This window comes from Callithrix jacchus, chromosome 6, assembly GCF_049354715.1.
Source record: "Callithrix jacchus isolate 240 chromosome 6, calJac240_pri, whole genome shotgun sequence".
Classification (NCBI taxonomy): domain Eukaryota; kingdom Metazoa; phylum Chordata; class Mammalia; order Primates; family Cebidae; genus Callithrix; species Callithrix jacchus.
In genome coordinates this window covers 62,327,719-62,471,897 of record NC_133507.1, presented here as the reverse complement: position 1 = coordinate 62,471,897, position 144,179 = coordinate 62,327,719, and the positions used below count along the sequence as shown (strand labels likewise).

General features: G+C 35.8%; 1 protein-coding gene and 1 pseudogene across 3 annotated transcripts; one reads left to right on the top strand and one right to left on the bottom strand.

The window, feature by feature from the left end:
• Positions 1-11,702: 11,702 nt before the first annotated feature.
• On the bottom strand, positions 11,703-11,968 carry LOC144576754 (barrier-to-autointegration factor pseudogene; annotated as a pseudogene).
• A 33,092-nt stretch (positions 11,969-45,060) lies between these two features.
• XIRP2 (xin actin binding repeat containing 2) lies at positions 45,061-115,772 on the top strand. Of its 3 annotated transcripts, none has more exons than XM_008998772.6 (9): positions 45,061-45,220; positions 68,748-68,908; positions 74,544-74,678; positions 95,883-95,990; positions 96,367-96,439; positions 97,468-97,601; positions 98,264-107,639; positions 110,062-110,195; positions 113,877-115,772. In XM_008998772.6, the coding sequence occupies exons 2-8, from the start codon at positions 68,852-68,854 to the stop codon at positions 110,154-110,156; spliced, it is 9,978 nt and encodes a 3,325-aa protein (XP_008997020.4). In that variant the 5' UTR covers positions 45,061-45,220; positions 68,748-68,851; the 3' UTR covers positions 110,157-110,195; positions 113,877-115,772. The 3 variants fall into 3 exon arrangements, with proteins under 3 accessions (XP_008997020.4, XP_035160524.1, XP_054113552.2); XM_054257577.2 differs by lacking the exon at positions 45,061-45,220 and adding an exon at positions 69,134-69,250 and having other exon boundaries at positions 68,883-68,908; XM_035304633.3 differs by lacking the exon at positions 98,264-107,639.
• Positions 115,773-144,179: the final 28,407 nt, after the last annotated feature.

Below are 144,179 nucleotides of genomic sequence, written 5' to 3'. Positions count from 1 at the left end.
ATCTAGGAAGAGGAGTTTGCAGTGATCTGAGATCGTGCCACTGCACTACAGCCTGGGCAACAGAGCAAGACTCTGTCTCAGAAAAAATATCTGATTTGTTGAATTTCCCTTATATATTTTAAGACCAGTAGATTCGAAAGTGAATACTGGAAGTCTTAGGTACTGGCGTTTGATCTACATGTATGTAGAACTGAAAAATCTACTCTTTCTGCTGAAAAACTCTGGCTCAAGGAATGCTTCAAATAGCAGAATTAAATGGGTCATGTTCATCAAATTTATATGACTTAGGATTTTTTAATATGACAATTGCCTGCTTTTCACTTTTATTTTCTAACCCATAATTTTAATTTTAATCTTCTAAGTCATCAACATGTAAAATGCCAAAAGATAAAATGTATGTTCATAGTCACTTTTTCAAGGCATTTGCAATAACCCTTGGAAATTACCTGCTGTATTTCTCTTTTTATTTTGCTCCATCAAAACTAAATTCATTCTTTATTCTTATAATGGCCATTCATCTCCTCTGACAGCTTTTACAAAACAAACTGAGGCTTCTGTTCTTTCCATTTTCTACTGCTCTTTAAATGAAGGGATCCTTCCAGTCAATGTTTCTAAAATATTGAAGTATGTATAATGTAGGTATTTGTGTGATTGTCATTTACATATCTTATTGTTTGTTTAGAATCAGATATTTAGAGTAATGCTGTCCAATAGAAACTTCCGTGATAAGGATAGAAGTGTCCTATATCTGTGCTGACCAACATGCTAACCACTAGCCCCATGTCGCTATTATGCAATTAAAAAGTAGCTAGTGAGACTGACCAATATAATTGCTAATTTCATTGAATTTCAAGTAATGTACATGTAAGTCATCATGATATTGGAAGCTGACATTTATCCAATGAGCTAACTGTCCACCCTTTTCATAAGAATTGATCCAGATGCTAATTATTCATTTTAAGTTATCCTCTACCTGCTAATTTACTTTTATTAAAATGTATGTGGATAGAGAGAAACAGAGTTCATGTCGGCAAAATAGATAAAAGGTACATAGTAATAATTCATGTATTAAAACTTTGCCTTCGAGAGCTAGGGACAATCTCTTCTGTTTAGTATTTTCTAGTTATAAAATTGAGGAAAATATAATGTCAACCATGTTCCCTGATCAATGTGCTGATAAAGCAATAGTTTTATCATAGAAACAGAAATATCTAATGTGAAGCTTTGCTTTTTTTTCCATAACATCTTTGTAGAGCTTAATTGTCTTGGAAATATGAATCCTTTAAGGTCAGAAAAAAACCTTATTTCTAAATACCTAAGATCAACAAAGCTAAATGAAATGTGGTAACAGGCTAATTTAAAAGTAACAGCATTATTTCTTTAATAAAATAGGACTTCTTTGGAAACTTATAAGTAAATCAGACATTTAGTAGACATTCACAGAATAGTTTCAGTGAACACCATCGACACCATTGTTTGGCTCTGACTGCACTGTCCCCTCTAATGAGACTCAGAGGACAGGCTTTTAGACCTGGTCTCTGGACACACCATGGCAGATCCAGGACTCCCAGTACGGACTTCTGCTTCCGAAATTGCTTCCCTACCTACTCTACCTTATTTCATGCCCAAATAATGTTATTTTGGTTCATGTAGGAGACATTTCATTAGGAAAAATATTGTCAGTGGATCACCATCTAAAATAATCCTGTGGTGATGCCCTTTATTGTACAATAAAGAATCCATTTTTTGTATAAGCATCTCTAATTGATCTGCTTACCCAATTAAGTGTTTGTTTATCTTTCTTAAAGTCAGGTCCACCTGCAGATTTTTTATGACTCCCACATGTTCCTTTTAGTCACTATTATAGTCAGTGAGTCAAAACACATTCCAAGGTTAAGTCATGGCCCATAGAAAGGGGCAGCTGGGAGTTTGCTATTCTGAGGAATACGTAATGAAAGGTCTATTCATGAGGTCGTTCACATGGTAACTATAAATCAGGACCTTGGAATGCTGGACATTTTCCAAAATACCAGGAACTCATTTTAAGCTTGCACATGGTCATACTTAATTTTAAAACATGAGGCCATCAAAGAAAGATAACAACAAATTTAAATATAAGTTTAAAAAATTCATTCATTCACTTTACTACCCTGAAATTGGAAAAACCTAAATATTATTTTAATATTCTGATTGTAGAATGTCAGAAATGTGTACATATCTCTACCAAATATTTTTGGTGTGCTGTTTTCATTTGCCCATTCATTTGTTCATTTATCAAGCAAATATGTGTTGAGTGCCTATTTGTGCCAGGTACTATTCTAGGTGCTTGGAGACATCAATGAATAAAAGACAAAAAGAAAAAGAAAAAAGTCCTGCCCATGGAGCATATTTTCTAACAGCGGATACCTACATTGGATGATAAAATAATGAAGAAGTAAATGATAGATCAGAAGAAAGCAAGTGCTATAGAAAACATAGACCCAGGATAGAAGGAATGGTGCATGATAGAAATTTGCAATTTTAATTTGATGATTAAAATCAGCTACATGGGAGAGTGAAATTTAAACGAAGACTTGAATAAGCAAATATTCTCAGTGCTTTGGGAGGCCAAGAAGAAAGACTGCTTGGGACCAAGAGTTCAAGACCAACTGAGCAACATAGCAAGACTCCGTCTCTACAAAGAATTTTAAAAAGTAGCTGGGCTTGGTGGCACACACCTGTAGATCCAGCTACAAGGGAGGCTAAGGCAGGAGGATCACTTGAGCCCTGGAGTTCAGGGTTGCAGTTAACTAAGATCATGCTACTGCACTCCAGCCTGAGTGACAGAGCAAGACCTTGTCTCAAAAATAACATATAAAAAAGAAAATACACATTATATTTTGCTAAAGACAAATACACTTTCTAAGATTTGAGGCAGAATGTTCTCTGAATGATCCCAGGACCCCTAATTGGAGCAATTATATTGCTAGTTTTTTGCAGTCACTTGAAGAGAGAGGAAACATAGCAATAAAATGCTCATACCTTACCACTGTCACCGATGGGAAGGATGTGGAACCACTCCCACCCTGGTTTATCAATCTGCACTTTGTGAATTTGGAGTATTGTCCTATTCTGTTTTACAGAGAATAGGCCAAGAAAGGAGAGTAGAGGGAAAAAAGGTCAGGCAGAACCACAGGGCTGATGGAAGGCTTGGAGACCACACATGAGAGCCAAACCAGGAACTGGTTATTCTAGGAAAGGTACATGGGACTTGTGTTACCTAAAGGGTTTGAAATTAGAATGCCAGTACAAAGGTAAAACACAAGAATCCCACTTCTTAAACTGAGTTCATGACTCCATGTTTCTATTCAGGTTGGCATGGCTCATGTGACTATCAGTGTTCCAAAATAAAGATGTTAGAAGTTCACAAGTGCAGAAGGTCTATGCCAGAGACCTTTGATGACAGGTATTGGTGAGGCAATCCTAGCAAGACTGAGTTTAAGAATAAAAAACCCAGTCACTAAGGATTAGGGCATGGCTAAAAAAAAATCAGTGTTCTGGGGCAATGATTTTGAAATAATGGAAAGAAGGAAAGGAGAGAGGAAGGGAGGGAAGGAAGGATGGAAGGAGAGAGAGAAAGATGGAGAGAGACGGAGGAATGGAAGAACAAAGGCAGAAGGAGAAGTGGGGAAAATAAAGCAGTTTTATAAAGTTTTTGAGAAGTAGCTAGAATTCAGTTACCAATGAATTATTTCTATTATCAGAGGCAATCATAGAATGGAAGCAGTAGTAAAATCCATAAATTCAGAAAATGTTTACTGAACAGAAACTATGAACCTGCCCCTGTGCTTGGCACTGGGGATATAGGCATGTGAAGACACAGACACTGCCCCTGAGTAGTTTATAGTCTGAGAAAGGTGGCAGGTTCATAAATGTCGACACCAGGAGATGAACAGTGCTGCAGTAAAAGATAGAGGAAGCAACTACTTATGTCCCTGGGCCCAGAGATGCTTCATAGAAATGCTGATTTTTAAAAATATTTGTGAAGTATGACTAGGAGTTGACCAAGAAGAGAAAGAAGGCATGTGTGGGGAGGAACAGGCGAAAGGGTGGAAATTCCAAGGAGATTCAGCAAAACCATAAAGGGACATGGAAAGTGAGGAATTTGGAAGAAATAGGGACACTTCCATATGTTTGATGCCTAACAGCTCATTTCAATTAATGTCTTTATAGCCCCTTGAACTGGGGCCAGAGTGGGTGCTATATTCTAAGCTATGAGTGAAACAATTCCAGCTGAGTTTAATTAGACTCAGCTGCCAGGTTAGGAAGCTAGGTTTGCGTGAAAAGGAAAAACTTGTTTTGTGCTTTCAGAAATATGCTCGTTGACATATTTTAACAATTTTTACCAATTAAAGGAATGAAATATTTGGTGATTTTTCATCATGGTAAAAAAAGATTTCTAGAGAAACCATGTATATTTCTAGATATTTTAGACATGAGGAATACAAAAAAAGCTACTACATAAATTAGCTAATTAGCAAAGTTATTTTTTTAAATTCAATTTTCAAAATTATTAAAGTTTTTAATGTATTTTTATTTTCAAGGGTTAAGCCAAATACTTTTATTTAAAACGTCTATTGTCTTCACACTGTTCGTTATAGACATTTAATGTTAGAAATACATCATTTATATGAAATAAAATTTAATTATAAACTTTTAACTTTTAAATATAACTTATTTTTTTAATGTAGTTTCACATGCCCTTTATAATATGTAGTATCCATAATGCATTATATTAATAACTTACTACTAATAAATGTGAAAACACAAATAATAACACATACGCCTTTCTCTTTGAGAAGCTACATTTACAAAGAGCCACGTGTTCCTATTTTTGGCTCTTTTTCTACAGCCATAAATATGGAGATAGGGCTAAAATAATGTTCTATGAATAAATTCTGCATGTCACTGTTATGATTCTTTATTTACAACTTCCTAACTGATGAAACAGTATATGAGGACTCATAAGAGTACATGTAGTCCTAGCCAGAGGGTCTCAGAAATTCTTGAAGAATACCACATAACTTTATATTGGATAAGACAAACAGCCAGTTGTTCTATTTTTGGAAGATTATCTTTTTTAAAAAATCAGATTTTGCCAAACACAATAGGAAACTCACTCTGTTAATAGTTTGTTTGGCCTGACATTTCAGCACTTAACTTTCTAGATCATTTCTGATTTATTATGAGATATGTAATCATTTTCTAGTGACATGTTAAGACCACTGCTTTCCATACACATCAGGGAAGAACTTGATCTATCACCTCCAAATCTTTTTAAGTCATCACTTCACAATACTTCTGACTCATTGCTTAAATATCTTCACTCTCCATCCCTAATCATGACATACTGCCTTTCGAGATAGAATATGAAGCCAATTGCTTCACAGTTATATTATACATGGGAAACTATTAAGAAATTTTAATGTCCCAAGATTTTGCATAGAATAATTCAGATTAAAAGCAGAGAATGATTCAAGTTCAGATGATCATAATTAATCAAGTTAAGAATTCTGGGGAGTCTAAATAAATGCTGCATTGGAAGTTGGAAACTGTTTTTCTTGACTGTTTGCTGTGGATATTTCAGTTGCTACCCTTGTACTGCATCAAAAGACAATCTTCTCTTTGCTGATTCCTTTTATATTTTGCTTATGCCATGCCATATAGTGATTTATTCTACCTATAATTTTCAAAATAATTATATTTTGTAGCAGAAAAATAATGAATAACACTATATGCAATAATATTTTATGTATTACATGTGTTAAACATTAAATCCACTCTAGCCCTGCATTTCTATACTTTTGCTATCTACAATTCCCACTCCTACTGCAAATTCCCATCTTTTTGTAAGCTAATTAAAGACAGCACTAATTAAAATGGAAGTCCAAAAATTTTCCCCACCAAAAGGGAGGAGGAAATAGTTGTCGATTTCATGAAAGGGTGCAATTAGCAGAATTGAAAGATAAGTGACAGGGGAATTATTAAAGAAGTCCCTGGGAAAATTTTTATTTTTCAGAACTGAAAGAATATATATATATTAGGAGCCTTCAAATTAAATGGACCACAGTGTTCCAATAAATTAAGTAGCAACACACACAGTGAGATTATAGAATAATATTTTGCAGTGATCCTTTATTGGTATGAAATTCCAGAATTGTTCAGATTTGGGAAAATGACATATTTTCAAAAAAAGAAATTAATTATAGATTGGAGTCAAACTTTTTACTGGCAACTCAGGATGCTAGAAGAAAGCAGAGCAAAAGGTCTTCCATGAGATTGCATATCTGCAGAATTAAACACAAAATATACTGCCAGAAATATTCAGGGAACCCCTAACTGAGAAATTAGCTTAAGGCTGTTGTAGATTCTTTATGCTGAAGAGAATATGACAGGAATAAAGTCAGATCACCTTCACACCTCTCAAGATTGCCACTGTGAAGGACCACCATCAGTAATGGCAGACCATTAACACAAATTCCAAAATTTACAAACACATAGGAAAATAACTCACCATGAAGGAGAATCAGTAGAAAATGCAAACACAGAATTAAACTGTATGTGAATTCAGAAGATATTGGGTAGGATTTAAATATTTTTTGAAAGTATATCATGAAAAATAAAAGATTGAAACAACGTATTATAAAAACCAAGAATCAATCAGATTTGGGAAAGAAGCGAAGACAGTTTCAAAAGTATTAAGATTTTGTTTAATGCAGCAGATGTGTTATATAACTAATTGTATATTGCTAAGAGGGAATTAATGACCTAGGAGATAAATTCTAAGAAATTAATTATAGAGAACTGGGCACAGAATCTATATTAAAAATATAGATCCACCATCTGAAAGAGTTTGAATCTATACTGTTAATATAGCAAGAGAACTGGGCACATGATGAAACCCTGTCTGTGCTAAAAAATACAAAAATTAGCTGGGCATAGAGGCACATGCCTGTAGTCTCAGCTACTTGGGAGGTGAGGCAGGAGAATCGTTTGAATCTAGGAGGCAGAGGTTGCAGTGAGCTGAGATTGTGCCATTGTACTCCAGCTTCAGCAACACAGCAAGACTCTGCCTCCAAAAAAAAAAAAAGAAAAGAAAAGAAATAGAAAGAAATTAATTATAGGGAATATAAAGCAGAGTAATTAATGTATGCAAATATGAAAGAAAGATTAAAAGGCAGGAAGGACACAATAAAGAGTAATGTGTATTTACTTGAAATTCAAAAATAAAAGAATAGAAGAAAGGAAATATTCAAAGAGATATGACTCAACACTTTACAGAACTGAATTTTAAAGGACCTAATTCTCAGATTCAGGATGCACAATGAAGATATATCAATGATAAATATAGAGTCCTCTAGACACTGATAGTGAAAGTACATAATATTCCAGAATTACAGAAAAAGAGAAGGATAAGATTAAAAGAGAAAAAATAGTTTAACTTGAAAAATTGACAAACTGATCACTAACTGCTCAACAGTAAAAATGAAGTCTGAAAGTGTGAATCTGTATTATTAATATAGTGAGAGAAATAATTTTTGACTTCCAATTTTATATCCAGCTAAATTTTAATTTAAGAATGAGGACAAAATACACACATTGTAAAACAAACCAAAACAGAGGGGTTTCTAGTAATAAACCCTCATTAAGGAAATTGTTAGAAATACACTTAAGCAAAAATAAACAATATCACAGGAAAAGTAGTTTGAGATAGAAGAAAAACTATTGGCCAGTGAAATTGCTGAATATATGGGTAAATCTGAACAAACCAACTGACTATATAAAATAGTAATAATGTAGATGGTATGGAGGAAAGGGCTGACTTAGCAAGCGTGGGATGTGCAAACCCTGTGTCTCTGAATAAAAGACTGGTCTTTGAACAATCTCCTGGGAAACAACCTCCAAGCTCTGGAATATCAGGCCTCATAAGTGTGTCTTTGTGTACCTGGGGCACAGATCCAGGCCAGATGATTTATGCCGACAATGTGATTAATTATGGGGAACCTTGGACCATGCTGTCAGTTTGGTCTCTGAGACAGCGAATGGAGAATGAGTAACTAAGGTCGTGGCTGATATGGATGCTCCATATTTGTATGAACAACCTCTAACAAAAGTTGTGGACAAGGTGAGAGCAAGCTTCCCTGGTTGGTAATAATTCATGTATTTTGTCACACATTGTTGGTGAGAGAATTAAAGTAGGACTGTTCATAGAACTTTACCAAGAGAGAATAGTTAGAAGATCCTGCCTGGTTTCTCTCAGCATTGTTTATGCTGATTAATCTGTTTGCATTTGCTGTTATAAACTGTAATGGTGAGTATAATGGCTCTTCTGTGTTCTTTGAGTTATAGTGAATAAGTGACGTAAAGTGAACACAGTAATTTAAAACAATTAGAAAGTGAACTCTGAATACTATGGGCATTTAGTTTATGAAATAGGTTGCAGTTCAGGCCAGTTGGAAATGGATAGACTACTCAGTGAATTAGTACTTAAACAACAGTCTGTCATTAGAAGAAAAATCAGAATTTGTCTTTCATTATATACACAATTTATTCAAGATGGTTTAAAAGCTAAGTATAAAAATCTCAAATTCAAAACTATAAGAAATATTAGAAAAAATATAGGAAATGTTTATGACTTCAGAGGAAGAAAGGAACTTATGAGAAAAACTTGAAATGAAAGCCAGAAAGAAAATATAAGACTCAATATTATAAAAATATTTAACTTTTGTTCTGTTGCAATAATATATTAACTAATGTTAAAGGACTAGAAAAACAGAAATAAAATATTTACAGTTCATATAACCAACAACATATTAATATCCAGGATATGTAGGAAGCATCTGCCAAGAAAGAGACAACCAAATCTAAAATTATACAAAGTATACAAAAAAACAACAAAACTAGAAATGGATAATAATTACATGAAAACATGTGATACTCTATTCACTATTTGAGTGATGGGTTCCACAGAAGCTCAAATCTCAGCATTACACCATGTATTCACGTGACAAATCTCAGCAATACACCATGTATTCACGTGACAAATCTCAGCATTACACCATGTATTCACGTGACAAATCTCAGCATTACACCATGTATTCACGTGACAAATCTCAGCAATACACCATGTATTCACGTGACAAATCTCAGCATTACACCATGTATTCACGTGACAAATCTCAGCATTATACCATGTATTCACGTGACAAATCTCAGCATTATACCATGTATTCATGTGACAAATCTCAGCATTATACCATGTATTCATGTGACAGACCTGCACAGGTGCCCCCTGGATCTGAAATAATAACATAAATAATCCCAGCACTTTGGGAGGCTGAGGCGGGTGAATCACGAGGTCAAGAGATCGAGACCATCCTGGTCAACATGGTGAAACCCCGTCTCTACTAAAAATACAAAAAATTAGCTGGGCATGGTGGCGCGTGCCTGTAATCCCAGCTACTCAGGAGGCTGAGGCAGGAGAATTGCCTGAACCCAGGAGGCGGAGGTTGCAGTGAGCCGAGATTGCACCATTGCACTCCAGCCTGGGTAAGAAGAGCGAAACTCCGTCTCAAAAAAAACCAAACAAACAAATAAATAAATAATACAAAATTGTTCCCTCCTTAAAAAAAAGAAGTCAGTAGCACTACTAATAATTGAGGAAATAAAAATTAACATAATAATTAAGCATACTTTTTTCCATCAGAGTGGCCAAAAAATTTGTGTAACCATTTGTAGTTGTGGAGTGTATAAAGCAACAGACCTTCTCATACGTTGTTGTTGGTAGTATAAAAACAGTATGATTGCATGAGGAGACATTTTAACAGTGTTAATTAAAATGTAAAATGTCAGCCAAACAGTTCTACATCAGCATTTATCTCTTTATTCAAAAGAAATACTATACATGAGTACAATTATCAGTGATGGAGGATATTTATGGCGGTATTGATTTTGTTAGAAAAAAAATTGGATACAATTTCAATGCCAATTATATAAGCAAACGATTGCATAAATAATGGTTCATCCATTACATAAATGTAAGGTAAAATTGAGAAGAATGAGATAGTAAGGTTGGTATGATATAGGAAGTGTCTGAGATGTATTGTTTTGTTGTGTTTTATTTAACATTTTATAAGAAGAAAGCATTGTTTATTACTTGTATTGTCGTCTAAAATACAGAAAAACACCTAAGAAATTGGGCAACTTTTTGATTAAGTAAATATATTAAAGTATTTATAGTATTATGAATGGTACACCTATATGCTTAGGAATTGTTTGTTTGTTTGTTTTTTGAAAGGATGCACATAAATTTATTTTCTTTCAAAATATACTGTTGAACAATACTGTTTTCTTTTTTTTTTTTCTTTTTTGAGACAGAGTCTCACTCTGTCACCCAGGCTGGAGTGCAGAGGCGCGATCTCGGCTGACGGCAACCTCCGCCTCCCGGGTTCTAGCGATTCTCCTGCCTCAGCCTCCCGAATAGCTGGGATTTCAGGCATGTGCCACCACGCCTGGCAAATTTTCGTATTTTCGGTGGAGACAGGATTTCACCATGTTGGCCGTGATGGTCTTGATCCCCTAACCTCGTGATCTGCCCACCTCGGCCTCCCAGAGTGCTGGGATTACAGGCGTTAGTACTGGGCATCCGGCCCAGTACTCTTTTTCATTTAGCATATCATGAATATCTTTCCATGTCACTATACACATGTAGTAGCTAAAAGCATGTGGGCACTGGAGACAGACTACTTAAGTTGAGATTTCCCTCAAAACAATTTATCCAATGGTCTTAGGTAAATTACAGTTTTTCCATTTTTTAAATGAGGTAATATAAGTAATACCAGTCTCATAAGATTGTTGTTAGGGTTTAATGAGTTAATATATGATTGATGCCTAGAACTCAGTACTTCAGTGTACCCAGGTACTATTGTTAGAGACAAAACTTCTATTTTGATGGTTTTTTAAATCCTATTGTATGTACCATAATTTGTTTATTTTGAGTCAGAGTCTGGCTCTGTCACCCAGGCTGCAGGGTAGTGGCATGATCTTGGTTCACTGCAACCTCTGCCTCCCTGGTTGCAAGCGAGAAGTTCTCCTGCCTCAGCCTCCCGAGTAGCTGGGATTACAAGTGCAAGCCACCAAGCCTGGCTAATTTTTGTAATTTTAGTAGATATGGTGTTTCACCATGTTGGCCAGACTGGTCTCAAACTCCTGACCTCAGGTGATCCGCCCACCTAGGCCTCCCAAAGTGTTGGGATTATAGGAGTGAGCCACTGCACCCTGCCCTGTACCATAATTTTTTTTTTGAAAGCCAGTGACTTTATTGATCTAAAAATCTTTACTAGGATAGTGACTATTCTGCCAGAAAAGGAGCCAAATGGTATCAAATGGACTGAAAGTGAGGGTGGGGGTAAGGGACGGGTCCAGGAATCCATTCAGGAAAGCTGATGTCTACCCATAGGGGACTGGCAAGGGAAAGAGGAAGGCAGAGGGATGCAAGAGTGAGAATCCAAAAAAGTTGAAATAGGGGAGAAAACTCCCAAAGGACCCTGGAGTTTTTTGGAGGTGAGTACGACAATAGCAATCTTTTTCTTTGTAGAGGACCGGGGAAGGAGTCCCTGCAAACTCCAGATGAGGGCTGGGGATTGAGGGCTTCCCAGAGCGCATCACAACAAGGAGTCCAACCATTTTCAAGGGCATCCAAAGCAGTCCTGGGATTTCTTGGCATTGGCACTACGAGTGTCCTTCAGCCATTCTCAGAAGAGGTCTTCATCCCTCTTTAGCACCAGAAACTGGCCAAGGACAACATAGACTTTGTCAAAATCCCTTTGCTACAGCTTCTTGCCCACAACTTCAATCCCAGCCAGGCTCCCTACTGGCTTTCCCCCATGGACTCTGCCATGAAGTCTCGGAGCTTTGGGAAGGTTGTCATCTTGGTCAGGTTTAAGCTGCTCAAAGTTAGGTGTAAATTTTGTATTGCAATATAAATTATCATATTAAAATATAGTGATTTGGGCATTGAAACTGGCCTTTTCTTGGCTATTTTATTCAATATATTTTAGAAACTACTGTTATCTCAATTTCTTTTTAATTTAGTGGAAATTTGTGAGACTTGAAAGTTTAAAAGTATTAGTGAATAGAGCATTTATGGAAAAGTTAACATAGAATCCTACAACTTCAAAAATCCTGTTTGGGGATTTAGCTCAATTTAGCACTCACCATCTGAAGAGCAAAGTCTAGATTCTTCTACAGGTTTGCAAAGGAATGAATTTACTCAAAGGTTTGTTCATATTACTACTAAGCAATCTGTATTGGGTCCCCAGTTATCATAGATTTTGCCTGTATCGTTTGCATTTCATCTGGCTTATAGGATACAATTCAGGTATCTTAAGTGACATTGGAAGTTGTTAATGGCATAAAGAAGGCTCTTATTAAGTATTAATTAATGGGCTGAATTTCTATTGAAGCCAGGCAATGGAATAGAATAAGAAATAATAGGAAATAAATTCTGGGACACAAAAAGCTTAACTGAAAGCCCAGATATCACCACTACACAACATACACATGTAACAAAACTGCACTTGCCCCCACCTTGATCTAGGAAGAAAGATGAAAGGAAAACATTCTTTAAGGAGTGCCATCATCTCTATTCCAAGGAAGGATGTTAACACCAATTATAAGTGTGGCCTTGGCATTGACAATGCAACATGCATAAAACATCCTCTATGAAGTCTCAAGTTTTATTTTCTAGTCCAGAGTTCCTCAAATCATCCTCTTAGTGTGATTGTTAAAATGCAGATTTCTGAGTACAAGCTGTAGTTTAAAGATAAATAAAACTTGCTTCAGAAATGCGGTTTCTGCCTATATAGGGCTTATGTTCTGGCTAAGAATGCAGACAATAAGTACATAAACCATAATGAAATAGGCAATTGCAAATTATGGGAGTGAAGGAAAAAACTGGGTGCATGGAGGTTGCTGAGGGATTACTAGGGACAAAAGAATCATTTCACTATATTTTTTAAAAATTCAATTTCTTACTAGATTTCAGAGAAATTAGCTCTTGAGCATGGCAAGATGTTTTCTGAGCTGTTTAGGTTAGTAGGCTGTCAAGTGATTGAAGACATAATATCAATTCACTTTTTCTATTGTCAAATTTGTAAATCAACTTCAACAATTCTTGAAGTAAGTTGCATGTGACTGGCAGTTCTCTCTGTGAGAGAAATGTCCCAACTGTGTACTTGTTTCAGTTGGGTTCAGGACATGTTACCCTAACATATGACACACCAGCATATTGAATATTTTAAGCTGAAGGAATTTGAGGAACAGCATGTGCAGCAAGTATATTCTGACTTTCTGTTCTGAATTAGGTTGTGAAAACTCCACATGAGATGTGTTCTCCCCACACCAAGAGGAAAAGAGCATCCTTTGGAATCTCCAAAGACACACGGACACAGTCATCTTGGACAGATTTTGCTGTCCCCGACTCCACCAGTTTACTACACTCAACTCAAACCTTTGTCTTCTTCGTTCTCTAGGATTTTCTATTCCCCTCCAACCAAGCATATAAACACTCACATTCATCCAATTCTTTGAATCTTCATTTCTTTGTAAAGTCTCCTGTGTCACATAAAACTTACATTAAATCTATTTGCATCTCTGCTCTCGTTAATACATCTTTTGTTACAGGGGTCCCAGGCTTGAACCTGGGATGGGTAGAAAGAAAAAATATTTACTATCTCTTAATTTCCTCAAGACAATAGATTTGATGTCTTTTATACCCAACATAATGCAGACTTGAAGAGCAATGAGATAGACCAAATAATAATTAATTAGGACCAGAAAAACACTATAACAAAAACCTGAATGCTAGACAGGTGAGCAGTCATTACAGTAAGAGAACAAAGCCCATGGAGAATCGTTCTCCACTTCTAACCCCCAACTCCACCACTCCATGTAATCACCATGAGAAGCACAAGATTCTACAAAATAGAAAATTCTTGTGTCTTTTTTAAAAAGTGGGCGTTCTGTACCACTGGTATTAAAGTCACAGATAAAATGACCCCAAAGTTTCTCATTTGGCTTCTCCCCAAAATGCAACCTTTCCCCCTACTTTGCAGTCAACATCTGTAGGTGTCTGCATGATTATTTCTGCATGTTTCGCACTGTGTTATGATTTATTTGTTTGCCTTCTTCATAATTACATAACCACATGCACCCTCTGTGGAGTGTATTTCAAAATATTTGTTGAATGATTCAATTAATTGATTAATTTTACCACAACCAAGAAAAAAACCCAAGAATTATTAAACCTAGTTTTAATTTGTGAGTATAGGGAAGTATGCAAATTCATATACAGACTCAATATGACACTGTAGTTGACCATGAATTGTGGTGATAGGCAAAGTCAAAATTAAATCCTATATTGAGCACATACAAGTCATGCAACATTGAAAAGTTGCTTAACCATTTTAGGCTTCAGCGTCTCACTCTTTAAAATAGTAAAGTTAATGATAGCTACCACTCAGGCACGTTGTGGGCATTACCTGGAATGCCGTGTGAAAATAAATTAGCACACTGCATAGCACTCAAAATGGCACTAGTTTTAACAGCAATTTAAAACACAGGTTTCGTTTGCCAGCTAGGGAAAGTGCATTCTCAGAACACTTATGTAAGATATATCTATAATTAAGGTGAATTATTTAAAAGTATTTCTCTATGACGTGTCCAAGTTGTTCAAATTATCAGATGCAAGGCAAATTGTACTTGCACACTCAGTGCCTAGTAGACATTCAATGACTATCGTTTGAGTGAATATGTGATTTCCCATTTTGACAACAAGGTGATTGGGTATGGCTTATGCTTTGCAGGCATAAATTTAAATAATAAGCTCTGCAAAACATTGTATCAAATAGTTTGCTACATCCATATTTTTATGACTGATTGACAGAATAGCTTTTTTAAATGACTGAAGCTTAAAGACTATGAGAAACTGACCTATCAACCTGAAGTGATAATTGAAGCAAAATATGAATGGATTTTTAGTCAGTTAAAAAAAGGATGAGGAAATAGACACTTCTCAGCTCAAGCTGCAAGGATAATGCACTTACCTCCTCTAGGTTTCCCTCTTCCAAACCCTATTGCACTTTTATTTCTTTCTCTCTATTTCTTTATTCAAATCAATCAAAATAGTATCCATCTTAAATCATCCTCATACATTTTTCCAATTCCCACTACAAACCAATGAAATGTTGCTTAGAAATATTTACTATGCTTTTTAAATTTACAACAAAATGTATTGAGTGTACTAAAATAATGGAAACAAGCATTGTCAATAGACACTCAACACAGCTATGACATTCAAATGATGTTCTTGAAAGAAGTGGTTGTCATAAGAGAGTTCAATGTTCTTAGATATATGCTGCTGACCTTTGACAAAATTTGCTATTCTTGCATGGGATAACATTTGATCCTAGTATGTTTTAGGGATGTCCTTAGATCTGAAAGTCAGTATATACTTTATACAGATGTTGTTCTTCATTTATATGAAGGAGAGGGGAGAAGCATGTGCACTTATACTATGTAAGTGTGCATGTTTAATAGTTTGGAGGCTACCCTTTTTCTCCATTTATTCTAGAACCACCACATAGAAAAACACACGCACAAACTTCACTAAAAGTAAGTGATTTTCATTACTTTTAGCCAAAGTATTGGGAATCCAGAATGCTTGCCTTCCTTTCCCCTTACAATCAAAGCAGCTTGTGCGGTGTTATCAATTTTATTCACTTACAAATAAAACACTGAAGTTCCTTGACAATGCTGCTGGAGATCATTATGAAAAATGTTGCAATGGGGGAAAAAACAGTGTATGAGTATATAAACCCAGGCACTGATACAAGAAGTAAAGACTTTATAGCTTCATCTTCTCCATAGCAACACATTTTAGCTTGATAACTATATTGGATTTTTGGTGAAAATGTTGTAAGAGACACTATTAAGAGTGAAAAGAAAGCCTATGACAGCTGTTCCTCTTCTCCACTGAAAATAAAAGGCATCAAATGTGAAGTTATTTACCCACTTAAAAATGCTTTAAAACAGTGGTCTAGTTGTGCTGTAACATAAACAGAGTTTGCCATTAGAACCCACTTTTTGCACTTAAAGATAACAGAAGAATTGAAGTAAATTATATGTGTCTTCACAGGTTACAAAGAATACACATCCTTACAAATGCAACTGAAAACAATTAATTTGAATACCACAGCAACGTTTTTGTTTCTGAGACTATATGGTTTTATATTTTTTTTCTATTATTTCTCATTTACAACTATAAATGTGTTTGAGGTAAGATTCTAGAAAATTAAGGATGCGGTTGAAAGATATTCAGTGTATTTTTATTATACAATATTTACATTTTACAAATTTGAAAACACTATATTTTTAATGCAACATTTTGAAATTTAATTCAGATGGGCTTAAATACAAAAGAGGTAATGTAGATGTATATATGCATCTGTTAACATTTATCAAGCACCTTAGAGTACCAAGCTCCTGTGGGAGGCACTGGCTTTCCAGGAATGGTGCAGGACTGGTGGGATAGAAATGGCCCCACCCTCACAGAGTTTACCATGTAACTTACATTTCTGCAGTGTTTTCACAGTATATAAAACATTTTTCCAAACATTTTGTTGCCTGTGGCTTATTGTGATATGTGTTATTATTCTTAACAAATAAAACTATTGAAACTTGTAAATTTTAAGATTGAGATGTTCAATGACAATTTCAAATACATATGCATCATATTTAACCATGAAAACAGCCATTTAGAATTTATTGCACTGAATACTTTTATCAGTAAGATTCCAATCTGTTCACAGGAACCACACAGTTATTTGAACAGGGAAAGTATTTTTAAAATAATTATTAATTATACTAGGAGACTGGAGTAATAGGGGATTGGCTACAAAGGGGTAAAGAAAACTCTAAGGAATACAGGAATAGCAGATATAAGAAGCAGACACTACCTCGGGGGTGGGTGGGAGGGGAAGAGAGTACCCAAGAAAGAAATTAATCTGGAAATAGACCTGTTCCTCCAAGGCTAGAATTCAGGCGTCACTGGGGAGGGCACTACCATGGCCCACTGGATGGTAGGAACTTTCACTGAGGGGCTGCACTGGAAAACTAACTGAGAATCTCTACATTGGGTACCTGAGGAAGTACCATGGAGAGGTGCCACATGCTGCTGGCAGCAGTGCACTGCAGAAGCCTGTCAGGAGAGACAGTACACAGAAACCATGTTTCTTCTCCAGAATCTCTCTGGGTCCTTTGCCATCAAGCTAATTATTTTGCTGGCTAGCAAGAGAGAAATATTATATTATGGGAAGTACAGCCACAGAGAGTGGCTTTGAAGCTAAGAGGAATAGAATGATCATTGACATGTTGGCATAACAATAACATTTAGATACATTATAACTTTTATTTGTCACAACTACAATATAAGGATACATTTTTTATTCTATACCATGGATGAAGACATTTAAAATATTTCGTGTAATTTTTAATGATTTCAGAATAAATTTTGTGTTCATAATTTTGAAGAGAACAACTTAAAATCTGGTCAATGAAAGCACTGAATTTGGTACCAGGCTGTTTGGACCCATTTTCCAACTATAAGACATTGAGCAAAATATGTTGGGAAAAATATTTAACATCCCTGTATCTCTATTTCTTCATTAAAATAAATAAACAATAAAAAGAACTTATATATTACCCCATATATTTCTTATGAAGATTATATTGGATTATGCTTTTCAATATGCTTAGAATGTAACTGGCACATACATGCTGCTCATAATGCTCATTTCCAGATTATTGTTTTATTATATATTATTGAGCTACATCTGTCATTAAGAAATGTTAGATATGCAAAGAATAAAAACGTTATGAGCATTTAGGGAAGAAATTCAGTCATATACAAAGCAAGAATAGTCAAGCTGCACTCAGAGTACTTTTCCAACATATGCAGTGCCAGAAAACAGTAGAATTACATGTGTAGGTTTGGTAGGAGAGTATTAATAAATAATTGTGCAAACAAGATAGGTATTTCTTACTCATTAAATAAGCAAATAAAAATAAGATATTAAAAATGCCTGTCCCTGAAAAGTTCATCTACTACTAAATGGATATTGTTTGATAACAAATAACTATGTGTCTTATCATCAAAAAAAATTTAATGAGATTTATTATATTGTTCTCATTATCAATCTAATATGTGATTTTCTATTGGGAAATAGGAAAAAAATTAAAGAAAAGTTTAAAAATCATGGATAATGCTACTCAGAAAGACACATGGGTGTTCCCTCCTTGTTTTTGATTCTGCATATGTACATGCCCCTAAACATATAGAAATATACTTTGTTGAAAACTGATGCTATACTGTTTAACCAGTTTATTAGTCCACTCACACTGCTGATAAAGACATACTCATTACAAAAGAAAGAGGTGTAAAACTTACAGTTCCAGGTGGCTGGGGAAGCCTTAAAACCATGGCAGAAAGTAAAAGGCACATCTTACATGGCAACAGGCAAGAGAAGAGAGCTTGTGCAGAGAAACTCCCCTTTTTAAAACCATCAGATATCATAAGATTTATATACTATCATGAGAACAGCATGGGAAAGATATACTCATATGATTCAATTACTTCCCACCAGGTCCCTCCCACAACAAGAGAGAATTCAAGATGAGATTTCGGTGGGGACACAGCCAAACCATATCATTCCACACCTGGCCCCTCCAAAATCTCATGTCCTCATATTTCAAAACCAATCATGCCATCCCAACAGTCCCCCAAAGTCTAAACTATTTCAGGATTAACTCAAAAGTCCACAGTTCAAAGTCTCATCTGAGACAAAGCAAGTTCCTTCTGCCTGTAAACCTGTAAAATTAAAAGCAAGTTAGTTCCTTCCTAGATACAATTCGAGTACAGATATTGTGTAAATACAGCCATTCCAAATAGGAGAAATTGGCCAAAACAAAAGGGCTATAGGCCCCATGCAAGTCCAAATCCAGCAGGGCAGTCAAATCTTAAAGCTCCAAAATGATCTCCTTTGACTCCATGTCTCATATCCAAGACATGCTGATGCAAGAGGTGGGTTCCCTTGGTCTTGGGCAGCTCTGCTCCTGTGGATTTGCAGGGTACAGCCTACCATCCAGCTGCTTTCATGGGCCGGTGTCGAGTGTCTGAGGGTTTTTCAGGTAAACAATGAAAGCTGTCAGTGGATCTACCATTCTGGGGTCTAGAGGACATTGGCCTCTTCTCACAACTCCATTAGGTGGTACCCAGTAGGGGCTCTGTGTGAGAGCTCCAATCCCTTTCCCTTTTGCACTTCCCTAGCAGAGCTTCTGCATGAGAGCCCTGCTCCTGCAGCAAACTTCTGCCTGAACATCCAGGCGTTTATATATGTTCTCTGAAATCTAGGCAAAGGTTCCCAAACCCCAATTCTTGACTTTGCACTGGAAGGCTCAAAGCCACATGGAAGCTGCCAATGCTTGGGACTTGCACCCTCTGAAGCCATGGCCCAGCCTCTATGTTGGCTCCTTTCAGTCACAGCTGAAGCAGCTGGAAAACAGGGCACCAAGTCCCTAGGCTGCACACAGCAGGGGAACCCTGGGCCAGGCCCAATAAACTACTTTTTCCTCCTGAGCCTCTGAGCCTGTGATGAGAGGGGATCCCTTGAAAATCTCTGACATGCCTTGGAGACATTTTCCTCATTGTTAGAGGATTAACATTTAGTTCCTCATTACTTATGCAAATTTATGCAGCCAGTTTGAATTTCTTCTCAGAAAATAGGATTTTATTTTCTACTGCATTGTCAGGATGCAAATTTTCCAAACTCTTATGCTCTGCTTCCCTTATAAAACTAACTGCCTTTAACAGCACCCAAGTCACATCCTAAATGCTTTGCTGCTTAGAAATTTCCACTAGATACCCTAAATCATCTTTCTCAAGTTCAAAGTTCTACAAATCTCTAGGGCAGGGGCAAAATGCCACCAGTCTCTCTGCTAAAACATAACTAGAGCCACCTTTGCTCCAGTTCCCAAAAAGTTACTCATCTCCATCTGAGACCTCCTCAGCCTGGATTTCATTCTCAGCTTGGATTTCATTTTCTATATTATTATCAGCATTTTGGTCAAAGCCACTCAACAGGTCTCTAGGGAATTCCAAACTTTCCCACACTTTCCTGTCTTCTTCTTAACCCTTCAAACTGTTACAACTTCTGCCTGTTACCCAGCTCCAAAGTCACTTCCACATTTTCAGGTATCTACAGAAGCACCCCACTCTAGTGGTATCAATTTACTATATTAGTCCGCTCTCATGCTGTTGATAAAGTCATACCTGGGACTGGGCAATTTACAAAAGAAGAATTTTACAGTTCCACAGGGCTGGGGAATCCTCACAACGATAGCAGAAGGTAGAAGACATATCTCAAATGGTGACAGACAAGAGAAAAGGGCTTGTGCAGGGAAACTCCCCTTTTTAAACCCATCAGATCTCATGAGACTTATTCACTATCACGAGAACAGCATGGAAAACACCTGCCCACATAATTCAGTTACCTCCCACTGGGTCCCTCCCACAACATGTAAGAATTCAAGATGAGATTTGGGTGGGGACACAGCCAAACCATCAACCAGTTTAGTATTCAGCTTTTCAAATGTATTGATATTTTCATATATTTTTATGGAGATATAATTTACACAGAACAAAATGCACAAGTCATAAGTATATATTCCCATTTGTTTGACATCCAACCATGTTCATTAACACAGAGTGCTCCCTTGTTTCTATCCCAGTCAGTCACTCCCAGCCCAGAAGTCCAGAAATAACCACAATCTGATTGTTAGCATGTATCTTAGTTTGGCTTATTCTAGAACTTTCTAAAATTTAGTCATACAATCTGTGCTCTTTTGCTTTCTTCTCCTTTTACTCGGTCTACTTCTGCAACTCATCATGTTGATGAATGTTGTTTATATCAGAAAGTTTTTTCCCCTTTCTTATTGATGGCTAGTATTCCATTATGTGAACAATCGGAATTGATATAGTCATTCTCTTCTTTATGGGCAGCTAGGCTATTTCTAGTTTGAAGCTAGTAAGACCAAAATTGCTGTAAACTGTCTTGAACAGGCTAATTGTGGACATATAGTTTCACTTTAGTGGATAAATACCTCAGAGTGGACATATGATGTCAATAATTAAAATTTTAAACACTGCTTTCCAGAGTGTTTTGATCATTTTACACTCTAATCAGCAAAGTGTGATAATTTCAGTTTTTTCATATCTTCCCCACAATTTGTGATCATTCTTTTTTTAATTTCAGCCATTCAAGGGGATATGAGTTGTAGTCCCTTGTAGATTTAATTAGCATTTTCTTGATGACTAATGATATTGAACATTTTTCATGTGTTTTTGGACATATTTATATCTCTTATGAAGTGTCTATACTAATATTTGCCCATTTTTAATTGGATGCCTTTTTATTATCTTGTTGTAGGTGTTTTTTATATATCAAAGGCATAAAAATCCTTTGTCAGTTTATGCATTGCCAATATTTTTTCCCAGTCTAAGATTTGCCCATTTACTTTTTATTAGTCTTGTTTAATGAGCAGAAGTTGTTAATTTTTATCAATTCTAATTTATCATGTTGGGTTTTTTATGCTTAAGGCTTTCTATGATCTCTAAACCTCTTTTTACTCTAGGATTGCAAAGATATTTCTATTTGTTCCTCTTGAAGTGTTACAGTTTTTAGTTTTACATTAAATCTATGATCTATGTTGAATTCATTTGTATGTGCAGTATAATGTAAAAGTTAAGGTTCTTTTATTTCCATGTGGATGATCAGTCATTTCAGTACAATTTGTTGAAAGGGCTTTTTCTTAAAAAATTGCTTTTGTGTTGTTGTCAAAATAATTTCAACATAAAAGTATGGGCCTATTTCTAGACACTGTATTCTGTTTTATTGACCTACGTTTTATTCTTTCACCAGTATCACATTGTCTTGATTACTATAACTTTATAGTAAACATTAAAGTCATTTAGAGTATGTCTTCCAAGTGTGATCTTCTTTTCCAAAGTTCTCTTGGCTGCAGTGCCAAAGAACATGTTGTTTTCCATATTCCTTTAGAATTAACTTGTACATTTTTTAGGAAAACAAGAAATCTTACTAGAGTTTTTACTGTAATACAAATTCTATAGATCAATTTGAGGGGAATTGACATCATAACAAAATTAATTCTTCCAATATTTTAACATGGTGTATCTGCTCTTTTATTAAAGATACCTCAAATTTACCCCATGAATATTTTATAGATTTCAGTGTAGAGTTCATGTACATATTTTGTTAAATTACTCTCCAGTACTTTATGCTTTTATTTTAAATTTTAGGTTCACATATAAATTAAGCAGAAGGTATGAAGATTTGCCATATACCCCTTGCCCACCGATTCATATCCTCCTCCATTATCAATATTTCCCACCACAGTGGTACATTTTTACCTAAGTCCATAGATACCCTTTGTAAACCCTAATATTGTTAGACTCTTGAACATTCTATGGGTTTGGACAAACATAAAAAATATCCACAATTAATTAGAGCAACACTGCCCTAAAAATTCTTTATATCCTGCCTATTTATCCTTCCTTTCTCCCCTCCTCCCAATAACCCCTGTCAACCACTGATGTTTTTATTGTCTCCATAATTTTGCCTTTTCCAGAATGTCATGTAGTTGAAATCATACAAAAGTTATCCTTTCAGACTAGCTCCTTTCATTTAGTAATATGCATTTAGGTTTCCCCCATGTATTTACATGCACTGATAACTCATTTACTTTACATTGAATAGTATTTCATTGTCTGGATATACCAGTTTTTGTCCATTCATCTACTGAAGAACATTTTGGTTGCTTTCAAGTTTTAGTAATCATGTGTAAACCTGCTATGAACATCTATATGAAGGTTTTTGTGTAGACATTGGTTTTTAACTCTTTGGGGTAAATACCAAGGATTGTGATTGCTCAATCATACATGTTTAGTTTTATAAGAAACCCCCAAGGAGCCTTCCAAAGTGACTTTACAATTTTGCATTTCTATCAGCAATGAATGAGAGTTCCCGTTGATCCACATATCCACCAACATTTGATGTTTTCAGTTGTTGGTTTGACCATTCTATTGGGTATATAGCAGTATCTCATTGTTGTTTTAACTTGCAGTTCTTCAATGATAATGTGGAGAATTTTTTCAGGTGCTTCTTTGCTATCTGTATATCATTTTGGGTAAGGTGTCTGTTAAGAGGTTTTGCCTATTGTTTAATTAGGTTATTTGTTTTCTTGTTGTTGAGTTGTAGGCATTCTTTCTATATTTTGGATAACAGACCCTTATTAGATATATCTTTTGCAAATTATTTTCTTCCAGGCCATTGTTTGCCTTTTTATTCTCTTGACGCTGCCTTTCATGGAGCAAAAATTGCTAATTTTAATAAACTTTAGCTTATTAGATGTCCATGGATCATGTTATTGGTATTGTATCTAAAAAATCATCACCAAACCCTAGGTCATCTGGAATTTTTTTTAATGTTATCTTTTAGGAGTTTTATAGTTTTTCTTTTTACAGTTAGGTCTGTGATCCCTTAGAGTTTATTTTTATAAAATATGTTAGGTTTATGTCTAGCTTAATTTTTATATATGGACGTCTAGTTGTTCTGGTACCATTTGTTGAAAAGTCACTCTTTTCTTCATTGTATTGTCTATGTCTCTTTGTCTAAAATCAGCTACAAATTTTGATAAATAGTATTTCTATTTTTATTTAGCTCAAAATATTTTAAATTTCTCTTGAGATCTTTTTCTCAGATGCATGTCACACTTTCTACAAGCATGATGTTTAATCTCCACATATTTGGGGATTTTCTCATTTCATTCTGTTATTTTTTTATTGCATTTTAGGTTTTGGGGTACATGTGCAGAACATATAAGACAGTTGCATAGGTACACACATGGCAGAGTGCTTTGCTGCCTTCCTCCCCTTCACCCACATTTGGCATTTCTCCCCAGGCTATCCCTCCCCACCTCCCCGCCCCCCGCTGTCCCTCCCCTATTCCCCCCAATAGACCCCAGTGTTTAGTACTCCCTTCCCTGTGTCCATGTGTTCTTATTTTTCATCACCCGCCTATGAGTGAGAATATGCGGTATTTCATTTTCTGTTCTTGGGTCAGTTTGCTGAGAATGATGTTCTCCAGATTCATTCATGTCCCTACAAAGGACACGAACTCATCGTTTTTGATTGCTGCATAATATTCCATGGTGTATATGTGCCACATTTTCCCAATCCAGTCTATCATCGATGGGCATTTTGGTTGATTCCAGGTCTTTGCTATTGTAAACAGTGCTGCAATGAACATTCGTGTGCATGTGTCCTTATAGTAGAATGATTTATAGTCCTTTGAATATATACCCAGTAATGGGATTGCTGGGACAAATGGAATTTCTATTTCTAAGGCCTTGAGGAATCGCCACACTGTCTTCCACAATGGTTGAACTAATTTACACTCCCACCAACAGTGTAAAAGTGTTCCTATTTCTCCACATCCTCTCCAGCATCTGTTGTCTCCAGATTTTTTAATGTTCACCATTCTAACTGGCGTGAGATGGTATCTCAATGTAGTTTTGTTTGCATCTCTCTAATGACCAGTGACGATGAGCATTTTTTTCATATGTTTGTTGGCCTCATGTATGTCTTCTTTTGTAAAGCGTCTGTTCATATCCTTTGCCCATTTTTGAATGGGCTTGTTTTTTTCCTGTAAATCTGTTTGAGTTCTTTGTAAATTCTGGATATCAGCCCTTTGTCAGATGGGTAAACTGCAAAAATTTTTTCCCATTCTGTTGGTTGCCGATTCACTCTAGTGATTGTTTCTTTCGCTGTGCAGAAGCTGTGGAGTTTCATTAGGTCCCATTTGTCTATTTTGGCTTTTGTTGCCAATGCTTTTGGTGTTTTGTTCATGAAGTCCTTGCCTACTCCTATGTCCTGAATGGTTTTGCCTTGATTTTCTTCTAAGGTTTTTATGGTGCCAGGTCTTATGTTTAAGTCTTTAATTCATCTGGAGTTAATTTTAGTGTAAGGTGTCAGGAAGGGGTCCAGTTTCTGCTTTCTGCACATGGCTAGCCAGTTTTCCCAACACCATTTATTAAACAGGGAATCCTTTCCCCATTGCTTGTTTTTGTCAGGTTTATCAAAGATCAGATGGCTGTAGATATGTTATGTTGCCTCTGATGCCTCTGTTTTGTTCCATTGGTCTATATCTCTGTTTTGGTACCAGTACCATGCTGTTTTGATTACTGTAGCCTTGTAGTATAGTTTGAAATCCGGTAGTGTGATGCCCCCCACTGTGTTCTTTTTGCTTAGAATTGACTTGGCTATGCGGGTTCTCTTTTGGTTCCATATGAAGTTCAAGGTGGTTTTTTCCAATTCTGTGAAGAAAGTCAATGGTAGCTTGATGGGGATAGCATTGATTCTGTAAATTACTTTGGGCAGTATAGCCATTTTCACGATATTGATTCTTCCTAACCATGAACATGGAATGTTTCTCCATCTGTTTGTGTCCTCTCTTATTTCGTTGAGCAGTGGTTTGTAGTATTCCTTGAAGAGGTCCCTTACGTTCCTTGTGAGTTGTATTTCTAGGTATTTTATTCTTTTTGTAGCAATTGTGAATGGCAGTTCGTTCTTGATTTGGCTCCCTTTAAGTCTGTTACTGGTGTATAGGAATGCTCGTGATTTTTGCACATTGATTTTATATCCTGAGACTTTGCTGAAGTTGCTTATCAGTTTCAGGAGTTTTTGGGCTGAGGCGATGGGGTCTTCTAGGTATACTATCATTCCCTTTGAAATCTGGCACTAGACAAGGATGCCCTCTTTCACCACTCCTATTCAATATAGTACTGAAAGTTCTAGCCAGAGCAATCAGGCAAGAAAAAGAAATAAAGGGTATTCAAATAGGAAAGGTGGAAGCCAAATTGTCTCTATTTGCAGATGACATGTTCGTTCTGTTATTAATATCTAGCTAAATTCCATTGTAGTCTAAGGACAGACATTGTATGATTTCTATTCTTTAAATTTAGAAAGGTGTATCTTATGGTCTACAAGGTGTCATGTCTTGCTAAGCGTTTCATGTGAACTTGAAAAAAAAAGTGCAATGTGCTATTTTTGCATATAGTAGTCTATAGATATCCAACATATACCATTGATCGATGGTTTTGTTCCTCTGTTTTTGCATTGCTATGAAGAAATTCCTCACCCTGGATAATTTATAAAGAAAAGTGGTTTATTTGGGCTTATGGTTCTGCAGACTATTCAGGAAACATGGTGCCTGCATCTGCTTCTGGTGAGGTCTCAGGACACTTACAATTATGGCAGAGGGCAAAGAGGGATCAGGTATGTCACATGGTAAGAGAGAGCAAGGCAGGAAAGTGTAGCTCTCTTTTAAACAATCAGAGCTAATGTGAACTCACAGCAAGAACTCACTTATCACCAAAGGATGTCACTAAGCCATTCAGTGGTGTTGTTGAATTCAACTATGTTGTTACTGGTTTTCTGCCTGCTGGATCTGTCAATTTGTAAGAGGAGTGTTGAAGTTTCCAATCATAGCAATACGTTTATCTATTTCTCCTTGCACTTTCATCAGTTTGTACATCTCATAGTTTGATGCTCTGTTCTTAATTATATATATATACACACACACACACACACACATATATATATACATATATATAATATTGTTGTATTCGATAATTGCATCCTTTATTAATATGCAATACCCCTCTTATCACTAACAAATTTCCTTGCTCTCAAGTTTGCTCCATTTGAAATTAATATAGCCATTCCTGCTTTCTTTTAATCAGTGTTAGCATGGTATATCTTTCTTTGTCCATTAACTTTTATACTGTATGTATGTCTCTTTGTGTTTAAAATGGGTTTCTTGTAGATAACATATAGTCAGGTCTTATTTTTTTGATCTGTTCTGACAATCTCTGTATTTAATTGGTGTGTTTAGACCACTGACAAAGAGATTACTAATATAATTAGATGAATATTTTTACATTTGTTACTTTTTTATATCAGTTGTCCTTGTTCTTTGTTTTTGTATTCTGCCATTCTTTTTATGCTTTTTGTGATATTAATTGAGCATTTAGTGTGATTTTGTTTTCTCTCCACTCTTAGCATATTGTACCTTTTAAAAACTTTTTTAGTTATTGTTCTCAAATGTGCAATATATACTTACACTTAATACAAATCCACTTTCTAATAGCTCTATACAACTTCATGGGTAGTATGAGTAGTGGAAGTACCTTATAATACATAATATTCTTAATTTCTCCCTCCTGTCCCTTGTATCATTGCTGTCATTCATTTCACTTACATATAAGCATACATAAACATATAGGCACATACATAAGCATATTTAATCAAATACATTTTTTGCTATTATTATCATCTTGAATAATTATGTTACATCAATTAAGAATAAGAAAAATAAAGGTTTTTATTTAATCTTCATTCATTCCTTCTTTGATGCTTATTCTTTCTGATGTAGATCCAACTTTCTGACCTATATCATTTTTCTTCTTTCTAAAGGACTTATTTTAACATTTGTTGCAAGACAATTCTACTGGCAACAAATTGCCTCATTTTTTTTTTAATCAGAGAAAGTCTATATTTTCTCTTGACTTTTGAAGGACAGGATACATAATTCTTACTGGTGGTATTTTTTTCTCAACACTTGTATATTTCACTTCACCTGCCTTCTTGCTTGCAGGGTTTCTGAAGAGAAGTCAAATATAATTCTTATCTATGCTACTCACTAGGTGCGGTTGTCTGTTTCTGTTTTTAATTCCAGCTTCTTTCCGTATTTTTTCTTTAATCTTGATTTTCTGTAGTTTAAAAGTAATATGACTATGTGTAGGCTTTCTGAAATGTATCTTGTTCGTGTTTTCTAGGCTTTCTGGGTTTGTGTTTTGCTGTCTAACATTACTTAGGAGAAAAGTCTCAGTCATTATTGTTAAAAAAATTTTTTTTCTGTTTCTTTCTGTCTTCTCCTTCTGAGAGTCTCCTTATACTTTTTTTGTAAATTGTCTCACAGTCCTAGGATAGTCTTGTCTTTTGTAAGTTGTCTAAAATGGTTCTGGGATATTGTGTCCTGGTTTTTTGTTTGATTTTTTTGTTTTGTTTTGTTTTTTGATTTGGTATATTTCTCTTGACACACTCTCAACTGAAAGATAGTTTCCTCAGCTGTACTCAGTCTGTTAATAAGCCCATCAAAAACATTCTTCAATTCTGTTATAGTGTTTTGAATCCCAGCATTCCTTTTTGATCCTTTCTTATAATTTTTCTCTCTCTACATTATCCATCTGATCTTGCATGCTCTCTTCTTTATCCATTAGGGCCCTTAGCATATTAATCATAGTTATTTTAAATTTCCAGTCTGATAATTCCAGTATCCTGTCATATCTGAGTCTGACTTTCAGTTTGTCTCTTCAAACTATATTGTTTGCCTTTTAATATATCTTATAATTTTTTAAATTCATAGCTAGACATGATACACTAGGTAAAAGAACTGCTATAAATAAGCTTTTAGTGGTAAGGTATGGGGGGAGAGGAAGCCTTTTACAGTCCTAATATTAGGTTCTGGTTAAATAGTTTCTCCTTGATGGCAAACTGTTCAGAACATAATTCTCTAGCGTATTTCAAGATGATGTTTTTCCCCCTCTATGACACCAAAAACATGAAGTGACTTTTTAATATATTTGTTAAGACCAGGTAGTGCTCCTGGTGGCAAAACTTACAAAAATGTAGGGTCTCTCCTATGGCTGGGTTGCCCTGGAGTTTTTAAGTCTCAGACATGTCCACATTAAGCCTCCAATAACTTCTCAAGTGCAGTTCACTTTTGACTTCCCCAGCACTGGTTCTTGTAGCAGTTACTGTTTGGAGTTTCTGCTCTGGTAAGTTTTGGTCTTCTGTATATGTCTATCAGTATCTCTAATTTTGACAGCAGTTTGCCCTGTGATCTCGTTTTTCTGATGGATCTAAGAAGGTGGATGTTTCAGTTAGTTCAGCTTTTGACTTGTTAAGACTGAGTGGTAACCACCAAGCTTCTTACATGCTGGACTTGAAACTGGAAGTCTCCTTTTAAATGCTTTTAAGTGGTAAAGTTTCTTTAATTTTATTTTCTGATTGTTTGCAGCTAGTATTTAGAAACAGTATTAATTTGGGTATATAGTATACCTTGTGAACTTGCCATATCTACTGGGTGCATAGTTGTGTTTATGGTTTTATTAGTTACAGTAATTTTTGAACATTTTTGAATATGTGGTTATGACTGAATAATGAGGGCTGTACTTCTTCATTGGTGATCATTTTGTCTTATATATATATCCCTATCACACTTGTAAGGCACTCTAATATGATATCAAGTGGAAGAGGTGAGAGTAGACATCCTCATCTCATTCTTAATATAGAAAAAGTATTCATTTTATTGTGTGACATTAGCTGTAAGAAATTTTGTACAAGCTCTTTACTGAGCTCAAAGAGATTCATATTAGTCTTTGTTGAGAGTTTTAATCATAAGCGAGTATTGAATGCTGTCAAGTATGTTTCTCCAGTCATTGCAATGATAAAGAATTTTTTTAATCTTAAGTGATCTCTTTATTATATTGCTATATTTAAGTTTCTAATACTTTCAGATTTTTGAGTTTATCCTCAGGAGGAATATTGGTCTTTAACTTCTCTTTCTTTAAATTTCTTTTCCTGATGTTAGTGTCAGCATTAGGTAGACTTCCAAAAAAAAAGTGTCAGAAAGTGTTTCTTCCCTCCATTATTTGAAAAAAAAAAAGGTAACATTGGTATTATTTCTTTATTACATCTTTGATAGAATTTACCAATGAAGTCATATACAGTTGGAATTTTTTAACTGGGGGATAATTTAAATTTAAATTTATTTACTGAATATAGAGCCATTTGTATATTTCATTTATTGTGTCATTTGGTAGGTGATATTTTTTTCAAAGAAAGAGTTTATTTACATCATCTGAGTTGTCTATTTATTAACAAAAATGTATTATCAGTACACCTTGTATACCTTGTGAACTTGCCATTTTTCTTTTATAATCTGCAATATCTGTAGTGATGTTCAATATTTCAATCCTACTGCTGATAATTTCTATTTTTTCCTCTATTTTAAGCAATATTGCTAGATGTTGTCAATTTTATTAATTAATAATGTAAATTTTTTTTGAGATGGAGTCTTGGTCTGTTGTCCAGCCTGGGGTGCAGTAGTACAATCTTGGCTCACTGCACCCTCTGCCTCCAGGGTTCAAGTGATTCACCTGCCTCAGCCTCCTGAGTAGCTGGAATTACAAGTGCGCACCAGCACATCCAGCCAATTTTTGTAGCTTTGGTAGAGACAGGGTTTCACCATGATGGCCAGCCTGGTCTCAAACTCCTGACCTCAGGTGATCTGCCTGCCTTGGCCCCCCAAAGTACTGGGATTGCAGGTGTGAGCCACCATGCCCGGTCCCTTTCTTTATTTTGATAAATGCATTTAGCACTATAAATGGCTAGTTATTGCTACAGTTTGCATTCTACAATTTTTACATGTTGTAAGCATTATCATTCACTTAACATTTTAATTTAATCAATTTTCTGATTTATTCTTCTACTCACGGATACTTTGAAGTGGGTTGTTTTATTCAGAAATATTTGGAACATTTTTACTTATTGTCATTGTTTTCTAATTTAATGTAATTGCACTCAAGGAACATACTCTGTAGGATTTACTAGTTTGCTATATATATATTGACGGTTTTTTCATAATAATTATTTTGTGTTCACTTGAGAAGAATATGCATTCTGCTATTATTAGGTTGGTGCTTTATACATGTTAACTAAGTCAAACAGATGATAGTGTTTTCGAGTTTTCTACATTTTAACTGATACTAGTCTACTTATTCTGTCTAGTATGGAAAGAATGATGTTAAAGCTCCAAACTATGATTATGAATTTCCTTCTTTCTTAGTTCTCTGAGTTTTTTAATTCAAGTATCTAGGATTTTTGTTATCAGGTATATTAGGATTCCTATGTCTTCATAAATTGGTCCTTTTTAATAATTGTGGCATGCCCCATTTTACATCCTACATACTCCTAACCTCAAAGCCTACTTTTTCTAATATTAATACAGCCACATTAGTTTTCTCAGTCTTAGTGTTTTCATGACACATATTTTAAATGTACTTTTTATTTTTAATTTTTGTGGGCATATAATAGGTGTATATATTTATGGGATTGATGAGATGGTTTGGTACAGGCATGCAAGGCATAGTGATCACATCATGGAAAATTGTGTATCCATTCCCTAAAGCATTTATCCTTTGTGTTACAAACAACCCAATTATACTCCTTTATTTTTAAATGTGCAATTAAAGTAACAATGATTATTGTCTCCCTCTTGTGCTATAAAATATTCTTTTTTATTCTTTCTAACATTTTTTGGACTCATTAACCAACTTCACTTCCTTCTCCACAACACCACACTACCCTTCCCAGCTTCTGATAACCATCCAGAAATTCCACCCTTTATGTCCATGAGTTCAATATTTCAGTTTATAGATCCCACAAACAAGAAAGAGCATGTGAGTTTGTCTTTCTGTGTCTGGTTTATTTCATTTAACATATTGACCTCCATTTTAATCCACGTTGTTGCAAATGACAGAATCTTATTCATTTTCATGGCTTAATACTACTTCATTGTATATAAGCATCACATTTTCTTTATCCATTTATCTGTTAATGGACACTTAGGTTGCTTCCAAATCTTGGCTATTGTGAACAGGGATGAAACAAACATGAGAAATACATTGATTTCCCTTTTTGGGGATATATACCCAGCAGTGGGATTGCTGAATAGTATGGTAGCTCTATTTTTAGTTTTTTGAGAAATCCCCAAAGTGTTCTCCATAGTAAATATTCTAAAATACATTTTCACTTACAGTGTTCTAGGGTTCCCTTTCTCCATAACCTCCCCAGCATTCATAGGCTTTTGGATAAAAGCCATATTAACTGGGGTGAGATGTTATCTCATTGTGGTTCTGATTTGCATTTATTTCATGACCAGTGATATTGAGCACCTTTTTCATATGCCTGTTTGCCATTTGACATGGTTTGGCTGTGTTCCCACCCAAATCTCATCTTGAAGTCCCACATGTTGTGGGAAGGACTCAGTGGGAAGTAATTGAATCATTGGGGTAAGTCTTTTCTGTGCTGTTCTCGTTATCATGAATAGGTCTCGCAAGACATGATGATTTTATAAAGAGGAGTTCCCTTGCACAAGCTCTCTCTCTTCTCTTTCCTTCTGTCATGTGAGATGTGCCTTTCACCTCCCGCCTTGATTGTGAGGCCTCCTCATCCACATGGAACTGTAAGTTTGTTAAACCTCTTTCTTTTGTAAATTGCCCAGTCTTGAGTATGTCTTCAATGGCAGCATGAAAACAAACTAAAACAGTAAATTGGTACCAGTAGAGTGGGGTGCCTCTGAAAAGAATCCCAAAAATGTGGAAGTTACTTTGGAACTGGGCAAGAAGTTGGAACGGTTTGGAGGGTTCAGAAGAAAACAGGAAAAGGTGGGAAAGTTTGGAATTCCCTAGAGACTTGTTGAATGGCTTTGACCATAATGCTGATAATAATATAGAGAATGAAATCCAGGCTGAGGTGGTCTCAGATGGAGATGAGGAACGTGTTGGGAACTGGAGTAAAGGTGACTCTTGTTACGTTTTAACAAAAAGACTGGCAGCATTTTGCCCCTGCCCTAGAGATTTGTGGATCTTTGAACTTGAGGGTCCCTGGTAGAAGAAAGCAGGGATGCATTTCTAAACAGCAAAGCATTCAAGAGGTGGCTTGGGTGCTATTAAAGGTGTACAATTCTATAAGGGAAGAAGAGCATAAAAATTTGGAAAATTTTCATTCTGACAATTCAATAAAAAATTCCATTTTCTGAGGAGACACCTCCGCTGGGAGGTGTCTCCCAATCAGGAGGCACTAGGGTCAGGGACCCACTTGAGGAGGCAGTCTGTCCCTTAGCAGAGTTTAAGCACTGTGCTGGGAGGTCCACAGCTGTCTTCAGAGCTGGCAGACCAGGAATATTTAAGTCTGCTGAAGCTGCACCTACAACTGTCCCTTGCCCCAGGTGCTCTGTTCCAGAGAGAAAGAAGTTTGATCTATAAGCCCCTGATTGGGCTGCTGCCTTTCTTTCAGAGATGCCCTGCCCCGAGAGGAGAAATTTAGAGAGGCAGTCTGGCTATAGTAGCATTGGCTAACTGCTTTGGGATCCTCCCATTTAAAACTTCTCAGCTGCTTTGTTTATATGGTGATGGGAAAACCTCAAGCCTCAAGCCTCAGTGATGGCAGATGCTTCCCCCACCAAGCTTGCATCCCAGGTTGACTTCAGACTGCTGTGCTGGCAGAGAGAATTTCAAGCCAGTGGATCTTAGTTTGCTGGGCTCTGTGGGGGTGGAATCTTCTGAGCTAGACCACCTGGCTTCCAGGCTTAAGCTCCCTTCCCAGGGCAGTAAACAGGTTTCTCTCATGGGCATTCCAGGTACCACTGGGGAATGAGAAAAACTCCTGCAGCTAGTTCAGTGTCTGCTCAAATAGCCACTCAGTTTCATGCTTGAAACCAGGACCCAAGGGACTCTCCTGGTCTTCAGGTTGTGAAGACGATGGGAAAAGTTTACTGTCTGGGCAGGAATGCATGGTTCCTCAAGGCACAGTCCCTCATGGCTTCCCTTGGCTAGGGGAAGAAGTTCCCCAACTCCTGGCACTTCCCAGGTGAGGTGATGCCCCACCCTGCTTCTGCTCGCTCTCCATGAGCTGCACCCACTGTCTAAACAGTCCCAATCAGATGAGCTGGGTACCTCAGTTGGAAATGCAGAAATCACCTGCCTTCTGCATTGATCTCACTATGAGCTGCAGACCAGAGATGTTCCTCCTCAGCCCTCTTTCTAGCCCCCTCTCTATTCTAAATTTCTATTGAATAATTTCAAAATCTAAGCCATCTTTGCCTCCAGCTCTATTGACTTTGTTTTCTTTTAGTGGTAGGTCACATGTTCTTTCTTCCTTTGGCCTTCATGATTTTTTAATTGAATACTGGGCATTTTGTATAAGGAACAGAACAGGCTGAAATAAATATCATGCCCTCTCAGGAAAGGAAATATTTATTTTGTAAGTTTGTTAGTGAGGGGTAAGTCAATTTAGCCTATAGATTAACTATGTGTCAGTTCTATGATCGTCTTTGTTATATTTAGTTCAACAGAGGATTTATATTAGTGAGTAGAATTAGAATCATTGTTTAGCAAGTCCTGGTAGCTGACTTGTTGAATGATTTGTCTCTGTACTCCTTTCAGACTTCCAGAGAACCCAGTCACCTGTGTGGGATGTGTCTGTCTGTTCCTCTGTCCCTAATTCATTTGTAGATGGTCACTACCTTACACTCAGCATCAGGGCCCAGGCTGATTGTGAAGTTTCTCTCTTCAATCCTGCCCCCAATAGATCTCACTGCAGCTCAGGGAACTCCTATGGGAGATGGCGGGCAGGTGTAGATCCTCTTTGTGCCTGGGACTTATAGGGATTCTTAAATGTCTCACTAGCCCAGCTCTACTTTTAAGAATAATTAAGAGCTTAGCTGTTTTCATTTCATCTATATCTATGGGAGCTTCCTCCTCCCAGTGATGTACTAAAGATGAAGGCAACACTTGTCTCTAATCTAATACAAAAGCTTATCTTTTTTTCATTTCAGTTCATTAGGTTTCTTCTATAACCTTGGTTTTCAGATGGACTTAAAACAGTACTATAATTTCATATTAAAATTTGCGAACGTAATCAGCTCATTGTTATTTTAAGAATGCATTCTCTTGCAATTTCCTGCATCCTAAGAGAAATCTGAAGTCGCATTGACATCTAACGTGAACATTTTTCCATGTTACTAAGTATTCTTCAAAACCATTTTATAAAAAAAGTCTGCTTATAATTATTCTATAGATGTATATTAATTTGCTTAACAAATTCTCTATGTGTAGGCATTTAGATTGTTTAGGTTTTTGCCCTTATAAGAAAGATGCATTTATATTTTTAAAATCAGTTAAATATTCATGTGTTGCTTTGCCTCCAAATTAATATATTCATATAAATTTAAATAATGAGACATTACATTTATCTATCAGATAGGCAAATATCCAAGTGTTTGACAGTACTCTCATATACCAGTGGTAGAAGATTATATTGGCAATAACTATAATTTAGCCCTTTAAGGGACATTTGTCAATATCACTTATATTTATTAAAGGCATATAGTCCTTAATATGTCAAGCACACACATGTTCGAGATTATTGATTGCATCATTTTTCTAATAGAAGAATTCTGGAAGCAACCTAAACAAACACAAATAGGAGACTAACTAAATGGAATATGGCATGTCCATAAAATGGCCATTAAGATTAACAAGATTTTCTTATGCTAACAGAAACTGATTTGCAACATTGTTCAGTAAAACAGCAAAAACAAAAGCAAATGTGAAGCATTGGGTATATAATTCTACCATTTGTAGAAAAGTGAAAAGTATGGTTTCATATATATACATGTTATTTATACATGTGTTTTATGCAAATCTAAACACATATATGTACTCATATACAGAGAACATTTCAGGCAGGATACATGAAAATTTTAATGGCAATCAGTTACCTATTTTAAAAAGGCTTGGATGCTTTTTTAAAGGAAATGTTTTATGCATAATTTTCTTGTGCTGAACAAAGTGTTGATTGAACATATAACTATGAAAAACACATACCTCTATTTCTTACACTTATTAGTTGCATTTAAACTGAAGTATTTAATTAGCTTGGAATATATTTTGAAATAAAGTATAATGTGAGCTTTTAACACGATTTATTTCTAGTTACTTAGTTGGGTTTCCAAAGGCTGTTTGAGAAATTTCTTCCATTTTGTTTTCTTTACTAACACTATTGTTTCATTCAGGATGGTTATTTTTATTCCACTAAAAATAACGCTGAGTTTTCTGCTAGCTTCACAGCATTTAATTAATACAGCTTTGTAAATAATGATTTTTGTAGGGGATAGTGAGCCATATTTGTTTATAAGATTTTTTCTTCACTCTTTTTTTTTCTTTTTGTATTTAGTCTTCTGATGAAATTTAAAATTTGATAACCCTTGGCCACTCAAACATTTGCTTTTATGCTCACAAGACTAATTTCCTCTTCATAAACTTATCCCATTTTATACATATCTATTTGTATGTTACTAGGACACATGGATGTTTTGTTTATCCTGTAAACATCATATCTAGCTCAGCACTTTACACAGAGGTTTCAATTTACAACAATGAAAACTTTCTCAGTGAGAGACTGCATGACTGAATGAGTAAATTAATCAAGGTCCAAAAAATTCAACTACATTTTATTTTTCCTGCTTTTCTCCATTCTCAATATTAAATGACACAGAATATATTTTAATCTATGATTAGATCCCTGATTCATTACATTATTAATATAATAATGTTACATATGATAAAACTGTGTTCTTTTATATCTATGTTACAAAGATTATTTTAATTTTACATTGAATTTTATAACTGCAATTACAATATTTGTTTGCTTTCAATTCAAATAATGCCTGTTTATACAATAAGCTCCCCATTCTTTTAACTTGGAATCATCTTTTTAAGCTTGCAGATGTATTTTAGTTGCTTCCCCAGTGAGGATACATTAATCATTTTTTATTTTTTTGAGACAAAGTCTATCGCTGTCACCCAGGCTGGAGTGCAATGGCACAATCTTGGCTCACTGCAACCTCTGCCTCCTGGGTTCAAGCGATTCTCCTACCTCAGCCTTCTGAGTAGCTGGATTTATAGGCGTGCACCACCACACCTGGCTAAGTTTTTGTATCTTCAGTAGAGACAGTTTACCCATGTTGCCCAGGCTGATCTCAAACTCCTGACCTCATGATCTGCCTGCTTTGGCCTCCCAGAGTGCTGGAATTACAGGCATGAGCCATCACACCCGGCCTAATCATTTTCTTTAAAATTTTTACTTTGTTTTAAACAGTGTCTTCCTTCGTTGCCCAAGCTAGCATGCAGTGGCATGATCACTACTCACTGCAGCCTTGAACTCGGGGCTCAAGGGATCCTCCTATTTCAGCCTTTGGAGGAGCTGGGACTATGGGCACTTGCCACCACACTGGACTAAATATTTTTTTATGTTTTGGTGGAGACAGGGTCTCCCTATGTTGCCTAGGCTCTTCTCAAACTCCTGGGCTCAGATCATCCTTTTGCTCCAGATTCCCAAAGTGCTGGATTACAGACATGAGCCACTGCACCTGACCAGAAATGTGTTATATATTCTAAAATATGCCTCTATATTCCTCATACATAAATAACAGAAAGTGGTCTATAAATAGATTTCTCTATTCAGATCTACGTCCATTACAAAACAAACAAACTTGAAACAGCTTTCACATAATATTCCACTGTTTCATAGTGCATGTCTTAGTGAAAAACTCTGACATCAGTTGTCTTTTTTCTTTATTCATTGTTTTTTAATCTTTAAAATTCAAAAATTTATAAGGGCATATCCAGATGTCTTGCACCTTTGGTTTTGTCATCTCAGATCTTACTTAACCTCAGAAACTTTTCCTTTCCTTTTAAATTTAATATTTATTCTGTGCTATTTTGTTCTTTCCTCCTCTGCAACAGTTATGTTTCTTTGATCATACCTCTTCCTTCATATTCATTCTTATCTAAGTTTTCATTTTCATCTCTTTGATTTTGCTTCTGTTATGGAAAAATTTATCAAATTTTTCCCCATTACATTTCATTTTTTATATATACTCTTTTCTATATCAAGTGCTATTTTAATTTTTGTGTCGAATTTTGCATTTTCTTGCAATCTATTTTAGTCTTCACTGTTTTCATTATTTTATTTCATTTTATTGTCTCCTTAATAACAGCTAATCCACTTTTATAGAAGCTTCTCTCCTGAATCTTTTTGAGCACATCAAGAACATAGCTTGTATCTTTGTGACTTTTTCAGGTATTTTAGAATGAACTAATAAACTGGATCAGTTCTGTGCCTCATCCAGTGTCCCTCACCATTGTTTAGCAGTGCCTCTTTATTCCACCATGTTCACTTACTTCACTTGCATCAGTCTTGATTGACTGAGGTCTGGCATTTCCTTTCAATAAGTTGAGTACTTTTTTTTTTAATTCTGCTATCACTAAACACTTGGATCCTATAATTTCTCCCATTGATTTTTCTTTTCCTTCTTAACTATATCTAAAATCTTGAATTACTGATACTGTGCAAAGTTGCTGAATAGAATTGTGACTTCTATGCCATACCTTACAATCCTAACTTGTGTTGTCAAAGACAATGTGTAAACCTCCCTTTTTGTGGTACAAACCATGAAATATTACAGAGTTCCACCATGCCTTCTCTAAAGCGTTGTTCCCTTAAAAACCTAACAACCCATCACTATCTTTTCCTTTTCTCCTGAGAGACATGGTGTGTGCATAGGTATACAATGATGGGGTAGGGAAGTAGCAGAGGCAGGCCTGTGGCTTGGGCTGGTCCAGAAGGTCTTTCACATGGAATTGGTGAGCCTACCTAGTATTGTTCAAAGTGACATGAGACTGTGGAGTGAGTCCAAGCCTTTCTCTATTATTTGGGAAACTCTCTGTTCTTTCCTAAGTCAGAGTTTGCCCTATACTCTATGTCATCCAAAATTGTGATTCATATTTGTTGCTCACAAAGATAACCACAATTGGAAATTCTGTATAAATTTCAGCATATCTTCTCCAACTCCTCTTCCTCTTCATTTTCTTCAAATTCTTTTCTTCATCTTCTCACTCTCTCATTCTCTCTCATTATTAGTAATAAATGTTATATTTGTTTTTTTTTACATTATTTTAATTGAAGATTGACGAGAAGCCTATCAAGAACATCTAGACCTAGCTCCACCATTTTTTAACTGGGAGACTTCCTAATTATACCTTACTTTTTATTCTCTGGACAAAATATCATAGATTCTCTATAGTTCTTTCATTCATTCCAGTCTTTATTATAAGGGATATGGCTAATCCTAATTATATTTATAGGACAGAAATGATTCTTTCAATACTAATGTAACTAGTAAAGACATTTTTATTTTTATTTTTTATATTGGGAGCCAGATCACTAAAATTCCTCCTCAGTGTGTGCTCTAATGGTGAGTCAAGAGGGCCACATTTGGCTCATTGGTCAGGTGTTTATGCATCCCAGCTTATGCCATTGTGTTGGCATAGTTATTAATGGTGATTTTTTCACTCCCAAAAGTCCCCTGGCTTGCATGATAAACTTATCATGGTCACTCTACTAACACTATGAGATATGATTTAAATATGAGTCATATGCCCAAAGAACTTATCATACTTTATTAATGCCATGATGTAATTTTAATGGAATTAAACTTGAACCAGTGAAAATTTTAGTTGATTAAATGTAGCTGCAATTCAATTACTAACATTCTAATTATGCTTCCATGACACCTGAATGGGTCATGCTATCTACAAGTGTCAAAGCAGATTGCCAAATCGTAATTGGTGAGCTAGTATTTTGTATATGTTAGCTAATGATACAAGACTTTCATATTTATATGTTGGCTCTTTAATTCTAAAAACCTTAGATGGGCCCCATTGGGTCGGGATTATGTATCGGATGACTGAACTACAGTTGTCCCAGCTTTAAAGTCCTCACACCTCCCCTGACAGTTAACTTTGCTACCACATGCAGACAGGACCTTGCCAGAGTCCGCCTATTGCAGGCATCTACACTAAGAATTTATTATGGGGAAGAGTTGATTCCTCTCAAAACATGTCACCTAGCATAGTGCTTGGATAGAACTTTTAGATTAAGGTCAGGATAAATAATATCCCAAAAAATCCAAACATATAGAGTCAGCAGAAATTAATCCAATTCTCACTGTCGCTTATTATTAACTTTTGTCCATGGAGAAGTTATTTAACTTTGCTCATTTTGGGTTTCTTTCTTTAAAATGGTGAAAACACTAATATCTTGGGGTTGCTAACACAATAAAAGAAAATAATAAAGGTAAATCACCTAATTAAACTCCTAGCACAATTTCTTTATAAAATGTAAATGGTTATCTTAAAGAAAAATTAGAGAAAGAAAACAATCTTCACCATTTTTCTTGGAAAGTTTTTATATTAGTTAATGAACAAGAAAATAAACATGAGCCAAATGAATTCATAGACAATCTCTGTCTTTTATGTCAAAGAGAATAGCCTTCACCTAACAAATAGTAGCACTAGCAAAAATAGAAAAGAGTGAATTCAAACTGTCAAAACCTAAAAATGCACATAGAATTTTGAAATTCCCTAACCAGATACATTTCATTTCAGGTTATTAAGAACACCTACAAATATGGATTCTAAGTGTCCCTAACGTCCTACATTGACCTAACCTCTGAGGGAAGTCTTTAGCAGGAGCAAGTCTTTGTATATGGTAGGGGCTCTGTTCTGTTAAGGATTTTTCATTGTAGACTAAAATAAGACATAAATTGCAACTTATGAAGAAAGTAACTATACTAGATGGCAAAAGCAGGCTGTAGTAATGGGGTGGCACTGTTTTCATTCACTTAGCACAAAGTTAACAAACATAAAGAGAATGTAAATGTAGCTTGTTGAGGACAAATGAAACAAAGGTTTTAATGGAGTGCAGTTACAGGATTCGATAATGTATTTCTGGTGAAAATCTAGTGAGTACTTACTGATATTTAATAAAAACTATCCATCCCAAAGCTTTCCATTGTCTATCCATTTGTGTTTCAGATTACAAATTTTGTATTTTGCTATCTCTAATCTGCTGTTAAATCTACCATTGATTTCTTAATTTCTAGTATTGTATTTCTAAATTCTTGAATGTTTCATTGCTGTTTTGTCATTTTAATTTTCTCATGAAATTCTCTATCTCTTCATATATTTTGTGCGTTATTTCTTATATTTTCTTTACATATGTCAATTGTGATTATTTTAAAGTCCTTGTCTACTAATTTAAGTATCTAAAACACTTGCTTCCTTGAAAATATTTTTTTTAATATCAATGACAATGTTCTGTCTCTCTGCATACCCAGTATTTTATAATTGAAAGTTAAACTGTGTATTCGAAACAAAGCTGCAGATTGTGACCTTTGTTAGAGATATTAAATATTTCCTCTGCTGGGCAGATAGGATAGAGAGCAGAGAGGCACTGATCACTTTAATTTAGGTTTATTTTTGTTTATTTGTTTTGTTTTGTGTGAGAATCTGTGAGATCCTTTTCTCCTCAACATGGAATCTGCAGAAATCTCTGCTCTATTTTCTGAGGTTTTCAGCTTGGCTATTTAGCCTCACACCCTGTGAAGCTTCAGAATTTGGCAAACGTCTTGAGGGGGAGATTGGCTGTGTTTGAATATACTCGAGTCACCAATTTTATCACTCCAAGCCTGATCAAATGCCAAAACCTTTGCTGGTTCATCTGTCTCCCATCTGCTAGGGCCAAGACAGAATTCTCAAACTCCAGCTAAACCCAGATTATCAAGCCATTTCTAAAGAAAAGGCAGTTGTTGCACATTATTTTAGAGTCAATATCCCTTTTATTTGAAGACTTTCAACTGTTACCAGTCCTCCTCAGAGATACTTGTTTGTTAAGTATCATGAAAATGTGAACTATTCCACTTTACTTTTCTGTGTTTGGGCTTACAATTGTATCCTGCTATCCTGTGAAATTTTGGAATTTAGGAAACATCTTAGAAAGAAAACAGAATTTGAGGTTTCTCGCCACTCCAGTTTTGTCACTCCAGTCTTATGGATTTGCCAAAGGTTCTGCTGTTCTCTGTTTCCAGCAGCAGTGTTCTCCTTGGACCAAGTCCACATTCTCAGGCTCTACCTGCATCCAAAATTGACAAAGATCCCCCAGGAGCAGCCTCAAGCCCTCAGCTTCTATTTCTAAGGTTCTTGTCTTTCTTGAATTGTACTGCTTCTGGGTCTCCTTGGTATGACTGTCTCTGATGCTTTACATGTATTTTCACTGTAATTGATGCCACTTTTTAATTGCCTTCCATGAGAGCATTGGCCTGATACTAATTACTAACTTAAGTAGGTTTCAGTCAAGTACAATACAGGTTTTACTAGGTAGAGGTATCTAGACACTATGAATATCAGATTAGACAGGGAGTAAAATTTTCCATTTGAATGGACTAAGATTTTATACAAGGAATCATCTTATTAATCTTTCTGCCTTTATGCTTATCCGTCTGGCTATCACTCATCCATCCATCCACCCATCATTCATCTGTTTTGCTTTCATAGTAATTTCATAGTAATTGATTAAACTGCTATTAAATGAAGAATAAAATTCAGTGTCTAAAACCACTGTAATAACAAATGGTCAGAATCTAGGTCCTAATGTTTTCATTGTCTTTATGACTAAAATGAATGAACCAAATTATGTGATAAATAATTAATGCTGTGACTGAACATAGTTGCTTGAACTTAGGTCAGTTAAAATATGTGTGCTACTATAGATTTAACATTTATTGCTCTTAATTATTACAAATTTATTATACAATGTTCCACCAAGGTTTCTTTTTCTCTCCATTTTTTGTTTATCTTAATGTACAGTCATTGGGTTTTTGTACTACTATGTACATTAGAAAAGTTATAAGAAAAAAGTGAGAAAGTAATATTTAATGTATATATATTTTAAGTAAACACATTTTTGTCCTGAAAATCAAAAACAGCAAGTTTCAAGAAAAGTTATCATGAGTGAAACTTAAAGAAACATATCACTAAAATGGAAAGAGAAAGCAGTGAGTTTTTTTGTTGTTGTTCGTTTTTTTTTATTTTATTATACTTTAAGTTTGGGGGTACATGTGCAGAACGTGCAGGTTTGTTACATAGGTATACACATGCCATAGTGGTTTGCTGCATCCATCCCCCTGTCATCTACATTAGATATTTCTCCTAATGTTATCCCACCCCAATCCACCCACCCCCTGCTAACCTTCCCCTAGCCCCTCACCCCCAGTGAGAGAAGGTGAGGAAGCTGGAAGTCAGATCTTTGAGTAATTAACAACGTTTCCAAGGAATAAAACCCCCATAAGCATCATTAGCAACTATATGCAAATATAAGAATGAAATTGACTATGTTTATATTGTAGAATCCATCTCCTCATAATTTATGTTGAGCTATTGTGATTTCAAATCCAGTACCATTTTCTTTTGCATATGGCAAAGTAAAATAATAATTATTTATTATGTAAATGTTATGTTGGAATAATAACAGTATAAGTAAAATAATTTATTTATATGTATTATTTCATTTCTTCTTCACAACACCAAAGGCAAGTTGGTCAACTCAGCTCCATTTAGTCACAGAGGAATAAAGTGAAGCTCAGATAACTTATGAAACTTGCCCAGGTCACAGTGTCTATTACTGTCAAAGCTATGTTGAAATCCTGTGATTTAAATCACTATTGTCCAATAGACTGTTCTGCAATGTTGGAAACATTTTGTATCTGCACTAATACATAGCTACTGTCCACATGTGGAGACTGATTTGCTTGAAATGTAGCTGAAGAAATAAATTTTTAATTTTACCTAATTTTAATAAATTAAAATTTAAATGGCCACATGTGCCTAATAGCAATCATACTTTGAAGCAGAACTCTAAATGGTCTTTACTGGCTCCTGGCCCTGAACACTTTGTGGAGTATATAGAACACTATTTCAGAAACTTGTTCTTAGAGTTAATATGCTAGAATATCACTTCTTGACCTACTTTTAACAAAAACCAATATTGTATATGGAAAAATGTAATATACCTACTGATTGGTTAATAATATAGTAAACAGCTTACAAATAGGCATTTTATATGAGATAAAAGGTATATAGGTCAAATTTTTTTTAGCCAAAGGACAATTTCCTTTCTTTATTTGAGTTTGTTGTTAGATCACACCATACTAGGCAAGTCATAGAAGGGAGGAAAGATAAAGGAAGCTGGTTATTTTCTATTTACTGAGAAGGTACGAGATGTTGGCATTTTTGAGCCAAACAGCAATGCTCACTGGGTTCTGGGTCAGATTGGCAGCGTGTGCTTGGTAAGTCCTGGCAGCAAAGAACATTTAATATGTTTCTTTCAAGAGCATGTGAGGTGACTCCTTTTCCCGGCCTGCTCTTCCTCACGCTGAATGATTTAAAGCTAGGATTAATGAGCAGGACTCATACCGCAAGGGTGCTCTCTATTCTCTCTAGAATGTCTTTCCACCATTCTTCCTTTGCTTTTTTAAACTAACCCAGCACAGTCTTTACTTAAGTTAGCACTGGAGTAGCATTTTGCTTTATATGTGAAGTCTGACAAAACAAACTAATGTTTTACATATCTATGAACACATTGTCAAAAAAAAGCAATGTGTCCTCTTCACGAGAACCCCTGTTAATTATTCCACCAGAATAAATTGAAACTTTTTCCACCTGCTTTATTTTCATATTCTTGAGTCTTAAAAGATTGAAAGTTAAAAAAAATGCAAGTAATTCTGGGATGTTAATTCCTCCTTTTCCTCACTGGCACTGGTTCATTTGTAGACTTTGGACAGAAGTTCAGAGTTGGCTGGTGGTCGTGACTGCCAAAGAGAGTTTGATTGACTGCACATGTGTTAGAGCCACGCATACATTACTGAGGACACTATGAGGCAGAGTGGCCTCAGAGACACTTGTCTGAAAAGAGTACTTGACTCAGGCCCCACCTATACAGAGCTCAGTTACTAAAAATAGGTGCTAAGTTGCATCCTTTAGAAGCGCTGCTAAAATAAATTCAGCCGTCCCCTCTACTTGCTTGATAGACCCTTCAGTGGAGCGGGCCTCCACTGCACCCATTGCTTTCAGGGGACTGGGAAATTTGCTGTATATGAAACAAGGGAGGAAGCTAGTCTGTGAAGAACTATAAAGATTTAGGATACTTCCGCAAGCTTGGGGTTAAACCTAAATATCATAAAAGGTAAGTGTAATATAGTCGGTGACTATGTGTCTGCTTCCTGGATTGTAAAATGGTCTTGCTGGTCAGAAGACCATAGGTCAAATTGTAATTATTATAAAAGAAAATATCCAATTGGATTGTGCCTGTATGATAATATTTAGCATTGATTTAACAGGATAAAAATTTTGAGCTTCATATGTTCATCTCTTGGCAGAATAGCATTTTTCATATTTAATATTGAAGAATAATGAGCCAAACTTGATAAACAGTCATGAGTTAAAATTCTACTTCAACTTACAAATAGAAGGGAAGGCAGAGAAAAAATTAGTTTGCCACTTATGGGCAGAAATGAAATGAACATATTAAAAAATATAAATCGTATTTCACAGAATTTGTTGAGAAAGAGTTTACAACATTTTCAACTGTTGTAGCTTGCTCAGAGAAATGCATGAACATTATCGTTTTCCAGCCTTACTTTGCTTTTGTGGTTCTTGCTCCAGCCAGAGTCTCATCTCCTCTGGGAGTATTACTGGAGTAAGATTAAAGAATCAGGTTCTTACATGTTTTGCAGAATTAAGAAAAGCACTGCCAGTTGGGTCTGCCAGTCCTAATTATAGTAACTACAACCTTAAATAGAGAAGACTGAGATTTTACTTTAAAGATATCCTGCCCTATACACTGTTTCAAATGGATTTTTTTTTCTCTCTTCGATTGCCTGTGAGCACTTTAATTTGGTCCTATTGTGTCTTAAGTGTTTAGACGTTAGAGACTGAAGTGATTTGGGAGAGACATTTTAACAGAATCTCTTAAGACACCAACTAAAAGCAAGGACACTTTAAGATTACATAATACAGGGTTTTAATTTAGCCAGCTGGTGCTGAACCAAAAGATATTTTATTTTTACCAGTGCTCTATTTGGTCACTGACAAGCTGTAGATTGTTTGAATTATTTTAAAATTTTATGTGCAGTGTGTCAAAGAACAGGCAAAATATTTACCTTGGTGAGATTCATAGCCATGAATTTTAATATGAAAGAGCACCTGTTTTGAGTTTTAGAAGATAAGATTATTGAGTGCAAAAGTATTGGGTCAGAAATGAGAAAACGCTGAATTCTATGCTTAAGTATTTCTCTGTTCCTCTGCCTAATTTTTGCGTATTTTTTCTTCTGGCTAGCAACGTGTAAGCTAACAACTAGACCCACCCGTTTCTGAAAGTCAGTCCTCATTTCAGATGGCTGCACTGGCAAAGTACCAGTTGTTTGGGAAAAATGCAGTCTGGAGTTTGGGCTAAATATTTCTGCTTTCATCTTGTGTTGTGCACCTTTAAGATATAGCTTCCCTTAACCACCTGAAAAATAAAATGAGACATTCTTTTATGATCTCAGAGGGCTTTACTTGGGAAAATGTTCATAGAAAACTGTCAGTTCAGACATCATTTTATCTGTGATTACAGTGGAAGAGGACAGTGTTGCCTTTCTTCAGCTTTAATTTGGGGTTAAAATCCCACAAAGTTCATGGATAATGTACTGTTGTTCACAGTTGATACCTTCCCTCTATTCTATCAGTTCCAGCCTCTCACTTTACCTTTACCATGTTTAAAACTTTCTTCACCTTAGTATTCTTATTACTTACTCAGTAAAATACTACTTACAATGAGGCAATGTGGAGTTGGACACTCCTGGTAATGTCAATACTAGGAACTGATCTCTCTCTCTCTCTCTCTCTCTCTCTCTCTCTCACACACACACACACACACACACACACACACATACACACACACACACACACACATACACAAACACAACTCAGGGTATTAAAGAGACCATTTTGTAAGCCTTGTTTGATTGCTAGGAGTCATGTCTAGATTTAGTAATTTATAAAGCAGGGCAGACTCTTAATAAGTGCCCAGCCTATAATTCCAATATTTTTTATTAAACAATCTGTGAAGACAGAACTTAATTGACATTATATTGTCTTTTTTATTTTCTTCCCACCTCCTCTTATGAAAGCACTGAAGCTACACTCTGAAATTTAATTAAATTGTAATGTGTTTCTTCCTGCTTCTGAAACAAACACTTGCTCATTCAAATCATAGGTTCACCCCTCACAGAACAGTAACGTCAATTTTTAAATTAATTAATGACTTCTTTAGAGCACTGATTTATTCCATATAGGTGCATGTTGTTTATATGACTGTGTGGCATGTTGTATTATCTGTTTCCTGACACTAATTCTGATATTAAGTGTTGTGTCTTTTACAACATTAGCCAATTCTCTAAGTCTCTGACACCAACAGGCTGTCATTCAGTTCTGACACTAGATCTAGAGCTTGGCAAAGACTCCACACGTAGAAGGCTCAGTCCCATAAGGCTGCCTACTTCAGAAGACAACCACTAATGGAGTGCCCAGGCCACTAATCTTTCTGCCCATCTAACTAGTGATTAAGGGACCCTCACAACCCCCTCCTCAGATAATTCGCTAGAATGGCTCACGGAACTCAGAAAAATATTCTATTTGTTATTACTGTTATATTATAGAGGAACAGACAGATGGAAGAGATGCATAAGGCAAGGTGTGGTATTGAAGGGCAGAAGCACACAGCTACCTTGCTTTCTCCTAACAAGCCATCCCCAGCACCTGGGTGCCTTCATCAATCTGGCAGCTCACCAAGCCCTGTCCTTTAGGAGTTGTTATGGCAGTTTCATTACATAAGGCATGAGTGATTAAATCATTGGCCATTCCTGATTGAACTCAATCTCCACCTCTCTCTTCTTTTCAGAGGCCAAAGATGGGGTTGAATGTTCTAACCCTCTAATCACTTGATTGTATTTTCTGGCAACCAGCCCCTATCCTGAAGCTACTCCCCACACCTACCCCCAACTCCTGTCTACCCTGAGTCTTCCTATTAGCATAAAAAAGTTATTCTCACTCAAGAGACTCCAGGGTTTCTATGCCAGAGAGTCGGGACTAAGACCAAATATGTATGTTTTTATTATAACATACATTATTATGACATATATTATTATGTTCATAATATGGTCTTCTCCTTTGAAGTGCTACCTATGAACTCCAGAGTAAACATTCTATACTGTTTATTCTCCTAGTCACTGGAATCCACCTCTTACGAATTTAACTAAACTATTTATTCATTTGTATAATATAATCATTAAGAGTACAAAAACCAATGACAATGAATAGAGCAGGTTTTGGTTTCTTTAAAAAGTTGATAATCAGCAAATACAATCAATTACTTGTATCAGTTTTTCACAACAATGACAATGTGCCATATTTAATAACTCTTGGGGCTTTGTAGTCCTAAATAATGGCAAAAAAATAACCTGCCAGTGATCAGCACAGTAGGTAATCCACATTTCTGGAGGAGTGATTTTAATTTTTCAAATGTTTCAAAGATAAAAGAAATTTATTAGCCAGGCATGGTGACTCGCACCTGTTATCCCAATACTTTGGAAGGCCGAGGAAGGCAGATGTTTTGAGGTTAGGAGTTTGAGACCAACACCATCTCTACAAAAAAATACAAAAAATTAGCCGAGCATGGTGACATGAATGCCTGTAGTCTCAGCCACCTGGGAGGCTGAGATGGAAGGATCAGCTGAATCCAGGAGGTTGAGGCAGCAATAAACCATGATCATTCCACTGCACTCCAGCCTGGAAGACACAGTGAGACTCTGTCTCAAAAAAAAAAAAAAAAAACAGAGAGACCTCAGTGAGTAGCTTGTTTTTGAGTAGCCTTCAAATTCTAGATTTAAAAAAAAGGAGGCATGAGAAGACTAATTAGTAACTTTTATGAGGTTTAAGCACAGAGAACTAGAAACTAACTCTCTTGATTTATGTTTCTGTAGTTCATGTCATTCATGTCATTTTGCAAATCTTTGTGCTACACGACATCAGTCCAACCCCAGCCCACTCCCACAACTCCGGATACACTTCCAAGTTTATCTTGTAAGGCCTTATTTTTCTTGCAGTAGTCTTTTGTTGCTTTTCATTTTACATTTTATGTTTCTCTTGAAATTAGGACAAATTGTGGAAAAGGAGGCCTATCTGCATATTCTGTTAAAACTCTAAAGACGATGACTGGTTCTGCCCCAAAGCCGCACTCTCATCACTGGACACATCTTTTTTCCCTACTCAGTTTTTGGTAGACATTCAAGTAGATCTTTATCTTTCACATTTTTTTTAATCATATGTAGATTATATCCTTGTTGCCTGGTGAAGCTAATGCTTTAGATACTGTTCAAAAGTAAGTAGTTGCCAAATTACTCCAGGCATGTGTATGACTTAAAATAAATATAAGCCTGAAAGAGATTATTGTGGGAAATTTCTCTGTTATTCAAAGATCCAATGCATCTTCCCCCAAAATCTGAATATATCTGCATGTACATTTCTAAATGAGATAATTTGGTAGTTATCAACATAGAAAAGCTTTTCTAAAAAGCATGTATATCACTAATTTTAAAACACAGTCTGGCATTATAGTTTCAAAACATTTTCTCAGGGTTTTCCATTTCAAGTTTAATGTGTACTGAAGATCAAATAATGTTTGAATAGCAATATTATATTATATTTTTAATTCATAGGAACTTAATTGCATTGAAATAATTGTAAATAGATTTTACATTATAAGGTTACTGGGTTTTTGAAAATATGGGCATTAGATTTTGATAAGTAGAGTCACATTTCCCCATTTAATTGCATTGTCACTTCATGGGTAATTTATCAGTATCTCTGTTGTTGATTTTGTGTGTTTGCTTTTAATCAGAACTCTCCTAATAAGTCAGCTTTATATTATCTAACTAGTAAACCATTGTGACAAATAATTAGCCGTTTGTAAACAACAATAGAACTAAGTGCTCCTGGGAAACACTGAACTGTTTCTGTAAAGCTACAGATTACTCTTTGGTTTGTGTCTTGTAAGTTGGAGTTTCTTAATGTGGACTCAAGGGTCATATTATCAAACCTGTATATTCTGGGAAAAGGACAATAAAATAAGCATGTTCATGTTGTAAAAGTTCTGTCAATTACAGTGACAAGCTTGATTTAAAATCCACTGCCTCTGCTTCTGCGGCATCCAGAGTCGTTTTTCTGGGCACTGCATAGAGTAGAAGTCAGCTACTAGTGTTGGTTCCGGCAGCAGTTTCCAACTGGAACACAAGGAATGGGACAAGGGAGGCACTGAGGAAAAGCGACTGGCGCCGGTCAACAGCTTAATCCCCTCCAGTTTTCCTCTGTAGCATCTCAGTTTGCTCAGAGAGCACAGAACTTCATTAGAGACTTGACTTCACTGTGCTAGTCCTCTGAGTCCTGGAGGACTCAAAAACATTTATTTTTAGGAGTGGAACTGTACTAGTGCATGCCTGCTTTCAGTCACTGACTCATTCTGGAATGGAAATAATTTCAAGATTCATCATCCAGAGCTGGACAACAGCCACAACTTTTACTCTGCAAAATTTCAGAGAAACAAAATTTGGAAAGCATGAGTTTGCATTTAAGTTACGCCCTTTTGTTTCTTAAAAGATCTGGTTCAGCTATAGCAGTTGTCAACCCTAAATTACTATTTATACTTTCTAATGCTCCACCTTTTAAATAGAAGCAATAAGTTGCCTCAATCTTCAATTTTCACCTCTTTCATTTACTTCACAATTTCAGTCCAACTAGTCACAGCTTCTTGACTTCGTCCTTAGGTTATGTTATTACCATTTATTTCAATTATCCTCATCTATACAGAAATGTATATGGATGTGAATATGTGTGTATATACGTATATATTCTTTCCTGTAAAGTGTGGTGCTGCCTAAGCTTTTATATTCTCCATTTCTTTTATATTCTCAAAGTCCATTTGGATGTTCAAAGAATGATGACTAGCCCTCAAATACAACCAATAATCACAATATCATCCATAATAACATCTCTTTTTGCTCTTTGTTAACATTGAGTAGAAAGGCTGGGCATGGTGGCTCACACCTGAAATTCCAGCACTTTGGGAGGTTGAGACAGGTGGATCACTTGAGGTCAGGAGTTCAAGACTAGCCTGGCCAAGACGGTGAAACCTTGTCTCTACTAAAACTATAAAAATTATCCAGGTGTGGTGGTGAGTGCATGCCTATAATCCCAGCTACTTGGGAGGCTAAGGCAGGATAATCGCTTGAACCCAGGAGGTTGCAGTAAGCCAAGAATGCATCGCTGCACCCCATCCTGGGTGACATAGTATGAGACTCTTGTCTCAAAAAAACAAAAACAAAAACAAAAAACTATTGAGTAGAGATACTGACACAGCATCTAGTAAATATTCATGTTGAGAAAGTGTCAAACAAACTAATAATAATAGCACATGTTTCCTATAGGCTTATTCTTCCAGCAGTGGTTATATAAAAGGAGTTCCAGGGGTGGATACATAAATTTTCATTGTTGGTACCATCTTTACGTTTTGTTTTGTTTTGTTTTGTTTGTGAGATGGAGTCTCACTCTGTTGCCCAGGCTGAAGTGCAATGGCATGATCTCAGCTCACTGCAACCTCTGCCTCCCCAGTTCAAGTGATTCTCCTGCCTCAGCCTCCCAAGTAACTGAGATTACAGGCCATACACCAACATGCCCAGCTAATTTTTGTATTTTTAGTAGAGACAAGGTTTCACCATGTTGGCCAGGCTGGTCTCGAACTCTTGACCTCACTCAGGTGATCCACTCGCCTCAGCCTCCCAAAGTGCTGGGATTATAAGTGTGAGCCACCACCACACCCAGCCCGTCTTCACATTTTGATCAATCCTTAAAAACTTAGAAAAATTTCACAAATAATGTGCTATTTTTCTCTTTCTCCCGTTCCCCTTCCTTCTTTTTTATTTCATTTCTATTGAAGACCTTTGAATTATTTTCTGTAACCCTAGCATTATAAGCAGCCTTGAAATGTATAAAATATTCTCAGTTGACCGGAATCTCAACCAGATCATTTCCTAGAGCCAGAAGAGGTTCCAAATAAACTCCACAGAACACTACAGGAAAATAGAAAATACTGTCAGGTTAACCCTAACTGGTTGAATGCAGACTTTGGAACCAGACTGCCTGGGTTTGAATTTCATCTCTTACATTTACCTACTGATTGACCTTGGGCAAATTAACAACTCTGTGCCTCGAAATTAGGGATACTCGTAGTAACTCTCTTATAGACTTATTTCGAGGTTTAAAGGAATTTATCTTTGCAGCGTTCTAAAGCATTTACCCCTGGCACATAGTAAGTGCTGTATAAGCTTTTGTTATTAATACTACTACTACTATTATTATATGAAGCATAATATAACATAATAACTTATTCCAAGGAGCAAGATAAGAATATAAAGTACCATGTTACCCTATATGCTGAACATTGAAAACTGCAGCACACTAAAAAGTGTTTCCGAGAGAAACCTGTCTACCTGATTTAATAGGTTGTTCTGTTGTCAAAAACAACCTTATCTTTCAAGATGTACTCTTCATCTCGAATTAAATTTCTGTCCTCTTCTGGAGTTGTAGAAAGCTATTAATGCCCTCCTCCTATTATAATTGTTCTGACACTTGAAACAAATAAACTTTCTCTCATCCTTGGTGATGGAAACATCACATTACTTCAAAAAACTGAATTCTTCAACCATATCAACCCTAATGACTCCAGGCTCTTTTCTGACTAGGCTACTTACAGCCACATTTTAAACCTTGTCAGTAATTTGACCTAGTTCTTCGACTCTCAGAATATTCTCTCTGATCACAGCTTTCTTTCTTACATTTCTTCCACTCTCTCTTTTCAACTGCAACTGAGCTTGATCTTCAGCATAGTCTCCACATTCTCAGCATGTCCTGCACACCAGCCCCTTCCACTTCTACTTCATCTTGAATCCACTCACAGTGTCTGTGAAAAGACAGAAGAAGAACTCTCACTCAGAAGCAAGGCACTGAAAGATGGTTCTGTGGAGACCAGACTGTTTATCACGGGAATCTAAAGCAGAGAGGGCAAAGAGAACCCAATAGTTGAAGAAGAAGCAAAAAAATCACAAGCCATTGAAATGGTGCAGTGCATCAGGAAAATCACAAGATCAGAAATAAGCGGGCATAGGGACAAGAAAGGATGGTGACTGCAATGGATGAGGGCATACATTTCAAAACAAAGGCCCTAAACAATTCAGATGTGTCGAAAGCATCTAACTCTGGGCTGCAGGAGCAAGTTTGAGAGTTTAAAGCAGGGAGGCTAGACCTAATGCCCACTTAGCCTGGGCCCTGTGTTAGCCCAGAGCTTCCATTGACCCCCTGACTCACTCTGCCCCCAATTCTGGCTAAATCCACCAAACTGAAAACCAATTCAACATTTTCCCATAATGTGCTACATTTGCTCCCATTCCCAAGCTGCCGAGTGTGTGTGTGTGGTGGGGGGGGTGCACATGCGCCTCTGTGTGTGTGTGTGTGTGTGTGTGTGTAAGAGAGAGAGAGCACCAGAGATTCATAGTTCTGCACCTGCACATAAGCTAATACTCAACATCATTTTACTCACCTTTAACTGACTCCTTATTATACATTCGTCATTTTTCCTGACAATCTCAAATGTTCTCTATGATAATATACAACTGGAAAATTAAAGACTGGAGAGAAGTTTGTGGGTAATATTTTTAAGCCATGTTAAACATAATTTAGAGATTAAGTACTTACTAGAGATGTGCATTGGGTATAATACAGATGAAGCTGAGATCTGATGGAGTGTGTGTGGTAAGACAAAAAGAGGAAGACTGGGGATGGAATGTTGGACACTATACATGGTTAGGTGTCAAGAATTGTGTGTGTGTGTGTGTGTGTGTGTGTGCGCGCGCGCGCGCGCACACGCGCGCGCAGTCTGGCCACAATTGATGGGTGTTATTTGTGTGTCTAGTCACTTACCAAGTCTATGCTCAGGTTTGACACTGTAAAGAATGACACAGAGAGTGCTGCAAAGCATCAGCATTTTGCATTTCTTCTTATTTGAGGCTTTCTGTAATGGCAGCCTAGTGTAAGGCTTAGTGAGGCTGGTGACATTTCCTGAGGCCCTGCACCGCTGGTGAACAGGACCTAGGGCTTCGTGCCACATCTACTTTACTTGGCAGGCTTCCAACTCAACAGGAGTACACTGGGACATCCTGAAAACCTCCTGAGATCTTTTTCCTAGATCCCACAAAACTAGGAGGATACTGCTTCTGATTAACTGGTCCTCCAAAGAAAAATGTGACAGAGGTGGGTATGTGGGGGGGTGGTGCTGGTAGGTGTTTTCATGTCCTGACTGTACTTAGCTCACTGGGCTGCAGAGGATATTTTCTTCTTGACTGAAATATGACAGGAACATTAATGTATTTGGAATTTTTTAGCTATAACATTTCTAATTGCTTTGTGCAGCTATACAATAACAGGAGAAATTTTGGCAATAGTTACATTTGGCAGAAAGCCCAAAATTGTCTGGTTTCACTTTCCAAGCAAATATTTTGCACAGTTCTAATTTTCACCTGCTCATGTGGTGTCCTGCTGAGACTTCTGGGTGAAGTGCTGAATTTCATTGTGGGAGACTCACAGGTTTACATGCAAGGCATTTATTTTTGCCCCTTCCTGAAAGCTGTAATCCCAACTTTCACATAACTTCTCAATGTTGCTTAATAACTTCTATTGCATTATTTAAAGCTTGTTTTCTATATTTCACTAAAAAGTAGGAGAGAGAAAGTAGCAAAATCTGCTAATGGGAACCATGAAAAGATAGGCATTAACTTTTGCAATATTATCTCAAGAAAACTCATTCAGCAAATGCTTAATGGGCATCTGCTGTTTATATGTCAATATGTTAAACATTAAATACTTGTGAAGTTGACCATTTTAATCTCAAGCATCAGTTTACTTCTCAGTGGTCTAGAAAGTTTAGCTCTAGATAATAAGAGAAATTTAATAACCAGTTCTACAAAAATATTAGGGAAGGCTCTGCCACTCACTATTAGGGAACACACAAGCATATCATTTTTGAAAATATTTTCTATTTTTTCCCATCCTTGCATGTAAGGATCCTGAAATTAGCATTTCTGGCCACTATGTGGTGGCCAACCTTCCGTTTCTTTCACAACTTCTTTAAAACTGTGAAAGCCGAGTTTCATATGGCATTCTATAAAGAAACACGATTGCTTTTTACATCCCATCCCAACTTTCCTCCCCTTATCTTCTACTACACTTGAGTTTAAATACCATTGGTGTAGGACAACTTCTGTTTGCCATGTTAAATTCTTTATTGTTAAATTCATCATTGATGTATCTGTCTTAATGTGTATGGGAAAAATCAGATTTCAATTTGAATCACATTTAAAGGCTGACTTATGCACTTTGCCCTTTCAAAACAGGAGTGAAATAATCAGCATAAATGAGTTCTTCCATTTATGGTGCATTTATAGGATTAGGTTTTGAATCTGAGGGAAAATAAACAAATGCCTATGCCAATTTTTTAAAGATAAATAACTACAAATAAATTAAGGGATGATGATACAGACTAATTATATACTCCATGTGTATCATAAGCAGGGAAGACTATTAAATTACTTCCACTCTTTGAACTGTTCCTAGTACCAGCATATCATTAGGAATCTGACATTATCTCTTTCTTTTGAAATTATGTGCTGCATTTATGGGCAAAGGGTGTTTGGGTCATGTTACTGGTTACAGAGGAGAGTAACACTGCATCTGATTGCATCAGAGCTTTGATGCATTAAAATTATTATAGTTTTAATATGTACACATTTGTGTTCTAAGCTTTTTAAAAACCTATTTAAAATGTATACAACATTTTTCAGTGTCCCTTAAAATTATGAAGGAGAGGAATCAAAATGCAGTTGTGAAAGCACAAATATATGAACAAGGTGCCAATTACTTTTTAATTTAAAGCACATTGGAAGAACATGAAGCTTTGATAAGAATAATGGTGTCAAATGTAGATTCTTAATATTTCTGCTTAATAGCCAGTTAAGTAGACATTTTATATTCCTATCCAGGATGAAGTAATTAAAGGCCACATTGTCTTGAAAGTTTTCAAGGTTTAAGATACTATTTTTCAAAGTACATCACTGCTCTGAAAGAATGAATTTCCTTCCAGAAGAATAGGTTATTCACCAAGCCATGTTGCATTATTTAAGTATTTTCACTTTTCTCCTGGATTGTTCATTTTTCCAAACAATGTTCAGTAAAGAAAGTGTGTGGAATGAGTGTGGCTTCCGTTCTTTGGTCAAGTCTATCCGTCATTACGTTCAACGGAAAAAAATACCAAAGAATGCTGCTGTTTGTGGACTTACACAGAGAAAGCATTTTAAACAAAGACTTATGATCATTGAAAACAGTTTGTATGAATTCAGGGACTGATTTTGCTAAGGCAGAAATTTGATTGAATTAAATACAAAGGCAGAAATTTGATTGAATTAAATACATTTTATTATTCAAACAAAAAGTGTGATTAGTAGGAGAAAAGCTGCCATAGTGTCATGTGTAAGTTGGTGAGAGCTGAATTTGATGAACTGGGCTTTCTTTTAACATTCTTTGTCAAAATAAATTTCAGATGCTAACTTTAAAAGAGGGATGAAAGTTGGGATGAAGGTAAAGAGAGGAAACTCCTAAGACACATTCAGATACCTCTAGCTCCTACAGAATGCTCTTAGCACAAAAAGGATTTAAGGTAACAATTGGTAAATGATTAACATTCTACCTCTGTGTATATTCGAACAACTTAAAGATAAGCCTGCCAGGAAGATATTTTTCAAAGCTGCAAATTATTAAAGCTTCATCTCCATTACATTACTGTGGCGTATTTTTTGTTCTATTGAATGCCAACTGCACACGTAGAATTAAACAAAACAGTTCACTACACATGACCTGCTTCATATAGAATTTTACAAAGCCTATGAAAGACAAAAGTTGATCATTTTAGGAAAAAGATTTTAAGCTAGAATGCACGGGTCATCCCCATCTACCAATGCACTGCTTTGACCCAGAATTAAATCACTTTCTGTGTATTCTGGAGGCCCTCATGGCTTTAGGGGCACTAGTGGATATTTTAACCAATCCCTCAGAGGCACGCACACTTGCTATTAATCATAGACTGAGCCTGCTTAGTGTCTCTCCATGGCTGAGGGGTGAGCACATTTGCTTGCTATTTTTCAAGTTTTCATTCTAGCTTAGACAACCAGAAAGAGGAAGAAATTCTCCCCATAAGGTCACTGCCCCCTAGTAACTAAATCACACATAAAGGAGGATCTGGAAAGCTAAGAATCACAGGAGAATCCTTTTGGGAAAAGGAAAAGCACAAAGAAGCGGTAGGAATGAAAAAGAGATACTTTCAAAAATTAGGATCTGAAAAAGAAGTTATGTCAAAGAGGTAGCCATTCTGTAAGAAACAATTACGTAGAATGATTTGAAATTTTAGCGTTTTCTAAAACAGAGACTTTGGAAAAAATAGGATAGTGACTAATTTAAAGAGAATGAGTACTGAAATTAAATAGAAAGAAGATACATATTCAAACTAACCAAATATGACAACGTATTTATATTTAGGAATTTTCCTCACAATGTAGAGTTTCGCAACACATGGGTACTTAGTAGAGCATCAGTAGAATTAATCATCAATGAAGGTTACAGTTTCCTTCTCTTTACCTTTGGTAGGCAGCCACAAAGCAGCAGGGACTTAAAGACTGTCCCAGTAGTCACCTGGGCTGGTCCAGGTCAGGATCAAGGTTCACTGTGCAGAGCCCATTGCTCAAAGGCCTCATATGAAATTTTAAAAGTGAGTAACTTTGGATGACGATTTCATATTTTTACCTAAAAAAAGACTTAGAGCAGGAAGAAACATGAGGAATCATTAAGGGGGGCAAGGTGGAAAGAACTGATCTGTCTCTACAGTGTGATGTGCTAGGGTGATTTTCATGAACTTTACATTTTCAGTGGACTTTCGTGTTGCTTGTAGGTGAAAAATTGGTGGTTCATGTTCTAGTGCCAAAACCACAGATGAACTAACACTTTCTATGTCACATACATTCATAAAACCTGTTATATTTATCTTTTTAGAGATAAGGTCAGATCAATACTGTGTTTCTGCAGAATCTTTCTAGTGTTATTCTTTTTTTCTCTCTTCAAGTGAAGCATGACTGACTATAATGGTGATTAATTTGTCTCCAACTCTGGCAACAGTAGATGAGAAGTAGATGTTCATAGAATGCATGACTAAATCCCTAAGAGGAAAATGTACCATATACCTGCCAGGTGTGATGGCTCATGCTTGTAATCCCAGCACTTGGGGATGCCAAGTTGGGCAGATCACTTGAGGTCAGGAGTTTGAGACCAGCCTGGCCAACATGGTAAAACCCTGTCTCTACTAAAAATACAAAAATTAGCCAGGCATGGTGGCAGGCACCTGTAGTCCCAGCTACTCAGGAGGCTGAGGCAGGAGAATCTCTCGAACTCGGGATGCATGGGTTGCAGTGAGCCGAGATTTTGCCACTGCACTTCAGCCTGGGCAATAGAGTGAAACTCTGTCCAAAAAAAAGAAAAGAAAAAGAAAAGGAAGAAAGGAAGGAAGGAAGGGAGGGAGGGAGGGAGGAGAGAAAGAAAGAAAAAGAGAGAGAAAGAAAGAAAGAGAGAGAGAGAAAGAAGAAAGAGAGAGAGAGGGAGGCAGGAAGGAAGGAAGAAAATGTACTATATACCTTCAGTATATAGCTGTGATGAAGATTAAGACAAGAGGACATTTGGATGAAAGTGCAACACCCCCTCCCATCCCCTGGGGCATAGTAGATCACTTAAAAATGAGACCAGTATCCCCTGCTTTGCATTTTCCCTTCTTTACAGTCAACTTTATTCCCTTCTCTGTTCAGTTGGACCTAACCTTAACCCTTCTCAAGTTTGATCTCTATGGTGACCAAAGCAACGTAGCTGAAGAATTTGCTTTGATTTCTAACTCTAAACTCAAGCTTGCAAGAATGAAAAGGAGCCACCTGTAGCTATGGAAATTCAGCTTATTGGTTTCCCTTTGATTTATCCTTAGATTGTGCTGAAGTCAGTGTCTAGAAAGGATTTATGTTCATATATTTAGGAAGCAGAAAAGAAGTTTCACAGCCTTAATTAAAAATCTATCTTGAAATAAAAACGTTATATTTTAATGAAAATATATTTACATGAGAGACTATGTAGAGTTGAAAGTTGTATACAGAAATACTTGAAATTAACTTCAGGGTCAGAGACTTACTATATATTATCTTCTGAGCATTACTTCCTCATCAGTAAAATGGGAATAAATCACCCATTAGATATGGTTGTTATGAGAATCAATGGGATAATACATGTAACATGATTAACACATTATATTAACTGATTGCTCTCAATATTATAGAGTAATATAAATCTGATTGTACTAGAGAAATGTCCAACAAGAGACTTATGCTGTACAAATATGCACCATCTATAGGCATTTAATGATTCTAATTTATTAGACTATTTCAATGAAATTTAAGTCATTTTACTCAATTATTGATTTTTTTTAAACCGGCCAAATCTCTAAGCAAACTGATTAATTTAAAAATGTTTAATAGCAGTATATTTAATTTTCATTTATATCCAAACTAGCAACATTTTTATACTAATGATTACCTGACTTCTGATTAAATTTTCTGAATTCATAACTGCTCTTGTACCAGAAGTCCTTCCATGAGATGATAGGAGCTGCAAAAGACAGAGGACATGTCTATAGAAAAAGAAGCGACAGCAGTTGGAAATAGCAGTCCTATTATACAGAGAAATTAGAATCTAAATGGACACTTAAGCTAAGTCTTATCGGGTAGGCGGGCATTTCTTCTTTGGGACATGAAGAGTAACTTCAGAGATGGTTCCATCATGTCGTGGTTTGTGTATTTATGTGTCTGTGCAATTTGGGGAGCTGTAACTGAAATATGCCTTTAAAAGTATCTAGTATGCAGCAATTTGCAACTTGGACAGACATATGTATGTGTACAGTGAATGCTTGTGTCAATGTCCTATTGCCGCTGCACCAAATTACCAAAATGCAACAGATTCTAATAGCACTCATCTATCGTCTTACAGTTCTGGAGGTCCGAAGTCCAAAGTGGGTTTCATTGGGAAAAAAGTAAGGTGTTCGCTACACCAAGCTTCCTCCAGAAGATATAGGAGGAGAATCTGTTTATTTGCCTTTTCCAGCTTCTAGAAGTTGCCTGTATTCCTCTATTTGTGGACCTTAGTTCTACCTTCAAAGCCAGCAATGTAGAATCTTCAAATCAATCTCCTCACTCTCCCATTTCTGTCATCACATCTCCTGTCTAACTCTCCTGACTCCCTCTTTCACTTACAAGGACCCCTGTGATTACATGGAATCCACTTGGATAATAGCATAATCTTCTCACTTTGAAATCCTCAGCTTTATCATATCTGCAAAATCCCCTTCACTGTGTAAGCTCACGTATTCATAGGTCCTGGGGATTAGGATGTGAACATCTTTGGGGGACCAATGTTCTATCTACTACAATGCTGAATTTTGTCTTCCTTTCAGTTACCTGGATTTAAAGGATCTCTTCCAGTATATGGTGAACCAGGAGAATACTAGCTAGTAGGGATTTAGTAAGACAGTAAGAACTAATCCTTTTTATCAACACAGGAGATCCTCTTTTGTGAATGTATAAAGTCCAAGTAATCAGATGAATGGATGGATTTTTCAAAAGGTGACAAGTACACATATGATAATATTGCATTTTGGGGGAATAGGGTCATAGGGAGGTTAGTTTAAGAAATTGAATCTGAGTCACTGTTTTCATTTGCTGGAAAAAAAATGCTGCAAGATGGTTTTTGTGCTTATTTCCACTCATTTTGATTCCCTCATCCTTCCTTCTTCTCCATGTTTTTTAAGAACTCTGAATTAATGCAGGACTGTGCTGTAGACATCCTTTCATTTTATTCTCCATCTATTTATTGGTTTTATAATTTTCAAATGAGGATAAGAATATATAAAACTCAAATTGATTACAAATTTCACTTGGCAGTAGCATTCTGAATGCGTAAAATGAGATGAATTTTATTATTAGCTGAGGGATTTGCAAATATTAAGAATTATAGAAAAATGTATTCATGCTAATGGCTCTGAGCCTATGATGCGTGTATTGGTATGATATCCTGCACACAAATCCAAGCTGGGTTATAGTTCATGTATTTAGGTTTTACAGAATTTAGTTCATCATTTTCCCAATGTAGTTCTAAATCAATTTTTTTTCAAGAACTAAACAGCTGAGTTCTTCATAATGCATCTAGAATGAAGTAGCGAGCCTATTGATGTGTCTTGCCTTCTTGAAGCTGGTATCTATGATAGCTTCAGCTCTGCAGCTTCCATGGGATTCACCAGCACACTTTGCCTGGTTCTTAGGTGGGATTAAATGAAGGCTTCTTATATTGGTTTTAGCAAATTTCAAAGAAAAAATAATAAATTCTGGTTTTTCTGCTACACAGTTTAAATTATTGTTAACTTTAGAATTTATTTTGTGTCACAGTTAGACACTGAACTAGCCATCTGGGAATATTATGGATATTTTTATTGTATATGCAGTATGAGTTAGTTCATAACAGAAAAAGACATCTCTTTGTTGTTTCCCTCATTTGTTTACTGGGCATAGTGATTTTGTTTGTTGTTGAACACCGGTCCTTCTTAAGAGGTAGCATCGGAATTGGAGTCGTTACAGAGACTGAGGCCAAATTGCTGAGCTTCCCTTCCCAGCTCAAAACTCACCAGCTGCCTGAACTGGTGCAGGTTTTAGAAACTCTGTTTCCTTTTCTGTAAAATGGAGATAAAAAATAAAATAGCCTGTATCTCCTAATATGATTGAGAATATTACATGGATTAATATTCTGACACATAGAAAGCACTTTATACATATTTACTATGAATGTTTCACTTGTGAATCATTCTTTCAGGTCCGTTACCCATTTTTCAATATTAGCACTTTTTTTCTGGCTCATGAGTGTTCTTTACTGAAACTAAAACATGTGTATTTATTATAATTACCCTTTTCCAATTTTTATTTTCTCTTACAAATTTTGCTAAAAATATTTTTACTTTGAATTCTTATGCTTACAAAGTCCAGTTGCAACCATTTTAAGAACTGCTTCTATTTCTCTAGAGATTCATAATTTAAAAAAAAATTTAATTATTTAGCCCATCTGGTATTTCATTTGAAAAATGCTGTGAGGTGGGGATCTCTTAACATTTTCCTCAAAAGTGTTGCCCAATTTTCTCAACACAATCTGTTGACAGTGTTGCGGTTTCATCCCCTTTTGCATCTTTCCCTATAACACGTATTCACATGGCCAACTCCTTCAGGATCCTGTGCAGATGTTCTAAGTTTCAGGATGCCTTTCCTGACACGTGCTTCACGAACTATACCCAGGTGGATTACGTCCTCACTGTAGGCTCCCAACTCAACTGGTACAAGCCCATTACACACTGGCTATAACACCCTGTCCCTCCAACTATCCTGAAAGCCCTGAAAGATAGTGAATGTATCTTACGCTTTTTGTAGATAATCAGTATTTGTTTTGTGATAATGAATATGAATATACCTTATCAATTACATAATTACATAAACCTTAATTGTATAATTATATAAGTATATAATTCAATTTATATATGATTATATAATTCAAAACCATTTATTTTTGAACGTCCATCTGGCAAGATGTAGAAAGATACGTTAAAGTCACCCACAGCTATTATTTCCCATAGGGGTTTTCTTTTCCTGGTTACTAATGGCCTTTTATGTTGTTGTACTGTGCTAATCAGCATGTAGTGGTCAACAGTTATTCCAGCCTCATAGTGAACAGTATCTTTTATAGAATGGTCCACTATCTCATTTAATATATGAATAATTTGTTTTTAAGGATACTTTTCATGAAAGTAGCATAGTAATGATAACTTTTCTTCATTTATATTTGCCTGGTAATTTTTTGACCAATATGTTTTTTAAATTATGTTGTTTGTTTTGTATCTATTTATTGCACGTGGTACATCATTAGGTTATTTGCCTTCATCCTTCCATGAGGAGTTTGACCTCTGATTGTTTCTATGATGAATACTTTTAATTATAAACAAATAAATATAACTACTTTTGTGCCTGTCTTACTGTTTAGGTGTCGTGTTTCGAGGGCCTTCACTTTCTTCTGGGGTGCCTTTTGTTACATGCTCTGTGCTTGATTTTTTGTTGCCTTCTCACATGGTTATCAGCTTGGACGCATGTAGACTCTGGTTCACAAAACTAAAATTTCAGTAACCAGTAACTGGTTCTCTAATTCCCTTTAGTGTTTGGCATCATAAAGGAAACATCTAAGGATATCTGAATGTTGTTTTCTTGTCACAGATAGTCTTCATGTGTCTGGATAACTATAGAATTCTTCTTTTTCCATGAACTTCGAATGTTCACCAGGATTTGCCAATATGTTGATATGTTTAAATTAACTTTATTCCTGGGTTGTGGTAAATATTTTCAATCTATGCCCAAATTTCATTTTTTTTGCACATTTTTTCTTCTAGTATGTCTTATTTCTTCTACCTACTCCCTGGCCCTTGCACTGAAATGCCTGTAGTATGGATTTTACTCTGCTCTCCATCTTTGCTGTATTTCCTATTGCTGCTAGTATGCTATTGATTTTCTTTTTTTTTCTTTCTTTCTTTTTTTTTTTTTTTTTTTTTTGAGACGGAGTTTCGCTCTTGTTACCCAGGCTGGAGTGCAATGGTGTGATCTCGGCTCACCGGTAAGCTCTGCCTCCTGGGTTCAGGCAATTCTCCTGCCTCAGTCTCCCGTGATTTTCTTTTCTATAGCATATATTATCCAATTTACTGCCTTCAATGTGTATTTTAATTCTTCAAAATGTTTGAATATCTTTAGTTTTTTTCTCATCTTTGACAAATGTCTTGTCTTCTGATTTCACCTGTGCCAAGTCTCTGCTATAAATCAGACATGGCCCATATCAGCCTCACAACCCAGACACTGCCAAGTGGTCTCTGAAAGCAATAAGGAGTTCAAAGTGCTTTCCATTTTATTCTGTACACTTTTGCATTGTCTACAATGGGATGGCAGAAGGGAAAAGAAATGAGATGACTCATACAAATTTAAACAATGTTTAAGCCCTTTTTATAAAACACCAATATTAATATATCTCTCTCCTAGTAATATCAGTTGTATTGCTACACAGTCATCCTTTCGATAAGACCATCCACAAGTACAATTTAAGAATATATGTTATATTTTGAAAGTAATAAGAAGTTTTTACAGTTAGGGAATGTGATGAGGTGCAATCTGTCTTTAGAAATAAGATCATGACAAAGCTGTTGGCCTTGTGAACCCAGACACAGCAGTGTCTTCTGCACATATTTTTTCAGGCTTTGCCTGTATTTTTGAACAACACATTGACCCTAACTCTATGTATCAAGTCCCTGACATTTATTTCCAAATTGTAACTCTATGAAAAATTTAGGATCATATTTATAACTTACTTCAGGTTTTTTGATAATTGCTTAATGGGAAATGATAGATTTTTCACTTCTTAATGTTGTAAGAACATATCATTTCTGTAAATCACTGAATTCCATATTTGAAATTTCCTGAACAGCTAGTTTAGGATGGTTCATAATGTATCTATCAATAATCTTTTTGAAATGTCTCTATATATCAATCTCTACGTATTCATAATAATTCTTTATCTGATTATATAATTTGTAAAATTAGGAGAAAATTCTAAAATGTATTAATTACATTGACTATTCCTCATGGTTTTCTGTCTCTGACATCTTACCAACTTCAAGGAAACACAGAGGATAGCTATTCAATCCTTTCTGTTACGGACTGCAAACGTGAATAATTGGTCGAGAAAGGAAGCGTTCTGCCTTATAAATATTGTACTTCTGTGTGTTTTTAAAATGTTTTAAACATGAATTCTCCATAGAAAATAAAATTCAGGAAGGCATAATGAATTTTTGTAACCTGGTCAAATTTTATTGATCGATTTAGTTTGTGTCTAAAATCTACAGAAGAAAAGCATGTTTTGGGCTTGAGAAAAAAGACCTCTAGTCACACAATTTCTCATGGTTTAAGAATCTAAAAACAGGCGTAAGTCGGAGCTATCTATAGCCTATGACTTTTTCTATTACATTGAAATTACAATGTAAATATTTTTTCTAAGAACCTCAAAACCCTTATAATAGGCATTCTTGTTTTTGATATCTAATAGTTGCCATGATAATAGATCGTATTTTTTAGTGTTTCATCTTCTTCCCAAGTGCTTCTCTATATGTTTTTTCTACTTTGTATGATGTATTTTATTACACAAAGAATGAGTATTTTGAATAGATTATAAATTATTTTCATATATGTGAATAAATGCACGCTTTCTATATTTAGTGCACAATGAATTCTAAGCCCAGCTACACATTAACTCGAGATTTGGGAGAATTCACTGAACTTCTTTGGATTTTGTGTTACTCATCTGTACAATAAATTACCTCTAAGTCTTAGAGGTGAAAACTTTCAACAGAATGATTTATTGATATTAATATTTATGATGCTTTCTAAGAGTAATACTCATTTGAAAATTTAAATTTTCCCTTCCTTTTTTTCATAGAGTACTTTAGCCTTCTAGTTTGTTCCTTTCCTGTCTGACTTGCATAATTAATGGTTTTATCATTCCCTATTTCTCCACAAGTATTGTATGACAATTGTTTGTTCTCCTGAGTCTGCTTTCTCTTTAAATAATAACATAAACTCATTTTATACTGCTCTTCAAACTCAGTTGCATCAAGCCTTGTGGAATTGAGTATTATGAAGTCAAGCACCTCATTTTCCTCTACACCCCCAAGGTAGGGGCTTACTTGCATACCCTAAAAATTTACATCAGGTGTTATCAGCTGTAGGCGCACTGCATTATAGTAGATTGTGCAGGAAGTAGCACATCATTTTTCTGATTAATAAATTGATAGACATTGATTAGAGGATTAGGAAATAATATGGATACAGCCTATTGGTTCAAGGTAATTTTTGTAATCCAACACCCTACCTGAGTATGCAGTCACTGATAGAGGAAAAACAGGCGGGTGGGAGCAGGAACAGAGAGAGAGTCTTTTCTATAATCATCCGAAATGGCTATGAGCAATGGAATCCAAATATCTCAATACTCAGGCCACTGATTTCCTTTTGACAAATAACGTTGGGCATTTTGTCATGAAAAATGTTAAAACTCAAATACTTGTAAGAGAAATACTATTTGTAAATTTTAGCAACAACAACAAAAACAGGCCTGACCTATTAAGATTACCAAAAGAATGGCATCTTTTATGGATAATACAAGGAATAAAATTTATGTTTTAATGTGCAAAAACTTTAGGGTGCTATGTTCAATAAAATCTATATGACATTCATTCACAGCAAAGTAAGAACAGCACAGTTGAATGTAAACTGAATTCATCTGTGCAGATATATAATCCACAAGGAAAAATATAGAGCTTTTCCACAGCTTGTGAAAGTCTTTCAGTGATTCATGGGAATCTCTTTATCAGAATCAAGTGGAAGAGTCTTTTGTATGGCTATGAAGTTTTGGATGACAGGTGAATTTCAAAGATAACTAGCATTTGTTTTGAACATAATCAATGTTGTACAATCAGCATTCATATAATACAGTGTCTTATTCCTTTTTATTTTTATCTTTTTGATAGCATATTAAGTATTTTTACTATTTTAATTACAATATAGGAAAGTGCTTACTGAATAAGAAGTCTCTATGGAAAACCATATACTCTAGGAAGGTGTCAAAATGAAAATGAGTTTTAATTTTTTCTAGGCCACAGAAACTGTTCTCAGTGGCTATTGTGTACATAAACCTTGATGACGCTAATAGAAAAACCAAGCAATTCAAAAAGATGGTTAAATGTTGGGGCTGAGAGCTGAAGGAAGAGAGAGAAAAATGGGGAAGCTAGGGAACAGCGTGGCTTTTATTTGATGTTATTTGGGCCTTGGTTGATAGGATTAAATTATACCAACCCAAATAAGAAAGTACTACAAAGACTCTACCCTGTAAGCCCCAGAAAACACCAGACCTAAGGGTGAAAGGCAAGAGATGCATGAATGAGTGATGCAGATATGTAAACTCATATACAAAAGCACATATATACATACTAATGTCATGACCTTGAAATAATTTTGGAAACAAAACCATCTAAGAGTGAATAGTAGGCTGGGCGTGTTGGCTCACACCTATAATCCCAACACTTTGGGGGGCCGAGGTGTGCGGATCACCTGAGGCCAGGAGTTCAAGACCAGACTGGCCAACACAACAAAACCCTGTCTCTACTTAAAATACAAAATTGGCCAGCTGCAGTAGTGCACACCTGTAATCCCAGCTACTCAGGAGGCTGAGGCAGGAGAATTGCTTGAACTCAGGACGAGGAGGTTGCAGTGATTCGAGATCACGCCACTGTGCTCCAGCCAGGGCAACAAGAGTGATACTCTGTCTCAAAAAAAAAAAGAGTGAATAGTAAACAATCAGGCAGAGTGATGACAATGAAGATCAGTAGATTAAATAAGAAAAACTAGTTTTGAGATCAGTTCCGGCATACATAAGCTAAATAGCCATGGAGAATCACATAAAAATGGAGGGTCTTTATGTACCTTTCACATAAGGAAACATTCAGGCATATGTTTTCTTCTGCCTAAAAGGGATTGATTAGAATGGGTTAGATTCCATGGTCTTTAAGATCATTCTGTTTCTAAGAACTGTTATTCTGTGATTGTGCAGTCAATCTTTCACACCGTTTTCCGATATGTACTTCCTCCTACCCTGGGTAAATATTAGTCTCCCTGAAATGGGTGCCTGAAAAAGCTGTTTCTAATGATACTGTTATTTCTTTCTTATGTAATACATGCCTCTGTGAAGAAAAGAAGAAGAAATCCGCAGCATTTGCGTATTTTAGCCAGGTGTATCTCCTTTAAGGTTGAGGGGTGAGGAGAGAAGCAAGGAGCGACTCTTAGACTTGTTAGTAGAGACTTCGTCAAACCATATTTAAGTCTGCCACTGATTAAAGGTGTGATCTTTGGAAAGTTTTGTAATAGTCATGACTCTACTTTCTAATATAAATTTTAGAAATAATATTGCCTACCTCACAAGATTATTAGAAAAGTAATCTTGAAAATGCACGTAGGATTTAGCACAAATTCAAAACATAGTGCTTGAGAAATGTTAATTTTTATTATATATCTATTACTAAATAACTATTTCTCATCACAACAACTGCAAGAGTAGGAGGGGGGATAATTTTTTTCTGTTTACGTAAGTTTATGCTCTTATACACACATTTTGTAACTTTGCTTGAAAGCCTGAAGGAGATGATCATGAAACACTGAAAATATTGTGAAATGCTGCAGTCTATTTTACAAGATCAAATATTTTAGCCATTTTCTTCTTAAAGCTTAACACATATCTAAGCATGCTCCATTTCCCTTCAGAGACTGTTGACCCTAATAAACCTGAGCGTGGACTTGCAGAAGACAGTGCTGCTTGGGGTGACGGTGTATCAGACATCCACGAGGTGGTGTCCCTGAAGGAACGGATGGCGAGGTACCAGGCAGCTGTTTCCAGGGGTGACTGCCGCAGCTTCTCTGCTAATGTAAGCTACTACTAATGGTTTTGCATTAGGCAATGTGCTTACCGTCTGTCCAAATTCCCTCTTAATATTTGAAATGTAAGAATACTACTGGACGGGAGCTAAAGCAGAAAGGGTACAAAAATCATACTGTAATAAATCCAGATGATCTGAATGTAAGCTTCAACTGTGCCATGGCACTTAGTAATTGTGTAAATTTGAACTTTTTTTTTTTTTTTTTTGAGGCAGAATCTCACTCTGTTGCCAGTCTGGAGTGCAGTGGCGCAATCTTGAATCACTGCAACCTCCGCTTCCTGGGTTCAAGCCATTCTCCTGCCTCAGTCTCCCGCATTGCTGGGACTACAGGTGCACCCCACCACGCCTGACTAATTTTTGTATTTTTAGTAGAAACAGAGTCTCACCATGTTGGCCATGATGGCATCGATCTCTTGACCTCATCATCTGCCCGCCTCAGCCTCCCAAAGTGCTGGGATTCCAGGCACAAACCACACGCAGGGCCCTTAACTACTCTCTTAACTCCTCTCTGAGCTTCAGTTTCCTTGGTGGAAAAATGGGGATCATCATTTACTACACCGGGTCTTGGTGAGGAATCAAAGAGATAATTTATGTGTAAGCCGTAAGGCACTGTATACACGTGTTATTATTATCACCATTATCACTTAACCTGTAGATGTTCTCCTCAGGAAGGTTGGGAATTAATTTCAAATTTTCATAACGTGGGTTTGCACGCCACCCTCCTTGGTCTCATATATGGCTCATTGAAATTCACTGGCATTATAATTTCTTCAGCTTTTCTCATTTCTCTGTATGCACTAAATCCATTAGAAAAGGTTTAATCAACATAAAAATGAGAGAGATTAGCAATGTAGACACTCTGCTAAACCAATTATGATTATAGGAAACTGCAGGACACAGCAAGACCACCAATTTTTAGAGCGAATGCATTATAAAATCATATTCAAAAGAATTTTGGGGTTCTGTATTCTCTGGCCTTCAACTTATAAGATTTTTTATAGTTATAATCCCCAAATTAGCATAGTTGTATATGAGAGAGAGAGAGAGAGACAGAGAGGGAGAGAGAGTAGCCAAAAAGGGTGTTGTATTAAAATAGCTACACTTAACATGCTTCTTTACAAATTATTTCAAGACAAGGCTGACTGTGCCAAACTCATTTAAAAATGCAATTCTAGATGACATTTAAGTTTTCACATAGTCATTAAAATACATTTTAGACACAGCTTAGATTTGGAATGAATGTACAGAAGTGACATAAGTATCTAGATCACTTCCAAAATAAACAGTGGCACTACCGTACCTCCTGCCAGTCTTCTTCGATGACACCCCCTGCTGGATAATTGAAGAACTTATTCGTATTCAAAATTAGAGAAATGATTCATGAGGAAACAGTTGATTGTGAAAATACCTAGTTAAAAACTGGTTATTTAGTAAACAACATTTGATTTAGGAAGATTGATCTTGCCAGGTACTATGAGAATACACATTTTAAAAAATGGCATCAGGACATGATATATATTTATAATGTGTTTAAAAAGGGAATGTTTACATTAGACACATAGGGAAACTAAATAATGCCATTATTTAATACAAAATCAAAACCTTTAGGGCTAATCTGAAAATGTCTACATATAAAGAATGTAATAATCCTCCCTTTCTTGCCCATTTTATAGACAAGTAAACCAAGAGAAACTTACTTGTAGGAGATTATAAAATTAGGTAGTGAGGAGGCCAAGCTAGATTCCTAGTCTCTTGACTCTTGTATTCTTCTAACTGAATTCAACTTCTTCCTCTTTCTTAAATGAGAAAGTATTTTTGGCCCCCAAAATATATATTATGCTATATGGTTTGGCCCTAAGCAAGTATTGCAAGAAAGAAGAGCACATATATTATCTCAGCAGAATCCTGGTAAACATCTAAAGCAAAGCGAAATAATTGTTTATTTATGTGCATGAAATGCTTGTTCAATCTACTCCCACCCCACATACACACACACCAAAAAGTCATGTCAACTGCCTGTGACTAAGTCTCTATCTCCACAATTAGCCCAAAATTTTAAATGCAAAATCTGGAACTCACAGAATCAGACCCAAACTGAATCCACTGTATATATTTAGTAAACAATATTTGATTTAGGAAGATTGATTTTTGCCAGGTACTATGATAATACACATTTAAAAAGTGGTATCAGGGCATGATATATATTTATAATATGTTTTTAAAGGGAATGTTTACATTGGACACAGACGGAAACTAAATGATCCCATTATTTAATACAAAAACTAAACTTTAGGGCTATTCTGAAAATGATTACATGTAGAGAATGTAGTGATCCTTTCTTCCCTGCTCATTTTGTAGACAAGAAAACCAAGAGAAAGTTACTCATAGGTGCTTACAAAATTAGGTAGTGAGGAGGCCAATCGTATTCACACATGTAAAGACAATTGGTTTTTCCTTGTCTTAGACTCAGTCAGATGGCATTTGGCTGTACCTAAATGAAAGTTATGTTCATGAAACAATGGTGGTCTATAGAAGTTCCCTAAAAGAGAGGGAGAAGTAAAACATGTTGAGCAAAGAATTAAAATGCTAGATTCATTTTCAGGTCTGTGCAATTTTATTCCCTTTACCTTTTTTAATACCCACAAAAAAAAAATCTGTGAGAAAAATTTTGCTATACCCTGTTTCTAAGAAAGAAAACTGAGTTTGAGAGCTGTAGCCCAAGGTTTTAATTGTCAGGGCTAGAATTAGAATCACCGTCCAATTCCCAAAATTATATTATTTCTGTTATGCCTTATAATCCAAGAACAGTTTTTTTTAAAAAGAACTTGAGGAATATATAGCATATTTACCTAGATTTAACGTTAGGTGTTCAAATTAGCATATTATTATCAGCATACCCATTAGATTCCAAACCTTGAAGCCAAATAAGAAACACAGAATTTTCTAATATTAAGCATAAAAATGTTCAACACAAAGCAATTTCAGTTATGGGGTCAATGATAACAACATGGATCAGTTGAGACATTTAGAGCATGCCACTAAATAAGGCAAAGTCACAGGAAAGGTCCCCAACTGAGCAAGGAAGCATCATTCCCAGTTATGGCTACAGACTGCTTCTTGAATAAGTCTTGCCATCTCACATGTGTAAACTTTCATCTACACGCTGAATGGAAGAAGGAAACCTTAGCACCACCACTGAACCATATCTCAGAAGATTTGTCTCACTTAGGTGAATGAATACCTGCAATGGTGTAATGATAGTACCAGGAGTGGTAGGGACAGTATTAGTACTATCATTAAAAATAATCCATGATAACTCACACCTGTAATCCTAGCACTTTGGGAGGCTGAGGCAGGCAGATCACCTGAGGTGGGGAGTTCAAGACCAGCCTGGCAAACATGGTGAAGCCCCATCTCTACTGAAATAAAATAAAATTTTTTAAAATGGCTGGGCATGACAGTGGGTGCCTGTAATTCCAGCTACCAGGGAGGCTGAGACGGGAGAATCTCTTGAACCTGGGAGACGGTGGTTGCAGTGAGCCAATATCATACCACTGCACTCCAGCCTGGGTGGCTGAGCTGAGTGAGACTCTGTCTCAAAAAAAAAAAAAAAAAGAATTTTTTGCATGTGTAATGTAGTCTGTTTCTAAAGTGCAGTGCTAAGGGAAAATAATGAGTATAATCACTTTTTAATCCATTTTGTAGATAAGAGGCAACCTGTCCAGTATAAGAATTGATCTTTTTGTGAAAATGCACTTACCAGGAGAGATTCCAGTGATAAGCATAATACTAAGGCTTGCCAAATTAATTTGCCGTGATTTTGACATCATAATGGTTGTTTGAACCAGCAAGGTTCTTCTTAACAATAATTACCTTAATGTCTATAATGTAATACTTACATATTATCTATCTATAATTTATCCAGTGAAGCCATTTATAGAAATTAAATGGCAGAAGGGGTAAAATAAATATTGTGGCCTTAATTCACCCTTCCTCTTTTTCACTGTACCTTTAACTTCAAAAGGGGTGCTGTACATTTTTCTGACCTTAACATACATCAACTAGAAGTGATTGATTAGGATTTACATTTAAAATTTGTTGCAGAATTTGATATGATATATACCTAGTCCATTCAAGAGTACAATCATCTCTTCTCAGAGAGCTAGCACACATATTCTGAAATATTTGATAGTCCACATAAATGAGGAAATGTTATTAGCTTGGTAAAGCAACCATGTGAGTATTTGCTAGTAATTTAGATAAGCCGGAATATTAGTCTATAATATTTTGGAGTATAGGCAACCCAAATCCCAAGATAGGTACTACTTTTTAATATCTATTTGAAAAACTTCATATTTGGGTAAAGATCCAGGACCCCAGAGTCCCCAGTCCATGGTATAGAATCCTCTCAGCTCCGGGGTCCCCAGTTACTTTCGAGGTCTTAAGGCTTTGAAGGTTATGTCAGGACTGGGTCAGACCTCAGTAGACCTGCTTTGATTTGAAGTGCTGCCAAGTCTCCCAGTTGCAAGCAGACCTAGAATCTTCCTGGAGGAGGGATGGCTGGCATGGGGCCTGTTTGCTTGAGAGTTATCCCATCTGGGCTTGAGTGCCTGCTGGGCTCTGGAGTGTGCCGAATCATCAAAACCAATGTGCCTGAGCTACTTCTGCACTTCCCGAGGGGCCGAGTCTCACAAGACTACTCAGGTGCTTTTCAAGTTGCTTCCAGTAATACATATCAAAATTAGTTTCCTCATTTGTGAAATGACAGTGACAGACTAGAACCCTTCTAATGTTTAAGCCCCCTGATTCTGACATGCCAGTGCTCAGAGCTGATGCCTGGGGTGTGCTAATCCTGGAAGGTGTCGCTGCTGTTTTTCTGTCTGTTCTTTGAGGCCAGTGATGAAGACAGACAGATGTGGATTGAAATACGAATGCCAGCACTTCTGTTCTAGCTGTAAGAACTTAACAAGCTGTCTTACTTCTCTGAGTCAAAATTCCTTATTTTAAAATGTGGGTAATAGATATCCATATCTCACAGAACATGGAGAAGCATTAAATGACAGAATATGTCATTCAATATGTACAAAATCACTTAAGTAGTCACATTACCGATATTGGTATTTTTACATAAGGAATATCCTGAGGCTTTTTATTTTGTTCATCCTTATGAATTTAAAAAATTTGGAGTGACTAAAAATGATTTTAATAATTATTCTTAATAATATGTTGCCTATATAGATGTTTGGGATTTTAATAACCTTATTGTGGGTTAAAATTGAACCCATTATTCTAATACCCACTAGTCTGTATATTACAGGAGAAATACTGTGCAATCTAATAGACCTAATCTGCAGACATCAAAAGGTGTCTGAGATTAGAGGGAATTAGCTCAATACTTTGAAGGTTCTTCTGACTTTATATCAAAAACTTGATAAATGAGAAAACAATCTAGAGAGAATATATGTATTAAGATTTTTGTCTAAGATATACTGAAATAATGGTGTGTGTGAATATCTTTCTAAGATACTGCCTATCAATAAGTGTCAACTATTTTAAAAATAGCTTGAGAATCCTATCCTGCACAGCTGTAAAGCTGAATTTCCTTTTTCTTAAATCATCCTAGATAATGGAAGAGTCAGAAATGTGCAGAGTGTCTGGTGGTTTGGCCAAGGTGAAGAAACAATTTGAGGATGAAATTACTTCTTCCCATAATGCCTTTGCTCAATACCAATATCAACACCAGAACAGATCTGAGCAGGTAATACTACTACAGGTGTTGGGTTGAAATGCTCTCATTTTGGTGCTAATGTGGAAATCTCCTTTCTTTAGTGATACATTTATTTTCATTACTCATTAACAAACACTGTAGTTTGAAATGTTTTAGAAACTAGTCTTTAAAGCATATCTATGTATTTATTTACTTACTTGAAGCGTTTTTGCCAAATTTCTACAGACCATGCTGGAATATTCTACCCCTTGTCTTCTAGTGTTTCAGACATAAATGAAAATTAAATAGCCTAGGTTAGTCAACAGGTAAATAGAACTGTTGAGAGCAATGTTTATACTGAGCCTCTGCTTCTAGGTTATAATTCATAATAAGCTAGCTGTTGGTTGTTTGCATAAGGTTTGAAGCATTATTCAGCTGTTTATTGTGGTGGGGAGTTTTCTGTTTTCTTAAAAATCCTCAAACAGTGAGTAGTAGAGCCTAGATGTTACATAAAACCACATATTATGACCTCTAAATGTTATCTTATATAAAAATGTTTCCCATTTCATCGATTTCATTATTTCATCATTATATATCACAAAATACTTTCATGAGATATAATGATTTTTGAATGTGAGAATCTTAGTAATAAAACTCATCAGACTTTGAAAAATATTAGTAACAATTGCACTGTAAGCAGCTGTACTTAGGCCTAGGTTTTCCATGAAGAAGGAGGCAACTGAGGTATTTCTTCAATTTTGTAGTGAGAAATAGAAGTGGGTGTATTTTTTTAAATCCCCAGGACATAGAGAGTTGCCTAATTTTTTTTTTAATAAAGTAATTGCATGCTATGTATGGCAGGGGATGAGGCAGCATATCAGGTAGAACTATTAAAAATCTTATATGCAAAATATTGTTTGTTTCCTTTTTCTGGTTCTGTTTGCAAAGTTAAAAATGTACACTATGGGTATCTCAATAAATTTATGGCAAGATTTCTTTTTTGTATTGCCTAAAGGAAATTTAATGTAAATAAGTAATTAAGATTAGGCATACTGTGATCTAATTTATAACTTGAAGTGTAGGAGTCTTCGAGTGTGGATATGTGTGTTTACTTTAAACTGGTCAACAATACAAAACATTGCTATCATTAATAGTTTAACAAATTCTATGTAGAAATCTCAGTAATGTAGATACAGACCCTTCACTCTTAAGGGAAGCAGTGAGGACTATGGGCTATGGGACTTGTTGATCTTGATTTACACACCACCTCTGTGACTTTTCAGGGTTACACAGACCCAGGGCCACCATCAAAGATGTGTGACCTGTGTTGTTGCATAGTTCCCTTGCTTAGAAATGCCATCCACTTCGTTTAACACTCTTCTATCTCCATTTTAAAATTCTCAACAACTTTTGAACAAGGGAGCCTACATTTTCATTTTGCACTGGGTCTGGCATATTATGTAACCAGTACTGCATCAACCAAATTCATAACCCACTCAACCTTCAGTTTCTGATGAGTAAGATGGGAAAATGGTTGAGTGACTTGCCTATCTCATGAGGTTACTGTGGAGGTTTAATGTGACAGAACAATTTATGTGAAACTATTTCCGAATCTGTGAAACTTGATATTAATTAAGATGCAAAAGACAGAAAACCCAACAAAAAGTGGCTTAAACCAAAAGAAACATTACAGTTTTACAAAAAATAGTCTTGTGGAAGGGAGATTTGATGCAAGCCCCAGTGGAGTACCAGAACTGGCTTGTATCAACTCTCCAATAATTAAATTTTGGCAACTTTTGGAAACCAAACACTACTTTGCTAACAGCTTGAAATCAGACATAGTGAGAATATTTACACCAGGGAAATAGGCAAATGCAACAAATCCTTCCTTCTTTTATTTTTTTTCCATCTTTCAATAACTGTGTTAAGTATGTATGACCTTACTATTGATGTAGGGACTTAAAGTATGGCCCTAGCAAAGTGGCTCAGCGCACAGATATTGGAGCCAGATCATTTGGGTTCAAATTCCTGCTCCTTTATGTATTAACTGTTTGACATTAGGCAAGTTTCTTAACATCTTAGTCCCAGTTTCCTCAATTCTAAAGCCAATATTATGACAGTATCCACCTCATGGGTTTTTTTTAGAGCAATAAAGGAGGTAGTATTTATAAAGTGCTTAAAACATTGCCTGGTCCATTGTATGGGCCACACAAATGTTTGTTAAAACAATAAAAGTATCACCTTAATCAGATTTCTTCTTTTTAACCTCTCAGCATCACTTCCACTGGGTTGGGCCCATTCCCATCCAAGTTTCCCCCAGTAGCAAAAGGGATGCAGAGAAAGTAAGAATCTTTTTCCCAGAAGTCCCAAGAAAAAGCCTTATAGCATCTCTTTGGCTCTGAATGGACTACATATGCTCCTTACATATCTAATTTCTATAGAAAGAGGGTGCTGATTGGCTTAAACCTCTGTACCTTGTTTACCTAAGTGGAAGTTCTCAGCATATGATTTTCAATGAAGGATACATACTGAGTAAAAACAAAATCAAAGAAAAATATATCTCTACTATAAGCTCCTTGCAAATGTACTTTATTATTATGATACATGTAGTCCCTGCTCTGTGAATGTGTATGAAAGTAATAAAAATCATGCACTAGAAGTCTGAGTATTTTCATGAGTCTGGAACTGTAGTGACTTCTCTAAACTTTGGTTTCATTATCTACCTTTAGATAATGTCAAATTTGGTTATGGGGGGGAAATGTAGAAAAACTATGTCTTAGTCAAACTTTTAATCCTATCTAAATGCATTCTACAAATCACTTGTTTTATCAGCAGGGATTGTGGGCAAGATGTTTGCTGGTAAAGACAGGTAGTTAATCCTGTCTGTACCTAAGATGTTATCAACTCTGATAGTGTTTTCAATCTCTCTGAAGTCCTTGAGATTTATTTCCCTGCTATTTGCCCCTGGCCAAAAAATATTTATTTTTTGACATACAATAATTAATATTAATTTGGAAATCAAGTTTAATTAGAGTTGAAAGAATGTTTGTACTGGATTTCTGAAAATATTTAATGCCACCATTAGTAATAACTTAATAAGGTATAATAATAAAGTCCCTGTTTGCTTCCTAATGTATTGAAGTCATGTGTTTCAGGATAATTAGCTGATTATTTGGTAACAGTTTGCCTGGGAGATCAGCAATTGGCCTACACAAATTTTGATAATTAAGCTATCTCTGAGATTAAAGATCTCTTATTTTGCTGATAGATTGGACTGTGTTACATCTAATGAAAGGGTGATTCTGAAAGAGAAAGGGGGTATACATATAGGAACATTTGTTTATGCCAGACATTTTAAACTTAGGATGATGTCCCATTTACGTATTCTAGACTTGCCATGCTTTTATGGTTCTGCTTGTTAAACAGTTAGCCATATTCCTCCTAGCCTGCAGAGTGTGCTCATAAAAATTAGGAAAAGGAGCCCCTCTGGGTCTCTGGGGGAGAGTGTTAGGTGGTAGGAGGGGTTGAGCTTTTTCAAAGATTAGTTTGGGGATCATTTATTAGGTTCCCTTTGCAATTAATACTAACCATTTTTAACGTTACCTATTTAGATTTTGTTTTTCAAAACAACCATTAATGCTTCCAGTAGATATAAATTAAAACCAACCCTCTTTGAGGGTTTATAAGTCACTCAGCATATCTCCTGATTTTGTTTTAGGATTGAGTTCTCAGTGTTTTATGCTGATGAAAATTAGTAGGCCCTTAATGCTAGAATGGAAAGGACAACTCGAGAGGGATGTCTTTCTATCTACTCACTACACAGTTTCCATTTGGGAAGAATATTTTAAATAATCCATCTACTCAACCTGAAAAGGGTATCTCTAGATATGCCGGAGCATATATTAGAATAAATGTGCTATTGATGTAAAATTGCCACTGCCTCTCTCCTGAGCTGATTTTCACTTGCACATTCCATGGTTTCTGTGTGGTTATTTTTAGGACCTTCTTCCCCTTTTTTTTCTTTCTCCTTATTTGGCAGCTTTATTAAGATATAATTTGTATACCACAAATTTCACCCATTTTATGAAAACAGTTCAATGATTGTGTAGAATATTTACAGGGTTGTGCAGCATCAACCACAATCAATTTGAAAACATTCTCATCCCTCCAGAAAGAAACCTTGTGCCTATTAGCAGTCTAGGGCCTTCCTTGTGCCACTTTCTCACACTTAGGGTTACACTTTCATCCGCTTATGTGAATTTCTTTTTCCTTTTCTTTCCTCCATATTTATGCAGCACTGAGGAGCTCTTTGTGAATTATTTCGTGAAGCCCCAGAAGCTGCTTCTTTCCTCAAGTTGCTTTTTTCTTTCTTTCTTAAGTAGTGTAAGTAGGAAAGAGCAGATGGAGCTCAAAAAATTTTGGAAGTAATCAGTGCAATCCAGTGCTAAGGTATTTGCTTTCACGTGGAATTGCTGCACTGAATCCATATCAAGAAGAAAAAGCATTTGTGACCTTTGCCCTGCCACTAACTCCTATGCGCTGAGTGACAGTATATATCTTTCCTCATATATCTGCTATTGCAAAAATTAAAATGTAAACAATCATATTCTGTAAGATTATGTGAATTTAGAACAATCTCTAGACAATTTTAGGTCAATGAAAACAATTTTTGACAGCTTGTGACAGATATAATCTGACTACTGTGTGTTTTAGACTCTTTAAAGGTGACCTATAATTATTTTCTAGCAAACTAAATGTATTTTTATCAGCTAAATGTCCACATTATAAAGCCTTTCTCATCTAAGTGCTTTAAACCTGCCTCTAGCTTCCTGCCACATACATAATTGCTCAAGATTGCTTTTAACAATCCCAACCTAACCTAGATCTCTATTGACACACAAGGTTGTGACCAAGAATGTGTCTTGCACTGTCTTTTAATTATGAGCACTATTTTAAAGTGACTATTAAAACTTAAAGTAACCACAATCAAAATGAGGCAATCTGGAGTAATAATTGGGGCTGCTGCCTCTAGAATCAGACAGCCTGGGTTATAATCCCCCAAGTTACCCATCTGTCTTAGTCCACTTTGTGAGAATACCACAGATCGGTTAATTTGTTAAAAAGAAATTTATTGGCTTTCATTCCGAGAGGCTGAACAGTCCAATGTCAAGGTGCTAGCCTCTTGTTGAGGACCTTCTTCCTATGTCATAATGTGACAGAAAGTGAGACAGTGAGAAGGAGCAAGAACGAGAAGGAGGAACTCAGTCTCACTCCTATGATAATGACACTAGTTTATTCATGATGGTGGTGCCTTCATGACCTAACTGCCTTTTAGAGTTCTCACCTCACAATACTATCACCATGGCAAATCCATTTTTTGGTTTTTTTGAGACAGGGTCTTGCTCTGTCATCCACATGGTAGTGCAATGGTGCGATCCCAACTCACTGCAACCTCCACCTCCCGGGCTCAAACAATACTCCCACCTCAGCCTTCTGAGTAGTTGGGATCACAGGTTTATGCCACCATGCTCACCTAATTTTTGTATTTTATTTTCAGAGATGGGATTTCACCATTTTTCCCAGACTAGTCTCAAACTCCTGAGCTCAAGTGATTCATGCACTTGGCCTCCCAAAGTGCTGGAATTACACTCATGAGCCACCATGCCCAGCTGGCAATTACATTTCAACATGAATTTTGAAGGCGATAAATATTCAAACCATAGCATCATTTAATTTATTCTAAAATAATAACATAACAGGTCATTTTAAGAACAAAATGTCCATGTAAGTCTTTTAATATATTCCCTAGCATATATTAATTGATTCATAAACCCTAGTTATTATCATCAGAAATATTGACCCTTAAGCCAAGAGGGGACATCAAGTGGCAATTGCTCTCAAAATAGCATACAATTCACAAACAATTTATGTATACATAAAAAGACAAACAAGGACTATCATGTTCTATGCCTCACACCCTGGCTTTCTTTTTAGTTCTTTCGCCCTGGGAAATAATAGTTTTTTAGGAGCTCCATTATCCAAAGATTATCTTGAAATCGCATACCTGTACATGTTTTGGGCTTATGTTGTTGTGGAGTAATAAGTAACTCTAGTGCATATTTTTAAAATTATAATAGCAAGTCTCTTTTGAAGAAAAAGTGTTTAACCCCAACTGTCAGAAATGAGAAGATAAAGTGGACCAATTAAGAATATGCTTCAAACACTCTGTATAGGTACATTGGGTTCCCACAATGAATAAAAATTTGTTTTTTAAATGGGAACTAATGGATAGTGTAGCATTGCTTTTGAAGATTACTTTATTTATAGTATAGTGGCAAGGTACTACTGAAAAGAAAACAATATAATTAATATACAAATTGAATTAGGTAGGAGAGGAAAGGCTATGCTGTTTGAATAGAAGAGAGAAAGAGTTGAAGAGATGTTGGTTTTTTTCAATGTTTACAAGTGTGAGTGTTGTGTATGTGGTTTCTCAGTATGTTTTAGTGATAGATGGAAAGAAGAGGTGGAGGAAAAATCTACCTTGTCATATTTTCTGGTTTGTGCAGTTGAAATAATGAAGGTAAGTGTATTTCTACAACAGTCTTAATAGAATAAAGCCAGTGTCGGATCAATGTGCTCAGAAATAAGGACCCATATTTATCAGAGAACTGGTGCTATTTGACACAGGTGATGGAATCACAAAGACCTTTCTGCAGATAGGCCAGTGAATACTCATAAACCTTCCACAGGCTGAGTGATCATAGTAGGGTCTCAACTTGATTTTAAGGAAACAAAGAACAGAAACAGCACAAACACTGTTCTCAAGAGGCACACTAATAAGGCTCACAGACAGATTAGATGCAGTAGTCTCACTCTGTTAAAAATTAAAACTCTCATAACAAATCTTCCACTGAGTTTTTCCTTCCAAATCCAGGCCCTTTAATCTGTTTATCCTCTATAGCTCTTTCTCAGTGCCTGTGGCTGAGTGGGCTTTGACAATGAAAAGAACACAGTAAGATTAACTTTTTAATGCTGAGGCAGAATTGGAAGACCAAGAGTTTGCTAAATAGAGTACAACAGCCTCAACCAGTTATGATCCGTACTACTCATGTGGCCAGATTTGCACGAGCTTGTTGATGCAGAATTCAGTTGACTCAAGTTATCTATAATGGAATGTCTCAGTTCCTGACTATGCCATACAGCAAATCAGCTTTGCTCTGTATTAGTAACTTGATTTTCTCTTCAATTCTGCAAGAAGTGGAAATGCAAACGCGAATCCAATTGGGGGTTTGGAGATGCATATTTCATGAATTGACTTGTTTTCTCTATGCTGCATTCAGAATTATCTTTGTCATGCTCATGATTGCCTATTTTATTACCGCTTTTCAAAACTGTGTCCATGGCACAGCTTTCTTGCCATTTTGCAGCTGGTCTTCTCCTACTACTCAATCTGTGTCTCTTGTCTTCCTACCCACATCCACCTTCCTACAGTTCTGTAAATTGTGGAAGGATCCCATGTTCTTTTTTAAATAGAAATTGAATCAACAGAATTATTCTGTGAAGAAGAATCTTGCTCAAGTTGTAAAGTAAATTAATTGCATTTAGAACTGCCTATACCAACCATGTGGAAAACAAAAGCAAAAACACAAAGCAACCGCATTTCTCCAGATGAAAGATAGAAAAGGCTTTTTTTTCATGCCCCAACAAACCATAAATTTTTCCCTTGCCCTCATAAAGGCCTGCATGAGACTGATCTCTCTAAAATGCACTCCACACTCTTCACAAAGCCCTACTCTCCACTCTCCACCCAGATTTCCTAGGGTTATGTTACAGGGATGTAGTGGTCGCAAGTTTCAATGAGTCCTCTGTCTGTGGGTTCCCACATTTCCCTGGGCATGAAGCAGGGCATCTTTTCCAAGCTTCTAAAACACCACCTCCCACCCCTACCATGACTCTACAAAGATTTGGAGCCAAACCGTCCTCCCTGTTTAGCTGGGGCACGGAATCCCAGTGTTAACCGGGCGTTTAAGCCGTCTTTATACTAGGTTGTACACTGGAATTGCCCAGGCAGCCCAGGTAATTCTGATTTAATTGTTCTGGAGAATGCTCGAGGAGCAGGAGGATTTGATAGCTCTCTAGGTGATTCTAATGTGCAGCAATGACTATGATACTGCAGATGTGAGGCAGGATTTGCTATCCCAGAGTTGACCACTCCCTTCTTGATTTCTGATCTGAGGCTTATTGCCTGCCCTCATCATTCTGTTCACACTCTGATAGCAGGTGCCTTCTTCTTATGTTGACATTTCTCTTGAGATTCCTACTGTAGTCAGAAAATAAAATAGGAGACTGTGAAGAATCCAGAGAAAGCAAAGACTTAAAGAAATAATGGTGAAAATGATAAATATTAGCCAGCCAAACAACCAATTTACTGATACCCTAATCCCAGGTAGTCCCTTTACTGGTGGTAGGCTATATTGAAATAGTAGTTTCTGCATATATATGACATATTAGAATATTAAAAATAAACTAGCTTATAATCCCAGTACTTTGGAGGCCAAAGTGGGACGACTGTTTGAGAGCAGTGGTTAGAGATCAGCTGGGCGACATAGCAAAACCCCATCTCTACAAAATAAAAAATATTTTTTAATTAGCTGGGCTGGTGGCATGTGCTTGTATTCCCAGCTACGCAGGAGGCTGATGTGGAAGGATAGCTTGAGCCCAGGAGTTCAAAGCCACAGTAAGATCACCCACTGCACTCCAGCCGGGAGACAGAGTGAGACCCTGTCAAAAAAAGTTTTTGAATAAAATAAATGATAGAATTATATAAATTAGCTAAAGGAAAATATGTGAAAACATTAAAAATAAAACAATCAGAACAAAAATTAAGAAATTAAGGAATTTGTTAATTTATTAGATTGATACAGCAATAATTAATTAAAATTGAAACTTTATAATTTTTGCGATCTGTCATTAAAATTTTATTTTTATAGGATAATGCAACCTATACATCTGGCATGCATGTCTTGGGTTTGTATCTTTGATATTTCTGTACCAATAATACTGTTTTGTGAAAGACAGCACTTTTCTTAATTATAAAGTAAAAAAACCTTATTAAGTAATATAATAAAACTGTCTATAGTCTTTTAGATCTTAACATAATTAAACCAATGAGTAGACTTTTCCTGGGATTGAAGGTGTGCTCATAAAATATAATAAGACTGTCTTCCATGATCTGCTAGCATCAATCACATTACATTATAGCCATACACTATAACTCTCAACCTCTGCTAGTCCCAAATGAAGCCGATAGTAAGTGCTAACTGTCTGCTGAGGCATGACCATAAAGTTTCAGTCACAGTCCCTTTGCAACTTGAAAGAAGCCACTTCAGCTTCTTTCTGCAGAACCTATTGGTATATGAGTTATGCTGCTAATGCATAGAAGAATTCACTCCTCCCTCCTCTGGGAGTACATGGCGGGCCATTCCAGTACAGCATCATAGAGGGAATCCCGTTCCCAATCCACACTGTGAAGACACAGGCAGAATGTCTGCATGGGTCTTTTGTGGAACATCGTCTTGGGGAAATGATGCAGCTTGTATAGTGTGTCCATTCAGGCTGGGTTCTTTTACTTTGCTGAAAAAAACTAAGTAAACTAATCTTCCTGGTTACTGGAGGGGGAGGGTGTTAAAAATATTAACATGTAAAAATTAAAGGGTGTAAAGGGTGCCCTGGACCTTTTTCTCAGAAAGTCAGGGCCTCAGTGGACAGCGCAGATATCCGTTAGTAAGACTGAGTTACAAGCACAGATCCAATTGCTTTTTAAAAATCATCATTGGTTTCTTTTCCTTCTACTATTCATTTTACTCATTTTCCAAAATAGGATTTGTAGGAGCAGGATTTACCCCAATTATTCAAATACCAATACCACAACTTTTCTTCTTAATAGTATCATGGGCCCTCTTTTCCTATAAACCTATTTGTTTCTATAGAATCTATTTTCAATTTCATTTAGAAAGGAAATGTGCACTCACAGATATATCCTTTACTCCTTTAAAATAAACGAGGGCTGCTTTGGGGAAAAGGAGTGCTGCTATTCTTATCGCAAGTCGCTGAGTTGTTGAGGAAGTGGCACATAGACTCTTTCCCCCAAAGATAGAAGGCGTTTTCTCCATACTAAATTAGGTGATGTCAAAAAATATTTGATGTTGATAAAGATGTAAAATACATATCTTTTAAAATAATGGAATGTTATATTTTTTTGATAAGAAATACGTCTAGGAAAAGTTGAAATAGAAGAGACGTTTTTATATTGCCTCTTCTAAAGCTCATATCAGCTTAACAATATAAAAGTGATATTTTTGTAAAATTATATTGAATAGAAATCACAAGTGTTTAGACAACATATTCTAATACACGAAATAAGTCTACTTTCAAATTGCTATAATGATATGGCAAGCCACAAAATTTTAACTTCTTAGATTTTGCTATTTGTCAGGATCATGGAAAGATATAACAGCAACAAAATCAATAATGTTATAGAATTATTATGCTTGTAGAATTTAGTGAAATCTGCACAATGCTTTTTCCACATAGTTACTTTTATGAAAATGGGTGCCTTTTGTTAGAACTTGACAGAACATATTAGCTCTTTCTGCTTCTTCTGGGTCTGTATTTCTCAGAATAAACCCATTTTCATGGATCTTTGAAAATGATTGGATTGAGTCAAGCTTCTCTATTCTTTTGATGTTAATTAATTTGCATAATTACAAACAAATTAACATGCTAAAAAAAAAAACTGGAAGAACATAAGGCCTGAGCAAATAAGAGGCATTAAGAAGTTCTGTCCTTAGAGCCATACTATTACAGAGGTATGTTAGGGTGACTTCATTTTTGCCTGACTTCTTCATAGAACTTAACAACACAGAACAAAGAATAAGGTTACATTTTCTTCTAGGAGCCTTTTCTTGGACTTGTTCTTTATCCTTCACTCCTGGGTGATCTATGCAGGCATGGAAAGGAGCAAATTGTTCACCTCTTCGGGAATGAGTGGAGGCCACTTCACTTCTCACTCTTTGAGGACAGTACACATTACTTACCTACCACTAGATGGATACCACAGGGTGAGCTAAGAGCTCAAACTTTCTTACCCGTTGGTGCATACCAGTGTCCCCTAGAGATATTGGTACACCCTTCTGTAGCATTAGAAATTTCTTCCTTTTCCTCAGAGTACAAATTACAATAATCTAATAGCAATTCAATGAATAGCAGTGTTTAAAAACATTGGGAGTGATTTTTGAGACTTCAATGAAGTTAGTACTTTAGGCTGGGGTTCATTTTGTGAATCTTTTATCATACGCACTTTGTGTCATCATTCTAACACTGTAAACAAACAACCTCCCCCATCATATTTTCTTTTCTTCTTTTGATTATGGGACCAAGTTTGTATGCTAGGTACCTCACAAATGCATGTTGAATGTATCACTTACTGATTTTAGGTGTTAAAAATATTGATTCAAAATATCTTGTTGATGGGATTCTAGTTAGTATACTCGATTCACAATATACCTTTGGTATTTTAAACACTTGCATAGCATTCTCCCTTAAACCATTTTTACTAGTTAAATTCATTTGAAATCAACATGTAGAATTATAGCATAGAAGAGCCTTAAAGAAATTTGACATTATTCAACTATAAAGGGCCTTGTACTTTTCCTGACACTTATCAACACTTGATCAATGGTAGCTCTTCCTGTCTCCTTCGGTGCTCCCCCAACCTCTGTCCCAGCAGTTTACTAGCAAAGCTACTGAGACTGAAACTAGTTATGATTCATTTACATGATTTCTCACTTGAACCAATAATAAATTTTGGCCATAACCCAATAGTCCTACCACACCAATCTCTTTTCACTCCTCTAGTTGCTCTTGGATACATTCATCAGTGTAATTACAAATTATTACCTTTTTAGTTTTCCCCATTTTCCTTACTTTAAAGAAACAAGTTATCAGACTAATTCATTTTTCGTTATAATTAATAATTGCCCTGTGATGCCATGTTTGTGCAGATGATCTTGCAATGTTTAGATCCGAGCCAGATCTGTTTTATTAATTTTCTTCGTTCTTGTTTGGATTTTATATAAGGATTTAAAATGTCATCCCTCCAAGTGAAAAGGACTGATGGCCATAAAGACTCATAGGGACAGAGAAAGAGGGAGGGAGGTCTGTATAATTCAGTATAGCAACAACTCTTTGTGACACTCTTAGCAGGAAAATTTCACTGTCTCAAAGTCTTCCTACATGTCCTTGTAACATCTCATGGAACATACATTACCAAAAAAAAAGCTCAAATCAGTTCTCTTCTAAGATTTGAATAGTGCTTTCTGTTATGTTATCCTTATCAAAAATGAGTGGCACTCCTTTTCTTGTGCTTTTAACTGGTTTCCATTTAATTAAGAAGATCTCAGTGTTCATAAATAATATTTCTTAGAAAGGGTAATGAACAGTTTTATTTCTTTTTTACATCAAAATCATTTTCTATTCTACCACCCAATGAGGCAGAACCAGCCACCACTAGGAGAAGCTGTATGTACCATGCACTCACTCTCCTAGCCTTCTTAATGTCTAGGACCCAGGTGTGTGAACTAGACTGTACCGATCATGTCCATCTCAGGCTTTCTGTAAGAGATTAGCGACATGAGAAGCAGGGACCACAGAGAATCAATTGTGGCGATGGCTGGCGGCAGGAGATTACCCCCAATTTCAAGAAATTTATCCGTATTTCAGAAGCAACATCTAGTACATGCTACTGATGGCATTGTCAATGAATTTGTCTACTGATGGCATTGTCAATGAATGGTGGCAGCAACTAGGGTACATTTACCAGATGTCTCTGCAAATATATTCTATACTGTTACCAGATACAAACCCTCCAGGTCTTGTTCTTTGATTTTCTGGAGATTTCTTGAGATACACTCCCCACCCCTGTCACCCAGTGCCTCTTCAATAAATTACCTTTTCCGTTTAAATCAGTCATACTCCAGTGCTTGAATTTTGGAGCTGTGGCTGATAGAAATATAAATTATCTACAAATCTTAATGTTTTTTATGTCAAAATGGGAATTATACAACAGTAGCTTTTAGGCAAAGATGAATTGTGGAAAGACTTGTATAATAGTAGATTAAATCATTTGAACTGACTGTTCACTAGGTATCAGTTCATGAAAGATGAAATGTAAATAAATTGGATAGGTGATCACAAGCCCACTCTTTGGCTATATCTCTCTAGAATATTTCCATGTGTTAGGAGCCAGAATGGTTTAGAAGTGTCACAATACATACAGGCTCCTTTTTGCTTCGCTCTTTGAGTAACCACCACCCCCCAGATCTATTCCTTCTTTGGTAGAGAAAAAATGTACTTATCGGAATTTGCTTCTTCTTTATGTTCTAGAGTTAATTCTACAATGAAATTATCTGGTATTATTCACTGATATAGCTGAACTCTAGTTTTATTCAGTCTTTTGGAGGGCCTTATTTACTACCAAATCCTGAGTTAATAGGAAAATGTCTGACACTGGTAAGTGCACAATAAATATTTGTTAAATAAAGGTACCAACCAGTTTGCTATTTGTAGCACTTATAAGCCAGTTTTTTGTTTTTTTTTTTTTTTTTGAGACGGAGTTTCGCTCTTGTTACCCAGGCTGGAGTGCAATGGCGCGATCTTGGCTCACCGCAACCTCCACCCCCTGGGTTCAGGCAGTTCTCCTGCTTCAGCCTCCTGAGTAGCTGGGATTACAGGCACGCTCCACCGTACCCAGCTAATTTTTTGTAATTTTTAGTAGAGACGGGGTTTCACCATGTTGACCAGGATGGTCTCGGTCTGTTGACCTCGTGATCCACCTGCCTCAGTGTCCCAAAGTGCTGGGATTACAGGCTTGAGCCACTGTGCCCGGCCTGTTTTTTTTTTTTTTTTTAACATATTAGCTTATTTCTTCTACACAACAACCTTCTGAGATAGGCAGTATTATTATTGGTTTTTTTGAACAAGAAATGGATGCATAGGAGATCTAAGTAACATTTCCAAGAAAAGTGAGCAAATGTGATACTCACCCAAGAAGGCTGCCTCTAGAGCCCCAACCTTATATTTATGTACTTTTCTAAGCAGCTGATAATCATTAGGCAACACTGTATGTCAGGTAAAAAGATTCAATGATGATTATGACATTATTTTGCACTCAAGTAGCTGACTCTATTAGCGAGACAGACCAAGAACAAATAGTTACAAGTGTGATGTGACCAATTATATGATAGAAAACATAAATGAGGCTCATTGGAAACCCAGGAAGTTGTGATAAACTTTAGTTCAGGTGAAAGGTGGTCAAGTAGGACATCTGAGGATGGAGAATGCTTCAGCTGAGACTTGAAATAATTTTTCTTGCATATAAAATGTATTTTAGGCAAAGGGATAATTTGTGTAAAAGGTAAAACAACATGATATGTTTGTGAGTGTGGTAAGGAATAATTGAGGCATAAAGCTGGAGATGCAGACAAAGGCCAGATAATATAGTAAATTTTACGCCATGTTAAAGAATTTTTACTTTCTTCTAAGGCAATCAAGAGCCATTAAAGAAATTTAAAAAGGAGAGTAAGATGAATAGCTATGCCTTTAACAAAGATTGTTCTGGATGTATAAGATTGATGTAAAGCAGGTTAAGGTAAGATGAAAGGAGATTAATTAGGAGACTACTGAAATAGTCCATATTAAATGTATGAGGACTTAAATGGGTCAGAAGCTCCAGGGTAAAAAGGGCACTGACTCAAGGGTCATTTAAATATCAGTAGATACCATTGGTGGGACCTAGAAATCAGTTGGATACTTGTAAGGATGGTAATCAAGTGGTAGAATTCTGTTTCTTGATTTTGGTTTGTATTAGTTAGCACAGGACACATGTTACCTCTGGTCTTCTTTCTCTTTAGAATATTTTATTTTTTGTAAACTTTTTTTCTGTAATTTCATTTCTCTGTAAGACTCTAAGTTTCAGCCTCTTATTGGATATTTATGGTTATTTATATCCTAGTGCCTCTGGTTGTAAGATCCTTTGTGTCTATGTTGGATTGAAATATTATATACATATATATCTTTAATATACATCTACATAAAACTTCTAAAAAGCATTCTTTATTGTGAATTGAATGTCTTTATGTAAGCTGCATTTTTAGTTTGCCATATAAATATTGTTATTTATATGACTAATATGTTTGACGACTCAGTTGAGAGTGCATCTTTTATATGTTCTTTTTATGAATCTTCAGCATTTTGGGCCTCTGGAATATAGTGCTATAAATAATGCTTTGAGAGCAGAAGAAGACAGTCAGAGTTCTAGCAGCTAAAACTGGCATTGCTTATTCAAAATTCTCCTTTTTTTGACAGCAAAATGTTGTACTTCTAAACAAATTATTTTCTTTATTAAAAATGATTGTTTGCTCTTTCTAGACTAAATATTACCAGAGCATAATTGTTATGAGTCAAGGAAGAGTTAAAATTAATTGAATGATAACACTTCTTGCAGAAATTTATGCAATAAATCTGCATAATTCATACTTTGGTATGTGTTTAGCATTCTTGTTTCAGGGGAATTTCAAGCTTAATGAGCCTTTTTATATCACTAAATATATATATGTATTTACATATATTGCATAGATAGAGATATGATCACAGAAATATATTGAACAACACTGACAATGCCTAGCGCAATGCCATTGAGATAGCCAATGTTCAATAACTGCTGTTTGAATAAATACATGCATGAGTGAAGCTCTATAAGGTCACTCATGTTTAAAAATTTAGTGTTTCAAAGAGAAAAGTCACTACATTAAAATGTTTTGAAGGTTTTTACATTATTAGTTTCTTAAAGGCTAATAATCCAACTGGCATACTCCCGTAACTTTAGGCAGAACTACTATTGAACCAACTAAAATTGGAGCCTTAAGTTCTGAGTTTATTGAGTCACACAAAGAATTAGTACTTGGAATTGCCTTAATTCTTCTTTTCTCTTCGTGTTATTTTCCTATTTTTATAAATAGAAAATGAGGATAAATCATTGTCTTTCAGTGTCAATATAAATATCTCAACATAGTTTTTCAATGTCATAGTAATTCTGCCCAATGCATCCTACTGCAATTTCTCCATGACCCTTGACAACATGTCAGATCCATTAACTCAGTGAATAATAATTCACAAAGAAACACACAAACTAGTTTGTTTACCATCATGAATATCTTTTTGTTAAAAAGGCAATTTCAAAGCATTATTTTTTCCTATTTTGAAAGAATCTTTACTTCTGTGTATGTGTTTGCTGTATACATATTTTTTTTTTAGATTCGGGGTTACATGTGCATGTTGGTTACATGGATATATTGCATAATGGTGGGATTTGGGCTTCTAGTGTATTTACTGCTTTCTCGGTACAGACTTCTCCTCTCTCTGACGATGTCAACAACCCTTTACACTATCACAGCACTGCACATATTTTTCCGTAGATGTTCTTATCACATCTATGAACATCTGTGAAGAGAGTTCTCTTTTTGAGTGCACTTTGTAAAGTGATTGACATGTTATTGCTAGTGTCAAAAGGATGACCATCCAAAATGCCACAAAAAAAAATCATAGAACTATGTGGAAGAATTTAGAATCTCAATTTTCAAAGCAGACTAAATATTATAAAATTTTCACACTACTAAAAAAAGTGACTACTTTATTTGCTCATGCATTCATTCCTTGACATTTTATTGGATATCTACTGTGTGCCTGGAAGCTAATCGTTGGGATTTGAGGATGCATGTGATAGACCCAGTTCCATTAAAGGAGAGGATCATATTAGCAAAGATGACTGTTAAATGTGATAGGCAGATAATACAGATGTGTGCTGATATCACAGAAATAGAAAAAACAAGAATAGTAAACCCTGTATGGAAAAGACTGGAAAGGTTTTAAAAAGAAAGTAATTTTGAGCTGAGTCTTCAAGAGGGAAGCATTTACCTAAAGCTCAAACCTTAAAGATGTCAGGTTATATATTGTAATTTTAAGAGAAAATTAATAAAAATTAAAAGAGAAACTTCAGGGAAAAAGGAGAAAATTCAGTGTCTGAATTTTAATATATATCTAAATCCAGACAAACACAATGGTCAACCACAAACTGTTATGTTCATCACTTAACAGAAAAATAAAACTTATTATTCTTTCAAGGCTTTAATCCATGAACATTTTTGCTAAAATAAACAGCCTGTTTTGGGTATTGTTTATGTCTGTTTGACAAAGATGCAAATAACATTATTATATCATAACTTTTTCTGGTTGTATTAAAAATGAGAGTAGTGAAACTGCTGTATTATTGGCATTGAACATGAACTGTTTTTTCCACTCTAGTGAGGCAGTGACCATCTACTATTATGCCAGTCTTTGCTCGTATCTTTTTCTATTAGGTCCAATAGTCACAATAATAGTGAGTTGCAAAAAAAAAAAAAAAAAAAAAAAAAAAAGCCTTTCCTTTTTCCTCATACTTTGCACTAGAATGAGTTTGCAATTTTATTGGGAAATTTACAACATCTTTCCCTATAATGATAATAAGAATGAAAAGTTGAATAGGCAGGATACAGATTGTTTTCTGTGAGCAGAAATCTCCTTAGAAGATGTGCATGTGAACAATAGATTTTTGTGATATATTTGATTAATATATAAGCTGGTATCAGACTTATGTGAGCTATGCAAACATCATAATATTGTCTTGTAATTGCACTGCATTTTCTTGTTTTAGATTTCAAAGTTAGCATATATATTACCTCTTTTTCTTTCCTGTAATGGCTCATGAGATGAAATACCTGGGTTTAAGTGTGATTTCATGATTTTCCCATGATTACAACATACCTAGTAGAGGAGGGAGTTAAGACTAATCTCCCATTCCTGACTACTGGTTAATCTACCTATGAACAAAATAGCATTTGTCTCTTGCAGACTGGTCTGTATTTAAATTTAATTTTCAGCAACCAATTTTATGAATTATTGATGCAAATTTGTGCCTGGTGATCTGACCAGAGTTCTTTGTAACATTTTATTTAATTTGATTTCTGCCTGAGCATTATGATGATTCAGTTTTTTACCTAACCCTATACTCTATAGACACCAACAATTAGAAAGGAAGTCAGATTTTAAAACCAAACTAAACTAGTTGCAAAACATGAAACAGTAAATGATAGAAACAAAAGCTTGGGATGTTTTTAAAAATATTTTATGTGAGTTACAGCAACCAGGGGGCAGTAGAATTGTTGCTAACATCCCAAACTAGTGTAGCAATTACAGTTCTATTTGGAAATAGCACATAAATGCTGAAGTAAAAACTTCAGACTTTAAACGAAATTTATGTACATTTGTACTGTTTATTTTGTGTCATCTCCTACAAGAAAATATTTTTAGAGATGATAGGCATAGATTGTTTTTACTCAAGTAGATACACATTAACTATAAAGTGTTTATCTCAGCAAATAACTGTTAAAATATGTTAAAATCACATTTATTTGTAGTTTTTCTATTCCAAATATTTTGTATTTTTCTCAACACAGAGATTTATGTCACTAACTCTACTTTTTCAGACTGGTGGCAGGCAGGTATCAGAAAGTCAAATTTACATGGCTACCAAGCAAGGTCTTTTTTTTTTTTTCATGTCAACTTGCTGTTAAGTATTAGCAAGTGATAGTGATGGTGCCCAACTAAAAGCCAGACTCTGTCATGTTAGAATATGAACACAGTGTCACTATGTCTTCAGAATTTTTAAAACAGAAATAATTTTTGTTTTAATTTTTGTAGATGTTACCTAATTAGAAACTTTAAAATCACTGTGTGGGTCAAATAAAGCATGTCCCCAGGCCACAGCGAGCATGTAGGCCATTAGGCAGAGAAATTATTCTACAGAAATCATCACAATGCCCCTCATAGGGACCTTGGTTTTGGTCAGGTGCCCACTCTCCTCTGCTACTTCACTGTTTGTTTAATTGATACTTCCTATTTCTCAGTGTGTGCATAAGAAAGCCATAGAATAATCCCATTACACGCCTAATAGATTGAAAGACTTGTCACTAGTATAAAGAGCTGTCATTTGTGCCCATGCATTTTTTTAATATCTGCAGTTTTCAATGATTGTTATTGCTCTCTCCAGCACAATACTATTGGTAGCCTCAAATAAAACTTGATTATGCAAGGCATCTTGTTATGTGGAATTCTGATTCTTTGATCTTGAACAAGTGAACATGGATTATTTATTTTCTATACTCATTCACAAGAACTATTTGTTCATTGTTCTGTCTTCAGTTTTGAGAACATTCCTGAAAAATAGGAGTTTGAATAGTATTAATTGCAAGGCATCTTGTTATATGAATTTCTGATTCTTGAAGGAATGAACACAGTTTATTTATTTTCTATACTTGTTCTCAAGAAGCTAACGCATGTTATTCATTGTGCTATCCTCAGCTTTGAGAACACTCCTGGGAAATGGGAGTTTGAATAGAATTACTGTAATAAAAGTTTGCTATTTTATTCATGCATGCATTCCTCACTTATTCATTATGTGAACTTTTTCTTAGCACAAAGTGTGTGTCGAATGTATTATCAAATATCATTTGAAATATGTGGATTATTAACTAGGCTTAGGAAGCACTCTGCTTGAAAAAAAATTACAGTGGTCTTCAATTTAATAAGATACAATCTACATTTAAAAGTATAAGTCCACATTTTGCCTTCAGTTTTTTGTAGGACTTCTAGGAAGGCCTCAACTTTTTTTTCTTAATCATCCTTCCTAGAAAAGCATAATAAGATCAGATTGTACTATAACATCTCTGACTAAATGACTAACTGCTTCTTGGTTGATGAGACTTTAAACACTGTATACCAACTACCCTTGAGGAAAAAAGTCTCATACATCTGCTGGCATTAATTTTATACTTATTATTAGTTTAAGATATTGGGATTTCTTAGTGTAAAGCTTTTTAACACTGCAAAAAATCTTTTTGATAATACTATTTAATTAATAATGATAATATACCCTTGTTCACTTGGCTATTCTGTACTAAGACAAATTTTTAAAAGTCAGATCTCAAAAATAGTATTTGTTATTCATTTGGATATCAAGATAAAAATGAAGTCTCAACTTCAGGCACATTCAAAAACATGTTCTTGTAAAGAGTCATCTGTCTGTACCCTAATTTTTGGATGTTAAGACTCTTAGCAGTATGCCAACTGCTTCATTATATCAATCAATCATATACTTGCATCAGAATCATATTCTATAGAAGAATCAGGATTGGATCAGCAAAATTAATAGGAGCTCGAAGTTTCCAATTCATTCAGGGTCAACTGTTGTAACTTAACCAAAATCAAGAGTAAGTCCACATGTGAAGATAAGGAGACATAAACTAGCACAATATGGCCTATTTATATTGGTTACATTTAATGGATATATTCTTAACTGAACTCATTGTATGTCATCATACTGAATGGCCAATTTGAAGACTAGCGTGTCTGTTTGTACCATACAAATGTGGCTTATAAACAACAAAAAAATATACATTCATATATTTTTTGAGGCTCATCTTTCTCATACTGAGTAATGCATCATTAACATTTATTGCTTACTAAGGGTAGCAGGCAGAATAATGGTCTCCAGATATAACTATGTCCCAATCCCCAGAATTTGTGACTACATTAAATTACATGGCAAAAAAAAAATTAAGATGTAGGTGGAATTAAGGCTAATTAGATAATTTTATGGCAATGAGATAATAGTCACTTATCTGGATTGGTTCAATGTAATCATAAGGGTCCTTAAAAGTGGAAGACAGTATCAGACAGATGGCAAAATGAGAAGGTCTCAGTCTGATAGAGCAAGGGCCATTAGCCCAGGAAAGTAGGCAACCTCTACAAGCTGCAGAAGGCAAGGGAATGGATTGTCCCCCGCAGCCAGCAGAACAGAATGCATACCTTCCGATACCTGTCAACACCCAGGAAGACTCATTCAGGACTTCTGACCTATAGAAGTGTAGGATCCTAAGATTATGCTGTTTTAGCCACTAAACTTGTGGTTGTTATAGCAGACAAGAAAAATAATATACTAAAGAATCTCAATTCGCTTCCAGAAGTTGTCACTGACATTGCATAAATAAAAAAAAGTTAAAATTTTTACTTTTCTTAAGGCATTGTCTATCTATTTGTTTTCAGGAGGCAATTCGTAGTAGCCAGGTTGACACTTCAAGCAGCCAGGAAATGGCAAGAAATGAACAAGAAGAGTCCAAAATACAGAAAATTGATGTTCATGGAACAGATATGGTAACTATTTGGAAATATAGTACTTTCAAACTGTTTCCAGGACTGTATGGAAATTCTGACTTTGTTGTAAGCATTTGCATTTATTGTCACTTACATATCTAGTATCAATATCTATCAGTGTTTCTCCACTTTCAAGTTGGAATTCTTTTTAAAGTAAAATAGGCACCCTCTAAAAGTATGATTGCACTTTAGATGTCAATTTAAATATATTCTAAGTGAATCTATGTGTTAAAATAAATGACAGAGTCTTAATTAGCATCTCTCAATGTACACTAAAGTCTTGGGTGAAAGTCACTGTAAAATGAAGAGTATGATTTGTAGTACTCAAATAATTGACTTCTTTTAAAAATTTATTTTCAATTTATCTTAAATATAGGTTTCTCATCTTGAAAAGCACGCCAAGGAAATAAACCAAGCATCTCAGTTTCATCAATATGTTCAAGAAACAGGTAAGAGTCTGGTATTATTCATTCTAATTCTCCTTTCTCCTACTGATGTGTTTGAGTTTGGATGGATGATTCCCAAAGCACAATCCTCCCCTCTGAGTAAATTTAGTAACTATGACTCGTGGTTCTAAAGATTCCTGAGTAGTATTTCCACACATGCTTAGATTTTGCCTGTGGTCATTGGTGCAATAAGTTTCTAAAATAGTTTATTGCCCATCAACCCTATAACACATCCATTCTAAAGCCTAAAGCTAGCCGCCTGTGAATTCCTTTTTGTCTCAGGGACCTACAGTAAACCTTGAAGTTTATCAAGATCCCTGAGAATAGAATTGTTATCTAGACTGAATTAATTTTAATAACAGATTTTAAGCACTATTAACTCCAGCTCTCCAACCTGTAGATATGAGATTAGACTACAGCTGAATTTGTGCAAGCTTGCACAAGGTTGAACATAGTTTGTCTTGTCTATAAAAATGGAATGAGTTTTGCTATCCCAAAGAGCTAAAAAAATAATAATTAAGGCAACTGTGACTGAAACTTTACTTAATTACATATCTGTATATTTATTTTGATTTTATTGCTTAAGAAAGTAGGTCTTCTGCAAATGCTTTTCTTGTTTTATAAATTTTATCATTTTTTCCTGAGCATAAAAGTAGAGCATGATTATAGAAAATTTGGAAAATCCAGAGATAACCAACATTTTTCTTCCTGTATTGTCTTACTATAATTCTTTCTATATTCCTAAATTACATAATGATATAATATGATATGTATGCTTGTACCTTGAATCTTTTTACTTAACATAAATTGTGAGAAGTTTCCCATAGCATTTAATTTCATCTTTTTTATTTTTTGTAGAGACAGTGTCTGGCTATGTTGCCCAGACTGGTCTCACACTCCTGAGCTCAAGTAATCCTCCCACCTCAGCCTCCCAAAGTATTGTGATTAAAGGCATGATCCCAGCCATAATTTCTTCTTAAACATAATTTTTAGTAATTACATAGTATTCCTGGTGTGTTTTCTGTTTATAGTCATTGATACACCTGAGGATGAAGAGACTCCAAAGGTTTCAACAAAGCTGTTAAAAGAGCAATTTGAAAAGTCTTCCCAGGAAAAGATCCTGTATTCTGACAAAGTGATGACAACCCCAGCCAAGCAGATTAAGGTAAAGTCATTTATTTACACAGAAACATATTAAGTATAAGACCAAGCTTAAAAATGCATAAGGTTTTCAAATTATTGAACATTTGAGGTGGCTTTTCAACAAAAAAATCCTGAACTAGCATTTATTTGGTTCCATAAGGAGAATATTGACCTGCATGCAAAAGGAGGTAGAGTAGAAACTTTTCACAATAGTGGAAAATAAGAGAAGAAAAAAGTATGTATTTTCTAAAGTCCAATAATTTACAGTAAAGTAATTAATTCAATTTTAAATGTCAGATGCTTACTCTGTTCTGTTTTAAATTCCAAGAAAAACAAAACAACCCTCAAAAGTACTTTAAGACTTTTACTATTTCCCTCTGGTTTATTCTTCATACCACTTTAAGTAAAGGGGAAAAAATCAAGATTATGTGTAAGTTTTAAAATACTGAATCATTGATAGATTGAATGGCAAATATAACTTTACAAGTGAAAATGTGTTATAGGAATGATAGTGACAAACATTGACTATTATTCCTAAGTAGGTATTTAAATGAGTATATCATATATTGTTCCCAATGGAGATATCATAGGAGGATCCAGGTTACAGACCAATGAAGGTCAGTGCCTAGGAAGCCTCTGCCACTACAGTCACCTTTATAAGATTTGATTTTCTCTCCCCTAAAGATTGAAAGTGAATATGAAGAGACTTTAAAGCCATCATCAGTTGTGGGTACCTCTTCCACTTCTTGCATTTCAACCAGTCAGGGGAAGGAAACATCAACCACAAGCTATACTGATCACAATGTCACTTCCTCAACTCTGGCACAAATTAATGCTATTTATTCAGGAATGACAGAAGAATTTCCTCCTCCCCCACCTGACATACTTCAAACTTCAACAGATGTGACAGCATTTTCCCAGTCCCCTGAACTGCCCAGTTCTCCTAGAAGACTACCAGTCCCCAAAGATGTATATTCTAAGCAAAGAAATTTGTATGAATTAAACCGTTTATATAAACACATCCATCCTGAGTTAAGAAAAAACTTAGAAAAAGATTATATCAGTGACGTTTCTGAGATTGTTTCTAGTCAAATGGACTCAGGGAGTTCAGTCTCAGCAGATGTGCAACAAGCCCGGTATGTTTTTGAAAATACAAATGACAGTTCTCAAAAAGATCTGAACTCAGAAAGAGAATACTTGGAATGGGATGAAATTCTGAAGGGGGAGGTGCAGTCTATTAGATGGATCTTTGAGAATCAGCCATTGGATTCCATCAACAATGTCTCTCCTGATGAAGGTGACATTTCCAGGGGCATTGCTGATCAAGAAATCATTGCTGGTGGTGATGTGAAATATACCACATGGATGTTTGAAACGCAACCCATCGACACACTTGGGGCTCATTCTTCTGGTACTGTAGAAAATTCAGAGAGAATTCCTGAGCTAGCCAGAGGAGATGTCTGCACAGCTAGGTGGATGTTTGAAACAAGGCCATTGGATTCAATGAATAAAATGCATCAAAGTCAAGAAGAATCAGCGGTAACTATCAGTAAGGACATAACTCGGGGGGATGTCAAGACTGTGAGATACATGTTTGAAACTCAACATCTAGATCAGCTTGGACACCTTCATTCAGTGGATGAGGTTCACTTACTGCAGCTTAGGTCCGAGCTCAAAGAAATTAAGGGAAATGTTAAGAGAAGCATAAAATGTTTCGAAACTCAACCATTATATGTTATTAGAGATGGTTCAGGTCAAATACTGGAAATTAAAACTGTTCATAGGGAAGATGTTGAAAAGGGAGATGTAAGAACAGCACGGTGGATGTTTGAAACACAGCCATTGGACACAATTAACAAAGATATCACGGAAATTAAAATTGTCCGAGGAATATCTATGGAAGAAAATGTCAAAGGTGGGGTGAGCAGGGCAAAGTGGTTATTTGAAACTCAACCTTTGGAGAAAATCAAAGAGTCAGAAGAAGTCATCATTGAAAAGGAAACAATAATAGGTACAGACGTCTCCCGAAAGTGCTGGATGTTTGAAACACAGCCATTAGACATTCTAAAAGAAGTTCCTGATGCGGATCCTGTACCGCATGAGGAGATAATAGGGGGTGATGTACAAACTACTAAGCATCTGTTTGAAACACTTCCAATTGAAGCATTAAAAGACAGTTCTGACATAGGAAAGCTTCAAAAAATCACTGCCTCTGAAGAAGAAAAAGGGGATGTTAGGCATCAAAAATGGGTTTTTGAAACCCAACCTCTGGAGGAGATTAGAAAAGATAAAAAGGAGTACACACGAACAGTGAAACTTGAAGAAGTTGACAGAGGAGACGTGAAGAATTACACACACATTTTTGAATCAAACAATTTAATTAAATTTGATGCATCACATAAAATAGAGGTGGAAGGAGTCACAAGAGGTGCTGTAGAGTTAAATAAATCTCTCTTTGAGACAACACCACTGTATGCCATTCAAGATCACCTTGGAAAATATCATCAAGTAAAGACAGTCCAGCAAGAGGAAATCATAAGAGGCGATGTAAGAAGTTGTAGGTGGCTTTTTGAAACAAGGCCCATTGACCAGTTTGATGAAAGCATTCATAAATTTCAAATCATTAGAGGAATATCTGCTCAAGAAATACAGACCGGAAATGTGAAATCTGCCAAATGGTTGTTTGAAACCCAACCTCTTGATTCAATTAAATATTTTAGTGATGTGGAAGAAACAGAAAGTAAAACTGAACAAGCTACAGATATTGTTAAAGGGGATGTCAAAACCTGTAAATGGCTTTTTGAAACCCAGCCAATGGAGTCTCTTTATGAAAAAGTTTCATTAATGACTGGCAGTGAAGAAATTCATAAGGGTGATGTCAAAACCTGTACTTGGCTCTTTGAAACTCAGCCACTTGATACCATAAGAGATGACTCTGAAACAACAGTCAAGTTGCAAACTGTAAAACAGGAAGAGATCCAAGGTGGGGATGTTCGTACAGCATGTTTTCGTTTTGAGACAGAAAATTTGGACAGCATACAAGGAGAAGCAAAGGAAATCAAGCCTGCTGAAATGGATATACAAGCTGGAGATGTTTCCAGCATAAAGTATAAATTTGAAAATCAGTCCTTAGATTCTATAAGTTCCTGTTCAGAGGAAGTTTTGAAAAAGATCAAAACCTTAAAAGCTGAAGATATTCAGAAAGGCAATGTTTTAAATTGTAGGTGGCTTTTTGAAAATCAACCAATTGATAAGATAAAAGAAAGCCAAGAAGGTGATGAATGTGTTAAGACGGTGACAGACATACAAGGTGGGGATGTAAGAAAGGGGTGCTTTATTTTTGAGACTTTTTCTTTAGATGAGATTAAAGAAGAATCTGACTATATCAGCACCGAGAAAATAATTACTGAAGAAATAACAAAGGGTGATGTAAGAAGCTATAGAATGCTCTTTGAAACCCAGCCACTCTATGCAATTCAAGACCGAGAAGGGCACTATCATGAAGTGACCACAGTTAAAAAAGAAGAGGTAATTCATGGAGATGTGCGAGGAACAAGGTGGCTTTTTGAAACAAAGCCACTAGATGCTATCAATGAATCAGAAACTGTGTATGTTATTAAATCCGTAACACAAGAAGATATTCAGAAGGGAGACGTTAGTTCTGTCAGATACAGATTTGAAACTCAGCCACTGGATCAGATTTCTGAAGAATCACATAATGTGCTGCCCACTATTGATCATATTCAAGGTGGCAATGTAAAGACAAGTAAGCAATTCTTTGAGTCTGAAAATTTTGATAAGAATAATTATATACGAACAGTAAGTGTCAATGAAATCCAAAAAGGCAATGTTAAAACATCTACTTGGTTATTTGAAACCCATACTATAGATGAACTGAGAGAAGGATTAGAATATGAAAATATCAAGACAGTCAGCCAGGAAGATGTGCAGAAAGGTGACGTTAAACAGGCTGTGTGGCTTTTTGAAAATCAAACTTTGGATTCTATTATGGAAGCACATAAAGATATCACAAAAATGACCAAGGAAGAAATCCCTCCTTCTGATGTCAAAACAACTACGTGGCTCTTTGAAACAACACCCCTTCATGAATTCAATGAAGCTAGAGTGGAAAAGATAGAAATTGTTGGCAAGAGCATTAAAGAAACCTTAGAAGATCTCTACTCTCAGAAAGTTATCCAGGCTCCTGGAATCATCATTGAAGCTGACGAAGTTGGGGATGTTCGAATGGCAAAATACAAGTTAATGAACCAAGCATCTCCTGAGATACAGAAAGAAGAAATTATCAGGGCTGATCTCAAAAATATAATGGTGAATCTACTTTCCAAAAGAGACTGTACCAAAAGAGAGATTTTGGTTAGTGAAGAAGAGAAGGGAAATGTTAATTTGACTAAAACTCAATTATTAAACAGATCAACTGAATTTCATGCTGAAAAAGAAGAGATAGTGAAAGGTGATATACGACAAGCAATAAAAAACCTGTTCTCTGAGGAAAGATCTGTGAAGAAAGGCATCTTAATTCAGGAAGATGAAAGAGGAGATATTAACATGACTATCTATTGTCTTCTTCATGAAAATGATGGTGACACAATTGAGCATGAAGAAATAATAGGAGGTGATGTCAGACGTACCATTCATAATTTATTGTCTTCCACATCAAACAATAAAATATCTGAAAGGGCTAAAATTGATGCCTCTGAGAGGGGAAATGTTCAGTTTTTCACAACTTGCATAGAAACTGGAGCTTTGGATTATCTCAAACAACTCCAGACAGGGTCAAATGAAACACTAACAGCTAAGAAACAAGAAGGAGAGGAAGAAATCCTTGGTGGTGATGTTGAAGGCACAAAACTGTTACTAAATAAAAGGCAGCCTATGGTTGAACGTACTGTTAGTAAAACTGACATCATCCCTGGAGATGTGCGTAATACACTTAAGGTTTTTATGACGGAGCCTCAGAGTGCATGTAAAATACCCAAAGAAGAGATTATAAAAGGTGACTTGACATCAACCATAAATTCCCTCAGCCAGGCCATAAATCAGAAAATAGCGACGAAAACAGAAGAAACTATAAAAGGTAGCATGCTAGCCACACTCAAGTCACTTAAAGAATCAAGCCACCGATGGAAAGAATCTAAACAGCCTGATGCCATTCCTGGTGATATTGAACACACTATTGAATGCCTTGAAAAAGCTACAAATACAAGGACAGAAATTCTGAAAAAGGAGCTTCTCCGAGATGACCTGGAAACATCATTAAGGTCTTTGAAAGAAGCACAAAGAAGTTTCAAAGAGGTAGATAAAGAAGGTGTAATCAAAGAAGATGCTCCAGTTGTGATGGTAGGATCCTCAGGAGAGCAGAGTACAGATATTCATCAGGTTGCTGTCCAGAAGAACGAAAATAGTCTTCTTCAGCCAAGGCCAGGACCATTTGAGCCAGCAGCCAGGTGGCAAGGGGGAGCACATACTCTCAGTCAAACTATGGGAAAATCTTGTCATGGCAATTTAATAGATGAAAGAACTGAGGTTAATCTTTCAAAAGCCCCCAAAGGCACTGTAAAGATTGTCATAGATCGTGAACAAAACAATGATGCTCTTGAAAAAAGCCTTAGAAGACTATCTAATTCACACCATAAATCTATTAAAAATGTATTGGAATCAGAAGATAAAATGGATGTCTGGACTGACATCACAGGAGAAGCACATCGTAGAGATGAAAATATGACCAGACAATTAACTTCAACTGGGTCAGTTAAGAATGATCTAAAAACTAAAGAATCAGACAGGGCAGTGAGAGAGCTGAAGAAGGATGATGTCTTTAATTCCATCCAATCTTTTGATACAACTGTTGGAAAGCAACAAACATATGAACTGAGAAATGACCACCAGAAAACGGAGGCTTTCCATACAAAGAGTCCTAAAAAGACCGAAAAAAATATTAAAATAATAACAGATACACAAAACTCCAAGCCCAGTCCCACCCAGCATCCAGTCAGCATGCCAGTTGGAGGAACTTACGACATATCAGGGGATTTTCAGAAGCAAACTTTGTTAAAGCAAGAAACAAAATATTCTAATAAGGATATAAAGCAAAAGAATATAAACCTTCAACCAATGTGGCAGCCTTTGCCTGTAAAGCAAGACATATCCAATGTAACAAAAGTGAAAGTCTCTGAAAAAAGTCACAATGCATTTAAGGCAACCAACGAAAAGCAGGAGACTGATGTTCACTTGAAAAGCCAGGACTTTCTAATGAAGACAAATACTTCCACAGACTTAAAAATGGCAATGGAAAGGTCCTTGAATCCAATCAACTTTAACCCTGAGAATAATGTAAAAGAAAGTGAGTGCCCCTTTCTGCCTCCATCTCCACCTCCTCCACCACCTTCTAATGGATCATCTGAAATTGAATTTCCTCTTCCTCCTCCACCTCCTTTAACGATGTTTCCTGAAAAAAATGGGTTTCTTCCCTCACTGTCCACAGAGAAGATAAAGGCTGAATTCGAAAGCTTTCCAGGCCTCTCTCTTCCTCCACCTCCAGTAGATGAGAAATCTGAAAGAGAAAGTCCATCAATGTTTCTACCGCCTCCTCCTCCTCCAACTCCATCTCAAAAATCAGGACATCTCCTTTCCTCCTCTGCTCCGGAAAAGCACAGTGGAGCCTTCATGCAACAATATTTCCAAAAAGAAGCCTTAAAGTCTCAGAATTCTCAGGCTAAAATCATAGTAGGAAAATCAGGTGAGCTGCCACCTCCCACATTGCCCAAACCCAAACTTCCCAAGCATATAAAAGAAAATAAGAACCATCTTTCCCCCAAGATTGAATTGGAAAACACCCTGTCAGATATGGAATGCAAAATTACTACCACAAAGGATCAGAAAAAAGTAACGATGACAACCAGCAGTGAACACACAGAGACAAAGCAGAAGGTTATTAGAAAGAGTCTTGATGAAAGAAAACAATTATCTATTGACTCTGCAAATTGTCTCTCACATACAGTTCCAGTACCTTCAGCACCCATGAAAAAACAGATTGCACCTGTTGTAAAATCTCATTCATTTCCAGAGAGTTCAGGACAACAAAGTCCAAAACCTTACATGAGAAAATTTAAGACACCTTTAATGATTGCTGAAGAAAAATATAGACAACAAAAAGAAGAACTAGAGAAACAGAAACAGGAGAGTTCTTACTACAACATTGTTAAAACTGAAAGCCAAACTCAACACACATCAGAGGTGGAAAAGGAAATGCCATTACATAAAAACAATGAGGAGGTTTCTCTATCTGGAATTGATTCAGAGTGCACTGTGGTTCAACCCAACGAAGGCTCTCAAAGTAATGCTCAGGTACTAGGAGTGTGTTCTGATAACCAGCTCTCCACAACATCACCAGTGACAGTCGTTGCCAAGAGGCTCCAACATGTTTTAGCAGCCTCAGAAGACAAAGATAAGATGAAAAAGGAAGGTTTACAAAGCCCAAGGGACATTATGCAATCCAAATCAGCTTGTGAAATTAAACAGAATCACCAAGAATATAGTACCCAACAAACACAACAGAAGTATTTGGAGCGGTCACACTTGCCCCAAAGCAAACCAATTTCCCCAAGTTTCAAAGTTAAAACCATCAAGCTTCCAACTCTAGATTATACATTAAATGAAACAGACCACAGCTATGAAAGTCATAAACAGCAATCTGAAGTTGATGTTCAAACCATTACCAAACAACAATATCTGGAAACCAAGAAAACTGAAGGAAGCACTGAATATAGTCATAAGCAATCTCTGGCTGAAAGACATTATCAATTACCTAAGAAGGAGAAAAGAGTGACAATAAAAGTGCCTACAGAATCCATACAGAAGAACCATGAATATAAGCTCAAGATGGTTCCTGGGAAGCAAAGAGAATTTGAGGGATCTGAAACAGGGAATTTACCAGGAAGTGAAGAAAAAAATCAGGGACCATCAATAATTGGTTCAAAAGAAGAGAGATTAATAACTGAAAGAAAACAAGAATATTTGAAGAACAAATCAGCACCAAAGGTCATCAAGCAAAAGGTTATTGATGCACATGTTGATTCACAGGCTCAGAATTTTCAGCAAACACAAATAAAGACTTCTGAAAGTAAAGCTGAACATAAAAAAGTGCCCCAGCCATATAATAGTCTGCAGGAAGAAAAATGTCTCGAAGTCAAGGACATACAACAGAAACAAGTCTTCTCTAATACTAAAGATTCAAAGCAAGAGATTACACAGAACAAATCTTTCTTTTCCTCTGTGAAAGAATCCAGGCAGGATGAGGAAAAATGTGCCGTAAATATAGTGGAATTCTTGAGAAAACGTGAAGAACTACAACAGATTTTGTCTAGAGTAAAACAGTTTGAAGCAGAGCCAAATAAAAGTGGCCTTAAAACATTTCAGACACTGTTAAATACTATCCCAGCATGGCTGATAAGTGAAGAAAGGAGAGAAGATGCAGTTCATATTGCCATGGAGAATAATTTAGAAAAAGTGAAAGAAGAAATAACACATATTAAAACTCAAGCAGAAGATATGCTTGTTTTCTATGAAAATATAATTCAGACAGCCATGATAGCCTCCAAAACAGGAAAACAGGGAAATAAACCCACTAGTCTTGATGAAACATCATCTAAAGTATCTAATGTTAATGTCAGCAAAAATAAACATAGTGAACAGGAAGAAAATAAAATTGCCAAAGAGAAAACAGTACAGCATCAAGTAGCAGCTCATCAGGAAGCAACTGTTGCCAGTCACATGAAAACCCATCATGAAATTAAACTCGATGATAGCAAGATTTCTCTTCCCTCTTTAAAAACACGCCCACCATCACCAACTTTTATCACAATAGAATCTACTGCCCGACGAATAGAAACCCCTACTACAGATAAGCTAGCTCAGTCCCCTGAAAAAGACAGTTACATTGAACCCTCACCAAGAAGGCCCATGTCACAAACATCTGAAATTCACAGAACAAACACTTCCCCTTCTTCACCCAGGAACCGCTCTGAACAACTTGTCAGACTGAAAGACACCACTGCAAAGTTATCCAAAGGGGCCATCCCATGTCCAGCAGTAACCTCGGTTCCAATTGTAGAGAAGAGATCTGAAATCATCATGTCTCCTGCAACACTTCGTCGTCAAATTCAGATAGAAACTCGTGGTAGGGATTCTCCACCTACAATCACAATACCAGTAAATATAAATCACGCTGCTAATGGTTCCTTCAGAGAATCTATGGAAGCTCAAGAGGAAGTCAGGAAAGTGGAGAAAAGGGCTACTTATGTTCACAAAGATGGACTAAATTCCACTGATCACGTAGTGCCCGATACTGAAAGTTATGATGCAGTTGAAATCATTCACAAGGTCCAAGTGCCTCCTTGCCTGTCAGAGCACACACAGAGATATGAAGCAGCCAACCGAACTGTTCAAATGGCTGAAAATTTTGTGAATGACCGTGAAAATGAAATAAACAGATGGTTCAGGGAATTTGAGCATGGCCCAGTTTCTGAAGCAAATTCCAATAGAAGAGTTTATGCAAATGGAGAATCAAACCATAATATAAAACAAGAAAGTCGTACATTTTGTAAGAAAGCATTTGGATTAACATCTTCAGGAAACACAAGTTTTACAGACTTTTCTTGCACACATCCTGGAGAGCTGCAAGAACAGATTCCTGTTAAACAGCCCAGGGTCTACTCTGAAACAAGGTCTCTAAGTGAACATTTCTCAGGAGTGGATGCATTTGAGAGTCAAATTGTTGAGTCAAAGATGAAAACCTCTTCATCACATAGCTCAGAAGCTGGCAAATCTGGCTTTGACTTCAAGCATGCCCCACCAACCTACGAGGATGTCATTGCCGGGCATATTTTAGATATCTCCGATTCACCTGGAGAAGTCAGAAAAAAAATTCAAAAAACGTGGCAGGAGAGTGGAAGAGTTTGTAAAAGCCTGGGATATGCAACCTCAGATGATTCTTCAACTGAGATGAGAACCACCTTCCAAGAGGAATCTGCATTTATAAGTGGTATATGAGCTTACAAAGTGTTAAAGATTAACCATTTAAAGGCATGTGTTCCATAGCCAAAATGATGTGCCATTAAAAAGAGTGTGTGGAAATAACCAATGTAACCTAAAACTAACAGCTTCTCATGTATGCTTACATAATCTTCATATACATATTTTACAACTTTCTTTTTACAAATGCATATAGCATGATTCACTTGTACTGTGTGAAAATAACAAATACTATTAAACAGACTACTGAGACTTATTGTCAAAGTAAATAAGGCTTTGGATAGAGCAACAGGTATAGCAATAATTTCATTTCATACAGTTATTCTAGACAGTAATAAATAATATCCCTTGACCTAATACTGACATATTTTAAACTGTCAGGTTTATATGATCCTTGCATTGAATTCAGTACAGACTGGTAGAAGTCCAAGACACAATTTACATTCTTCAAATGTGCTTTAGTATTTTTATTAGCCTGTATCTGACAAAAGTGTAGATGTGGAATTAGACCTTTTATATATATTCAACTCTTGATATTGAGCTGGATAAACTTAGTTTTCTCTGATGCCATATTTTTTATAACTGAGTTTTTTACTTTTCTAAAAATAAACTATAAATCACTGCTCAATAGACCTCATTCACAAATGAGCATAAATAATACATTTTTAAAAAACTGATTATATTTGTAAGGAGGGAGATTTAAATCATATGAACTTAGTATATGATTTTTAACAGAGAACAGCTCATTTCCCTACTTTTTACAATTAATGAGGCTTCAGGAGAAAAGAACTTTACATAATTAATGTGCATCAGTTTAATCCATTCTTTTAGACATATTGAAAGAAATAGCAAGCTAAAAAAATGCTGAAACTAATAATTATGCCTCCATCATATTTGCAACATATGTGTCTAGTTTATCAGGTTAATATGGTTCTTAATGTGCTTGCTTCTAGCATAATTAAGCAAAGCTGTCTAATTAATTTCAAATGCTCAGCTTCTGTTAAGATAGCACAAAAACACATAGAACATACAAAGAAACTTGGAATAAACATAAAATTTTGTTCTCTACTAGAACCAAATAAGCAAAGGAGTTCTTTCAGTGGCCCAGATTCAACATCTAGGCACTAAAGTAGATAAAATTATTTGTATAATGGATCCTGAGCATATTTGCTCTTATAAATAACTAATACCAAAACTTAGTCATTCTCACAGGATTGCTGTGAGGACAAAAAGCAATCTGAAGTGAAATTTCTGTGTTAGTTTTTGTTTTGTTTTATTATGTTTTGTTTTTTTGTTTGTTTGTTTGGAGATGGAGTCTCGCTCTGTCACCCAGGCTGGAGTTCAGTGGCCCAATGACAGCTCACTGCAACCTCCACCACTGGGATTGAAGCCTTCTCCTGCCTCAGCTTTCCAAGTAGCTGGGACTACAGGTGCCCAACACCACACCTGGGTCACATTTTGTATTTTTAGTCAAGACAGGGTTTCACTGTGTTACCCAGGATGGTCTCGATCTCCTGATCTTGTGATTGCCGTCCTTGGCCTCCTAAAGTGCAGGGATTACAGGTGTGAGCCACTGCGCCCAGCCAGTTCTGTGTTAGCTCTAAACAGCTATACAAACACTGGTAAGTAGTAGAACCCCTATTATTCATAGGGGCTATCATTTACATGAAAGCAGCAGGAAGTGAGTGTAGGTGCTTTGGAGGAGCAAGAAAAGATGTAGGAAAACTCTATAAAGCAGATGTGAGAATTCAAAAAGCTTCAAAATCTAAAGTCAGTTTGAGGACAAATGACCCTGAGTGTATTAATGTACTCAGGAGTCTCATACATTACAGTTAAGAGTTGATACCTTATAGTCAACCCTAAGTCATTGAGAAAATATTAAAACAAATACAGTGTCCTTGGCTTAAAAAAAACATATGTATATATTTTAGAAAGAGCTATCTAAAATGCTTTATGAAGTAAAAGCTTTGGACCAGGTTAGATATAAGCCTTTATATACAGGGAAAAGTCAGTTATCTAGAATGATAAGTTCTCTCAAGGATCTCTATTGCTGAGTATTATTTTATATATATATATATATATATGATATAGATATATATGTATATAACATATATTCATTAGACATATACGTACATTAAAACATACATATATAATGAACACATTTTACTCGTGCATATTTTCTTAAGCTATAAATATCTACTTGTACAATCTATAAATGGTAGAGGTACTAGAGTAATGCAGATCATCCTACCAGACCCTTAAATCTGGTGATAGGTTAGACTCTATCCAGAGAAGCATCATAAGGACAATAGTCTTAGAGCTTTCCACTTTAACCACATGGTCAGTTAATATGTGTTTGTTTTGTTTTGTTATGTTTTTACAATGTGATTGAAGATAATACTACAGAAGCCTTTGTAAATTTTTATTTTTAGAAACTGCTGCTCCAAGACAAGGAAATATGTATACTTTGTCAAAAGACAGTTTATCCAATGGAGTGCCTAGTTGCAGACAAGCAGAATTTTCATAAGTCCTGTTTCCGATGCCACCATTGCAACAGTAAACTGAGGTAAAATGCTTTGTTGTCTTTGCCACAAATATTCCAGGAGCCTGCAGTATATGTATCACCTCATATATCTAGGAAGATGCATATTGTTCCAGATCTTGCTGCTGCATCAGTTAACAAACCACACAGCGGGATTTGCTCATGTTCTGTTATGCGTTTCTGTGACATTTTTCCTTTAGGAATTTTACTTTCCTAATCAAATCCAAAAGCATCCCATTTGTCCAAACACAAAAATCACAGATGAGAAAAATTAGGAGTTACTGTGCAAATCAAGATTTTTTAAGTTAGTATGTTAGTCTAAAGTTTAGACTCTAGATCAGGAGGTAGCAAACATTTTTTGTTAAGGGATATATCATAAGTAATTTTGGCTTTGCAGGCCACACTGCTTCTGACAGTACTCAATTTCTATTAGAGTGTGAGAGCAGCCACAGATAACTAAACAAATGGGTGTGGTTGCCAATAAGTGGGCTTGGCTGTGTTTCAATAAAACTTCATACACCAAAACAAGTGGTGAGTAGGTTAGAATATACCTGTCTTTGAGAGAGACTAAGTTTTTAAAAACAAAATTGAAAATTTAGAAAAACATTAGTGATATGTAAGAGAAAACTGTTTTTTCTCTGGAGCAAACAGAAAAACCCTATCCACACAGTTAAAATACATTCATTTTCCAAAACTCTTGAAGTAAATGCATTTCACTGAAAGTGACATTTGATGTGTCTGTAGTCTGAGATGCTAAAATTGATTTTTTTTTTTTTTGCTAAATCTAATGTGCATCTCTCAGACTATATATTTTTTCTGAGTTTAATTGGCAATGTCAAATACCCCTCATGGCAACATGATTTTCCCTTGGTTTCCATGACAACGGAGTATAATGGCTTTCCACCTACTCTTCGGGTGCTCCTTCTCAGGCACCTGTGTTGGGGGAGTCTCTGTCCATTACCAAGATGTAAGAGGTCCTCAGAATTATGTTACGGGAATTTATTCTTCTCAATGTTTCTCTTCTTTCTAGTGAATCACATCCATTCCCATGATCTAAAACATCTATGTGATCATGACACTGAAGTCTGCACTGCTAGGTCAAATCTCCTTGTGTATCAGATGCTTATATCTCAATGGCTGATACACTTCTCCAATTAGATTTCTCATAAGTACAGCAAACTCAATATGCCCCATTTTCTTCTGTCTAAATTCCTTTTTTGACTGTATGGTCTTTATGCTATTGTATCAGTAAATGACATTAACATTAACTCAATAACCAAAGCATAAATTTATCTTTGGCTCCTTCCTCTCCTTAATTCCCCACATTCTCCTTCATTCCCTGCATTCAAGCCAAGTCCTGCAATTTCTGCCCCATAAATACCTCTTAAGCTATATATGTTTCTCCATTCCCATAGCAAGTATTATCTATTAGCACCACTAATTTCATTATCAAAGCATTTAAAAATGACATTTGCCCTCCCCATTTTTAAAATTATTAGACCACATCTTCAGTTTCGGGTCACATAGCCACTACATTCCATGTTATCTCCCTATGCCCTTATTTTGTCTTAGTTTTCAGGTTGCAGGATATTAATGCCCACCCCTAATGCTTACATTGATGTTTCTGCAGTTATTCTGATATTAAAACTTGGTTTCTAGTAGAGTTTTCAAAAAAACTCTCATGGAAACAATATTCCCTGAATTCTTACATGCTGATAACAATTTGTGACCTTTATAGCAAAAAGTCAGTTTTGCTGAAATTAAAATGTTTGGCTTATACTTCCTTTCATTGTATTTTTTGATACATTATTTTATTTTCTTCTGGCATAAAGTATTGGAATAGCCCGATAACAATCTAATTTTCTTTTCCTTATAAGACATATATTTTTTCTTAAAGATACCCAGGGATTTTTAAATTTTTATAATTTCAAATCTAGCAATTTTATTAGATTAGTTCTTGGCATTGGTAATTATTCATTAGTGTCAGTTATCCAATGTGCTCTTTCTGTATGTTGATCTTTGCACACTTTTTTATATCAAGAAAGTTCATTTTAATTATAACTACTTAATATTTAATCTGTTTCATTATGTAGTTTTCTTCTTCAAGATTACTGTTAGCAATACTTTGAATTTTTGCCAATTTTAATCTCTTTCTCTCAATTTTTTAAATATTTATTTCTTTCTGATTATTGAAAGGTTGTGTTTTCATTCTTCTGTTTCTCTTCTTAAGTCACTTTTTATTGTCTTTATTTGCTCTTGAATTTCTTTTAGTTTAGCTTTTGTTGCTGAGATTTTTCTCTTTCATTTCTATTTTTACCTGATTTCTGGCACCTCACTTATGAGATTTTAAATTCTGACTCACGATGTTCTTTCAGATCTTTTGTCATGTTCTTAATGTCTTTTAACTCATTTTGAAATCATAGATTAAATTTTTTATATATTTTTAGAGCATGTTTTTCTGGCATGTTTTCATTATCTACAGGGATATTATAATGCCCTTTGCTCTTTTATATTCTTTTAATAACTTTTTATATGATTTACCTTGATACATTTATGTTGCTCATTTCTATATAACATCAGTTTTCCCAAACCTCAGAAAAAGGAAAATCAGGATGGTCTTTGTAACTTCACAGAGCTACCTCTTTTAGTTTTCACATACTGATCAGAAAAATAAGGCAGCTTGATTTCTAAAATTTCCTGGCTTGGCTCCTCTCCTTCATATTTATCAGAACCTTCTCTTTCATTTCTGTAGTCATTATCCTCCTCAATCTTGATTCCACTCTCCTATTTTTTTCCTCATTTTGGGATTGTGTTTAAAAGGGGAGCCCAGTTTTGAGAGTTCAACCTCACTAGCCTCTTCAAGTCTTCCTTACCACAGGGCCCTTGTACTCATTGTCTGTTGGAGTGGACAAAACTCCTCCCAGTTTCAGCTGCTGTTCTCTGATTGGCATGTGATACTTTCCAGGAAATATTGGTTGGTTATTTTGTGGTCTCATATTTTCAGGTCCATCAGATATCTTCTTTGCTCCCTCTGCTATCACCAATACAGATGAGACCATCATGCTGCTCTTGTGTCTTTTGGTGGTTTCTTTGTATTTTGGTGTTGAGGAGGCTACCTTGTCACTTCATTTTGTTGTAAATATTACCCATGGGTTTTAACTTCTGCTATCTAGTTGTTATATCTGTTTTATTTGTACATTCATTGATATTCAAAAACTGTGCTGCTGCCTCTGTTCATTTTAATTTTAAATCACTCAATGTATTAATCTCTTTAAAGAGGCCACATATGCAATTGTTATGCATGCTTTCCAGCTCATTCAAAATCTAGTTAACAAAGGTGTTCATATAGTTGATTTGTATGTGTATGCTACTCAGGATTTATTGGGAATTGCAACCCCTCACATAAATCACTGAATTAGCACAGGTTTTGTCCTATCATTCTGCACCATCTATATGTGCCTTACCCTATAATACCTATTATGCCAATACCTGACACGCATTATGAAATTCTAAACACTGCAAGACACATATCATACAAAGCATTGGTGGTAATATTATCTAACAGATATGTTCAACTATTAGGGTCATTCCCATTGCTAGCAGCTTGAGGTTACTAGTCTGTAACGCATTGAAATAATTAATCCCCAATTCCCTATGAACTTATGGTAAATACAAAGTGCTAAGTGTTCTTTTTCTTTTTGGCAGTTTGGGAAATTATGCATCACTTTATGGACAAATATACTGCAAACCTCACTTTAAACAACTTTTCAAATCTAAAGGCAATTATGATGAAGGTTTTGGACACAAGCAGCATAAAGATCGATGGAACTGCAAAAAACAAAGCAAATCAGTGGAGTTTATTCCTAAGGAAGAACCAAATATGTGTAAAAATACTGCAGAAAACATCCTTGTACCTGGAAATCTTAACGAACATTTAGATGCTGGTAACGGTGAAGGGCAACGAAATGACTTGAGAAAATTAGGGGAAAGGGGAAAATTAAAAGTCATTTGGCCTCCTTCCAAGGAAATGCCTAAGAAAACCTTTCCCTTTGAAGAAGAGCTCAAAATGAGTAAACCTAAATGGCCCCCTGAAATGACAACCACTATATCCCCTGAATTTAAAAGTGAATCTCTGCTAGAAGATGTTAGAAATCCAGAAAATAAAGGACAAGAACAAGATAGCCTTCCCTTTTTGCAGCCTTCTCTGCAGTCCACCCATGTTTCTCCGAAAGAGGATGTTATAGGAATCAAAGAAATGAAAATGCATGAAGGAAGAAAAGATGAAAAGAAGGAAGGAAGGAAGAATGTGCAAGATAGGCTGAGTGAGGCTGAAGATACAAAGAGTAACAGAAAAAGTGAAATGGATCTTAATGACCACAATAATGTGGTTGTGCAGAGTGCTGAAAAGGAGAAAAATGAAAAAACTCACCCAACTAATGGTGCAGAAGTCTTGCAGGTTACTAACACCGATGATGAGGTGATGCTAGAAAACCATGAAGAGAACTTGAATAAGAATAATAATAACAATTACGTAGCAGTGTCATATCTGAATAATTGCAGGCAGAAGACATCTATTTTAGAATTTCCTGATCTATTACCCTTGTCAAGTGAAGCAAATGACACTGCAAGTGAAAATCAAATTGAGAAGTTAGAAAATACATCTAGAATCTCAGAGTTACTTGATATATTTGAATCTAAAAAGACTTATTCGAGGAATGTACTAGCAATGGCGCTGAAGAAACAGACTGTCAGAGCAGCTGCTGGCAGTCCTGTGCAGCTTACTCCAAAACCAAGCCTCAGTGGGGGCCTTATGGTAAAGGGGGAAAGTTCAATCATTTCTCCTGATACAAGCCTCTTAAACATTAAAGGAAACGATTCAAAGAACAAAAATTTACACTTCTTCTTTTCTAACACTGTGAAAATCACTGCATTTTCCAAAAAAAAAAAGAACATTTTTGATTGTGATTTAATAGATTCTATAGATCAAATTAAAGATATGCCATGCTTGGATTTAGGGGAATTTGGAAAGGATGTTAAACATTGGCATGGTGAAACAATAGAAGCTACCCACAGTAATGGAAACGCAGGTTTTGATGCCCTGAACCATGAATGTACAGCTAAGCCTTCGTTTCCCAGAGTGGAGGTGCAGTCTGAACAACTCACAGTGGAAGAGCAGATTAAAAGAAATAGGTGCTACAGTGACACTGAGTAAAATATCTCTGGCCACTGGCAGTCCACACTTAAGCACTGAGAGATATTGACATTTGGAAATAAGACTTTATGAATTTGGATGCCTTTTTGAGGAACTTGTTGTAAACATAATACTCAGAAATCTCATGTCTATCTCAATGGGATATTTCTTATATTATACCTTGTCATTTTTGTCATAATTCATTTACATCTACTTTTGTTTTAAACGGGATGAAGAGATGAAACAATATGGATATGTTTTCCATTCATATGGCACTTCAGCATATTGTTCTATTTTCCTATATAACATCATGGTTATGATTTTATATTGCTGACATTTGTCACAATTATTATACCTTCTCTATAATTTCTTCTGAAATAAAATTGAATCACCTAAGGTGCAAACCAAAATACTTCTGTAACTTTTTGCAATATATACTGTCATTCTAAGTACATATACTCTTTATGACTTGGGAAGTATTTGTTTTGAGGCAAGTATTTACCACACACACACAAAAATAATGCTGAAAAAAATAAAATACTAAACTGAAGGCACAGTATTATTAGAAAGCATAACATTTTCATTTTCTCTTTAACTCTGCATTTTAAAGATATGAGGGTTATTGCTCTTGAAATAATTACCTATGTTAAATTATAGAATATGTCTACACACAATTAATGAAGAAGATTTCCTCCAGAATAATGTGAAGTTAACACGTAGCAATTCACTGAAAGGTTTTGGATGTTACTTAAACAAATTATGCACATTGTATTTGTATTGCTTACTCTGGTAACTGACAAGTACAACAGTCATATCACTACAGTTTGTCAGATTTTCTTATCATATTTGATGAACATTAAGTTTTTCTGTCATCAAAATGTATTCTTTTAAAAATCTGGCTTCTCAATTTTCTGCTGCATTTGTCTTTTCTCAAATAAATTTGATGATTCTGAAAAAAATATTAACATAAATGAGTGGCTTTGCACATATATGAAACAGGTCTTATCCCATATTCTTCTACATAAACACAAAATATTGACATTCTGTAAATATGAATCCAAAATGCAGTGTTGAAAATTATTTCTTTTTAGAAAGCCTAGCAAATTCCCTCTTGCTAGTATGCTCTCAACAGGTATCTGAGACACATATTGCATTAGTTCCCTGGGGCTTCCATAATTAAATATCACAGACTGGGTAGCTTAAACGACAAAAATATATTATCTCACTGTTCTGAAAGCTGGAAGTACAGGGTCAAGGTGAAGGTATAGCTGGTTTTTCCTGAAGCTTCTCTCCTTGGCTTTCCAATGATCACCTTCTTGTTGAGGTCCACATGTAGTCTTTCCTCTGTGCACTCACACTCCTGGGGTCTCTTTCTCTTATAAGAGTATCAGTTCCTTTGGGCTAGCAACCACTCATTGGACTTCATTTAACCCTATCTGCCTTTTTAATGGACATATTTCCAAATACTGTCATATTGTGGGTTAGGGCTTCAACATATGAGTTTTATGGAAACACAATTCAGTTCATAACATATACTTTTACCCAATTAAATGAAATACTATGAAAATCTGGCAAAAAAAAATGGCCAGAGCTACAACAGCAAATTTGTTGTTTAAACTGAATTATTGCACTTTATCCTACCCTTCAAATATTCTGAATGACTCAGCATTATTTCTATAATCATTTATGCTAAGATAACACAATAGTTGCCAAGGAGAAAGAAATAATTCGTGAAAACTCATGTCATAGTATCTTACTGTATAGTTCCTTAGTATCAGTGATTTTTTTAAAGAATGTGACTCTTGCTTTACAAAAGTCCTCACTTTGAACTCTTCCCACTTAATACTTGTAGCCTAGTCCTCTCTTCAATTATGATAAAATTTAAGATTAAATGTAGCTGATGTGCACACCAGGGAAAAAGCTGAAAATGTTGATTGTTTTGTCCTTTCATTTAATCAACAAGCTGGCTGGGCACAGTGGCTCATGCCTGTAATCCCAGCACTTTGGGAGGCCTAGGAGAGTAGATCACATAAGGCCAGGAGTTCGAGACCAGCCTGGCCAGCATGGTGAAATCTTCTGTCTAATAACTACACAAAAAAAAAGTTACCTGGGCGTGGTGGCACATGCTTGCAATCCTAGCTACTTGGGATGTTGAGGTAGGAGAATTGTTTCAACCCAGGAGGTGGAGGTGGCAGTGAGCTGAGATCATGCCATTGGATTCCAGCCTCGTCAACAGAGTGAAACCCCATCTAAAAAAATCAATCAATCAATCAACATGAAATTTTGTGCCTTCATCTTTTTTTAAAAAAAAAAGTGTGGATACATAGTACGTACGTATATATTTATGGGGTACCTGAGATGTTTTGATATAGGCATACAATTAAAAATAAACACATCATGAAGAATGGTATATCCATTCCCTCAAGCATTTATCTATTGAGTTTCAAACAATCCAATCATACTTCTTCACTTGATCTTAGCCAAAAAGCCGAGAAGCAATCCAATCATACTTCTTAAATTATTTTAAAATATACAGTTAAGTTATTATTGACTATAGTCACCCTGTGGTACTATAAAGTAGTAGGTCTTATTCATTCTAAATTCTGTACTCATTAGCCATTCCCCCTTCACCCTACTAACCTTCCCAGCCTCTGGTAACTATCTTTCTACTCTTTATGTCAATGAGTTCAATTGTTAGATTTTTAGATCCCACAAATAGGTGAAAACATGTGATGTTTGTCTTTCTGTGCCTGTCTTATTTCACTTAGCATAATGACCTACAGTTCCATCCATATTGTTGCAAATGACCGGATATCATGCTGTTTTATGACTGAATAGTACTCCATTATGTATATGTACCACATTTTCTTTCAAGAAAACATTTTAAAAAATTAATTAGAGCATTGTATTATAATCATTGGCTGCATCACCTTTCTTGAATGACATGTAGGAGTTTACAAATTCAAATATCCAAATACAGTTTTATTTAGCAATGGGTTTGCTCTAATTATAACAAAATCTTCTGGCTAAATATCAAGCTTTAAAACTAAAATATAGCTAAGCATACAAATCAAAAATTCAGCAAAGTTTTCTTATTGTTGCAGTCAGTGTATTATTTTTCTACAGTTTCCATAACTCAGTGCCACGGACTGAATTATTAAACAGAAATTTATTTTCTCACAATTCTGAATGTTAGAAAAGTCTGATATCAAAGTGTTGGCCAGGTTGGTTTCTTCTGAAGCCTCTCTACATGGTTTGTAGATGGTCATCTTCTCCCCGTGTCTTCACATGGTCTTCCTCTTCAAGTGTATATGCTCCAATTTCTTCTTATAATGATCCAACTCATATTGGAGTAGGGCCCAGCCTCATGATCTCATTTTATCTTAATCACTTCTTGAAAGATCCTATCTCCATAAAGAGCTGCATTCTGAGGTGCTATGGTTTAGGATTTCATCACATGAATTTGTGGGTGACACAAGTCAGTCCATAAATGGCAGTAACCATGTTCAATCCATAGGGTGTTTTTAAAAAATACATGGCTATTAATGCTATGTAATAACTTCCCATAATACTTACTTGGAATTTAAATCACAGAACTATGTAATATATAGATTTGGGCTGTAAAACTTAGTATTTTTATGAACAAAATTCTATGACAATGGAATGGAGATGGATCCATGACTGACCAAAAGCTATTCCAGCAATGGCAGGGTAAGGGTTTTGCATTATTTATTCAAGACTGGACCTTCCAATGAATCTTGTAAAAATGTTCTATTTCTCAGAAAGTTTTGCTGAATTGTCTTTTTTGCAGCCCCCACACAATCAATCCTTGCAACAGACTTGGGGCTCTGGGCAACACATTCTTTGGATTGGGACAATGGTTTTCTCAAATCGCAATAAAACTGATGAAGGCAAACTTACCACCCATTCCCTAACACAAACATCTGGAATATTTTCTCCCAAGCTAACAATTTTCTATACACATCTCTAGAATAATTTCTAAAGGCACATTAATTTTTCAAGAAGCTGAAAATTAGGAAAACAACACTTTCTCTGCTGTGTTTTGATAGTTACTGACTACTGAGTACTATCCAATTGTGAAATGGAAAATTTTTTCATTGCCAAGAAAATGAACTTATAGAAAGATAAGCACAGATGTTAAAGTAAAAGAGAAATGCAATACATTATTTTTTCCTCCCTGGAAATGTTACTGAGAACCAAGAGTGATTTTTTTCTAAATCTAATGTAAAAGTTTTGAAATCTGTAGGTATTAAAGATAATATGAAATCTTAGAAAAATCAAATTTAATGGAGATCAGAAATAGACAGCAGATATAATATTATATTCAAAATAAGAGCCATGAGAACATATGAGAAGTGCTGAAGAGAACTAAGCCTCAACCTCTAGAAATTAACTTTAATAGAAAGCATGAAATAGTTTTTGGTAAATATAGTCTAAAAATAATTTAACCTCAACCATAATAGGGTCCTTTAGAAAGTCTAATTTAAGCTACCTGACATTTGCTTTAGATGTTTTTCCCAAAAGATATTATGAGAAATTTTAAAACTTTAGATACGTGTATGCAAATGAAATGGCAGAAAGAAGATAACATAGAATAGCTACAGTGTGATCATTATCTTCTAACATAGTACCAATTTATAGAAAATAAAATGGATGGAAAATGGATAGAAAGTCTCACAAATAAATTCTGTGACATCACCCAGTCAACAGCCATTCCACAAACTTTTATGGGACCATTTGAATGCATTGGAAGAGTAATTAAGACAAAAATAAATAAATTATGGTATCTTTTGTGTAAAGCCCTCAGACAAGGAAGAGGTATTCAAAAAATAAAATGAAATAATTCAGTACGGTTAATGCTTATGAATGCAGGAAACCCAGGAAAATGGATAGGCACCAAGTCCTGTAACATTGGAAGACAGCAGAATAATAGTAAACAGATGGAAAAGTGTTTCGGGTTTAAATAATCAGTCTTCACTTTGTCATAATTTACTTAGTTGTAATTATGTGATTGTGGATTCTATGATACACAATCAAGACTTCAGGAATGATTTACTTGCACAAATGCTTGGAGTGCTGGCCCCAAGATGCCATTAACTGTCAACCTCCTGTCAGGACTGCTTTAGCTAAAATAACTGATTTTCCAAAGTGGACTGTTTCCTTTTTGATCAATGGAAGGACAACTCAGCACACCTCTTAAGGATCACTCTCACTCCAGCTCAAAGCTCTCTAGAGAATTTGCTGAGGCCTCCATGGGTACTTCTCAGATTAGCTTTTGTCCAATCATGCTTCTCTCCCTTCCTTTTCTTTCCCTCGATACCAACTGCATGCTCTAATAAACCTCCTACACATTAATCTGTGGCTCAGAATCTACTTCTTGGAGTACGCAACTTGGACCAACTGGTATTAGGAGTGGCCCAAAAAGCAAACACTGGAATGGTATCTTGGAGCTGAATTATTTTCTGCCTGGCTGACAATGGGCACAAGGTGGCAGTGCGATTATTAAAATTCTCAGCAGTGGTACACTAGCATGACTTTATTGGGTGAAGCAAATGCCTAGCTGGTACCGTGTATCATGTATCTAAAACATGCAGGGGAAAATAGTGATTATGAAGAAAATGGAACTCGGACCTCATTGCTAAATGCTGAGAAAAAAATTAATTAGAAAGTAAGTAATTAAATAAACAATTAAAAGTAAGAGCAGCTGAGCTCCATGGAAAGTTAAACTCCCTAACACTCAGGGACTTTTTGGGAAAAAAAATGGGATTTTGAATATGGATGCTTATATTTTGGCTGATACAACCAAAAATATTAAAACAGCAGATTCCTCTGAACCTACAGAAGTGGCCTCTTCCTCTCTTTATTATTTTTGTTGTTGTTGTTGTTGTTGTATTACAGCATTAGCACCTACACTTTTACTTAAAGATGCTAAAGATGCATCTCCCCAAATCAACTGGGTAGTTCTGCTGGTCTTTGTGGGCATCACACAAGCATCAGCATGTCTGCTGGGAACTGTGTTCTAGTCTCTTTCTGGTTGGGGCACGTTACCTTAGACAGCTCTACCCTAGATAATTACATCACCTTCCTGTCACATGTAAGCTATTCTAGCATGCTCTTTTCATGGCAATGGAAGAAGTAAAGGAGAAGAAGGGTGACACAATAGGCTCTGAACTGGCACACAATTTACTGCTGCCTCATTCTAATGGCCAAAGCAAGTCTTATAGTTGAAGAAACAAAGTGAGAGTGCTGCCAATGTGTGTGAACACAGAGAGTGGTAAAGAATTAAGGCCATCAGGGCAATATGCTACAGAAATTATTTAAAATCAATGTGTTTTATTACAAATATTAGTTCAATATATAGTTAACTTTTCGTCTGTTTCACTAAGTGGCCATATTGTGCCGTAAGATCGAATTTCACATAGGTGAGCCCATGTTAAAAGGCAGATAAAGCCCACCCAGAAAGAGACCAGTAAATGATTCAAAGTTGCTGAAAACAGATAACGTGCACCCCAAGTTCAGGTACTAGAGTATTTACTTACAGCAAGAAAGAGAGAGTACACACGGTTCAGGCCCTTGCAAGGTCAAAGCAAGCAGATCCATTTTGAAGCTGACACTGGCCCTTTGGCTGCTTGCACCCCACTTCTTGCTGCAGTAGATGGATGCAAACCCCTTTACTGTGGTGTCTGAAATGCAGGATTTCTGGGGACAGGAGGAAGGTACCAAAATGACACTTATGAACAGATAGCTAAGCAGTTCTGAGAAAGGTTTTCACTTGCCAGATATAGATGGAACAGGGACGTACTGGCTGAGCTGTTTGCATGCAATTCAATGTGGGAGTTAGCCAGCATGTCCTGTACCTAAGACTCTTTTGGGAAACACAGTACAGGTGTTGGGCTATACTTGGACACTTCCCTCACATCATCATATCAAGTTAATATCACTTCTAATAAATGAAAACTTAAAAGGCTGAAAGATGCAATAATTGGTAATGACCACTACTGCATTCACCCTCTAATTTGCTATGTGGTTTATAAAATGGTGACAGATATTTATTTACTAGTCTTCAAGGTAGTCCAATAACCACTGTTAAATGATTTCCTTCAGGAGGAGGGCAGACTGGTTAAAGAATATTTCTGGTGAAAACACCTTTCTACATTGTTGTTATTTGGCCGTCTAGAAGTTTCCTTAAACAAAAATTAATTTAAAAGCCAATTCCAAAATAATTCATCATTTTCTGAAATCTAACCTCAAATACTTATTGCTCAATAAAAACTTCAATGGCTTTGTAATTGAGATGATATACAAAACATAATTAATGCTAGAAATATCTAGAAAAAAATCATGAAAAAAACTAGCAAATGCTGTTCCCTAGCTTCTTAGCTGATTGCTTTAAAATCTTAATCCCTGAGTTTAATACTGTGTGTGTTCGTATGTGTGAATGTGAGTATCTGTTCAATAGTTAATGTTTAAATTATAAAACCATCAATATCAACAATTTTCAATGCTGTTCAACCTGTTTTTAGCAAGCCAACATGTTTATCTTCATGCCATCAAAATCACCTACTCTGAATATACATTTGTTATAAATTTAAAAACAGTTGGATAAATATATATTATCAAGTGAATAACATTTGTGTTATCAGTTGCTATACAAATTATTCAATTTACTCTCAACTATGTTAATACCTGCATTGATTTGTTGTTGTTAATGTAGTTATTGTGCTTATGAGAAAAGGTACATCCATTAATATAATTTTCTATAACCACACTATAGTTGTTCAAAACATTTTACTAACCTCTGTTATCAACTATACTATTCCTAGCAATTTTATTTATGTCCAAGACTTCAATTATCTCTTTAATACCAGTGGCTCATAAAAGCATATTACTTCTTGGAGCCCTGCTCTAAACTCTAGAATCATATAGACAACTGCCTACTTGATTGTTTCTTTTGGCTATTTCAAAGTAACCTTAAATCCAACGTGTTCTGATCAGAACATCACCCACCTCCAACTTCAAATTTAGTTCTCTCCAAGTATTTTCTGAGACAGTATTCTCCATCTAGTTGCTAAATCCAGAAAACCCCTAATTTCTTTCATGTATTCCCAACTTAAATCTTGTACTAAATCCAGTTGATTTTTACTACTTAAACATCTCTGTCTGTCACTTTTCATTCCTATCATATAATACATTTATAATTACACATGGTCCTGCAAATTATTTTATTAATTCTAGTGACATCCCCTTACCCCCTAATATGGTTGGTCTCTGTGTTCCCACCCAAATATCATCTTGTAGCTCCCATAATTCCCATGTGTTGTGGGAGGGACATGGTGAGAGATAATTGAATCATGGGGGCAGGTCTTGCCTGTGCTGTTCTCATGATAGTGAATAAGCCTCATGAAATCTGATGGTTTTAAAAAGGGAAATTTTCTTGCACAAGCACTCTTCTCTTGTCTGCCATCCATGTGAGAGGTGCCTTTTACTCTCTGCCATGATTGTGTGGTGTCTCAGCCACATGGAACTGTAAGACTAATAAGTCTATTTATTTTGAAAATTGCCCAGGCTTTATCAGCAGTATGAAAAAACGGACTTTTACAGTAAACTGGTACAGGTAGAGTGGGGTACTACTGAAAAGAAACCTGAAATTGTGGAAGTGACTTTGGAACTGAATACCAGGCAGAGGTTTGAACAGTTTGGAGGTCTCAGAGGAAGACAGGAAAACGTGGGAAAGTTTGGAACTTCTTAGAGACTTGTTGAATGGCTTTAACCAAAATGCTGATAATTATATGGGTAATAAAATCTAAGCTGAGGTGGTCTCAAATGGAGATAAGGAACTTGTTGTGAACTACAGCAAATGTGACTCTTGCTATGTGTTAGCAAAAGGACTGATGGCATTTTACCCTTGTCCTAGAGATTTGTGGAACTTTGAACTTGAGAGAGATGATTTAGGGTATCTGATGGAAGAAATTTCGAATCAGCAAAGTGTTTGCCATATGATTTAGGTGCTCTTAAAAGCCTTCAGTTTTATTCATTTACAAAGATATAGTTTAGAATTGAAACTTATGTTTAAAAGGGAAGCAGAGCATAAAAGTTCATAAAATTTGCACCCAAGAATGCAATAGAAAATAAAACCCCATTTTCTGAGAAGAAATTCAACCAGCTGCAGAAATTTGCATAAGTAATGAAGAACCAAATCCCCAAGACAATGGGGAAAATGTCTCCAGTTATGTCAGGGGTCTTCACAGCAGCCCCTTCCATCACAGGCCCAGAGGCCTAGGAGGACAAAATGGTTTCATGGGTAGGGGCCTTGCTTGCAGCCAAGGGACTTGGTGTCCTGCATCCAAGCCATTCCAGCCCTGGCTGAAAGGGGCCAATGTACAGCTCAGGCCGTGGCTCCAGAGGGTGCAAGTCCCAAGCCTTGGCAGCTTCCACATGGTGTTGATCCTGAGAGTGCACAGAAGTTAAGAATTTGGGTTTGGGAACCTCCACCTAGATTTCAGAGGATGTATGGAAATGCCTGGATGTTTGGGCAGAAGTTTGCTGCAGAGGAGGGGCTCTGATGGAAAACCTCTGCTACAGCAATGCAGAAGGGAAATGTGGGGTGGGAGCCCCCACACATAGTCCCTGCTGGAGCATGGCATAGTGGAGCTGTGACAAGAGGGCCACTGTCCTCCAGACCCCAGAAGGGTAGAGCAACCAACTGCTTGCACTGTGTTCCTGGAAAAGCCAGAGACACTGTGCACCAGCCCACAAAAGCAGCCAGGAGGGAAGCTGTACTCTGCTGAGCCACAAGGGCAGAGCTTCCCAAGACCATAGGAACCCATCTCCTGCATCAGTGTGACCTGGATGTGAGACATGGAATCAAAGGGGATCATTCTGTAGCTTTAAGATTTTACTACCTTGCTGGATTTTGGACTTGCATGGGACCTGTAGCCCCTTTGTTTTGGCCAATTTCTCCCATTTGGAATGTCTTCCAATGCCTGTTCCCCCTTTGTATCTAGGAAGTAACTAACTTGCTTTTGTTTTTACACGCTCATAGGTGGAAGGAATTTGCCTTGTCTCAGATGAGACAAGTGGACTTTTGAGTTAATGCTGAAATGAGTTAAGATGTTGGGGGACTGTTGGGAAGGCTTTGAAATGTGAAGACATGAGATTTGGGAGGGTCCAGGGGTAGAATGATAGGGTTGGGCTCTGCATCCTCACTCAAATCTCATCTTCTAGCTCCAATAATTCCCATATGTTGTGGATGGGACCTGATGGGGATAATTTAATCATGGGAGTGGGTCTTTCCTGTGCTGTTCTTGTGATAGTTAATAAGTCTCACAAGATCTGATGTTCTTTTAAAAGGGGGGTTTCCCTGACTCCCCTTTTAGTTAGGCATGTGGTAGACATTTGATAAATTTTGTTGCAAGAGTCAATCACCATATAAATCTGAAACTTGAGACAAAATACACACTGTCTTAGAGTAACATATGGAAATGGATAAGAATATCTTCTGGAATTTTTTTATGTTACTGTATATGCAAAGTGGCACACAGACCATACTGATATGTTAAGCATTAACTCCAAGAGAACTAACTGCAGTTCTGCTCCCAGATTGCATATCTAGATGCCAACAGCATCCTTGGACTGATTTCTAAAAGAAAGGATGGATGAGTAGATTTCATCATTACATATGAGGATAGGCAGATTTTACAGAAAAATGTTTATAATCATAAAATTGCCAAAATAAATTCATTAAGAATAGACAAATTCATATGTATGTATATATACACACGTATATATATGAAATCTATATTAATATTAATTACAATAGCCTTTAAAGTATACATTTCCCCCACATACTGGAAGTTAAGACTTTCTGCACATTAAGTTGTATATATAGCACATTTAGGATGGAGTCAAAGGTTGTAATGATGGTAAGTTTTTCTTTAGAAATCACATTTCAAAAGACATACCTGTATATAAATAAAATGGTATTATAAATAGAATTTTAAAGTATAAGAATGTCTTCCAATTTTTTAAAATGTAAGAACCTATATTGTAACAACTGTATGGTTAGTAGCTATAGAAGTTTATATTATTCTTTAAAGTTTGTATCACATGTTAACATGACTAATGTCACTCAATCTTCACCACAACCCTACATTGTAGGTAGATCTTTACCTCAGTTAAAATATGAGAAGACTGAGGCTCAGATAGTTTACATAGAGAAAAGATGTTACTATCTCTAGCTTATATTCAAGAAAAACAGGATTTAGAGATATTGAGTTGTACAAGATCAAATGTATAATAAGTACTGAGACACAAAGACACGAAAAAGAGCTACTGTTTGAAGTTTCAGTCTTTCCTCTGATTAAGCAGTCTCTGTGGAAAATTGTGTAATTTTCTGTCATGCATTTAATTTTTATTCACTTGCATTTATTTTTATGCTCTTGCATTTATAATTGCATATAGTTGTGCTATATATATGCATATATTTCACTTATAGATGCATGTATATATATGTGTGTGTCTGTATACATGCAAGTGTATTTACACTAATGTTCTAGAACTAGATGAAGCATCTAATGCTGAGTCAAGGTCTTATTCATAATTTAGCTGAAAAAATGTTTTTGGACACATGTAAATACAATATATTTATAAATGTAGCATATTGATAATTTTAATGAATATAGAAAACCCACAAAGTCCATAAGTTTGATAATACTTTTAACAACAATTAAAAATAGGGAAAAAAGAGGTCTGGAAACATGTCCATAAATGAGTAGTATGTATTCATCTCTCCTGTGTTCCATGCTCATAGCAAAGACAAACAATGTGGTCCTTGATCTCACCTAATCCTCACAAATATCCCATGAGTATGGTATTAGATAAGGTTTTATTATTTCTGATGAAGAGTCTGTGGATTAGAGAGGTTGAGTTACTTGACTAAGTTTATCTAGTTTGTAAATGCTAAGATATAGACTGAAATTAGTCATAGCTGACCAATAAATTCCATAATTGATGGGATTTTCAACATAAATCTCTCTTCTCAATACTTTATCATGTGTGAAAATGGACTAATATACAACATTTTCACATATATTAAAATTTTGCAGCAGTAGCACACCTATGAATATATAAATTTATATATTATGCTAAATGTATATATTTATATATAATATAAACACATCGCATTTTGTGTGTTTGCATGTGTGTGAAAGGGTATTTATGGGATATGTGTTTATATACACACACACACATATATATTATACTGTGAGTATAACCAAGTACCTATGCCTATATACTCCAAAGATTATCTATAATAAAAAGTAGAGGCAAAAAAAAAATAAGATCACTTATTGCAAATGTCATCAACTGCCTGAATGGAATGAAAGAAATACATCAATTCTCCTAACCTTAAAGGCAAGCAGGAAGTAGAACTGCTCTTTTCAAATCAATGAAATTAACAAAAGCAATTCAACATGGCAAAGAGAAGATGTCAGGTAAGGATCAGCATATGTGAGAACAGAAGACTGTGAATAACTTTAAGAAAGACATCAATGTTTCTGCTGCTAGTGATGACCTCACTCTCCATGAAGCTATAAAACATGGCAGTGGTTATCCCTGTGCCAGGAAATGCCAGGACTTCAAAGGTTCAGCCCCAGTTATGTGAAACAGGGCAGGAACTATCTGCCCTAAATACCAAACCTTTTCATTTTAAAAGTTCCTAAATATTTAAGCTACAAATACCTCCAACACTGGATATGTTTAAATGGTTACTCTATAAAGAAAAAAGGAAGAGTGTATGCCTATTTTTTAATTCATAAGAAAATTATTAAATCACTTGCGTTTCAAAGAATCCATTTTCAATTTCCCAGAGTGAGATTGCCTACAGAAAATGTTCAATTCCAGGCAGCGTCTCCAATCTACCCAGAACACTGCCTCCCTTCCACCTTCACCTGTGTCCTCAGGAAATAAGGAACTTCAATATCAGCAGAAGTAAAACATAATGGCCACATTTATAGAATAATTTCCACTGATATTTTTATTTCAAGGCAGAAGGAAAAGAGTACACTTGTGCCAGCAAATATGTCTGGCACACCATGGATTTATTCTGCTCCTGCGGTCAATTGCAATTTTTTCCAAGACCCAGATGAAGGTTTCCTCTGTAGTCCTCCCTTTCAGCTTTCTCCTGCCCTCAGGGCCTGCAACCACCTACTCTCATGCCAGCTTTTCCACTTTTTTCATTAGTTACATCATCTTATCTCCGTCTACCTTAACATTAGCATGTGATGAGTACTGAATGAATGAATGTCATAGGTGTCCATGGGCAGCAAATAGCAGCACTATGCAGAAGATTCTTTAATGGTCATGCCCAAATAGAGCTACTACTAGAGAGTAATGGGATGAGGAAGACAGAGGAAGGGAAGAAATATTTATGGAATGCCTACCTTTTGCCAAAATTCATGTTTTTGAAAATAGTGATCTATTAATAACCACTTTTACTTATGCTAAAATATATGGGATCTATTTTAGTATCATTTTGTAATTGAGGTAACAATTACAAGGTTAATGAACAATGTTCATTTACTCTTGACAAGATACTTCTGAGATTAGCTGTTATTATTACTATGCAAAAAAAAAAAAATCACTTGTCTTGAACAGATTAAACTACTTTACCAAGATCACCCACGTGGTGAGCACAGTAAGATATAAGACCACAGGGAAACTAGCTAAATATTAGTACACCTTAACCTAATCTGGGGATCTGGGAAGTAAAGATGTGTGGAAAATGGTAAAAGAGAAAATTATCCAGCATAAAAGTAGGGTTTTTTTTGTTTTCATTTAAATGAGGGTGATAATGAATAGATGGAGGAAAAGTAAATTGAGTAGCAACATAAATGGGGGGTTCCATCGGTGACAACAGGTAAAAACAGATGGGTTCAGATTCTCAGATTGAAACCCCAGAAACGAAGAAGGTAAAGAACATACTACTTAGAGTCAATAACCTCAGTTGTAACAGATAAATCCTGAAAGTTCAGGAACTTAAGACAATACTATTTTAATTTTTGGTCATATCTTAATCTAGCAAGATTTGGTGAGGAAGAGGCTTTGCTCCATAAATTCCTTTAGGAACTCAGTCCTTCCAAGAAATGGAAATTCTCTCCTCCTCTGGGGCCCTGGAGTCTTTTCAATTGATAGGCAGAGGGAAAAACCTATGAGGCTCACCTGTGGGAGGCTTCTGTGGGCCAGGCCTAGAAGTAGTGTGCATCACTTTTGCCTGCATTTCATTGGTCAGAAATCAGTGATGTGACCGCACCTACCTGTAGGGAGCCTGAAAAAGGCAGTCAATCTCAGGCCCAGGAAGAAAAGAAAAACATCCATATAAGTGAACCTCTGCCACAAAGAGAAAAAAGGAAGCTCGGGTTTGGTATCTTTTAAATGAATATTTATTATTCTTTAAAATTTGTGGCCGGGCGCGGTGGCTCAAGCCTGTAATCCCAGCACTTTGGGAGGCCGAGGCGGGTGGATCACGAGATCAAGAGATCGAGACCATCCTGGTCAACATGGTGAAACCCCGTCTCTACTAAAAATATAAAAAAAAAATTAGCTGGGCATGGTGGCGCGTGCCTGTAATCCCAGCTACTCAGGAGGCTGAGGCAGGAGAATTGCCTGAACCCAGGAAGCAGAGGTTGCAGTGAGCCAAGATCACGCCATTGCACTCCAGCCTGGGTAACAAGAGCGAAACTCTGTCTCAAAAAAAAAAAAAAAAATTGTAATTGTCTGGCTTAGAGTCTTTCATTTAGTAAACCCCTATAGATACTTTTATATGTACGAATGAATCTAAGTGAAAGCAAACATGTGGACAACAACTGCAAGGTTGAACAGTAAGCACCAGAAGGATATTCTAGAAGAGCAGCCGTACACAGCCTCAGGAGTTTCAGAGTTAGCAACAGGTGAAGTCAAAACCAGGCAGGCAGGTACCTCTGAAAGTAGATCAGGCAGTGGAGTTTCAATCATATCTAAGTTTGTAGAAGATCTAGGAGTTCAAAGCAGACCCCAGATGTAGGAGGGTTGGGAGCTCCTCAGTAGGATACGTATGGCAAGAGACAGGCTCCAATAAGGACTCAGTTATGCAGTTATGCGAGCAAAGATACAAAGCACAGTGTTGCTCCCTTGGAACAAGTCAGGATCCCAGGTGTGAGACCTGAAGATATGACTGACTTAGTTACTCTTATCAGCCTTATGTCCAGGAGTTTTTCAAAACGCCCTGCCAGAAACTAGAGAATTCCTGCTAAACCTACAAGAATGGGGAAAGCAGAAAAATGATGAGAATAGAAATTAGTAATGGGTTGGCAAAAATATGGCTCCAGCCTCAAATTCTAAGGGGAAAAGGGACAAGTTGCAAAGTTGATAATTAGTGTTTTTAGATAAATATGCTGGGGGGAAAGCATTCTAAATTCAAACGTAAATGGGTTTAGCATTGGCATTTTCTACTGCTTTGCATTATCTATGAACTCTGTCTCTTTGCTGGAGCAGAATATAGGAAATTCCACATTTTTGGAGCCAGGTAATGGCATGCAACAGACTCATGGATCACATAGCATTATAGCTGCCATTGCTACCACCACTGCTACTCTGCTGTCCCTTCTCCCACTGCAGGGACAACTCTTGGTGTATGGCCATCTAAGACAATTTAATTTTCTCCATATTTTGCATATTCTCTTATGTTCTTCCTGGCAATGATTTAAATTGAGTGCTGATTTAAGCTTCAAAGATGCAAAACTTTGAGAATACTTTGGCAGTTGTGGTCTTTACTTTCAATCCATGTCTTTGTGTGTATCAAAAGATGCATATTGTGTTCTTGTTAAGAGAATAGAAAAGTGGTCTTTAGGGCTTGGATGCATGGAGTGGAGTACAGATGTTGTTACTCTACAAATGGGTATGTAATTTTTTCTTTCAAATATTAAAATGCTATTTATAAAGATACCTAGCTTTGATGTCTAATCAGATACGGATGTTTTCTAAAGTGTGTTTGAATTCTAATTGTTGAAATACACTTCAAACATATTAACTAACAAGTTAATTCTATTAGATGTAAAATTACTAGTACCTACAATGAATAGTATGTTGAATGATTAGGGAAAAGAGAAATGGTTTCTAACTGTGGAAGAGAAACTGGAATTTTGTTTATTTTCCCTATTAAGTGATTTATTATGCACTAACCAGGAATATAATTAATATATTCCTGTGTCACCTTATTAGAGTTGACTTTTTCAGTATTAATTTAAAAATACACTGTTGATCTATTATACAAAATGAGCTTATACTTTTGAACATTTTGTTTGACTGTATCTAGAGGTATAAATGTGTTGTGCATAAACCCCTCTAAATGGTGCAATAAGGGTCTCCTACTATGCTTTAAAATTTTACTTCATTTTATCATTATTCTGGGCAAAATATAGGGGCCTCAGAAGCTAAGTTGTGGCTAAATTTGCATCAACTTTTCTGATTTCCATCCTCCTGCCTTCTTATTTATTTATTTATTTTTAATTGTATTTTAGGTTTTGGTGTACATGTGAAGAATATGCAAGATTGTTGCATAGGTACACACAGCGCAGTGTGATTTTCTGCCTTCCTCCCCATCACCTATATCTGGCATTTCTCACCAAGCTATCTCTCCCCAACTCCCTACCCCTTGCTTTCCCTCCCCTATTTCCCCTGACAGACCCCAGTGTGTGATGCTCCCCTCCCTGCATCCATGTGTTCTCATGGTTCAACACCCACCTATGAATGAGAACATGCGGTATTTGATTTTCTGTTCTTGTGTCAGTTTGCTGAGAATGATGGTTTCCAGGTACATCCATGTCCCTACAAAGGACACAAACTCTTCATTTTTGATGGCTGCATAATATTCCATGGTGTATATGTGCCACATTTTCCCTGTCCAGTGTATCATCGCTGGGCATTTGGGTTGGTTCCAGGTCTTTGCTATTGTAAACAGTGCTGCAATGAACATTCGTGTGCATGTGCCCTTATAGTAGAACTATTTATAATCCTTTGGGTATATACCCAGTAATGGGATTGCTGGGGCAAATGGAATTTCTGTTTCTAAGACCTTGAGGAATCGCCACACTGTCTTCCACAATGGTTGAACTAATTTACACTCCCACCAACAGTGTAAAAGCGTTCCTATTTCTCCACATCCTCTCCAGCATCTGTTGTCTCCAGATATTTTAATGATTGCCATTCTAACTGGCATGAGGTGGTATCTCAATGTAGTTTTGATTTGCATTTCTCTAATGACCAATGATGATGAGCATTTTTTCATATGTCTGTTGGCCTCATGTATGTCTTCTTAAGAACCTTGTTCATCAATTATGCTTCTTGTCTCCTGGAACTTCCACCCATTCCTTTTATCATTCTTGTTGCCATCACTTTTATGTTAAAACAAAAGAATCATTTCTAAAGTTTCCTTTTTTAACTACTCTGTGTCTCTTCTCCTTCCCAAGGAAGCAGCCTGAAAACATTTTTTGTTGCAATTGATTCCTCCTCATTTTTCATACACAGCTCCACCAACTATAAACTGGAATAGTCCAGCCTTTATCAGTGGCATCCTAATTATTGAACCCAGCAATCACTTTTCAATCTGTTTGTCTCTGGCCCTTTAAGATTCCTTCAATACCACTCTGTTTCCAGGCCCCGTGAGTACTTTTCCTTGGTCTTTTGACTCTAAATAGAAATTTCATAAACTCTACTGACATCCCTGAACTTGGTGATCTTTGTCAATGTCCTCTTGGGATTTGGAACTTCTGCGGTCCTTGATAGTACCTCCCCTTTTGTCTTGGTGATCTTGGGCATCTTCCTGCATACAGAATCCCTCAAACTGGAGACTCTTCTTAAAATTGGTCACCTGGAAGTAGCCCCAGAAATGGGAGGACTGATTCATTTCACTCCTCTTTTCTGCCATGTCTGATACCACTGAATACTCCTACCATGAAACCATCTTCTGCCTCAGTTTGTGTGATACACACCTCTCCGGGTTCTCTTCCATTTTTCTACTTGCTCATCCTTTGCCTTTCCTGTGTACCACTTCTTCTCTATCCCTCCCTGAAATGTCTATTCTCCAAACATTTCTTTTCAACCATCTCTCATTCCGTCATTACACATTCTACCTAGGCAATTTTGTCCGCATGCATACTCAGTTTGTATAAAGAAATCCTACTATCATGTAACTGACTCTCAAGGCTGGACTCTTGAACTCTGGCTCTGTTTTCCAATTGTTTAACTCTTCCAAACACACACACACATACACACAAAACAACATCAAACACAGTATGTTGAATTGTTCTCCACAAACATTCCTCGTGTGTGTGTGTGTGTGTGTGTGTGCATGTTATGGTGTGTTAATTGATCTCTCTTTGTGTGTGTCTCTCTCTCTCACTCTGTGTGTCTGTGTGTGTGTTCTTTCTCCCTAGAGGCTTTGTCTTTTGGCAAGGTTAACTCATATATCATATGTTTCTCTCAACATCAATTAAAGCACCACTTCATTTTGAAAATATTTTCTCACCACCATAGACTGACTCAGGTCCCTATTGTCTATACTTCCTAACAAACTGTAAAACATCTTGAGGTTGTAAAATGTGTCTTTATCATGGCTGTATCCTCATTTACAGGAATAAAGAAAGACAAGGACAGAAAGCAAGAGGTGTGGACTTGAGATTCAGTCATACAAATAAATATGGATGTGAATTAAGTTTTCTAGACAGAATATATAAGGACTGATGGATTGACAGCAACGGAATTGTACATGAGCATGACAATGTTAGGTTTGTAAAATATATTATTGAACTTTGTATGTGGTACCAATGAGCTTTGGATTTAAGACAGAAAACATATGATGCTGACAAACTAATAAACAATACAACAAATAAAAGAGAAACGGGAAAATAATTGCTCAATGAGTAACATAAGTCAAAAAAGTAAGAGCAGCCCAAGAGGCTTTCAGAGATTACGACTCTGGTTTCACACTGACAAAACAAGCAGCAGAGTTTGAGGAACTATTTAAATATCAACAACAAAAAAGAATTGGGTAGAATACTGGAGAGGAGATGTAATGCCAAGAACAGGATGGTACTTATGGAAATTAGAGTAGGATAATGAGATAAAGAATAAATGTGCTCAAATAAATGTGCTGGAGGCATGTGGGAATGGGATTAAGGCAGCAGGAACAATCAAATATCTGAATAATAAAGAAAAGATATTGCTTGTGGCATATTTCCCTTTTACCTTTCATGTTTAGACTCTGAATGAGTTAGGAGGATATATCAGTATCCCATTGCTGTTGTAACAACTTACCACAAACTTAGTGGCTTAAAGCAACACAAATTTATAATCTTACATTTCTGAGAGTCAAAACGCCTCAAATCCAGATCTCCACAGGACAGTGTTCCTTGTGGTGGCCCTAGGAGAGAATCAGTTTCCTTGCCTTTACCAGCTTCTCTATACCTCCTGCAATCCTTGGCTTCTGTGTGCTAGCAAAGTAGGAATCCAGGATAGTCACACTACTTCACCATGTTTAACTTAACACACCTGCAAAGTTCCTTCAACAGTGTTAAGTATTAATAGTATATTCACAGGTTCTGGGGATGATAACTTAATATCTTTGGGAAGGGCATTTTACTGTCTACCACAGAGAGTCAGAAGGTGATAAAAATTACACAAATACATGAATTTCTTTAATTCATTTGTTTACCATTTGAAAGAGTCTTGTGCCTTTAAAAACCATTCTTTATATGAAGAGATTCATGCTTTCTAAGATTTTCCACTCTTAATCATACTGGAGACTTAACCCTGTGAAAGAGAGAGAAGATGTATCCATTTTATAGATGTTTACACATGTGTTTATAAGGTATAGCCTTGTAACCAAAGTTGCAAGCCTAGTGAGTACCAGATCTAAAACAAAGCCATGTCTTCTAACTACAAATCAGGTGTTCTTTCTACAACTGTAAAACATTTCCTTGTGATTAAAAAAGACATTTAAAAATTAGATTCACCAGAAGTGTCACAGCAGAATGAAATGAAAAGGTAATTTTGATATTAATTCATCATTATATCTTTCTTAAATACATTCTTCATGTTGAATGAAAGTGAAAAAGTTGAACACATTTCCATTTGTTTCAAATTCTGGATTTAAGACAGATGTTCAAAGTGGTCTAGGAAGCAGAGGACATAGAAACTGCTACGGTCTTAATTCACTGCTTGTCTCTCCCCTTCAGGTTTGAAAATACATGTTGCAAGATAGCAAGTACAAATGCCCAGAGAATCAAGCAGCGTTTCTAAATGAGATAAGCAGATTGGGTATTAGAAAGCAAGCCCAATCATAAATAGTAGCTAATATTCATCTTCCAGAACAGAGAACAAAGTAGGGCGCAAGCCTGTAGCAAACTAGATTGTGCTTAGCTGATCACAAGAGGATGGCTTTTCCTCAGCACTAGCTGCAATCTTGTTGCTTTGTAGAATGTGGACACAGTGTTGGCAGATAACCATTTTTTTTAAGGGACAAGCCAGAAATTTAAATTTTTATATTGAAGCACTCAAATTTTAATGGCTAGTATTTTAAATTGTTTCAAGATACTAAATGGCCAGAAAAAAACATATATGAAGACCAGAGTCCACAGTGTGTTGCAAATTCATAATTTCTAGCATAAGAGCATTGATTGTACTAGACTTATCCATCCAAAAAGTATTGAAAAAAAGAATGAGAAGCCATTGAGAGGCAGCCAATGAGAGGCTGACAATAAAATACTCTCTACACTGTCCCCTCAACATTCCAAAAAATGACATCTGCTCCTTTAATATCATTTTTAAAATTTATTTAAGGCAGTATTGATGGTAATAATTATTTCAAAAGAAAGCAAAAAAATAAAAAACAGAGTGAGGAATAGATGCAGCAATAAAGACAAACATTTTTTTATTTTATTTTTTTCTGAAACTACACTCACACAAAAGTCAAAGTCACCAAGAAAAAAAAAGTTTTAATCTTCAAGATGTTATGGGAGAATAAGAGGCAATCAGTATAGTGGGAGGATATTCTAACATTCCAACACAAGAGCTACATCGTTTTTAAGAGATGACAGCAAAATAGAAGAAAAATCCAGTGAATCCTGTGTCCTGTAAGCCAAGCTAAAATGACATGTAGGATTAAGTGAGGTTACTCTGTGCCAAAAGCTGATGGGCAGTCAGGGCATATCAGGTTGGGGAAATGTCCAGCAGCTCTGGCGCCAGTGAAAGCTTGGATGGCCTTGGCAACAGCAATTGCTACTGTGCAGCAGAAGAAGCTGGGATCCTGATAAGAATTTACTTACTAGGCTGGAAGGAAGTGACAATGGTTTCAGTGAGTGAGAGTTGACCACAGGTGGAGGAAGATCATTGCATTAGTCCATTCTCACGCTGCTACAAAGAACTGCTCAAGACTGGGTAACTTATAGAGGAAAGAGGTTTAATTGAATCACAGTTCAGCATGGCTGGGGAGGCCTCAGAAAATGTAGAGTCGTGGTGGAAGGGGAAGCAAACACAGCCTTCTTCACATGGTGGTAGAAATAAGTGCCCAGCAAAAGGGGGAAAATTCCCTTATAAAACCATAAGATTTCCTGAGAACTCATTCACTATCATGAGAACAGCCATGCAGGTAACCACCCCCATGATTCAATTACCTCTTACTGGGTCCCTCTCATGACACACAGGGATTATGGGAACTACAAGATGAGATTTGTGTGTTGACACTGCCAAACCACATCAACCATTTCCTGTTTTGTAACTTCTGATGATATAGATAGAAATGAGTGAAGTGTGCAGTGGCTCTAATAGTGGAAAATCATTTTGAGTTTCTTAGTGAGGAAGGTCACACTGAGTGGTCAAAGGCTTGGATGTTCTTGGAGTTGGGGGTACTCTCCATCAGCCAGAATTTTCAGTGATAGAAGTTGTGTCAGTCAAGAATTGCTTCAAGTATGATCTGGAATTTTTATAATAGTGCCCACTCCTCCTATTTTGAAATAATTTAAATAACTTTCATAGAAAATCAACATAATCCCATCATCAAGAGATAATCATGGCTACTTACAGAATATGTATATATATATATATATATATATTATATGCATACATACTGTAAATCTTATATATGTTTTATTTGAAATATGTAATATATGTATAGTTTTATTTATGTAAAACATTTATAAGTATATATGAATAAAACTTTCATATATATTTTTCATATATATAAGATATATTACATATCCTATCATATAATTTATATAAATAAACCTTTCATTCTGAGATCTGCTGAAATCTTACATGATTTCTTTTTAGTTTACATATATTGTTTTACTCTTTCTGCTGTAAATTTATAGATTTGAGAAATGCATTATGTCATATAACCACCATTGTAGTATCATGTAGAATATTTTCATTGTTCTAAAAAATCCACTATGCTTCAGCCATTCAGTAACTTCAACTTGAACTCCTGGGAACCACTGTTTATTACCTCTGTAGTTTTGTGTTGTCTTGAATGTTATACAAATGGAATAGCACAGTATGTAACCTTTGCAGACTGGCTTCTTTCACTTAGCAATATGTATTTTAAGATTCATCCATGTCTTTGTATAGTTTGTTAGCTTATTATTTCACTGTTCATTGTTGAATAATATCCCATTGTATGAATATACTATGGTTTTTTTATTATTTGCCTACTGAAAGACATCTTGGTTACTTTCAGTTTTTGTCATTATGAATAAAGTTACTATAAACATTTGCATGAAGGCATAAACATTTTGGGCAAACAACCTTTCAAATCAGTTGGGTTGATACTAAGGAGCATAACTGTTAAATCATATGGTGAGACTATGTTTAACTATGTAAGAAACTGCCAGACTGCCTTCCAATGTGACTACTATTTTGCATTCCCACCAGTGATGAATGAGAGTTGCTGTTGCCCTGCACATTCACCAGCAGTCACTATTGTCAGTACTTTGGATACAGTATTTTGGACATACAGTCATGGCATATCGTAGTTGTGTTAATGTGAATTCTCTAATGACATATGATATTGAACATATTTTCATGTGCTTGTTTGCCATGTGTATATCTTCTTTGGTGAGATCCTTTGTTTCTTTATTTTTTGCTTACTTTAATTTTTTTTAATTGTTGAGTTTTAAGAGCTTTTTGTATATTTGGGATACAAGCTCTTTATCATATATGTGTGTGGCACATATTTTCTCCCGGTTTATGCCTTGTTCTTAAATTATTTTTACTGGGTGTTTCATAAAGCAGGGTTTTTAATTTCAATAAAGTTCAACTTATAAATTTTTCACTGTCATGGAACAAGTTTGTTTTTAACCTGCTGTTTCCACCTAACAATATGTTTTAGTATATTTCTTGCTAATAAATATACATTTTTAGTATCAAAAAGAAAAAAATACTTTCAGATACAGAGAAAAACAAAAGATAAATGTTTCCTACATTTATTCATCATAAAAGTACAAAAAACATTTTTTATTTTATGAGTGAATAAATGTGTTAAAATTTAACCTATATTATATTCTCTATATATTTTTGATTATCTCTAATTTTTGTTCTGCTATCAGTGTTGCAATGTCAAGGTGAATGTTGAAAACTAATCAAAATGTCAACGTCTTTGGTTATGCTATTTAAAGTATAGCCTAGTTCTTTGTAATATAAAATAAAAACCTTTAAAACCTAAGAATGGACTCCAGAGATAAAATGTGTGGTGTGGAAGTGAATTTGAATCACAGAATCCCCGAATTGAAGAATAAAATTTAAAAGCAAGTTCAAGACTCTGGGTTGTTTTAGTCCTTTGGATTACCCTTGATTGATAATAATCAAGACGTGGACGTTTATTACTAATAAAAAACTTGTATTCAGTATTCTATTCTAGAATTTGTACACAAACTTCCTTTCATTTGCAGTAATGTTAATCAAGTAAATTGGTACATAATATGCACCAGACAAAAAAGATACCTTGCCTTATGCCATTATCTCTTTAATCTTCTCAGTTTCCCTTCAAAGGAACCATTATTAACCTGATTTTACAAATGAGAAGACTAATGCTCTGGGAAGTTAAGTAATCCAACATCACACAGCTAATAGGTGATGGAGCTGGGTTTTTAACCAAGGACCGATTTATTCAAGAGCTTGAGCTTTCTCAGCTACTCATACACAAATAATTACCAGGCAAACCAAGTGTGTCACATATTTGACATAAACACTTCTCATTTGGGTGGGAGATAAGGCAGAATAGACACAAATATAGTGCCTGGCATGTGATGAAAAATAACCTCATGTGATATGATAATAAGTGTAATGAGAAATCAGTAAGAACTGAAATAAATTGGTGAGAAAGAACCAGTAAGCTGATCCACAAGCCAACTTCCCTTTCCTTCTGGACAGCTGCCCTTCATTTTTCAGCATACTTTCTAGTTATTCTAGTCATTATTATATATCATTTCCAGGCCTGGCCCATAAGAATCACCTATATAATCTTTATTTCTTTGTGCTTCCATCATTCTGCATCCCTGAATGACTGAGTACAGTAAAAACGACCTACCCTCAAGTAGATATTATGAGTTCAAGAAATAAACTTCCACTATATTGAACAAATGCTATTTCAAAGCTTGCTGGTCACAATCAGCTAGTATTATCTTGATTGACACATGAGAAGTATTTGGTACCAGAAGTGGTACTAAATCTAACATAGCTTTAGTGGTACTAAAGCTAACATTTTCTAAGCACTGCTTAGAAAATTGGTAGCAGGCTGCAAGCAAATTAATCTTATGAGTTGGAAAAATACAGAATAATAATACCATGCACAGGCAAAATAATTTGAAAAAAATGGTCTGCAATGAGATTTAGGTGCCCACTGAGCATTTAGAATTAGGAGAAAAAGTTGAAAAACACAATCATAATGCTGTTCATTACTTGTTAATAGCTAAAGTTAAAAGGGTATTTCTAAAAGGAGAGAGGAGTTCTATTAAGAACTGGTCAGTTTATAAGCAGTAATGAAAGATAATAGTGATAGTACAAAAAAATGGGAGGTTCAACCGTTAAAAAACCACACTGGTTCTAGTCTTCACATATCATGGACTACGATTTAAAAATAGAACTTGGTCCACTAAGTTGCTTTAAATGTGTGTTTACCCTGCTCATTTATTTTGACCTCAAGGAACCCATTGGGTTGAAAGCTGAGGGCAGAAGAATAAGGATAAAAACACATAAATAAGGCTTGAGAATTATGTCTAAGAAGAAAACTTCAAGTGCGATACTAACACAACTGTCTGAAAACACCAGCACAAAAGCCTATTACATCTTTGATAAGTTGTATCATCAAAGAAGTCAGAAGCTCACACTTCTGTAACAACTACAACAACAAAACCTTGACTCTTTAGATTTTAAACAACCATAAAGCTCCCAAACCTGCACCAGCAAGAAGCAGGCTGCAAAAACAGGACAGACATATGCAGCATCACCAGCTTCAAATGGGATCATAGAGAATAATTTAGAAGGAAGAACCTCCTGCAGGTGGAAGCAGGGCCATAGAGAAATATGCACTAGAGAGTTCCTCCCAGAAAGTAGAATCAGGGCCTCATTAAGGAACTTCCCCTCACCCAGAATCAGGAATTTCACAAGTCCTGCAATAAAGTTTCCTTGATTGCTATACACCAGTATCTCCTTAGTATATCCCATTATTCCCATTACTAAAAAGGTAGTTTTCAATTGTTACTTTATATTCTTTTGTTCATTCAGCATCATGTCAGAGAACTTGTTTTTTTGGTTTATAGTTAATGAGGAGGCACATTAGATTCTGGTAGAGAATAATGTGTACATCTTGATTTTGAGCCAGATGCAGTGTCTAGTTGGGAACTGGTTTGTTTCTGACCACAGACGGCTTGAGTGAAATTAAAAAGGACAGCAGAAACTGAGGAAGTGTTGACTGAAAGTGTTTCTCTTTCTTCCTGGGAACACAGCTAGTCTGCCACCCCCAAATTCTTTTGCAGTGGATGTGGCCATGTCTATGAGTTCTCACCAATAAAATGCCAGTGTAAATGAGACATACCACACCTAAATGTTCCTTCTTGCTCTTGCACACCATTTTTCATCACGATGTTGATTCCCAAAACAAGTTTGAAAATTAGATGTTGAAGATAAAAGTGCCTACAGGACTGTGTCCTTTGTCCTTCCTCCTCACATTAATGGAACAAGAATGAGTTAAAACAAAAATCCTATTGTGTTACACCATTGATATATTATACTTTATGTGTTGCAAGATAGCTACACTAATGAATACTTTAGAAAATATTTTTTGAAAAAAAGAAGGTGGTGAAATGAGCCATGAAATTTACTTGCAATGAAGAAAGATATCCACTTCAGTGGGAAACACATGCACAAAAGTCTGAGACGCCATTGAGCTTTGAAAGACTATATAAAGGTTGAGGCAAGTTAGCCACCTCGACTTTATAATTACTGTTACTCTAATAATTAATAATAATGATTATCTACAAAGCTAATGTATACTGAACATTAATCTTCCAGATACTGAACTAAGCACTTCATACATACTATCTCATTTAAAATCCAAAGTACCTCAAAGAACTAGATATTACTATTATCTTTATTTTTACAATTGAGGAAACTGAGACATGAAGATATTAGGAACTTGCCTTTAGATATTAGATCTCACATTTCATAAGAGGTAGACCTAGTATTTTAACTCAGGTTGATCCATCTGCAGAACCTACATTCTCAATTAATCTATTTCCTAGAAACCAAAACACTTTAAAACTTCTCTGCCAATACTCATTTGATAGAAATAAAAATGTTCATGAAATGGTTGAGATTTTGAGGTTGAGTATTCTAAATGGTCTAAATCATGCTTCTGTTACACGTATTTTTGGTTTATCATCAAAACCAGATTCACCTTATTGTAAGCCTATCACGTGTTTATTATTCTGTAGAAAAAAAAATCCAAAAATATATAGCTCACCTGTGTTTGTATCAATTTAGACTAAGCACTCCACTTAAGTACCTATAGACATAATACGTTACTGACCCAATGGTTAATTTTCATTAATTTCTCATTAAAAGTCAAGTACAAAACTATACTTTCATTTATTTTAGTTATTTTATTTCCTTCTTTTGACTTATCTGAATGTGCCTAATTCAATTACTCTGTTACTTTCTAGAAAATTGTGATGTTCTTGCCTCCAAAAGCTGAAGCCCAACAAAGAGGATATATGGTCCAAAACCAGTATCAGCTGTTGGAAATTATCTTCTAGCTCAAATAGAAATATTTCTTCTAGATTTCAAAGAATTCCCATTCACTTCCCAAAAATAAAATCTTGTAAGGCTACAAAGACATTAATTAGTTACATTAAAGTACCTGATTCAATGTACTGTTAAGAGATTTCCAAGTTGCTACAACCACTTGAGATTTTCTATAACATCTAATGGATGGTCCTGTTATAACCTATTTGGTAAACTTGGCTGTGGGATGTAAACCTGGGGGTGCTGTTGGCTTAGCACTAAATTTATTCAAGATAATTACACAAAAGATTTTAAAAATCACAGGGTAGTGGCTCTCTTGAGAGCTGATCAAGCAGGCTGGAGGAGATAAATACAAGCAAAGTAAAATACACTGTAATCTTTCTTATATAAAATAACATTAATTCTAATATAACATATTTCTAGCACCTAAAGCCTAACAGAGATGTTAAAAATGTATCATGCTGGGAATCTAACTTATCTTACCCTCTGCAGCCATATTTTGCAATGTCCTTGTTATAAATATTTATAATTAATGTCTCAATCAAACAGTGCTTGATAATAATCAGAATTGCTTTTCTAAGAATGAAGTACTCAAGTCAAGTACTATTTAGGTTTAACTGGTGAGTGTAATTTTAAAAAACTGCTATGGTATATACAAATAAAAAAGTCTAGACCAAATCATTGAATAAGACAAAAATAGAAGTCATTATTATTAAATTTTTAAAAATTAAAGAAAATAATGGTTTTTGTATTTGGATACTCACATAAAACTGTTAAGAATTCACAGCTCTTAGAAGATAAAAATAATATATAAAGAAATAGAATTGTAAGTAATTTCAGAAAGGATTGCAGACCTTGGACATAAAGATGTGGACTGTAAGATTTTTAATGTTATAGTTCACATAATCTGGATTTCAAAAAAATTTTGAAGTGTTAAACTTTATATTCACTTTATAATTAAATGACTATTAATAAGTAAATTAAATTTTTCTACCACCTAAAATATATTCACTTTTTCTTTCTAATAACTGCTAAAAGTCCTTTCTGTTAACAGATAAAGGCAATTAGGCATGTTTGAGTCTACATGCAATACAACTAGTACATTATATGGTATTAAGCTCTTTTTTTTTTGAGACGGAGTTTCACTCTTGTTACCCAGGCTGGAGTGCAACGGTGCAATCTCAGCTCACCGCAACCTCCACCTCCTGGGTTCATTTAAAGGGTCAAAAATTCTTGACATAGTAAGTGTATGAAATACTTTTTGAGCATTTTACTTTAAGGACTTCAACAGGGAGATGTTCAAGTCTGTTATATTTTTCCTTGTGAATGTGAAAGTGTTCTATGGTGCTCACTGGGTCTCTGTGTAGCCAGCAGGCAATAAAACAGAAGCAACAATGGACTTGCATCTTCACTTACCAACTAAACAACACAGTCTACCTCCCCCTAGCATCACCAGGTAAACAGCCAGT

Bases quoted from the DNA above. Each gene is read 5' to 3' on its own strand.
- XIRP2 (XM_008998772.6), top strand. From the start codon at position 68,852: ATGGCGAGGTACCAGGCAGCTGTTTCCAGGGGTGACTGCCGCAGCTTC. The intron at 68,909-74,543 runs GTAAGCTACTAC...AAATCATCCTAG, and splicing joins GCCGCAGCTTCTCTGCTAAT to ATAATGGAAGAGTCAGAAAT. The intron at 74,679-95,882 runs GTAATACTACTA...ATTTGTTTTCAG, and splicing joins ACCAGAACAGATCTGAGCAG to GAGGCAATTCGTAGTAGCCA.